We start from the raw sequence: 144,179 nt of genomic DNA on the forward strand, positions 1-144,179 counted from the left end.
AGCAGGGCAGGACTGGCTGGGTCAGTGGTAGACAGGCCCGTAGCTATAATCTCCATGACCGCTCCATGACTGTTCATAACTTACTTTTCACCACTCAGATCAACTGCAGAAAAATGCTGTGGAAGCTTTCGCTCTAAAGCTAGCCAACATGCACAAACCCCCAGCATACTGATTGACACAAATCACAGGTGCAGTGGGGAACGTCAGCACTTTTGCTCCATGAGTTTGTAAGGTTATCATACCAAACACAGGTGTCCACTAAAATGTTTATATGTTGTGCCTGTTAATAATATTTTAAAGCACTAGATAAATAAATTTCTTTTTGAATTCTCATAAAAGCCATCCATTTTGATATTCATAGAGCACTGTTGGGAGAGTTTGTATTCAGCGCTCCAATGTGTGATTTAATGGAAGGCCCACACAATGCCACTTTCACAGGCTCTGCAGATGGAGAGGCTCCTGGAATAATAGACCCATCAAAGCTCCCAAATTTATTTGTCCTCGCAAGGCCAATGATACCCCCACCGCATGAATCACGTCATGCACACCTCAAAAATGCCCAATGCACGCTCTCACTAACAGCTCTACGACCCAGTGTTTACCACATGGAGACCAGGGCGCCCAGCCTAAATGTCAAATTCAGTTACACTTTCCCCCCCTCCAGTTCGGCCACTGAGAGGTCAGTCGCTTCGCACTCTCTCCTCTCCCATCAGTATTCGCTGCTCACTCTCCAGTATCTATTCGCCCGGTGAATTGCCCTGAACTCTCCTCAGATGGGACGCGATGGTCCTTTGGTAAAGGTTTGGCTGCAGCGCATGAATGAGAATGCTCTGAAGGCAGCACTGCAGCACCCCCAAACTTGCTGCTGTCTCAGCCCTTGAAGTGCCTGTCGGACAGGACCCTTTGTGTCATGCATTCTGAGCAGTGGATCCAACCTTACTGCCTGTCCTCTCTCTCTCTCTCTCTCCTCTCTCTCTCTCTCTCTCTTTCACTCACTTTCTCCCTGACACTCCCTGACTCCATTCCTAATTCGCTGCGACTCTTGTTGATTGTTGGGGATATTGTCATGCGTTGCCGCGGCGCCATACGTGCCACAGATAAGATGGAGAAATAATGAAGTGGCAAATAAGCTGGAGCTGCCGTGCGGCCGACACTCTGCATACCAAGGAGAGCCAAGCCCACAAGAGATAGGGAGATAGTGAGATGGCTCGGCGTGCTTGTTTTGTCTGATTTGTACATCTGCTGACCAAAGAATCCCTGTCATCTTTGAACGAGTCTACTTCAAGCTCATGAAACCTCCTTTTAGCCTTGGGAATCAAGTGCTGTTTGAAAAAAAAAGGAGTGTAAATTTTTTATGGAGCTCGGCCAACCCCTCCCGCTGACCTCAGTGTGTGTTTCATAGAATAAGAGCTTTTACAATTCATCTGTGGGAAAGTGACCTTCAGTTCTCCAGGAGTTGGCAGTGGGAGGTGATTTGAATCGACAATATTCCTCCAGTCTGCGTTTTTTTGTACTCATCAAGTGGCAGATGGGGCCACCTAGAGGGATATGACAGAGATGCAAGGCAGCAAGGAGATGTTTCATAACATGTACATACACAAACACACACACGCACGTGCAGACACACACACACACACACACACACACACACACACACACACACACACACACACACACACACACACACACACCTTGCATTCATATCATGGCATTCTCTTTTATTCCATGTATTTTTATTTAGTTTAGTACCGGTATTTAGTTAGTGTTAATGTTACTATTATGCTGTAGTGGTAAACTGAGCTCTCCTAGCAAATGTCCTAATCTCTTGTAGTCTGTGTTTAGACCTCATGATATATTACAGGGCCACACAGCGGTTACAGTGAGCATGTTTGTCAGCATATTTTCACCTTGCGCACTGAACTGCTAACCCTGTCGTGCCCTTAGCAGTAAGCCCACTCCCTGTGTGTCCATGTCATGTTTATACTCTGTGACCGTTGCTGTGTGTGGAGTCCAGAGGTCTGACCGCTGTGCATGCTCCGCCCTCAGGACCCCAGTGCCATGCCCAGACCAACCTCTCAGGACCTGGCCGGATTCTGGGATCTCCTCCAGCTCTCCATCGACGACGTCACCTCCAAGTTCGACGAGCTCCAGCGGATCAAGAGCAACGACTGGAGGCCTGTTGAGAGCCCCGAGAAGAAGGTGTGTGCAGAAGACTGGGTAAACCAACGCTCATGACCTATCTCTGTGTCTCTGTCTGTGCTCCGAGGTTGGTGGAGGAGGTGTTGACATCACATCCTGCACTGCTCCATTAAAAGATTGTAATGAAATTTAAAAAAAGCAGCTTTGCAGTTTTATACGGAACCTGTGATGCATTCATTTGAGACTCTGTTTTCTGCTCTGTCTCCATTGTGTCCGTCTTCTGTGTTCCCTTGTCTCTCTTCATCCCACTTCTCCTTCTTTCTCTCTCATTCTCTTCTCTTCCTCCTCCTCTTTTCCCTGTGTAATTCATTTGTCCCTGTGTCTTTCTGTGCTTCCATGCCCTGTGCTCTTGCGTGTGGAGCAGTTGCCACCTCCTGTACCAAAGAAGATTCTGCGAGCGAGGAGCGGCGTGACGCGGGAGAAGTCCCTGGACCTGCCTGACCGCCAGCGGCAGGAGGCGCGTCGTCGGCTCATGGCCGCCAAGCGGGCGGCGTCCTTCCGGCAGAACTCCGTGTCGGAGCGGGCGGACAGCATCGAGATCTACATCCCCGAGGCCCAGACACGACTCTGAGGGCGTAGGGGACGAACGGGTGGGGTTGGGGGAAGGGGTCAGGGAGGGGTGGACCGGCAGGAAGGGGGAGGCAGAGGATGGGCATCTCTCCACACACACTCACACACACACACTCCCCCCATCTGCGGCACCCTGGTCAGCTCTCCCCCTCCGTGTCTCGGCCAGCCTCTGTGTCCTTATTTCAGGCTGCTCTCACTGTTCCAACACCTCCTCCTCCCGCCCATCCCGTGCAATCTGTTAATATGGTTCATCTTCAGATGTTAGGGGGAAAAAAGTACTAAATGTGCCATAGCCGGTAGTTCTACTTTTTTAATTTTATTGCGTTTTATTTTTTGTGAGAGGTAAAATGTTACATTTCCCGTGGGGATTATTTAAGAGAAAATCAATGACTCACAGAATGGAATGGGCGGTTGTTTGGTTGCTGAAAGCTTCTTTTGGAAGCTCTCCTCTAGAAACTGCACAGGTGTATCCATTTGGGTCAGCATTTGCAAAGTGCAATTTACAAAGTGCAGCTTTGAAATCCACCAGCAACCGTGGTCTCAGAAAAACCAATTAGCTTGGTGCCCAGTTTTGTTGGTGGGGAGGGGGAAGTCTAAGGTTCTCAGAAGTTATGACTCCAAGGTTTTTTTTGCCAAGGTTTTGCGATTAGAGAGGCAGTTACATTACAGTCAACCCCTCCCACACATTAAGTCCATTTTTAGATGGTTTTGTTTTGTTCGTTGTGAACACAAAACATGTTGTGGATATTCAATGAAGTGGGGAGAAAAAAAAAACATTTGAAAGTGCCAACGCTTAAAAATACCTCAATTGTGCATGTCATGCCATAGCTTTAGGCCAGTCGGAGGAAGTCATTTCTTCTGAAAACTCCTTGGCTACCCTCTGTTAGCCCTGGTGTTTCAAATGTTGGGAAAGGCAGCCATATTTCCCATTTCCTGTTACTTGAGCAGCCAAATCCTTTTGGTAGATAGAATTGGGAAATATCTGCGCCACACCTGACAACTTGTGCCATAACGTATAACTCTAATCTGAAAAAAGATGTACATTTAATGATGTATGCTTGAAGCTAAAACATGCAGGTACTGTGCCAATATCTCATTTGTTTTGTACTATTTCATATGTCATTCCATCCCAAAGGATTCATATCATTCTAAGGACAGCAGCAACAACAACAACAACAACAACAACAACAACAACAACAACAACAGCAAAAGGTTTTTGGGTGGTGTTTGCTTAGATATTGAATTCAAAAATGTGTAAAAAATGCATTTTTGCACTTTTCCTCTTCTCTTATTATACTCATGTTCGTATTTCCAAGGGAAATGTATGTACTGAAGTTCACAATGATATTGTTGCAATTGAATTGCAAAGGTGTATATGACTTTATTTGATTAGTGTCCTGTCTCTGAATGTCACCAGAAACACTTGCCTCAAATCAAGAAGAAGGATTCAAACATACAGTGCAACAATAGTGGTCAGTAACTATGAACAAATTGAACAATACAAGTGCACTAGTCTTCAGTGCTATATCATACCCCGAAACAGGCAGGGCTGTTAGCGTTCCCTTGGGTATCAACTATTACGAGATATCTCGGTGACAATGCACAATATTATCAAGTAGACAAATAGCAGAGCTGTCTCGTCTAGATTTTGCTGTTCGGTTTAGGTGGCATCAATAAATAATCCCTTTGTAGGCACTAAAGACTTTTATTCAGCATCTGACATCTAGGATGATTCCCACACAAAATAATGCTGGAGTGTTGCTGAAATGGAGGACTGTGCCATCTAATGTAGTTTTGCTCAGCAGATGATGAATGAGAAATCATTGTGTTTCTTTGAACGCAAAACTCAAAGAACATTATGCATTTTCCACTGCTTTAGACCTGCTAAAAGAAGTCAGGTTTGGTACCATAATCTGGACGTCAGATGAAATGTTTGTTTCCCTTTAGAAAAAAAAGCCATTACGGATTTGAAAGTAAATCAGTGTGTGTTGGACTGCCCTGGCACCTTCAGTGATCCTTATTGTACGGAATTTATGCAACAGTGCATCTTGGCTGCCATGTCAGACTTGGCACTTGAAGCACATACAACAAACATACCGGATATGCAGTACCCGGTAAAATACCATTCTGTGTTAATGTTATAGAGGCCTAAAGGTTTACAACAGGGTGGATAGCTGGAGGTAGTTATACACTTAGGAGTTGCATAGCTGGAGCAGATATGGCTAATTGTGCTAATTATTTTGTGGCTGAAAGAAGACTTGCTCTGTGATAAACATCTTCAAGTGTTTTTAGTATTCATTTCTAAGATAATCTGACTGTCAATTGATACTGGGGGTTCCATGTGAGACCAGTTGAACTAGAAGCAAAGGAGTCTGTCATTTCTGTTTGGTACCCAATGTGTAGCCTACCCATTTGCATGAACCAAAATCATGTTGCTTTTGTTTGGAAATTTTCCTGGACTTTGCCCGTAGGATCTGGTATGTGTTGTTTTGTCCGGCCACTGAGGGGCATTAAGAGCAGGCTGATCTACTCAGTTTCAGCGGGTGCCGTAGTGTGATTCGGGTCTGTTGGTGACCAGCTGCTGATAGCATTAGTAAGGGCTGTTTCTCAAGACTAGAGGGCAAGGTGACCGTGGGTTCACTGTGCCCCCAAGTCATTTCCTCTCCTCTGCCAATTTGTCCCCTCCTACAGCAAGCACACCCCCCACCCCATCTCACCCTCGCTCTCCCATCCACACACACACACACACACACACACACACACACACACACACACAATCACCACCACACTACTTTAACACCCCAGTCCTCTCAGCACTGCCCTATTGAGGCTTATTCTCCCATCTTGACAAGCGGAGTGGAAAAGCACCAGCTCCTGGGTGTGGTATGCTTGGTTGTCTTTTACTGCAGTAGTGTGTAGTCCTTGCAAACTCAAAGTTCTGTGCCAATTTGTTCATGTTTGAGGGCTTATTTGGAGTCAGATATGGTGATAGTGTGGGTTCCAGAGCAGGGGCTTGAGCCATATGATGCCATACTGGCATTTGGTTTAGTATGCACTGATGTTGACTTTAGATGTCGATAGACACTTCAGGCATTTATGAGAACTAGAGCAGTTGTTTGATGAAAAATGACAGATTAGTATCACCCTTTTGTCTGATTGGAAAGAGTCTTGTTTACATTCTTAATTGATTGACATAGTTTCATATCCAAATGAATATACCTCATAGTGAAGGTCTTTCTAGGAAGTCCTAGAAACCCTCTAGTTTCATATTTGAAGTCTCATCTCAGACTGAGTGGTGTGAGGGTATTTTGGACAGGTCCTTTGAAGCTGCTGAGAGAACTTTTCCTCCCTTTAGATCTGTCTGAATGACACGACTTGCCATTTTAGTGAGTGGATGGAAATGCGGGCAGTGCCCGGGTGTGATTCTCTGCAGTCGTTTCCATGAGAACCTAAAGTGACACATCGCTGCCCAGGGATGACTTAGGCCTTTCCATTCAGTGGACAGGCATTTTTGTATTCCATAGCTAAGAAGCTGTGACTCCAGTATGTGGATGAAAAGTCTCCTTCAGTCCTGCCCTTGAAGTCAGTCTGCTTTTAGCCAGAAAAAGGCTGCAGCTTTTCTTATTCATTTTTTTTTCTTTTTCAACTCGCAAGAACAGTCTCTTTAGTTTGAGAGTTCAACTTTATCAGCGCGAATCAAAGTCACGGACACATCCTGCCCTCTGGTGGGACACACGCAGTGAGAAAAGAAACCGTCTGATTTGTTTAAGACCCGCAGAATCCATTACCTGCCCTTTGATTTTAAACGAGCTTGAAAAACCAATTGCCGCCCACTCAGAAGCGCAATTTATCACAGTCTCTCCGAGTCTAATGCAGAGCTGCAGGTTTGGAACCTTTGGGCCTCCTTGGTCAGCCGTCAAATGAATGAGCGCCTCCCTGTGAAGCCACATCAGGCACGGAGGCCTCCGCCGCAGTCACGATAGTTTGATTGATTAGCCGAGATCAAAGTACTGATGATCTATAAATCAGACAATCCAGGTGTCCCTTGTCCTCTCATCTCATTCTCCATCCGTATGCTTTTTCATATGAATAGCAATGACGGAACACCACTCCATGTGCCTTATTCTCAACATCAAGAAACTGAAGTAATCCTTTGCTGCTTCACTGCAGATATTTATGTCATAGATTATTTTATATTTATGCTAATATAAGTTATGTAATGTGAAGAAATGCAGAGACTCCAGTCATGAGAGTTGGACTGAGTTAGCTGTTTGTAGTGTAGTCCTGATTGGATGATGGTGATAAATAAATGCAATGAGACGTACATGAGGACGTTCATGGGTGGAGGCTAGAACAAGACATTAGTGATCAGAAGGATCAATGATAATCTCACCATTCATATTATATTAGGCTTCTGCCAAGCTTAGGTTCCAATGCAGTTTCTTCAAGTGTCCTGGCATTACATGAGATATATATCAGCCACAAAATGCAGTCATTGTTGTGCAGTCTGTTCCCCAGGCAAACAAACCAACATCAAGGCCTCTGCTGGCCCCTGTTCAAGGTCTCTTATATTTCTCATGAAAAATGAGGCCTGATTCTGAAGAACCATCATCGCTAAAAACTTTTTACCCATTGGAGGCAATAACACATCTGAATGACGTTTGAAAAAGCTTCTATACAAAACGTGTTGTACTTTCTTCCTGTGCCAATGTAGTGGTAATGCAGTGTGCCCTATCTGAATATGCAGTATCAGAGCCCAGTTTACAGGATGTGCCAGCAGTATATTAGCTATATATGCTGATAAAAATGGGCCATAAGACTCCTTGGGAGAAAGAATAATTATCCACCTTATCTAGCGCCATAACTAAGTCCCTGAAAAACACTCCCCCCCCCCCTCTTTGTAACGTATGAAACATATACAGAGAGTAGAAGGTTTGTGTTACAGATTTGTAAGTGGGCATTCAATTTGACTGTTGTTGTAGACAAGCGTGTTGGTTTAGAAGGAGTTAGCTGCGGTGTTTTTGAGAGTGTGGAGTTTAGAGTTTGTAAAGCTGTTTAAGGTTGCAAGTTGACGTCTACATATACGTCTCACATGCTATATATGTATGTATGACTAACGTGTGTGTCCTTATATGCAAATTGAGGTGTAGGTGCCAAATCAAGTAACCTCCTGTGTGTCTCCTCATCCTTGTCTAAAAAGATAATCAGCTTCCTTCATCCTTCATCATGTGTTTTGTAAATGGTTAAAAGAAGGGTAGATGGGAAAATATATTGTGTGGGGTTGACCTTTAATAAGTCTGGCACAGATTTTTATTGAACTAAGCACTTTCATGAAATTGTTGATTGCATTGCATCTGTGCTTGAGAGAGAAAAAAAACTCTACTGATAGTTTACACATACACAGTGCCACAACTTCAGATGTTTGTAATGTTACTAAGACAGGGGATGCAACTGGAAGGATAGATAAAAAAAAAAAACTGGCCCACTGGAGATTATTTTGTTGTGTTCATTCAACACAACTGAAGGTTTTCCATGTAAGATATTAAAATGTGCATTAGATATATGAGTGCTATACTGAGCAAGTTGTACAACATCCACCCTTGATTTTGGGAAGTGTATAATGGTAGGGTAGTTAAACGGCGGTCGTGTAGGGTAGTTAGACGGCTGTCAGCAGTCCAGCATAGAGCGATCGTTCTTCCCATTCAGTGCTCTTCCTTTACATGGTGTAATGTTCATCCATTTAATCATTACATAAAATAGCGCCATTTATTCCTTGTGTAAGTCTGCATTTCCAGAACGTTCCATTAGCTCCCCCTGTGTTTGTTTAGCCTACATGTTTTCAATTGTGGTAACTGGTTTCATCCTGAAAATGAACTCTGGCAATCTGTGGTATGACTGGCTGTGGCAAGTGACCCTGGCTGGAGATGACCAGCCTCTCCAGTGAGCTCATTCATAGTGCGCCACCCATACAATAAAGGCATAGCTCAAAGCAGTTTCATGTCTGGCACCCCATAACAAACAAACATGGGGAATTGGGTGGGGGTGTGGAGGAATACTGCAACAGTGTTAGTCCAGGTGGCCAATTCTTACTGTCATATGTTGCAAAAAAAAGTAAATTGACAGGACTTCATACAGTAGGTATTTATTTTTAAAACTTGGTTGACACATTATGGCACACTCCTCCTCTTGAGAAGACCATGTAATGTTCATAGTCATTTTTACACCTGGGTAGACATGCAGTGTGAATTGCATATGGTGCTTAAAGTGACACATCTAGATTAGAACCGCTTCTGTTTCCTGGTTATTTCTGTTGATCCTTCAAACCCTTAAAACCCCAAAATGAGGAGAGAGGGAGAGAGAGAGAGAGAGAGAGAGAGAGAGAGAGAGCACTTACATGTTTGACATAATGTGGAGAAATCATCAGCTCTCATTTGGATAGAATTATAACACCACTCAGATCTTGGAATGTGAAATTAGAGGAAAAAAGATACCTAAATAAAATGTAGTTGTTTAGCTAAACCTATTTTCAATTATTATATAAAAATATAAATATATATCATATCAATATTAAAGGATGAATATAATACCAAATATTCATTATTTGTACAGAAATATATATAAATAAATATATAGATATCTGCTTCATTTGAACAGAACAATTTTCTGCTCTTCCTCATGGTTTTGTTGATTTTACTTCTCGTTCGGGTTGTTTTGATAAGCTGTTATGATGGCATGCAAGATAATGATATTGAATGTATGATTTGTTGCTTTGTTGCTTTTTTGTACTACATTACTGAATGTCATTTGTTGATTCAGATTTCTTTTATCTATTTATTGCACAAACATATTTATCTATTTATTTCTGTTTACAACCTGGCTTTTCTTTCATTTGGACTATGCCATGCTGCTCACTAGACAATAACTTGTAAGTATTTTGGTTGTCCCTCTTTTCATAATTTAGCCTCTTGATATATTTGTTGGACTTATTTCCATGAGTTGGCCTCTTAGTTATGTTTGGTTATTGCTGGGGTCATATGTTGTAAATACTTCTGCAATTAAATTTTTGGAAGAAATAAAAAAGATTCAGATTTGAGTTCTTATTTAATCCATATATATACACCGCATCATTTGGACACAACCTTTTCTACTGCTTTCCTCCACATTCTTTCTTTCTTTCTTTCTTTCATTCATTCATTCATTCATTCATTCTCTCCCCCCCTCTCTCTCTAGGCTATTTTCGTTGTGTGTGTGTGTCTGTGTGTGTGTGTGGGGGGGGAGTGTAGGTGTGTGAGCTAAACACTATTCTTTCATCATGTCACTGACACAACGTCGCGCCCAATTGCAAACCAGACTCTGCTGATACTCTGCAAACCAATAGCATGCAGAGTATCCAGAAAGGGGGCGGGATTGCCCCATATGCTATACCACGTGATCAAAATTGAAGTCATATGATAACAAACCAGATTGTATCCTACTAGCCATCCAGCCAGTCAGCCAGCCTACTCTTCAAGGAATGCGATCGAAGGCTGACCTTTATCTTCAGAGGTATCCTCATAAAGTGGGTAACGCATGCTTTCCATCTCGATAGAATGTCTGAGAACTGTGTTGTAGCCTGTCTCTCTGCATAACACACTGAGAGAAAATGTCGAACGAACAGACAGATAGTTCGCGTTGTTGTTTAGCTATAGCCTATAACGCGTCGCATTATGAAACATTGTTTTGCATTGTTTTCAAACGTTCACATTACATGCTGTGATATGAGTCATGGGCTTTCTATCATGTTGGGAATATAGCCAAGATGTTTTATGATATTTTCTTACCTAATTTTGATCAATTTGAGCATACTTTGCAATAGGCTACATTTTTGCAAAGTAGATAATTTCAACGCCTCGTGAGATCTATTTAATCATGTCTTGGTGGTGTCACTTCACCGTAGTATTTATCAGTCACATGATGTATTTAAATGTAATTAAACGCTGTTAGAAACTTTGGCTAATTGTATTATTTTGAATGATCGGCATAAGACCACATGACAGGTCAAGATAGGTCCTCTTTTGGCTGTCTTCTCCGTTTTCGCTGTTATCTCTGTAAAATTCATTACTGATGACAACGCTAAAGGTAATTTTAGGCCTACTCATGTTGCCATATCATGTTCCTCTTGTTTGCCATCACTCTTGTTAAACTTTGTAAATTCATTTGGATAATGTGTCTTTCAGGATGGACTGCAATAGGTTACAAGCATTTTAGACAGTCACTTAAGCTTCTGAGAGTAAAAGTAGGCCTACACCATGACCTCCCAGCCAGACCTCCCCAGCCTCTCTGTGAGCATGGACTACTTCAACTGGAACCTCCGTCTGCAGGTCATTGGCCTTGGGTTTTGTTTCTACTCCGCTGTCTTCCTTGTGTGTCACCTCCTGTCGGCGGCCCTCTGCACAACCTATTGCTCACTGCCTGCCAAAGAGAAGGTTTTCTGGAACTTGGCTGCCACAAGGGCAGCATTCGGGCTCCAGAGCACAGTTGCGGGACTGCGCACCCTGACCGAGGACTCAGCTTTGTTTGAAGACAAGGTGCGTGGGCAGGAGGATTGGTCCTGGTTCAACGTGCTGACGGCCACTGGCTTCTTCCTGTTTGAGAATGTGGCTCTGCACGCCTCTAGCGTGGCCTTTGGCAACTTTGATGCACCACTGGCATTGCACCACTTCTTCGCCCTGTCAGGGTTTGCTGGGGCCGTGGTGTGGGATTCACTGGGCCACTTCCTACCCATGGTCACCCTGCTGCTGGAGATGAGCACACCCTTCACCTGTATCTCCTGGATGCTCCTCAAGGTAGAACGCCTCCTCTCATTGCACTACTAAACAACTGCACTTACCACAACAGTCTTCTCCATCCTGACTTTCCCTTCTTCTTCTTCCCTTGACTTAACATAACGCTAGAATTGGCACTTTATTCTATGCGAGTAGTACTTATTGCTGCTCTTAACATGTCTTAATCACACTGTACATTGATTGTTACCTTTCTGTAAGTCGCTTTGGACAAAAGTGTCAGCTAAATGACTAAGTAGCATGTAATGCAAAGATGTACTGCATGCTCTTGCTTTCCTAAAATGCATGCATGCAAATCTTGATTTGATCCTGATTCACCCCATCACCTGTGTTACTTTCTTTTAAATCAAAACACGTTTGTGTACAGTATGTTTCTAAGTATTTGTAAAATTAGATTCCTTTTTTCGAAAAGAGGAAACTCTGGTTATATCTAACCTCCGATCTTGAGAGGAAGTGACTCAAATGTCTGAAGTTTCATTGCTAACTTTGAACTCTCAATTTTCTGTTTGAATAGTGTCACATGCATTCAGCACATATCCTGCAATTACTCTCTGCTGCAGCTGACTTCAACAGTAGTCTATCTCAAACATAGAGATGTGTTTAAGCCATTCAAGTGTGTGCAACAGTCAGTCAGTGTGGTAGGCCTAAATTCTCTCTCTCTCTCTCTCTCTCTCTCTCTCTCTCTCTCTCTCTCTCTCTCTCTCTCCATGCCTCTCTCTCTCTCTCTCTCTCTTTCTTTCTTTCTTTCTTTCTCTCTCTCTCTCTCTCTCTCTCTCTCTCTCTCTCTCTCTCTCTCTCTCTCTCTCTCTCTCTCTCTCTCTCTCTCTCTCTCAGGCTGGTTGGGCACGGACCTTATTCTGGAAGGCCAACCAGTGGGTGATGATCCACATGTTCCACTGCCGCATGGTGCTCACCTACTACATGTGCTGGGTGAGCTGGAGCCACTGGAGGGAGCTCAACGCATACGTGGCCCTGCCCCAGCGGCTGCTCTTCTTCACGGGCCTGGCGCTGCTCACTGTGGTCATCAACCCCATCTGGACCCACAAAAAGACCATGCAGCTGCTCAACCCTGTGGATTGGAACTTCGGCAACAAGCCGGCCCCAGAGAATGGGCCCTCCAAGGAGAGGCCCAAGCATCACACAAGCTGAAGGGGTATCAGGGCACTGAGTTGGGGATGTAGAGGAAGAACAAAAGTTTAAGATAAGGCCACACAATGGCCGCAAGCATTTATTTTCCTACTGACTCTTTGGATTGGATTTGGCTTGAGAATTATTGAATGGAGTTAGTGGACTGATACTCTTAATATTCTCAAGAATTTGGTCCATGCATGGAATTATTTTCTGAGCTTTCAAATTTTCTGAGCTTTCAAATTGGCATTGAAATTATATGACTGAAGTATTTGGCCAATGCTATATTTACAGTATAATTCTTTTAAATAGATTTTGGGTAAGTTGGGTAGGTTGGAGGGGATCATATTATTTACTATCTTCACTAATGTGCTACTAGTCTTACAAATTGTTAGTGTGTGATCTTTAAGTTATTTTAAGGTATTTTTGCGTTTGCCAGTCTGTTGGCTATTAATGATTCATATTAATGATTCAACAATATTCCATTTGTTACATTTGAGAGTGTTACGTTTGAGAGTGTTACATTTTCATGTCATATTTGCAAAGTTTTGTGACGGAAGCTGAAGGAAGAGGATGGCTGTTAATGTCAGTTGGACTTCAAACACAGATCTGAGTCAGCAGTTGGGGAAATGAGGTGTTGGCTAGTTAGAACACATTCATGCCTCATGGCTTGCCTTGTGAAAGAGGCCCCATTCCTCTCTTGAAAAAAAGCAGACATGTTTTGGCCAAAATATTTGAAATATTTTGAATTTAAAACCTTTCATACTTTCATACACACATACATCCTTCATACATAATCAGACCACAGGTTAATATATGAATGGTCATTTTTTTACTCTGTCAAAAGCACTGTTTTTCTGAATCTGCTGTCACAGATTGCACATGTGATACAGCATAAATACACAGCTGCCCTCCATAATTATCTATGAATGAGAATAGTGTTTATTCTAATGCAAAATGAGCTCTTGTCAAATCTTTGGGTGTTATTGTTGTTGGATGTTAGACATCTCATGCATATGTTTAACAGAGTAACGTGGCAGTGGGGATCTCGTGAGTACTGTGAAGGATTGGTGTCTACCCTCACTGACCATCTCTCACTGTTCATCATAACAATAATTCAGAGAGGAAAGATAAAATGCCTTGGATTACAAAAGCTTAAAGTGTATGCTCAGAAAATGACTTTTTTAAACATGGCCATAAAGTGTTATCATGTAGCTGGCCCTAATAGTAATATGTTATAGTCTGTTTTACACTACCTCAATTAATCGAAAGGTGAGGGGAAATCTTTTTAGTTTTTACATATTCCTGGCTTTGCTTTGGTAATTGCTTTGATACATTTTTAGATCATGTTTTCCCCAAGGGAAGAAACCTTTCTCCACATAACGGTTCAGATGTCTGACATCGTTGAGTTGCATATTAACAGCTGACACAGCCAGACTGGTCCCTTTGTTGCATACTTAACTAATGAATACCTTTGTGAATGCTGCTATCAAACCTTTAACCTTCTCCACTCAACCATTATTTTCAGATCCTACATGTATGTCACCAGTCGCTAAATACTAATTAAATCTGGGTGTGTAAACTGACCCAGGTGCCCACACTGTGGATTGTCTCTAAGAATGGCCTCTGCCAAAACTGTACTTTGTGGCTTTCTTGTGTTTGTCATCTGTGTTTGGGTTTTATAAGTGTGCCTTATCTCTATTCAGATCGCCTCATGCCCTCTGGGAGTTAAATCCTTTTGTTGTAGTGTAGTAAAAGGAAGTAATATATTGTGGCAAGTGAGTCATTGGAACTGCAAATGTTGTAACTGTTGAACATTAGCAACACACACACACACACAAACTCACACTAACATTGACGTTGTGTTTATCCCCCAAAAATGGATACAAGTGTGCATACCGGATAATTTTCTGGACATTGACAAAACTATTAAAACTTACCTTTTTTAACATCTACTTTGTAGCAAACTCGTATGTGAATGTTGAATCATCCCAACCAACAAATCTGACTGGCTAACTTTATTAGCCATGATTTCTCTTTGCCTCCATATTTGCACTACACTAAACAAACTGTTGCTGGAGGTGTATAATTAAACACAAGATATATTATAACTGAAAGTGATCAGGGCCCTCAGAAAAACTCAGCCACTTTATGTGGAATTCGCATTGACCAATGGGGAGACAATGTGCTTTATATCCACTAGTGGGCAGCAGAACATTGTGTTAAATGTTGAAAGGCTCTGCCCTGGGAATGGAGGTGGGAGTCAGTCAAATAAAGGTTTTTACAATATTCAAACCCGTGTTTGTTGTATAATCCAGGATGTAATTTGTGTGAGTTGTTCAGGTTTCAGAGAATTTGAAACGAGGATCTTTAAAATTAAGATTATGTTAATGCATAAGATGTAGTCTTTATTATAATGAATTAACCATCAGTTTGCACTGAGACTAAATGAGAGCAGGACCGATCAGCTCTAGGGTGAGAACACCACAGGGCACCTAAAGCATGCCATTTATCACATAAGACTGTCAAAATCAACAAAACAGTTGTCTGCCAGGTGGTTCATTAGCTGTGGTAGGACTTTAAAAGGAAATTAGATCAGTAGATTTCCATGAAATTTTAAATGTAAGATAGTTTGAAAAGTTAAGTCAATAAAAACTCTCTGAAGTCTGCATATATAGGGGAAACCGGGGCTAGTTGGTTCAAGGGCAGGTTGGATCATGGTTAATACGGTATCTAGGCAACTAAAAGATACACCCACTAAATGTTAACGCTAAAATAAGTGTCTTCTTAATTGGAGCACACACACATAAGAAAAATATTTGAAAATCATTAACCCTTTAGGTGAGGGCAACTTTTTGATTTTGCAGGGTCGAAACTTAGAAATCGCTCTTCCCACTAAATACATTCTAGCATTGTGATGGGTAAGGATATAGAAAAAGTATTCATTTCACTTGAAAGAGGCAAGGACTCAGATAGGTTTTGATATGAAATTTGTAAGCCTGTGGTGACTGCTGCCGGTCTAACACAATTTCAGTGCTGAGGAGTGTCCGAATGTGGATGGGGCAGATTTGGCACACTGATTTTGGAGTTGGTTGGCGCATACATTCCCTATGGCTATTTTTTGACAAATCTATAAACTATTTTACACATACAAATATTATCAATCTTTATTTGTTTTAACCTTGTTATTGTAATTGGGAAGCATTTGAATAAACATAATAAATAAAAAATCAATTGGTAGGGACCAAATTGGTCTTGAATTGGTCTACTAAAGAAAAACACACGGGAAAGACATCAGCACAGTGAGATAGATGAACCCTTCAAACAAAAGCAAAAGGAGTAGGCCTACGGCAAAGGACTACAAGGCGTTCCATCCAACCCCGAGTGCAAACCAAACCCGTGCCTGGGGCAGGTTGGCACAAGTACACAACACCACTTAATCACATATAACTTAAAACAAGGGATAGTTTGTTGACACTGAACGTATTTTTTTAGCTGAGATCCCAAGCTTGAAAGTTTTAACGCATGGTAAGACGGAGAAATAACCGAGAGTGAAAAGTGAGCAACCAGCCCCGCGGCCTCCCCTGCACATTTGTTTATTTTCTTTATTTGTATTAGGCCTAGTTGTGTTTTGCTGTTGTCATTGCTGTTGTTGACATCTCTACCTTGTTTCAGATGTTCATATTACTTTTCCGGCGAAAGTATAAATGCTTGTGGTAATTACATTTGAAAGAAATTCCCACCAAATAACCCCTTCCTTGGTTGCACAGCTGTTCAAAAGCCACCTCACAACGTCACGTGGTACAGAATGGAACGCATGTATTTCATCCGCAGCAAGAAACTTAAGGAATGTGATTGAGGCCCGTTTTGTCCAATTGCATGTCTCCATGAGCTGTCTCCACCAATGACTATACAGCAGGAGGTGAGGCGGTTGATGGATCAGCTTGCAGTAGGGGAAAGCTGGAAACACTGACCCAAGGAAAAAAATGGAAAAGAAGCAATAACGCCAGATGCGCCTTCTTTCCTATTCAGTCATTGCCTGTAACAGTTCGTATTTTAGAGGATAGAAGGCGTTAGCAAGTTCACGGCATATTCAAAGTATCTCGGAGATGGTAAGTTGACCATGTTTTTGAAAGTTTGCAGTTGTTTTCAAACTTCCGATTTCATTGGTTAACAAAAGTTTATATTGGATATCAGGAGCAAAATCCTGATTACCGGTAGGTTATATTGGGCGAACCTAATATTTCTCCAATAGTTTTTTTTCTTTCCTGCTTGCCCTGTGCAAACAAACGAGTGTCCACATTGTTTTCTGAGCCATTTTCACTAGGTTTAGCTTGCTCGCAAGATTCCATTGATGTAACGTGGCGAGCGATAGCCTACTGCCAAGTTTGTTGCCAAATGGAATAACCAATCTATGGGGTTTTGTCAGGTTTTTCCCAGACATAAACGGATACAGTATACCTTGTCCATTGCTGTGTTGACTTTTAAGCAGTGGGCTCTTGACTGTAAATAATTGTAGCATAGCGTAATCTAGCCTAAACTCGTGAATTTTTTTCCTTTAAGATGCGCGTATACCTGACGTATTATGTACTGTAGCATTCTTGTGAATGACCGTGACATTTACTTTATTTGAATTGTCATAGCATCATGTAAGCGTATGAGTCGACTAGATAGTTTGTATTAATTGCGAGAATTAAACGTATTGTATCCGAAGGCTACTATTATTTTCCAACATCTGAAATGACAGCCTTCAAAACGCCTGTCAAACAAACTCTACCTGAGTGATGGAGTTTTCCAGCCACCAAGTAGCCTACATCCGGTCACTGGACTTGACTTTTCTAAACAAAAAATGAAAAGTGCGCTACTTTCAAAGCCACAGCTGCACATCTTTGTGCCCTCTGCCCCCTATGAAGTTAATGCATAGCCTACCTCATAGGCTACATGCGTTCACTTTCATTCATACACCAGATCGTTTTGGTAAAGATACTGTTAGCTGACAAAGCAAATCATTATTGCAATGAAATGTAGAGAGGTAGGCTCCTAGAGTAGGCTAAAGGTGACTAGTCCATTAAGTTTAGTGTTTTTGCTCTGATATTGCTCTGTTTATCTGGAGAAATGTCATGACAGTTTTATAGAACAATCAATGAATTGATATGTTGTGTGTATATTTGTGTCCTCACATCTAAGTTTATGCATTTAGCTATCATGAATGATCTTAGTCGTGCCCCAGATTCATGGTCCTGCTTGTTACAGAACCTGAGCATCTTTGGAATGCACTCTTTAATGAGAATAACCTTGCTTTCATGCGGTCACTCAGGTTGCAGTCTGGCTCATTGAGTCTTGCTCTCAGGAATTTGTGTGCTCAGGCTTAGACTGCCTCAAAGATATGTGAGATACGGTGAGCACTTTGATCTGCTTTTGTATTGTCTAGCGCCATGCTTGTCCAGTTCACTTTACATCACGCCTGCAGAGAGCTTGGACCAGACCAGAGTTGTGCACACTGCCGGTGATTTGCTTAGCAAATAGCTGGGCAACTTGGCTGTGAAGAGGAGGCCTCCTCCCAGCGTAATGACTTCTAAAAATAAAGGAAGTGGGTATTTGTAGTTTCTTTTGTTTTGTTGATGGAAAGTCCTACCACAACTCGCCCCTGGCTGCGTTGGAGTTGGTGCCCCATCATGTGTGCTCACCCACAGCCTGCATTGACATGGATGTTGTGTTCCACCCACACCACTGGCTTCCAAAAATAAAGCAAGGGGGCCTTTTTTTGGCTTCAACACAATTCCTCTTGGAATAACTACTTGTTGTTGTGGTCTTCTGCCATTGTGATGCATCATGATGGACACTGTTGTTTTGATCCCACTGAACTTGGGCTGTCCTTTGCATGTCTGATTGACATGACACATCAATGAGGTTTTGAGGCAACTGGTTTCCAAAAATGTTATGTCACGTTCTTGGACAGCAGTTCACTCTCGGTCACAGCTGGGTCTGTAATATGCTAATTGCTAAAGCTACTGTGCCATGGCTAAAAACGTCTCCCGGGATGTGGAGATTAGGCAAGGCACAGGGGTAGCTGGAACACTGGCCAAAAGCTGTTATGCATCGCTGGGAAGGCTGGCATACTTGCCATTGCTCCAAGGACTGGAAGTTCATGTTTCAAATCAGTACCACCATCGCCCCCACACTGCAACTGAATCGGAGAAGATATGCGTGAATATCAGCACATAACTCTTCCCCAGCTGAATTAGCTGATGAGCTAACAGCATGGTCACATTCCCCACATAGCTGGATTGTTGTCAGAGTGCAGTGCATCATTGTGTTCATAGTAAGGGATCCTAATTATGCCCGGTGCATGTTAGCAATAATAAAAAGGAAGTTTGAGTTGAGTTCAATGAACTTTGCTCATCCCCTGGGGGGAAATTTAAGGCAGGCATGGAAGAGTATAAGCACATGTAAAAAAGAAAACACCGGAATGTAACTGAAATTTCCCGGAGTTCACTTGGCATAAATCATAGACTTGGGCATTCAGAGGGCTGTTTGTTCTGTTCATATGGTAATGACTGAGGTGGCCATAAAGAACCCCCAAGAGTGTCACATAGAGTGGAGCTCCGTCAACTCATAATGTGTTTTGTCATAAGATCCATGTTAGAGAACATACCTCACTGCCCATCATCTGTATTTGACTTAAACTCTTTAACTGGAATGTTAGATGTATGCTTTGTGGAGATATAGCTTCATACAGCCTTGAGACAACCCAGATACTCATATATCCATCATATAGCAACATTCTGAATGCTTAAATCTATTATTGCTTTGTGATGTATGGGTGCTGTACCATAACATGCTAATATGAGGGTGGGGAGCCTTACTTGAGTTCAGCTGTGGTAAATGTAGTGCAACATAAGTCTCTCATTTAACCAAATGGATCAAAGCCTGAAGCCGGGAGGGTCCGTTGGAACTGCAAACATTCCTTCCCCATCTTTCCAAACGAGACATAGCTGTTTCTCATGGGAGAAGTCAGAAATATTCAGGTCACACACAGTTGAATGGGGAGATTCCTAGGAGAATAGAAGTGATGTTGACTTGTAACACTACCTTTTTTTTCCACCTTTCCTCGATGCAAGATCCTACAAGCCTTTGAGAGCCAGTGTAGTATAGGTGAATGATAGCCTGGGGCAGTGGACTTCAGAGCACGTCAGGGTTTCAGTGTCCCTTGCAGCGCTGTCTATGCTGTAAACCACACTTCACACACACACACACACACACACACACACACCACACACCACACGTACACACAGACAACCCAACTAGTGAAATGCCCTTTGCCTGAGGGTGGACATTTCTACGGGATTCATTTTCCACACCCCATATAATTACAGCTGGTGGAGTCAAATGCCCAGCTCCAGCTGAAATTGATTGCTGTGTCCCCGCGTACAGCACACAATAACTCCCAACAAGCTTAAGCACAGAGACTCTGGAGCAATGGACTGTGGAGCTTAGTCAAGCTTATAAAAAAAAACCTGAAAGTAATCTGACAATGATTATGGACCTGGTGACACAATGACCATCTATCACAGCTACTGAATTGTTGTCAGTGTAAAATACACTATTGTGTAGATGAATATGTATTGTTCCCACATGAATTTGTATGTTTGTTTGTGTGTGTGTGTGCTCACTCAGTCATGCCTGATTGTCTGCGTGTGTGTGTGTGTGTGTGTGTGTGTGTGTGTGTGTGTGTGTGTGTGTGTGTGTGTGTGTGTGTGTGTGTGTGTGCTTGTGTGTGTGCTTGTGTGTGTGCTTGTGTGTGTGTGTGTGTGTGTGTGTGTGTGTGTGTCCAAATGTTTCTTTAAATGGGTGGTGTAAGCGATATCTGGCAGAAAACAGCTCTGGATTCCCTGAGCCCCATGGCAGCCCATTTGTGGAGGCCAAGATCTGGCCGCTCATTCTGCAGTGTCTGGGCGATCCTCCTCCTCGTCCTCCTCCACATGTCCTACGCCTGGCACAGCCAGGGCCCCTGTCAGCAGAGGAGAGAGAGAGAGAGAGAGAGAGAGAGAAAGTGGGAAGGGGAGAGAATGCAGCGGCGTAGTGGAGAGAAGGAAAGGAAGAATATCCCGCATGAATACGTGAGCCAGAGAAAAGAGTGAGGACTCAGAGCAAGTGAAAAGAAAGACAGAAAAACTCTGTCAGTCTGAAAATAGACAAAGACTGGTGGCTATCTAGCTCGATAGACAGAAAGAAAGGAGAGAGAGAAGTGGAGACCAGTCGGGAGGTAAATCATGTCATCGGGGGAAGCAAGGCGTAAAGAATGAGAAGGTGAATCGACATTCCATGAACTGGACAGCGAGAGCCGGGGCTTTGTAGGGGAGGGTGTGGGGCTGGATTTTAGTATGCTGCAGTGCTCCGACTGTCCCCCCTCGCCACTAAAGGCCTTTGTCATCCCCTCCATTCAGATGGGCCCATAGTTGTGCTGGGGGGGAAATGCAGTGTCTGAGTACAGTAGGGCTGGCCGAGGTGCATAACGCCGTGCCAACAACTCAACAATGAACAACACGGACAAGGAGAGAAAAAGAGAGAGAGAGAAGAGATGGAGAGGTTGACAGGAAAACAGAAATAACAGAGAGGGAGACTATGTGTGTGTGTGTGAGAGAAAGAGAGAGAGAGAAAGAGAGAGAGAGGGGAAGAGAGAGAGAGATGAACTGCCTCATCTTTAAAGCACTTTGGGTCAACTCCTGTTTATTTTAGATATGAGCTATACAAATACAGTGACTTGACTATGAAAGACACGTTGGCAGGCTAGTTGACATGACAGACAGACACAGATGAGTGTTGTTCACCAAGAGAGAGTGTGGAGAGGCCCAGACTTGTTCCAGAGGTTGGCCTGGTTTTTGTTTGGGCTGTCACATCACACACAGACCTACATTTGTGATTGAGGGCATTTAATATTGCTCTCTCTTCTCACCAGTTCCCCTACCTGTCAAACATGTTACGCGGCACACAAACAAATCCTCCACATGTTCCATGGACTCCCTCCTGAGAGGATGCCCTCCCTTTGGGTCAGTGTGATCACATGACTGTGTAGTAACACACATACACACTGAACTGTGTCAGCTGGCATTCATGACCAACTGTTTTGAATACAGCGAGCAACAAGTGTAATATATTAGCAGAGAGCCCTAAATGAATGTTTCCTGCATTGCATGACAAAGAAGGAGAGAAAGAAAGACGGAGAGAGAGAGAGAGAGAAGGGGGGGGGCAGCGCTGCATTGCAGACTTGTAATGACACGCTTGGCCGAGTCTGTCATCAGGCTGGGCCGCTTCCTTTCATCCCTGTGGTGTCAGAGCAGCAGCCACCCCACAGCACAGAGCTGGAACTGAGGAATGTCAGGAGAGAGAGAGAGAGAGAGAGAGACGGAAAGAGGAAAGTGGAGAATTTAAATTCCTACTCAGTTTTACAAAATAGTCTCTATTTCTCTCTCTCTCTGTGTGTGTGTGTGTGTGTGTATTGCACAAAAGTCTATGTAAACCAGAAATAAATATTTGTTTTGAGTTTGTCACATCACAGAAAAGGGTGCCATTAACCACTCAGAAAAACCTAAATGAATTAAAATTGACAAGTATGTTAAATTAGGCTTCAAAATCTGACTTAAGGCCTATTCACACCAAGAACGATAACAATAACTATAACCATAACGAAAAAAGCGTTCACACTGAACAACCATAAACAAAGTCTCTCCTTGTGTTAATAAATGTGACGGTTAAAATTAGATGGGTTCTGATTGGCTATTAGCTTTTTATCGTTCTGAAAATCGCTCTGAAAGTGATCCCCAACGATATCGTTCTTCATGTCGTTATCATTATAGTTTATGTGTGAACGTTGTCATTCATATTAACGAAAACGATATTTATTTATAGTTATTGTTATCGTTCTTGGTGTGAATTGGTCTTTACTGTGTGGGCAAAAATCTGATTTTGGTTAACAGGGACTTTGTCCAAACTATTGTAATGTGTACTGTGTAACATGTATGTGTCCTCCATAGTAACTTAACTTATTCATTTTCTCAACCATTTACGTCACAGAGTCTCCTAAGGGAAAGTGTCCTCATCTTCTTGTGCCTTTGGTGTGACATGCAGGAAATGATTGTGTTAGTTCAGAGCATTGGTGTACATAATTAGCTGTACAGTACAGTACAAGAGCAGTTGGTTGTAAGTTTTGAGAATCTAAACTCTTTAGCAGTAATGTGAGACTCCAGTGAGATACAGTGCACACTGATTTTGATGTATGTTTTGCAAAGCCCTCATCTTTCAGTACCCAAGATAACAGGGATCCTATACACACTGTAAATACACTGACAGATTCTCTCTCTCTCTCACACACACACACACACACACACACACACACACACACACACACACACACACTTCCTCTCACCCCCCTCTCTCTGCCACACACACAGACACACACACACACACACACACCCTCTCTCTCTCCTTGTCACACACAAACACACAGGAACACCTGATTCCTGGGTTTCCTCTCCCCTCCCATCCTCCATCCTTCCGCTCCCACAGCAGAAGTGGACAGAGCAGCACAGGAGTGGGCTGATGGGTCATTTGTCAGTCACACTGGACGTCCTTCATGTCCTCCTTTATGGGCTGACTGGCAGGTGTTCCCTTGATCATTACAACACCCCCTCCCCTCCTCCCCACTCTGCAGCTGGAATAGCCTCAGGAATACATACAACGATATAAACCAACAAGGGTATTGAAATGAGAAATTCATAACAGTAAAGATAAATTCTTTGGTTGCTCAGTGTAATAGATCCCAGAAGAAATATCCCAAAATGATTCATGGAAAAAGAAGCGTGACAGAGAAGGAGCCTGGCTTCACTTTGAAGACATGTTGTGTTTGGTCTCTGCCTGACTGCTCCCATACACTACACTACACTACACTACACCCAGGGTGTGCACCACAAAGACAATTATGTCCACCCAGATTTGGCATTGCGGCAGACAAAACAAGCTTTCAGCCCTCATAAGGCATTATCTTTTGGCTCAGTGTCTCTCTCTCTCTCTCTCGTTCCTTCCGTATTGTCTTTTTGCATTGTTCGAGTATTGTCCCACTGCAGGCTGCTGCCTCTGTCTGTGTAGACCCTTCTGTCTCTCTGATAGCTGGAGTGGACCATAGGGGTCAGCGGTGACAGACGTCGAGTATTGTGCTGCGTGTCTTCACGTGCCAGAGGCTTGTCTTCCCCTGCCTGCTCCTCTGGGCCGGCTGTCCTTGAGCTCTCCAGCAGAGAGCTGCTGTCGCGCACGGGCCGGTGCGCAGCCCCAGGATGGCCGCTCACCCTCATGTACACAACATGTCCCCTCGCCACAAAGGGCCTCTTATTCTATGCAATGACATCATTGGCCCACAAACTCTTCCTTGTCCTATGCTCAGTGTTATATATTTATTTCACTTTTCTCCCTCCATACAGCACAGTAAAGGGCTCCAGAGAATCTAACTTTCCTATGGAGGCGGAGGGAGCCTCCTCGTGTCTCTACATGTATTATATGTTGTTTTTCCGAAAGCGTTTTAGACGGATTACACACAATTTGTGGAAGAGGATAAGATGTGGAGTTTATGTGTGGAATGTGTGTGTGTGTGTGTGTGTGTGTGTGAGAGGGGGGGCGGTGTTTTCCCATGTCTCATTGAGATCTACTGAAGCAGTGCCTCTAATCTGAGCCTTTTTAAAAAAAAAACTCAGCTCATGTTTATGAATGAGTTGCCACCTGACTGATCACAAGGCGTTTTACTGGCCAAACCAGGTTGATCATTGACCGCTGAATCAATAAGCCTCCCTCTCACAGGTTAATGGCGCATAGGTAGCAGATTCTGAGAGAAGTCTTTAGCATGTTCTGAATTACTGACCAGGCGGAGGAGGTGACTTGGACCCGACGCCTCAGAAAATAATTAGCCCTTGCGGTGAAGTCGTCCCCAAGTTGTGCTACTGCCACTCAGTGGAGAGACTGCTTCTAGACTGTGAGTAAACACACGCAGAGGGTGTCCAGGCCACAGACTCCATAATGAGCATGCCATTCCGATGTGGGATGCTGTCATTAAAAAGTAATGAAACAGTAATATGAAGGACTGGGGACTCCATATTGGCCTGTCTCGAGTAGTGAAAAATGCCCTGGCGCTGTGCAGGCCCATCTGCCTTGATGTGAAAATACAATAGCTGATGGCCCCATGGCATGCGTTAGGGAATAATGGGGATGTTTCTTGCTTAATCACTCAATGTCTCTGACCACAACAAAAGCTTCGCTCAGTATTCCATGGGTGGTACTGTTTTCTCTTTGCGCTTTTGTTTTGCAATGTGTTCTAATTAGCCACAGCAGAGATGCTCATCAGTCAAGCAGACGAAAGGCTTTGCACTATGTTTGTCTTGGTCATCTTTGTGTTTAACAAAAAGAGAAATTGCAGGTGTTCTTTTATCACCCATTCACAGCCATTCTTTGACCACATTGTTTAACTACATAACTGAGCATTGTTTGACTTGTCAACAAACATGGGCTACAAATGTGATATTTTCACTGTGTTCACAGCTGTGAGAGTCTGTGGCTTGTGCATACAAACTGCCTAGATGTGTGGGTGTGGTCCTCAACTCATCTCCTCCTCTCCTCCTCTCCTCCTCTCCTCCTCTCCTCCTCTCCTCCTCTCCTCTCCTCTCTCCTCCTCCACTCTAGGACCGTGTGTGGGCCTGAAGCAGACCGCAGACTGAAGCAGTCTCCTCGCTCCCCCGCACCCTGAGCAGCATGGACGTGGAGGAGTTCCCTCCGCCGCCTCCCGAAAGTAGGCCTCCTCACACCTCTGCTCTGACGCCGACTCTCAGCTGCGCGCTCAGAATTCACACTTACTTTCTCTTAGTTTGTTTACATGAACAGACTTTTTTTTTTCCTGAGTCATTTTGTGAAGTGTGATTCTTAAAATAGTTTATTTTCCCCAATCGGAAAATTCCCCATGTTGGTGTTTGTCCTACAAGAGGTGAAGTTGTTGGGCTGCTAGCATGATTTCAGTTAAGCCTGTGCGTTATTCCTGCCTCTGCTTGCAAATACTATGTCTTCAAGCAAAGTGAAGGGGTGCGGTATCATCCAGCTGGCTCACCTTGTTACTTTTGCATGTAGAGACATTATGGAAACCTGAATAAGGCTATGAATGAAGGTGTGTGTGTAAAGATGTGTGTATGTGTGACTCACGTCGGAAGTACAGGGAGAGCCTAAAGAAAACAAAAGTGAAACAGAGGAAGAGACTAAAGAAGAGACGCGAGCGTCAACACATTCCACTCCCCGGCCACTGAGGAGCGTGTGGGATGTGAAGCGAGGGAGCAGAGAGTGCGAGAGAGAGGAGGAGGAGGAGGAGAAGAAATGCAGAGCAAGAGCCAGAACACCGCAGCTTCAGCTCCCTTCAGTGCTGCTGCGTCACCCAGAGAGAGGGGGAGAGAGAGAGAGAAGGAAACGGAGGGAGAGAGGGAGCAAGAAAACAGAAAGAGAGCTAGAAACAGTGGGAGGGAGAGGGAGAGAAGGAGACAGAAGTAGACATGAGAAGAGCAGATTCCTCGACAGTGAATGGTTGCTTGTGGAAGTGGAACATTTTTTGTTTTTTTTGGACCACAGATAGGCTGATAAGGAGATTGGGTGAGCAGTGAAGAAACCTTGAAAGAGAGACACTGAGAAAGATGAGTGATTCAGAGAGAGGGCTAACGCAAGAGAGGAACTCAGAAGGGGGCGGGGGGGCATATGAACCACAGACATGCCTGGACTCCAGCTGGGCTGTCGCCGGGCGCTGTTGCCACAGCAATGCCAGTGCACGAAGTGACCCCGGTGACTAATTTGCCTGCATGCTCGTTCCCAGCATGAGCAGCGAGCCAGTAGAACAGAATCTATATTGTGGTTATGAATCGACAATGGCCACCCGCCGGGGACAATCCAGCCCTGTGTGTGCGTGTGCGTGTGCGTGTGCGTGTGCGTGTGTGTGTGTGTGTATGTGTGTGTGTGTGTGTGTGTGTGTGGGTCCCGCTCTCACAGGGGGCTCACGGCTAACACTACCATCTGCACCTCACCAACCCGTCCGCATGGCACATGTTTAGATCTCCCCCAGCAGGCCAGAAACAATGCCACTGCATGCTGGCACCTTGGCACCGTGCCCGCACGTGACACTCTAACTATGGATCTAATTGTGAGAGGGACTCTGTGCTGCACACCTCTGTATCTGTAGCTCTACTGCATAGGCTTGATTCAGTTTGGATTGGATTAACAGTGATTAACAGAACTTGTCCAGTTGCTCAGTGTTTTGGTATGTGGTGTGTTTCATGTTTTGTGTCTTGTCATCAATACTCTCATCCGTGTTTCAAAACCGTGTGTGTGTGTGTGTATGTGTGTGTGCATATGTGTGTGTGTGTGTGCCTCAGGCTTTCTGGAGAATGTGTGGTGCATATTCGGCTCTCTAATCAGTGCACCTCCTGCTGTGACGTGACGAGATTCAGTGGAAACTCTCTCTCTCTCTCTCACTCTCTCTGGTCTCTTGTGAGCGTGTGCCTTATCTCTCCTCCCAGCTCTTCATTAGAGCAGATAGGAGCTGATAAGCTCCTTCTTGGCTCTCCAGGCTCTCCAGTGTGATTCAGATGGGCCACGTCTCTTTATTTAGTTTCCCGTCTCGCTCCTTTTCACTGCTCTCTGTTTCTGCCAACTTTGCCGCTCTCTGTCTTTTTTATCTCTCTCTATCCCTGCACCTCACTGTTTTTTGGTATTCTCTTTCTTTGCTTTTCTGTTCCTCGCCGGAGCAGTCTGTCAGAGAGCTGTTGTTGCTCATGAGAAGCCCAGGCTGGAATCTCCTGCACAGGGGCTGGCCTGTGGGCATGAGAGCCTGGAGAGAACCACCACCACCACTACCACAAAGTGTCAGTGCAGCTGATTTAAAGCGGTCACATTGCTGAGGTGCATCCTGAATCTGGTACTGGCAATCTGGTGGACAGATAGCGATGAGCTATGAGGGGCAGGGCTAGTGCAGTAGGTTGAGATGGTTGGTTGGAAAGGGGCACCAGGCAGCATAGCCTTTAAAGGGGAGTACATGAAAAGACTTTGCACAAGAGGTGACACGCACAATGTCTGACACTGCCTTTTGCTTGGATCAACGGACTGTCAAGATGTTGGGATGTTTTGAATGGCACTTTTATCTCCCATTAACTAGTCCTACATTTATCTTCAAGCTAAAGATTCCTTGTGCAGGTTTTGATTGCATGAAGGAAAAGAGGATTTGGTAAAAGAAACCCTTTCTTCCTGTATTCTGTTCCCCCTTTGGAATGTGCTATATATTTATATTGTATTGTAGCAGATTGTATTACAGTTCCACATTGCATGATTCCACCATGAATCTTAGGGCCACGTGGAAACAACAGATGACTCACAGCAGCAGGAAATTAGACTGCCCCCCCTCGCCCCAAACATGGAATATTCGCTTGTTTGTGATCTAATGGTCAGGATATTGGGCCCTAGTGGCCTGAAGGCTGCCAGGAACACCGTTGTTTCCCCGGCGCTTGGAATCTGCGGTATTCCAGAGGGCAGAGATGTGCCAGCCCCGGCACTAAGCTTTGTTGACTTAAGGAGATAACACCCGGCGCGGCTGGAAGCACGGTGCTTCCTGAACCACCACCCCACCACTTACACCCCCTCAACCCCCAAAAACAGGCCTTATTGTAGGGGAGCGGTGTAGTGGGAGCAAGGGGAACTGGAGGAGAAGGGTGGGGAGAGTGAATGGAGAGTGGCGCATTCTTTTTGCACTCTTCATAGGAGTGATCTCACAGGCCTGAGTGTGTCCTGGGGTTGCAGGAGGCCCTGCTCCTTTGTGGCCTTCTGCTAGCCTGCTCCCACCCTCCTTTACTCCAGTTTCACAGGCTTTTCAGCTCACCCCTACTGGAGAAACTTGTTTTTTATATCCCCACAACTTAGTAGTGTACATGGACTTGTATAGATCTTTGTCCATTTGCTGATGTTTGTTTGGTGGAGTGGTGCAACATTAACATGGTCAAGGATAAACCTTCCTGACTTTGTTTAATTTTTGAGTAAAATGTATTCTCATGCAAACTTGGTTAAAGTGGTAGCATATTTGACTGTCCTTTGGAAATGTCTCATACATTTCTGTTGAACTAAGTGTTGTTCTTTGTGGCTTGTGGTAAGATGAATAGTAACATCTGTCAGACGAATGTATGACCCAGTTTAGAGGTTATCTGGTAGAACAGTAGGCATGGAGAGCTTTGGGGACAGAGAGCATCATGGGACAATGTGGCGTGTTCCTGGTCACAGGGAGGTGCGAGGAATGGGCTTCCTGTCTCCTTGATTGCATTTCCTCCTTTTCCTGAGCCACTCTCTTTCATCTGTCCCCCAGTTGTGTGGATGTGGTCCTCGTGTTCTTGTTACACTAACTGAATTCAAATGAATGTTTGTCTCTGAAGTTGTCTGAACTCTGGTGTTGGAAATCCCCCATGTTCGCATCCTGTAAAAATACATCCTCAACAACACTGTGTACACTGGTATGCATTGAATTTAATTATGTGTTTTATTATATTTATACACATTTCCTTTTCACTCAAGGTCAGGGTGCAAAACTTCAACCCTTTTGAATAGATAATAACAGACCTTCTGTTGTTAGAAGTCATTCAGTCTATACTGGAGGGGTCCTCAGCACACCCGAAGCCATAAATAAGTGAAGGTCTTTGAAGAGCAACAGGGGTCAGTTAGTGCAGTTCAAGCAGCCATAAATATAGACCATTTGAACAACTTCTGGGTTAAAAGATGTTTTGTCCTGGGTGCTTTTTTTTGTTAGTCATCCCAAGGTAGGGCAAGTTTGTGCCTAAGTTTAAACTTGCTGACATTCCATGCCATCTCTGTGAGGGAGGATGCCAAGTTTGCCAAGTTTACACTCTACATTTCCTGCCACAAAATGTTATACAGTCTGACTTTCTTCTCCTCTTTTCTACACTCTTCCTCACTCTTCCTCTCTCCTGTCTCCTTGTCAGTGTTAGCGGAGGACATGGCGTTAGACGACGAAGACGAGGGTGAACAGTTTGACTTTGACGACAGCGGCGACGACATCCCGGAGGCCGATCGCCCCCCTCCTGCCCCTCCTGCACCTGACTACTCAGATCAGGGCATGCTGGGAGGTGAGTGCCCTCCTCCACCTGGGGCTGCAGCTCCGAACCCCACTCCTGAGGCCAGCCAGGCCCCAACCAACACCACCCCAACCACAACCACAGATGCAGGTTTCCCTCCTCCACCCCCTGAAGAGAGCTGTGAAGCCCTCAGCACCATAACCACTAATCCTTCCACCCCTGCCCCCTCATCTGCTGCTTTGGAGGCTCCGTTACCCCCACCTCGCCAGGAAGAGCCTCCAACCCCTAATGCACCTGCCCCAGAGACTGACTTGCCCCCACCCCCAGAGGATGCTGCTGCTGCTGCTACTCCCACTCTAGATGCTGGGCAGAAAGGTGCGTGGAGCTCTGCTGTTGATGCTCCTGGTCTGTTTTGGCCAGACATGTACTGTATGTGTGCTTGAACAATATTATTCCTAGATATTCCTAGTTATCACAGTTGATATTATTGTTATACTTTGCATGTGTACTTTGAACAGAACAGAAAACCTCAAAACACATCTACCGATTCAGTGGGTTACTATGGAGAATATTATAATTACTTTATAATATAATGAATTGCTATAGTGACTTGATTTGTAATGTTTGTTTTAACAGCTAGTTCGTTGGCTCCTATACATTTTGTCTCTGTGGATTTCTTTGCCACTCCAGTACCAGGAGAGAAACTGAACATATTTTCTGTGATGATTGATAGTCATTCATTATTAATGCAGCATATGTCAGGCAGAATCCATACAGTCTTTTTATATGAGCTCTGGCTAAGCCATCTTCTCATTTCTCATAAGACTACAGATGGCATCAGTCATGCTGTTAATGGGAGCCTCTATCACCCACAACACTTTGAGTGAGATCTCTGAAATCTCACCAAGCACGTTGTTTGGCCTGTAAATCAGGCCGTGCGTTTGCTATTTGTAATCTGGCCTCCCTCTGGAGCTGTTTTAAAACCTGCGGCTCTGTCGGCCATCACTGGCAGCTGTGGGTGACCACAACACCCCACCCCACCCCGCCCCTTTATCTCTCCTCTCCTTTTCTCCTTCATCTGCTTCTCTCACTCTCTCTCTCTCCTCCTCCACTTGAGCTCAAGAGCCACTCTCTCGCCCCACTCCTAGCCCAGGCGCCGCTCCGCTGCCTGGCTGTGTTTGGCCGCCTGTCCCCCGCCTCTCTGAAGTGTGCTTTTGTGAGCTCTTGCACAGGGGCGTGTAGGGGCTGATTTTGATCAGCCAGAGCAGCACTGCAACAGAGGCACTGAGTCGGAGACTCAAAAACAAACATGTTATCTGCCCCTCTCCAAAACTAACTGCTGGGCTTAAGAGAGACGGCCTGATGAAAGCAGCGATGTCTGCTGCTTCAGCAGTGACTCATGACTCAGTGAATCATTCGGTGTAGTTTGTAGCAGGACACACAGGAGACCGGCAATAACAAGCTATCTGATATGTCTACTATGCTAAATGGTCACAGGGGAATGCATCCTCAGATGACCTTTTAAAAACCTGTATCTCATCCAAATCGGTCTCCCTGGAGGGTTGCTGTGCCCTCTAAGGGTCCTCTTATGGGCGATGCATGTGCCCACGAGGGTCTTCTTATGGAATATGCAAGAGCCTACTTTCAGCAATTCATGCAGGACTGAACAGAAGCTGTGTTGTGCTCTGACCCCCTCAGATGAAGGAATGTCCAGCCAGGCTGCCGGCCCTCCCCCCGCAGTGCCCCGGGGCACCTCCCAGGGGAAGGTCAACCCTTACTCCGTGATTGACATCACGCCCTTCCAACCGCAGCTGCAGCAGCCACAGATGCAGCCCTCAGTGCCCGCCTCTTCCTCTCCCGTTGCCGAGAAGGAGCCGGAGACCCAGGAGGTGGCCAGCAGCCCTGGTGTGCCCTCTGGCTACTCTGTGCCCGTGCCCTGCGGCTACGCCGTGCCCTCCAACGTGCCCATGATCACGCCAGCCTACACCACCCCTGTCATCATCAGACACCTCTCCATGGATGAAGATGGTAACAGTGTTGCTCATGTCCCTCTGTTTCTCTTGTACCTTTTCATTTTGTCATCCCAGTGTTCAAGTGTTCCATGGATCTCTCTTCCTTCTTCTCATTCTTCATGTGCTATTGTTTCCCCATCTCTTCTCTCTCTCTCTCTCTTTTGCCTCTGCTGCGTTTCCATGAGGAAGTGACCACTATATTTAGCCCCTCTTTGGCCGTGGTGATTTTCCTGTTTTCTCCAGGCTGTCACAGAAGCTCACTCCAGATGTGTGGCTTGGCTAGTCTGGGGAGAAAATGGCATGTCATTATGCAGATACCACAGTCTGAGGGGAGAACTCATTTTAGTTCCAGATTAAACAACGTTCATTTCATGACTTTTGGGTTTAATGAATGAATGCTTTCATAACATTTCAGACAGTTTGTATGAGCTTATGATCAGTAGATGTCATATATCATCCCATGTTGGACTGAGTTTAACTTCAGGCTTAAGTGCACATCAGCTGTGCTCAGTCATTTGGTCTTCCTTTTGACATTTGAATTGCAATGAAAGTAGATATTATGCAAAAATCTGGTGCTGACCCCTAGTGGTGACTGTTTGAGAATGCAACCATGCCCTTCCATGTACTGTGCTATGATTAACTCCCATTTTAAAGAATTTCATTGTCTTTGCAGTTACTGTGGTGGGCACAGGAAATGCATCTGGTGATAGGTGAGTGTGTAAGGAGTATGTACGGGTGATCTTAACTACCGAATATGTCACTGTAATTGCGCAGTCCTGATATTGCTGTGGTGATTTCTGATGGATTTCTGGCTCATAAATCATGTCATTATTCACATATCTGCCCCTCTTCTCCTTTCAGTGTATTTACTGAAGAGCAGCCAGTCATCAGAGAAGAAGATGCTTTGACTAAATGGGTGTCTGATCCTGCAAACACTGCTTGGATGGAGAGTAAGTGTAATTAATGTCTGTCAAAAGTGGCTATGATAACTTCAGGCACACAATTTCTCTGTGTTTTAAGCCCTGTGTCTGACTAATGAACACAAAGCTATGTAGGGTAAATTTGTGCTGACTCATGCGTCAGCCAAAAGCCATATGATGAGAAACGTGACTTTCAGTAAACCCACCTGCCACTCAAGTCCCATGCTTCTTCCCTACTGAAAAAAGCTCCCTCCATTCCCACTTCCTTCTTCTTTTTTTGAGGAACTGTGCCTCTGTCCGGTCTTTCCATCAGAGCCCACAGCGTTGGTCTTCACAGACACAGTGACCACACACTGGCTCCTGCATGACTGTCGGTCTCCCTCTTTCCCTGCTGAGCTTTTGAAGAGATAAGTCATGGAGTGTTGTTTGTTTGTTTTTGTTTTGTTTACGTAGATCCAGATGAGGTGATTTATGATGACGTGCCCCGAGAGAACTCGGACTCTACAGGTTGGTTGCTCTGATACTTTCCCTCCATTCTTTGAAGTGTCTGCTGTTGTTTGGTCAGAGCCCTACTTTCACTTCCATTTCTTAGCGCTATGTCTTTAGCAGTCTTTAGTGACTCAAGTGGCTACATTTTCATCTCACATCTCAGATTTGAGCATCCACAATTTCTTAATTAAAATTGTTGTGTATGTAAACAGTTAAAGTTTATATATGACTGGAGTTTCCCTCTACTTTAGGGAATGATTATTATCTAATCAGGAAAATCACTCTTAGAAATCTGATAATGTCTTTGCCTGTTGGTCTGTTTGTTAGCACCTGCTGTATTCGCTTTCATTTTGCATGACCTAGCTATCCTCCTTCTCATTCTCTCTCTCTCTCTCTCTCTCTCTCTCTCTCTCTCTCTCTCTCTCTCTCTCTCTCTCTCTCTCTCTCTCTCTCTCTCTCTCTCTCTCTCTCTCTCTCTCTCTCTCTCTCTCTCTCTCTCTCTCTCTCTCACACACTCACACTCTCACACACACACACATTCATGCACACACACCCTCCAGACCCTGATGAGATGATCTACGATGACGTGGAGCTGGGGGACGAGGGCAGCTCGCTGGGGGACGGCTGGAGCTCCAGCGAGTTCGAAAGCTACGAGGAGCTGAGCGATGGCGAAGGCCACGAGAACGGCCTCCCCGACGCCTTCGTCCGCAGACGGACGCCCAGCCGGCGGACCCATGTACGTAACACATGGTCATCCTTCCCTTCACCATGCTCATCTGTGTCAAATACATTGCAATGCTAACAGAATGGCCAACTAAGGTCCAGCACTGACTGCTGACATCGTGACCAGCATGGCTGCCCACATCTGCTGACGTCTGCATTACCAGTGAAATCCCCACTTGCCATAACAACACTGTTAACAGTATGGTAGCAGTGAACACTATGTTAACTGTAGAACAGCTCTCTTTGAAGGTTCATAACCCTGTTGTCAGTGAATCACCTCTGGTGCAATTTGCCAAACACCTAACAATTAATCTGAGGCCGCTGACTCAAAACAGGGCGTGAGGTAGCGATGAGTCATTAAATGTTGGCAAAGGGTAATGACTCATGAGTCAGTGAATGTTCTATCTACTGGCTTGGGACCAGGGCAGCAGTCTGTGTGTGTCCTGTATGTGCGTGTATGTGTGTGTCTGTGTGTCTGTGTCTGTTTGTGTATCTGTGTATGGCCAGGTACCTGTGTCTGTACTGTATCTGTGTGACTGTCGGTGTCTGTGTGAGAGGGAAAGCCATGGGCTCTGTGACACAGTGGGAGTGGCAAATGAAGAAAAGCACATTAATGGAGAGAGTGAGAGGTGTTGGGGAGAGAGTCAGATTGGAGCAGAGATGAGTTGATCAGGATTAAGCCTGGTGTTATGTTAAATGAACATGGCCTGCCTTAATAGAACTTGTCTAATGCCTGCAATAATACACACACATTGTGTGTCTTCCTCTTGGAAGGAACTTGCTTGTTTTTACAGCTTGGGATTCTAAACTGAAGGCCTGCGGTTGCCCCGGTGTTCCAATCTGACAAGCTGTACAGTGTTATGCTTTGCTATGCTTTGTGCCCTTGCAGGTCTGCCTTTCATTATATAGGGCAGCAAACTGAACATGTATTTGTTTGCCCTATATGAGAGCTCTGTATGTTGGGAATGTTTTATTCTGTATGTACGCCTATGTGTTTTTATGAATGGTAGAGAGGTAGTCGCCTAGCATAAGTGAGTGAGAAGTGTGTGTGTGTGTGTGTGTGTGTGTGTGTGGGTGGGTGTGTGGGGGGGGGGGGTGTAGGCGTGGTTACGTGCATGTGGTTGCATAAATGAGCAAAAGTGAGTGTGTGTGTTTGTGAGTGTGTGTGTGTATGTGTGTCTGTATGTAGGCGCGGTGGTGCATGTGGTTACTTAAATGAATGATAGAGTGTGTGTGTGTGTGTGTGTGTGTAGGCGTAGTTTTGTGCATGTGCTTGTGTGTGTGTGTGTGTGTGTGTGTAGGCGTAGTTTTGTGCGTGTGTGTGTGTGTGTGTGTGTGCGCGTGGTGTGTGTGTGTGCTTGCGTGCATCTGCTTGTCTGGGGAGGATGACTTGACCAGCGTCCTCTGGCTGTGCCTGCCTTCCAAAGGGCCGCCTGGTAACCGCTCCCCCTCTGCTTCCACTCAGCTCTCTCAAGATCTGACTCGCTTGAAAGAACACTATGAGAAAAAGATGAAAGATCTCATGGCAAATGCCGTGGGCACGGTAGAGCTCCAGCAGCTCAAGCACAAACACGAGCAGAAGGTAAATTCCCGCGGCCATGATGTCACTTCCTCTTCCATTCCACCCACTCCACTAGACTAAACACAAGACCTCACAGCTTGTGCTCCGTCCCCCCCCCCCCCCCATTCTGACCTCAGATTTCCGACCTCCCTTATAAAACCTGACCGGTGGTGGGCTAACTGTCCACTTAGTCCTGAACTAAACTGTGTCTTACTTGTGTCATTAACCGTACCTACAGAGACCTCCGCTGACCTTAATGCCCTTCCATGTCTTTAACCGCATCTGTGCAGGGGGTGTCATTTACTCTGATCCAAAAGCTCAAATCTGATCCTTGTGGGTGTCCATAGTTGTGTCAGTTTTGCTCTTTCACCTCATTACGTGCTCCTCCTTTCTCCATCCTCACGGTACAGGGCTCAGAGACTGTGGCACCTTGCTCTATGCTTTGCATGCCAATGTTCATTTTCCACACTGTTAGGTGTCATTGTGTCACATGTGATTCTGCCCTCAACTTCTCTTTCAGCTGTTACAGGCAGCTCAAAGTCCACATGGATATGGATGGTGGAAAGTCTAATGCATATTTTATTTCATGGAGACTTTTTTCTTTTTTCTGACCAAATATGACCCAAAATGTCATCTCTAGTGCCTTGCAAAAGGACTCAACCCCTCTGGAAATCATATATTTTCCCACCTGCCCTCTGAAATATATTAGAATATTATATATAGAATAAATAAGGCTGTGTGGAAGAATATGTCATTTTCCTTTATAATCCAGAAAATGGTTATTTCAGAGGGTTGAACACTTGACGCCTGTAGCATTTTATTAAGTTTACTGATGGGACCATATGGGGCCATACCAGTTTATGTCGAAAATGACCGGCAGAGTTTTGACTTGCTTTGTTATCACTGAGTGACTGACTGTTGAGCTGCTCACCCAGCTGCTGAGTTGTCGTGTCTATGGGTTCCGTGGGTCGTCGCTGCATAACCTCCCCGATGCCCCTGCCTCCTCTCCCACATCCCACCCCCCACACCCACCCACGCCAGGGGCTCTAGACCAGCTGCCAGCTGGCCCTGCAGTCTCAGTGGTGGTGGGTGAGCTCCCCCAGCCAGTGTCTGCCCCTCACCAGTCTTCTGCTGCGTAACAGGTGCAGAAGCTGGTGAAAGCCGCCAAAGATGGGACCAAAGACGGCCTGGAGAAGACCAAAGCAGCCGTGAAGAAGGGCAAATCCTTTATCAGAACCAAATCCTTCTGCTCCGGTGAGATCATGGGCATCCGCCCACTGACCGGCTGCACAAGCTGTTATTCCATTAGACTGTGTTTATTAACAACTACTTTAACCAGAACTCATATACAGTGCACACATATTACTGACTACTATACTGCATGTATACTAGTCACCAGTGATTAAAAGACTACATGCCTTTGTGATAGAACATTATTTTCAACAGTAAACTTAGCTTACTGCTTTGGGGCTGGGATGTCATAAGGTCCAGACTCATCTCCTGCTCCGTTCTTGTGTGTCAGAGCGGAAGTCGACCTGCTTCGATGAGGAGGAGGCCGAGATGTTCATCGATGTGGACTGCCTGAGTGTGGAGCCAGTGTTGGGGCCAGCCCCAGAGGGTCTCTCGCAACAGCAGGTTGGACGCTAACACTGTACTCCCACCATGTCCAAACCCACTCACACATACAAGCCTGGGCAGGCAAACTTAAGCCTCAATAGGATTGAATGTTTTGTGGAGAAAAGATTGTATTTTTGTTTTAGAAGATTAGATTGGCTCAGTGATTAGATCCAATAACAAAGCACATTGGGAAGGTATATTGCATCAGCAGGAGCAGCCCTACGTCTCAGGAGAGATCATCTAAAAGAAGCTAGCTTCAGATCTAATGAAACCTATTTCTCTTCTCAGGTGTGATGAGCTTGATATAAAGCATCAGGTGTGTTTGATTAGAGTTGTTCCTAAATTGACAAGAGAGAAGGGCATATGGGGTTACAACATGTAATGCAGTGTGGAAGTAGCTTTTTTTAACCAATGGATTTTGTCCTAAACCCCCCCCCCCTCCTCTCTCTCTCTCTCTCTCTCTCTCTCTCTCTCTCTCTCTCTCTCTCTCTCTCTCTCTCTCTGCTTACAATTTCGGAGGAAATTCCCTTGTTAATAGCGCTGACTGCTGAGGTATCACTTAGTGGTCATCAGTAAGTGATGAGAGTGAATGGCTCGGGGCACAGTCTGGACAGCAGGGCCCACTATCACATTGCCATCGATCTGTTCTCTCCATTTCAAGAGAGCAGCATTGATTTGCACACAGCCAACCAGTTTTGATAGCGTTGGCACAAATAGTTAGCACTGAGCCATCAGTTTCTATAGTGTGGGTGTGTGTGTGTGTGTGTGTGTGTGTGTGACTATTTCAACAGGTGGTGAGGAGGTGTATTCTTGGATCGATATTAGAAAGTGAGAAGAATTATATTGCTGCACTGAAGCGCATATTAGAGGTAAGATGGTGAGATGTGTGAGAACAGGGTTTTAACAGGGTTCTTATGCACTCTTGCCAAAGCTGATAAATTCTTCACTACATTTATTTAATAGCAAATCATGTTGATTATTTATTTCTACATTGAAAGACTTGTAAGCAATTTGTCAAGTTATTAGAGCCCCTTAACACACTGTATTTAACAATGTTGCCATATTTAGAGGTTTGTGTTTCTGCCATTTTAACAGCAATATGAGAAGCCCCTCTCTGAGATTGAGCCCAAGTTGCTAAGTGACCGGAAGCAGAAGATGACCTTCCATCGTGTGCGTGAGATCCTCCAGTGCCACGCCCTGTTCCAGATCGCCCTGGCCAGCAGGGTGTCGGAGTGGGACAGCCTGGAGATGATTGGAGACGTGTTTGTGGCCTCAGTAAGTGCAGGCAGTCCACCCCCTCTGGGTTATGTGATGTGTGTACCAGAGCTGGTCTAGATAGTGTGTGGAGGGCAAACTCCTTCTCAGGTTGAGAAAAGTGATATGCAGAAATTAATTCAGTCTAAATTATTTTAATAATTATATCGCACACCCCTACTCACTCACTCACTCACTCACACACACACACACACACACACACACACACACACACACACACATATATATATATATATATATATATATATATATATATATATATATATATATATATATATACTCGCTCTCTCTCTCTCTCCCTCCCTCCCTCCTTCACACTCAAGCGCTCACCTCCCACACACAGTAGCGCCTCTCCGGGAGGCATGTTTCCAGCCACACCACGAATCTCTGCTGCCTGGCAACCCCATCATTTCAGACCACAGCACATCTCCTCTGCAGTAGCATCTGTCTCTGGTTGCTGTTTGTTATTTCAGGTGTGTGTGTGTGTGTGTGCGAGCATGTGTGTGCGTGTGTGTGTGTGTGTGTGTATGTGTGTGTGTATGTGGATACTTTCTGTCTCATGATTTTCCCTGACCTCTCTTTTTCACTGCCTCTTTCCATGCAGGTTCTTTCTCTCTCCCTCTCTCTGTCAACATCCCTCTCTCCACATTCTCTCCTTCTCAAACCACATACTTCATAACAGTCCAGCTCTGTTTATGTCCAACTCCCAGGTCCCACAACTCCCCACTTCAGCCTCTGATAAACTCCTGCTACTGGTCAGAGGGCATGAGAACATGAAGTGCTAATGTCCTCAGCATCATATGTTTTGGTGTTTTTTTGCAGTTCTCTAAATCGATGGTGTTAGATGCCTACCGGGAGTATGTGAACAACTTCAGCACGGCCATGGCAGTGGTCAGGAAAGCATGCGCCACAAAGCCTAGCTTCCTGGACTTCCTCAAGGTACATACATGTTTTATTTTACTCATAAGAAAATTGAACCTAACAATGTAACATTCTTATTTATAAACATTCTTTTTAATTCAGTGTACAGTAGTTAGTCACCATGAGCATTCAGTAAAGTGATTAAAGGCCCTGAAACTGTCTTCCTATCAGCTGAGTCTTTATGTCCCCCATAAAAGTTCAAATGTGTGTGTGCCTGTCTCCCTTGTCCAGCACCGCCAGGAGACCAGCGCTGACCGCGTCACTCTCTATGGCCTCATGATGAAACCCATCCAGAGGTTCCCTCAGTTCATCCTCCTGCTGCAGGTATGGCTCAGCACAGGCCCCTCACACACTGTTGTTCTCATTATAGGCATAGTGCCTTTGTTCTTCATCTGTGCTGGCCACACAGGGCTTCCACTGTTCAACCAGCAGAGGGAGCTCTAGGCCTAGAGCCGGGTGGGCCATGGCAAACGCAGGATTCCTAGCTGTAGGCTAGAGAGGGTCTTTCCAGACAGATTAAACTTTAATTAGCACTGATGAGGAATGATTGTAATGAATCATAATGTATCCCTTATGCAAGCTGTGTGAGCTAGTGCAGAATAATGTTTCATGGTGGATCGTAGGAAATAAAATATTAATCAGAGATATTAGTGTTCTGTAATGCATTTGATTAAACGTGTGTGTGTGTGTGTGTGTGTGTGTGTGTGTGTGTGTGTGTGTGTGTGTGTGTGTGTGTGTGTGTGTGTGTGTGTGTGTGTGTGTGTGTGTGTGTGTGTGTGTGTGTGTGTGTGTGTGTGTGTGTGTGTGTGTGTGTGTGCGCCAATCAGGACATGCTTAAGAACACCCCAGTGGGCCACCCTGACCGCCTCCCGCTGCAGATGGCCCTGACTGAGCTGGAGACGCTGGCGGAGAAGCTCAATGAGAAGAAGCGAGAGGCAGACCAGCGCTGCGAGATCAAGCACATCGCCAAGGCCATGAACGAGCGATACCTCAACAAGGTGCCACCACAGGCCACTCCTCACACAATCACTTGACAGGTCTGAGCAGGCGTCACCCACCATGCCCCCTTCTACTCTCCATGGCATTGGGTGACCTTCACTAGAACACATCTTGAACAGTTGGTCAATGGGCTCTCCTTGAAGCTAGAGCTGAAGCTAAGACTGTCCTCACTAGAAGCCCTGTGTGGGCAGCAGAAATGCCTGTTCTGTTTGATTTAATAACAGTTGATGAAATGTAACTGTTTGTTACTGAATGTGTAGTGATGTGTAGTGAAGTTATGGGCATGTTTGGATTCAGAGCATAGTTTATCATGCTATGTTGTTTCATCGCAAAGACTGTTGCATGCCTGGCATTTTCAGCAAATCCCCGTTCAGCGTGCAGAGTATTTACAGAGGCCAATCCATTTACTGTGCAGGCCTCCCCCAATGTCAAAAGCAGCCCTCTAATTACTCAGCCTGTTGCCTCCCAGCAGGACTGCCGTTGGCCTGTATCTATATATGAGCATGTGAGTTTGCTCCTATGGAAGCTAATCGCCATGCAGACTTATAAATAGTAAACACTAGTGGATGCATGGAACGTATGGGACCTCAAAGTCAGTAGTATATGTGGATGCAGCAGAAAAGGATGTTAAATATGAGGGGGTCAGTGAGATGGAAGGAAAGAAATTCATCCCTTTATTTTTGTGTTCATTCTGGTCTGTCTGTAGCTCTTAAGCAGCGGCAGCAGGTACCTGATCCGCTCGGACGACATGGTGGAGACGGTGTACAATGACCGTGGCGAGATCATCAAGACCAAGGAGCGTCGCCTCTTCCTGCTCAACGACGTGCTCATGTGTGCCACGCCCAACGCACGGTGAGGCTCTCCGTCCGAGCCCCTCGTCCCCGCATGCCGTTCCCCACACACGAAGGGCCTGGCCCTGGGCCGGAGTCGTCCACACCACACACAGCTCCACAGGAAGCCGACTCCCTCCTCCCAGAGGCCACGGCTGAAACCACTTACTCTGGAGCTGCTCCATCAAAAGCACTGAGCTGCTCGGCCTCGGCTGGGCTTTTGTTTGGTTAAACAGCACATTAGTGGTTAAACACCCGCCAGGCACACCCATGCGGAGTTTACCTGTAATAGATATGCAGACCACACCCATGTCAAGAACTCGAGGTCCTGCCTCCCTACCGGCCTGCACTCTCCGGCTTGCAGTTGTGCACATGCAGCAAGATTTTCCGGCAGATTCACTTGCTCTGCCAGTCTGTCATTTGCCCAGAATGTTTCCTTCATAAATCAAACCAAGAGTGTCTTGTTGGCACAGATCTCTGTGTTTGTGCGTATACGGTGCTGTTGCACACAGGCTCGCACGAGCCACGAGCCAGTGGTGGAAGTTACACAGGAAACTGTGCCTAATTTGGCATATTGTGAAAATATGGGGTTTCATCTGTACACTTTTACAAGGCTAAGTGTGCATGCCGAATGACTCATGTTTGCCATTTTTAGGCTGTCCTTGATGGAACTGACTGTTAGTGGGATGTAGTTACACTGTTTGCTGTTCTGAATGTACGCCTGTAAGTCAGACACAGAATAACAGTAGAATAACATGCTATGAAACATGCTAACATCCTCTAAAATGCTATCTTCTGGGTTCTATACAGGTTATAATTAGATTAATTATTTGCTGTATTGGTCTGCCAGTATGTGCTATGTATAAGCCAGTATACGGTGCTTGTTTATGAAGCGTGCTGGTCTCCACAGGTCTCCTCAGGAGGGTGGAGGTGCTCTGACCTCGGGCCAGAAGTTCCTACTGAAGTGGAGCGTCCCGCTGAGCTTTGTGGAGGTGCTGGAGTTCGGCTCCAGCGAGGACATGGGGGACGCTGGACGCTTCCCCACACCACACTCCGGAGAGAAGGTGGTCATCAACGCCAAGCCAAGTAGGTTTCCTCCATCTTCATTACTGGTTTGTGTGCTCCTTGACCTATTTTTTAAACAATTTAGGATTTTTAGTAGGATGCCTGACTTGTCTGGTTCTTTGTTGAAAGCCATTGCAAGTGGGGATGGGAATCACTGACAATGCAATACTACTGAGATACATTGAATCACCATGCTAACAGATTAGCATACTGACTGCTATGCCATAATCCATAATCTACATTCGCTTTAAGACTCTGTAGGTCTGAAGTCTTCAGAAGCTGTCAAAGGTTAATGGATTGTTTGTTTCTGTTCAGCCAGCTACTAAGTATTGTATAAAGACAAAAGCCCACACCCAGCTGCGCCGCTGGGGTCCATGTGAGCCTTCCTAATCTGAGTAATTGTTTAAGAGGATGCAGGGTTATGTTTTGTGCATAGACTGTATTTAAAAATATATCCCAGATTGATTTGTATGAATCAGCTTTTTCAAACTGTATTAATCAGTTTATCAAAGCTTTATTTCCCTTTCATATCAGTTAATGTTCTGTAATCTCCTGTGCTTCATCTTTAGTATTGACCATTGAACCATATGGCACTGAAGGAGATTAAGAGATTAAGTATGTGAGCATGGGATTAAAGTATATGAGTACATTGCATCCTTGAAACACATACAGTACTTTAAAGGGTTACAGTGTTGACTTGAAGTCTGTGTCCACTGACACACCCACAGACTAAAACAAGCCAAACTGTAGTTATTGTCACACTGTCAATTTTGCACAGAGCTGGTAAATATTAAGGACAGGCCATGAATGTAGCACTGAAACATTTATGAGTTTTCGGTCAGTCCTGTCATAGTTGTCCAACCTGTTCTCCCCTGGGATATCCTGCCGGGATTGTATCTTGCCTCTCAGCTGCCATCCCTCTTTTAAAAGTCCCTGCCAACGACTTGACCAGATGGGGTTTTGGCACCCGTCGGCACGGACCAAGCAGACCAAGGCCTCGGTACAGATGCAGGGAAGCGTTGCTAATGCTAATGTTGATGTTGACTCTAAATGATCCTGTCAGATGAGGGGCTGTGATCTAGGCTTTATACAGTGTAGCTGAGGTTGTGGTTGATTTTCATTGCCACAAGATCACAAGATCTTTTTACAAGTGAAACATTAAAATGAGATTGGCTGGACCCAGAAAACCCCCCTCAAGACAATAGGAGGGGAGGATGCTGAGAGAAAACAGATTTTGGACAGGGATGAGTTTTCTACTTCCCCACATGGGGCCTTCCCAGTGCCTGATGCTCGTTGGCAGGCTTTTGTACTGGCCACTGACACGAAAGCCTTGGACGCCTCGGCCGGTTGTCTCTTAGAGCTCCTTTTTAATTGTTGCTTCTAGTCTGCCCTCGTCTTCCGCACACAGGACGGCAGCATGACTTCACCATTTCCACTTGGACTTGCACTCAACAGCCAGCAGCTGCTGCTTCACTTTAAATGCCTTCCTGGGAATGGACCGTGGTGGCCACACTGTGGTCAGTCCGCATGCACTGGTCATATTTAGCACTGAAAGGGTTAGTCTCGGAAAACAGACCTCCTTTACTTAACCCAGGAATGCCTGTGGTCGCCTTCGAGCTCTCGCATTATGAGATTTGTGAAGCCCAGTGTTCCTCGTCTGCGTTGAAGCTCTGGGGTTCTCCTGAAACGTTGAACCCTACACTTCCTTTTCTAAATAGCGGATATTTTAGGACAGAGGAAGCTCTATACGTTGAAATGGAACTTTGTATTGGGCTCTTTCTGACCAGTCTAAAGCGATGCAGTCATGGGTGCAGTGTATGAAGTAACTGAAGCTGGAGGTCAAAACCACTGTCACCTTATATAACCTCTGAGTGATGTTTACACTTCAAGTCTTCCTTCTTGGGTCACGCTCATGCGTTTAGTGTTAAAACACGGATCAGTATCTCTCCTCTTTTTCACCTCAGGGTCGCCACACTCTCTGACCCACTAACCCACTGAGTCCATATGGCACGTCTCCGCTGCCAGGCCTGCTCTGTTGCCCACTAACACCGTCAACATGAGCATCTGCTCTGACCGCAGGGTCTCTGGGGCAGATGGGGGACGACTTGTTTTTCGGGCCCACCTCCGGGAAGCTTCTCACCGCTACCCCAAACACTTCTCACAGCCAAGGAGTCCACCGCAGCCGTGCCAGAATGTGCATTCAGCAGGGCCTCTGGCTCAACACCTGGACAGGAAAAGAGCTGGCTGTCTTAAGTGGCTGTGTTTAAGGATTGCTAATGTCTGGACTGTCTGTAGGTGCCACCAGCTGTAGCCCTCACCCCACCAGCCATTCGTTCAGCCTCTTTATGAAGGACAGACGTTGTGGAGGAGGCCACACTGATTAAAAATGGATGTAATGTGTGTGTGTGTGTGTGTGTGTGTGTGTGTGTGTGTTTCATGCAGCTGACAGTTAAGCACACTCTTACGCCTCTGTACAATAGAGGCACCAAGCTGCTGTCCCCACAGCAAGAAGACGAGGCTCTGCTGGTCCTTTTAACCCTGTGGGCGTCTTATTAGTGGGATGACAAGAGAGAGAGGGGTGCTTTAAGAGTCGCGGAGCATGTCGTTTTTCGCTCCCTCCAAGCATGCCGTGCGAAGATTTGGAGAGCACACAATGACTCATTGAGGGGAGAGGGCCTCTGGTAATGACTGGAGCAGAGGCACTGTCTCTCTCTCTCTCTCTCTCTCTCATGCTGAGGAGAAGCGTAGGCGCTCTGCAGCTCGACTCATGTCAACCACTATTGTATAGCCCCCTCCTCTCATTCATTCTCCCTCTCTCTCCCTCTTTTTCTCTCTCTCTCTGGTTGCCTGGAACAGCTCCATACCATGTCATATCTAGACTGTAGTACAGAAGTACATATGACGGCACAAGAGGTGTGCTTGATGTTGAGGAGCTGTTATTATCTTTCCCTTTGTGATCCCAGCGAACAACACCTGTTTGTCCTCTTCCTCTTTCCTCTCCTCTCTCCTCTTTTCTGTGTATTTGTTTGTGGAAACCACACCAGTCTCTGGGAGTAGCTCGCCCTGTCCACTGCTTCATTGAGTCACATTAAGCCAGTCAGTGTATGAGGCAATGTCCAGAGCTATGAGCAGCAAGGCCGGAAAAGAGGCACAATAGATCCTGTCAGGCCTTTGGCCTTCAGTGGTCAGCTGCAGAACACTGCGTATGACAGTCATCCTGAATCACACTCCACTCAGGAAGGAAAGCCCATCTCCATGGAATATCCTTTTACTATTGTTTAAGTGTGGATAGTGATAAGTATTATAAGCACTTGGTGTGCAATCTGCAGTCATGTAATTGTTAGTAGGGTGGATTGCCTTAATGTGGGACATTTTTTGCTTTTCTGACTTCTGTAGTACAGTAGGCTATATTAGGCTACAATGTGAGGACAACATATTAAATCCACATCCAATTTTGATGACAGGACCCTACCACTTTGGCTTTCCTTTACTTTCACTGGCATTCATTACTTTGGGGAAGAGCCACACCCACTGGAGCTTAGGTGTCCCATATTAGGACAATTTATATATATCTTGGTAATATTGGTTATTTGTCATTTATATTCACCAGCAAAATAAACCCATCAAATAAACAGTGCATTGTCCCACAAGTGTTACCTGGGTAATTCCATTGATTCTACTAAAGTGTTACTTCAACAGTTTGAAGTAAAAAGCTAAGTTAATTCATAAATTAAAAGGATGTGAGGAGTGCTTGGAATGCATTTCACCCTTGCCCCCTCCTTTTCATAAATGCTACCATTAAGCGCCAATAAAGCATGTTTGACATTTGCGCCCTGAAAAGGTTTTCGCTGCTGTCCCTTCGGATTGCCTCTGTGAGCAGGGCTCTAATGTGCAAATGAGGCAACAGAGTTCTCACAGAGCCATTCGTGGCACGGTTGCACCAGAACAGGGCCGTTGCCATGGCACCAGAACACAAGGGTGGCATGAATGGCCATTGTACAGCTGTGGAGAAAAAAAAACAAAAAACTGTGAGTTCTGAAAGTGGATGTCTGTCACAGCCAGATATTTTGGGTTTTTATCAGTCAACCTGTTCCATTTTGGCATCCACATTTATGAGCAATGTAGGGCTCCAAAAAAATGACATTGAAATTTAGAGCTGACACTTTGCTGATTCTTTTTAAAAAAAAACCTTTTTGTGTTTGTGAAATTGGCTCTCACACTATCATGTGGCAGCCTAGTCACCTGTGCGCTGGTTTGTTGACTCAGGCCACCAGACCACACCAGCCTTCATATCTGGACTGTGTCACAGGAAAAGGAGCAGAAGAATTCTCTCTGCGATGGAGAGATGAGAGGCAGAAAGGGCTATTTCCCCTGGGGACGTGGCATTGAAGAGCTACCAACACCGTGGCTCTTCTTTGAGACGTCCTCATTAGAGATGTTGCCAGCGATGGTTTGAAAAGACTATTACCATGCAAGCCGAGCTCCCACCCCCCCCCATTCCTTCCACACTTGGATGTTGTCCAAAGATGGCGGTCCCAGCGCAGGCCGACCCCTCTGACTCTGCCCTGCTCCCGCCTCTCTGCAGCGTCTCCCACTGCGTTTAATTACCAGGACGCCGCTGTGTCCTTGAGCTGCTGTAGCTCATGCTCAGATGAATCCGATTTGTGTTTGCGTTGTTGCTGCGTGGCTGGGGCTCGTTGTTTCTGACTGGCCTCCCACAGGGGCCCACACATCACCGTGTGCGCGCGGGTCGCACTCGAGGATCCCCAGACCCAGGGTCTGTGTTGAGGCAAAGAGGTCGACAGGCCGCGCATCAACAACTCCACTAGCGACAGACTCCACGTCATCCCCCTGCTCCCTGTGCGACCATTGAAATTCCTCTGCTGCAATGGATGCCGAATCGATTTAGTGGCTGTTGACTTAGTGCCTGGACAACTTGAATAAGTGTGCAGTTTGGCTGGGCTCTCACCAATTATTTCCCCTCTCTGGTGATTATTTGATTCCATTCTGATTTGTGTTTTTGCAGAAAAAGCATAGATGCCTCCTGTGCTATTTCCAGATATTTTTTTCCCCCAGTGAAAAAGTTTAACGCCATTTCAGATGGGGCAGATCATTTTGCATTCGAAGCGTTTTGAGTTTTATTGCATGATGTCAACATGAAGGGAAGTTATTGGAAAGACAAGTTTTTGAGTCAGTGTTCATTTCCAGATGAAGTGACATTTAAGGCTGGTTGGGTTTAATCCCCTTGTCAAGACTTCAGCTGGTGCTGAGAGGCCACTGAATGACCACAGCGTGTACCCCTCTGGTCTCCCTGCTCACTCTTAACATTAGTTGGCAGACGTGGAGAAATCCAAGGAGGAGGAACAGGATTTATAACCGGCCTGCCTGGGTGAGAGTGAGAGGGGATAGAGACTGGGGTGCAGGCCAGTCGTCTAATAGGTCTGGAGAAGTGGGCCTGTTTTTCCATTGTCTGAGCACCGGAGCAGAAATTAGGACAAATAAAACACCCTTTCGTCTGAACCAGAAGTTTACAAAATATGTTCAAATGTTACTTGACTCCAAGAGAAATACAATTTAGCCCTAAACTCAAACATTTGCTGGAGCTAAATGAAAGGGAGTAAATCATAGGGCTATTTCTAAAATAAGATTTGATGTGTTTATATGTTAACATGTCGACTAGGAGATTGGCTACACACATGAGGTCAGTTCTCTGGCAAGGTGCATTTGATTACAGCATTTGTCTGGACTGCACAAAATAGCCTATTGCAGTGTGAAGTGTGACTGAGCAAACCTCTCTAAGAGCATATGATGACATTTGCTAAAAATATGTCTGTCCTTTCTTTCTTCCTTGTTATTCACTCCACTGGCTTAACATATTGTATTTATGCTTGCTCTGTTTCTCTTTTTAACACAGATAAACTCTACATGGGTCCAGGACAGCTGTATCAAGATCTGCAAAATCTGATCCATGACCTCAGCCTGGTCAACCAGATCTCTCATATGATTGGCAGCCTAAAGGGGAACTACCAGGTAAGGACATCAGCTGACTATAGTACATGCATGCTTTGTATAATTGGATCATTATTGCTGTTATTGATTCCAACAATTTAGTAAAACCATGAAGACAAGCACATCCTGTGACGAAAGCAGCTGTCTAAAGCAACTCCTAATATTTGAGTTTGAAGATACTTATTTCCTTTTGAGAGCTCAAATGGTCCGCTCCAAATTTAATTCCAGACCCCATGGCTTGCATAAATGGCTGGGCTGTGTGTGGGTAATTTGCTGGAGCGCTCCGTCGGTGCCACTTGGATGCATGTCTGCCAGAGCCTGCTGGGTTGATGTAATGCTTTCTGGCTGCTGGTCAGCTGCGTATGGTCCGTGTGAAGAGACACTCTCGCTCATCCCTGACAACACAAACACTTCCCACAACCTCTCACTGTGAGAAAATGTTTGCCTTTTTCCCTCCTCTGCATTTGACCCGTGAAAACAGGCCGCAGAGGTTAGCCCAGTGCAATCTACACTTGGCCAAACACAAGGAGTGAAAAAGATTTTTGTGAGCTCTTTTCTGGCTTTTACTAATGAGCCCCACAATAAGGTTGGTGTTGACTCTCCCATTTATCTTTCTAATTCTCTTTCTTTCTTTCTTTCTTTCTTTCTTTCTTTCTTTCTTTCTTTCTTTCTCTCTCCCTCTCTCTCTCTGCTGCAGAATGTAAACCCTACGGTGGCCCAAGACTGGGTGTCTGGCCTCCAGCGGCTCATCCTGAAGAAAGAAGAGGAGATCAGGGCGGCCGACCGCTGCCGAATCCAGCTGCAGTTACCTGGGAAACAGGACAAGTCAGTCTGACCCCGCTGTGACCGCCCTCTTCCTCCACTCGTTATTGTCCCCTCTAAATCTCTTGCTCTTGACAATGAAGGCAGCTTCTCCAAGCCAATAAAAATAACCTGTCTAGACAAGAAACCAGAACAATACTGGCGAGTTTATGTCTGCCATACTGCCATACATACTGTGAGTCTGTGCATGGAGGAGAAGGAGGCCGGGAGAGAGGAAATATTAAGACAGGGCGCCAGTCTCACATGATCAGTCCAAAAGCCTCAGAGAGTCACTGTCTTCTCTCTCTCTCTCTCTCTCTCTCTCTCTCTCTCTCTCTCTCTCTCTCTCTCTCTCTCTCTCTCTCTCTCTGTCAGCTCCTTAATGTGATCTTATCGGCCTGATTTTCTCGACTCGATGCGCCACATTTCTTACATTTGGTTCTCTGGGGAGTCCGACTGCAGCTGCTCTGCATGCAAAAGTTATTTTGGCAAATTCTAACAGCCACTCTCTCCTGTTCCTTTTCCCTAATGTGTACATTCTCTCTCTCTCTCACACACACACACACACACACACACACACACACACACACACACACACACACACACACACACACACACACAGAGTTGTTTACTGTCCTTCACCAATTTGAACTGGCTGGATTAGCCAGGAGCATCTATAGAGCGACAGCTGCAGAGGCTTTTCATCCCAAACGTCTCGTCCAGCCCAAAATAACTGGCTCTCGTGTGCGGAGACAGTGAAAGGGCAGACGCATGCCGACATACCCCTCTCTACTCTGTCGCAACCATACGTTCTCATTAGTCCACTGTCATCACGCCGGATTCCTCTACAGTCTCTTGGTCCTTGCAAGTGCCTTCATAGGGGACGTGAGGCTCTTTGAGAAGCGTACTGGTTCAGTATCAATAGATCTATTATTCAGACAGCCAAACACAACACTCAAAGTGTTCAGCTCGGGGAAAAAAGGGCTTTTGAATATTGAAGAGGCTTCTCATTTTGTGCAGTGCTAGACACAACATGTTTTTCCATGATATACAGTGACAGGCTGAGATGCAGCTCAAGATCCAGTTCAAGTGTGATGATCTAATTCTGGGCACGTGTTTCACCCTGTCCTGTCCAAAGGCATTCTACAGTACGTGACCCTGTGATATCCTCATCTTCATCATCTTCTTTTGCTTATCCCTTCTCCTCCTCCTCCTCTTTTCCACTATATTGCAGGACTGGGAAACCCACACATTTCACTGCCGTCTTCAACACATTCAGCCCCGGCATCAAGCAGTCATGGATCAGTAACCTGCAGATGGCTAAACTGGCCTTGGGTATGTCTGCATCTCTCTCTCTCTCTCTCTCTCTCTCTCTCTCTCTCTCTCTCTCTCTCTCTCTCTCTCTCTCTCTCTCTTTCTCTTTCTCTTTCTCTTTCTTTCTCTCTCTCTATACCCCCTCTCCCTTTTTACTCCTTCTCCCACTGACTCATTCATTCTCTCTCACTCAAATATTACTCTCCCTCTCCTGCTTTCCGTTGATCTCCCTTTTTCTCTCTCACTCTGTCCATCACTTCCTTGCCCGTTCATGTTTTTCTCTCCCTCCCGCACGTTGCTCCCTCTGTATTCCTCTCTGCCTCACTCATATCCATTCTCTCTCACTCCCCCCTTTTTTTTATATTCTCCCTCCATCATATTCCTACTCCGAGTCTTGCCTCTGGTCATTCTCACTGGCCCCAATCTTGAGGAGCGTAAGGCTGGGCCCTAGCAGGGAGGATTCAGGCCCCAGATATCTCCCTTCTCCTCACTGCTCTGCCTCTCCGCACTAAATCCTCTGCTCACCCCTGAGCCGCACACGGCCCCAGAGTAAATGTGTGTGAGCCGGTCCTACGCACGCCTCCTCCTCCGCATCCTCAGGCAGACGTGCTCCAGATACCATGTGGAGGGAGTGTGGGAGTGCTTTTTTTAATTGCTCTGTTTCTGAAGGGAAAGTCGTTAGTGTTCATTTGCGCGGCGGTCTGACAGGGAAAATGCATCAGCGAGGAGGCGGAGGAGGAGGAGGCCGAGGGAGAGGCCAACGGGCACAGAATGAATGACCGCTCCAGATAGTCAGCAACACATTTGGAAATGTCGTTTGTCGGTGGCGTTTACATGAACCTGTCGTAATTTATTGATCCACTCTGTTTTTCTCATGAGGGAGATTTCTTTTCATGAATGATGTCATGGAACTCTCTCTCTCTCTCTCTCTCCCCCACTTTGTGTGTGTGTGTGTGTGTGTGTGTGTGTGTGTGTGTGTGTGTGTGTGTGTGTGTGTGTGTGTGTGTGTGTGTGTGTGTGTGTGTGTGTGTGTGTGTGTGTGTGTGTGTGTGTGTGTGTGTGTGTGTGCAACAGAGGAGGATAATATGCAAGGCTGGTTTTTCGCTGAAGATGATGGGAAGCAGATCAAGAAGCAGAAGCACCCTCTCCTGCTGAAGCAGATGCCTGTAGTCATGTCCAAACTGCAGGAGTTCAAGGTGGGCACAGTGCCATGCACACTGTCCTGTCTGGTTATTTAGAAGTTGTGACTGTGTTGTTTTTGCCTCTTATGGTTGAACATGTCAACAACATATTGCATTATTAATGCACCCACGCTTTTCAACTAATATTGGGAATACTAATTACATGATTTTATGAATGTATGATTTTTATAGACCCCATTGCTCAATAGGAGCGTAAACAGGACTTGCTGTGCCGATACACATTAAGTTTGTGGATTTGCTGTATTTGCAGTTGGACGCGTTGGGCCCAAAGTGGGCCGTGGTATTTTTAGAGTGATCAATATAGGGCTCGCGCTCAGTAAGGAATGCCATCTGCACACAGATAGTGCCAGCCAGAGCCCACACATTTCATCAGACAGAGTACCAAAGGGGTCACGCAGATTAAACCCATTTCTCATCCGGTAAAGGGACGCTCTCAGACAGCACCTATTTATTTATTAAGACAGAGCGCTGTGTGTCTTTATGTGGGGTGGCAGGGCTCGTGTGGTAGTTTGCCATGTTGTGAAGGTCTGAATGGGGATGTGGTGGGCCAACGTTTTCAGCTCCTTTCTCTGTCTGTCTCTCCATGTTTCCTTTTCTCCGTGTCAGGTGGAGTGTGCGGTGCACAATCCAGAACCTCATGTGAACAGTGAGAGCACCGCGGACATGCCTGCCCTGGGCCACGGCTTTGTGTGGGTGAGGATCTCCCACACTCACTCACTCACTCTCTCTCTCTCACTCACACACACACACACACACACACACACACACACACACACACACACCCACTGGTTGATTGGTTAATGAACCTTTGGTGTGAGAGGATTTTTAAAGAAGTGCTTAGACATCTTTGTTTGATTCATAAGCACAGACACAGGCACCATGCAGCTAGCTGAAGATAATAAGATCCATTCACTGCATATTTCATCTGACACAAGCCCAGAAGTGTCAAAGTCGACTTTAGATGAATGCTGACTGTGTTCTGCCCATCAGATGCAAATGAATAATTAAACACCACTCTTCACATTTTATTGCCCACCTCTCTGAGCCAGAGTGCCTCTGTTAAAGTGTGACTCACGAGCTCCATTCAGAGAGTCAGAGAGCCATGTTTACTTTGGGGGCCGTAGAAAACATACACGTTCCAGTGACTCATAATGGCCCAAGTGATTGACTGCCCCTGCTCTGCGGAACACTCTGGCTGATTGTTTGTGGGTGCCAGAAATGGCGTGGTCCAGCTCTTAACAAGCCATTCATCTCGTACGTGGGGGGTGGGTGCCAGTAAACATGCCAAATATCTCATGTAGAAAAGCGACGTACGTGATCAGCATTTAGAATGGAGAATGTCACAAAAGCACTTCTGATTGCCCATAACTGGGACTCTCCCTCTCAGGTGGCCAGCTGCACCAATCAGATGGGGCAGATCTCCATCGTGGCCATGCAGAACTCCAGCCCCAAAGTGACCGAGTGCTTCAACGTGGAGTCGCGCATCCTCTGCATGGCCTACGCGCCCATGGAGGAGGTTTTGGCCAACGGGGAGGGCAGCTCGGACGGTGACCCGCATCCAGGGAAGAGCGGCCACGCACCCACCATCTGCCTGGGGATGGAGGAAGGGAGGTAGGGCCCTGCAGGTCCCCACTCACCCCCCAACACCATCACTAGACAGACAGACAGACAGACACACAGACAGACAATTGATCCCCAAGGGGAAATTAAAGACCAAATTCAACACCATTTCAGCAGCACAGTATAGAGCAGAGAGGCTTCACTTGCTGCTTAGTAGAAACAAAGCACTAGGGCTGCAACAAGTAACTGATCCATTGATTAGTTGTCAACTATTATATTATCTTCAAACTAATATTAATTGGCAAGCTATTTTGGTAATTGGTTTGTGTCCATTTTTAAGGAAGAAAATTCCTCAAAACTCTGATTGCAGCTTCTTATTTTCAGCTTTACTTACCCCTTTAACTAAATATCTTTACTTACCCCTCTATGACGGTAAACTAAATATCTTTACTTACCCCTCTGTGACAGTAAACTAAATATCTTTACTTACCCCTATATGACGGTAAACTAAAGTGTGTAGAGGACAAAGTCTTGGGTTTTGAAAACACTGATTGAGGACTGAAGTAAAAGACTCTTAATAATACCTCTCCATAGACCCAGCAGGAACTGCAGTGGGATTTGGAGGAGAGGAGGTGGAGGACAGGTCTCTGTTAAACATAACAGTGCACAGCTATTCAGGATTACAGATATTAATGAGGTCATTTTAGGCTGTTAATCCCGAGGATTAAAACGCAGGCCATTTTAGCACAGCCCGCTAGTCAGAATCCAGGCAGCACCAGAACTGACCTCATTCATCAAAATCATTAACATCACAGTAATCACTTGGGAAGAGGAGCTGGAGGATTTCCAAATGACAAATTGATTAATCTGCTTAAATGTGTACGTGAAAGTTTGCTTGCTTGAGTAGTTGAGTCAGTGATATGGATTATACCGAACCTAAGAGTGGATTTTGTTTTCAATAACTAAATTCAGGCCAAGAGAAAACTGGTGGTCTGTACTGGTGGTCTGTACTGGTGGATTGTACTCATTTGTTACAAATGTGTTATACATTAATCTTCACCTTTAATATGTGAACCAATTCAAGTTCAAGTTCAAGTAGTTTGTTTATACTCATAATGAAATTCCTTGAAATTCCTCAAGAGCTAGCTCAACTTCTCAACTAAGAATAAATTAATAGTAGTAATTAAAAAGGTATATTGTGTGTGTATGTGTATGTGTGTGTGTTTGTGTGGGGGTGTTATTGGGGTGTGTGGGAGGGGGATAATGAAATGGTGTGTGTGTGCAGCTGTGAACAATGATGCTAAGAAGGGTATGGGAGAAGGCATTGGTGTCCTTAAAAGCTTGTTTCTGTGGGTGAATGGCAGCAGACTTGAGACTGCTAGGGCGGAGGCAGATGTGTGAGTCTCACTCTGGTTATTTCTCCCTCTGTTTCCCCCAGTGTCTGTGTTTACAAAAGCAGCCAGCGGTCCAAGAAGGTCCGTCTGCAGCATTTCTTCACGCCAGACAAATCCACCGTCACATGCCTGGTGTACACGTGCCAGTGTCTGTACGTGGGCCTGGTCAGCGGATCACTGGCCATCTACTCCAGAGCTCCAGGTAAGGCCCCGCTCCACGACAGGAGAGAGCAGTCTGCCAACTCCTGTTTCCCTCTTATTGTGTTTGTGCCCGCATGGATGGATGGCTGTGCTGTGTTGCACATCATTGAACACATTATTGTGCTGCCTCTCCAGCAGATTGAAGGCTCCCAAACAGTTAGTTATGTAATCAGCCCTAGATGTGGGCCCTGTCCTCATAAAAGAGAATTGTCTGTTTTGGCAATACGTTTGATCTGTTAGTGCTTCCACTGCCGGTTGCTGTCTCTTGCCCCTTTGGTCTTTTTCTCTGACTCTCTCCTGTGATGGTGTCGTGTTGTGTTGCTGACTGGTGCTTGTGTGTGTGTGTGTGTGTGTGTGTGCGTGTGCGTGTGCGTGTGCGTGTGCGTGTGCGTGTACGTGTACGCGTGGGTGAAGGGAGGATGAGGCTGGGTCAGGCTGGGTGAGCGGAGAGCTCGTCACCTTGGTGACCCTGATGAATCACGCATCACAGAGGATTGGAGCTCCTCTCTCTCTCCCTCTCACTCTCTCTCTCCCCCTCTCTCTCTCATTCCTTTCCTGTCTTATTCTGGACTGTCGTGCCTCTGAGGATCTCGTCGTGGTTGGCTGGGAAAAAACGGCTGAACTGCTTGTTGTGACCCATTTATTTCCCTGCAGCAGAGAGAGCGAGAGGAAGCTAGCGCTGGCGTATTTGCCCACCTCTCTGGACTGCCAGTGCCTCGGCCCTCCCACACACTCTCATGTTGCCTGTGCTGTGCAGGTAAAAGCAGAAGGAGACAATAAAGATGGAGGCCAAGGCACTGAAACCAAAAGAGAGAGAAGTAGACAGGGAAGAAGACTAAGGAGATTGTTTTTCTTTTTTTTAAAGAAAAAATACCTAGTACCCACGGAACATGTGTGTGTGTGTGTGTGTGTGTGCGTGTGTGTGTGTGTGTGGTGTTCACCAGAGTCAATTCCCTGATGTTCTTGTGGGGTGAGTTTCATGCTTTACAGTGCAGGCATCTGAAGAAAGAGCTGAGGAAAGATGTGCCTTTATTTCCCAAAAACCTACTTTTGAAACTCCCATTGAGTACCAGACTGTAACTCTGGAAAGAGATGAAGGGCTGTGCACACAGCTCAGACACACATTCCCAACGTTTGACTCCAAAAGCCTCTTGGATTCACAATACACTCCCTCTCTCTCCTCGTATGCCTCTGGTAATGCCATATGAAGCAGTACACAGTGGGGTTGACTTAGCCTATTTTTCAACCTCCACATTTTGTCTTAACTTGCTTGTCAGAAAGTAGTAATGAAAGGGGTGTAGTAAGGGTGTAAATGATGATCATTTAAGCTTCAGAGACGCCCCCCTGCTCTGCTCGGAGTGTGAAGGTCTCCTTGTCCTGAAGGCCTCCTCCCAGCAGGTGCATCCTGAGGGGAAAAGAATAGAATAAAAATATGGGAGAAAAAAACTCACAATGCACCATGGTCTATTAATCATTCAACAAGGAACATGGATGAGCACCAAAAATAGCTCCCACATAATACATACCCTATCGTGTGTGTGTGTGTGTGTGTGATGATTTGGTCGTTGCTGTGAGAAGGTACAGTACTCCGGTGTTTGCCCTTTCCTTTATCGGCTCTGTTTAATGAATGCCTGACCGTATCACGGCAGTGTTTACGCTGAAAAGGTCCGAGGCAAGGAAATGAGCTTTGAGTCCTCTAATCCAAAGCCCGGGCAGATGAGGTCTTCGATTGGGGAGATGGCAGAAGCAAGAGGGACTCAGCATCACGTCATGTGGCACAGTGAAGAGGGGAAACAGGGAAAGTGATCCATGCCTGTCCCCAGGCCAGGCCAGTAAATGCAGGAACGGAAATTCAGTACTTGCGCGGAATGCTGCTTTTCTCCTTCCCTGCCTTGTCACACTTTCCATAATGTCTTTTCTTCTAGGAAGTAGGGTGAGGATATTCTGCCATTATGAGAGTCCTAGTTTATTTTGTAGATTTCGGAAAAGTTATGATAAGATAAGCAATGACGGTAATCCTCTGCAAAGGACACGCAAATATTTAATTGTTCTAACATCCATGGGATGATATCGGCACTGTGAACAGTTTAGTCTGTCTGATATCTCTGAGCCACGGTGGTGATTCAAGCAGTGATAGAAATATGAGCCATGGCACAAATAAAAGCAGGAATGTTGTGTTTATTAGCCTCCCCCATCCCGACCCTGGAGTTAGCCTCGGAGGCAGCTTCTCCTGCCAGCGCAGTTCTTCAGTGACTTCTCTTGAGCTGGAGCTGTTGAGCTGACGTTTGAAGTGTCTGAACCAGGTGTGTGCTTTTTTGAAAGTGATTGAAACTGATGGGACTCAAAGAATGTGGAGGAAAGAGGGGAAAAGCGAACTGACACGGGCTATAAGCATCAAACATTAGTAGGTGACTCACTTTCATAACAATTTGAACTTGCCCATGTGTAACTTGAAGTCAGCCTTCCCCCTTCATTTACTTACTCTTTTCCACTCTTTCCACCTCTCTCACACTCATGCACACACACGTACACACACACACACACACACACACACACACACACACACACACACACACACACACACACACACACACACACACACACTCTTTCCTCTCTCCCAAATTCTTTTGTGTATGTTCTGCTCTCCTAGCACACTTTCTCTCCCTCTCTCTCTCTCTCTCTCTCTCTCTGCTTTTGTCAGATTGAATGAGCTAGCATTGAGTGGATTAGCATGTAGATTAGGGAGCACTTTGCATTTGAAAATGTCGTGTGAGGGAAGTTACAGCTCACCTGTTACGTAATTTTTTGGCAAGTAGAAGATAGAACCTCAGTGGTATTTGCTCTGCTGAAATTGTAGAAAACTGTCATTGAAACATCAATTCTAAATACCATGCATTAAAGGTTATGTAAAATCCTGTGTTTCAAGAAGAAACTCTTGTGTACTAATGGATTATGAATTATTCATGTTCAGTTCCAAATATAACATGGTTATAGCCGAGGCATTACGTTTGTTGGCCCAATGCCATACTAAGTATGAAAACTGATTTGACCCCTGATCTGGAGTGTGTGTGTGTGTGTGTGTGTGTGTGTGTCCATGTTAGATTGAATGTAATTTGGTCAAATCTAATTTCTTGTGGTTTGTAATGTGTCACTAAAAAGGTTATGTGGTAATGAAGTCAGTCCACAACATGCATACAAACTATGTATTTGTAAGATGCATATCAGGGTTTTCAAGCCAAATAGCTAACATCACACACGCACACACACACACACACACACACACACACACACACACACACACACACAGAGAGGAACACTTATCCATACAAAGAAGACTTGTTCTTTCCATCTACAGAAGAGCCGAGTGTAGCCTCTTCCCTAGTGATTAGGCTCTACAGAAGGTTCTGTGCCCTCTGTGGCGAGGCTCCCCTCAATAGCTGCCTTTGTGGATTCGGCTAAACAAACACAATCACTGCACATTCTATTATGCACTGTTGTAAATTGAAAGCGGCCATTTGAGTATTCAGGGGGGAAATTCATCATGTAGGTTTTCTCATCTCAGGGCTGCACGCTGTTTCTGATTAAATATTCGGACTCTGTGACAATTCACTCACGTTTTTTTCTCTTCAGTCTCTTGCTGAGGAATGTGCTGAATAGAGATGCCGATGGGGAAAGTGTGGGCTGGTATACTGCAGAGGTGCCTTTGTGGCGTAAATAGAAATGGCGTAGGGTACCCACACGGACACACAGACACTGCATGGGAGGTGTGTAGGGTGGTTAAGGAGATGACGAATGCCCTCCCCACCTGGGCCGAGGTTACGTAGCATACTTCCCAATTAGAGTGAAGTTTGGCATGACTGCTCTCAGTGATGGCAAGCAGTGTGCAGCAGAGGAAGTCAGGACCTCTGTGTGAAGTACAGAGTGCTACAGGGAGGCTTGCTGTCAGAAGGTGCGCTCTAAAATTAGACTTCATTTTCTCCATTTCTCCCCAGATGGGTCCTGGAACTCGACCTCCCCTAAGGTGCTGAAGCTCGGGGTGCTGCCTCTCAAAGCTCTGATCGCCGTGGAGGACCACGTCTGGGCCTCATCGGGTGGACAGGTTTTCATTGTGGGCACCCAGACCCATGCAGTAGAGGTATGCCACACACACACACACACACACAGAGAGAGAGAGAGAAGGGGCCGGAGGCTTAGCCGAGTAGATAGTTGAGGTGGCCCCCCGTTGCTGAGGCCCCAGCTGGCTCGTGTTAAGTCTCCCAGCGGGGCTTTCCGAGAGACAACGGAAAGTTTCCCCGCACACACATGCGGCTCATAACCAGTGCTGTCTCGCACCTCCAGAGGAAAAAGGGCAGCCGCCACATTGTTCCCCTCCCTGAGAGCAAACAGGAAGAGGGGACCTCACTCTGACCCACCACATCAAGAGCAAAGTCAAACATCCTTGCTGCCACACACACCTCCCATCCATATCGGCATATGTCCATGTCTTAGCCAAGGTTTCTCAACTAACCCCCCCTATACTCCTGAGTTTGTTCCTAGTCTCTTATTCCAAGTTTTATGGTAGTGCTACAGAATAACAACATCAAAAACTGCAGCTGCAGGAACAGTCATGGCCTCCGATGGGTTACTTGAGGTCGAGTCGCTTGTGATTCACGAAAGTCTTTGTTGGAGAAGTTTCTCCTCGCTGTGCCACCCGCCTCCATGTACTCTGTGGATTATTTAAAGACGCAGGAGAGACGTGGGCGTCCTAGCATCCATGGCATCCTGGGCCCAAAGTTCACATGTGATGGTATACTCCAGCATCCCACACTGCCAGTTATTCAGGCACATTGAATCCATTTGCTGAATTGGTGCATCTGAATTTGCATGATTAAATATAATAGAAATGTTTGTCTCTTAGAAAATGAATTTGAGTTTGGAGAATGGAGATCATAAATGCTCGTCATGTAATACTCCTAGAACGCATTCCGTGACTATTAACTGCTGTGTTTACTAGTTACTAATTCTGTTTCGCTGTGATGTCATGGCACACCCATGGCTTTGCCTTCTTTGAATTCTGGAGGCCCAGGAGGGTCTCTCCCTTCCTCTGTCCCTCTCTCTCTCCCGCTCTTTTCGTCTGAGCTGTGTTTCCACAGGGGGCCTGGACTGTACTGGACTGCACGGGCACCTGCTGCCATCCTGGAATAGCAAAGCTCCACTTCCCCCTCGTCCTCCCTCCGCCGCTCCTCTCTCCGCTCCGCTCCGCGCGCGGCCCACGCGTAATCTCGTTAGTGGCGTTCGTCAGTAAGCTCATTACGAGACCACCTGCCCACGGAGCAACAGCCAAACGGCCAGCGAGAGAGAATGGGGAGAAATGGGACCAACGCGAGAGGGGTGGAATATGGGGGAAAGGGGAATGTATGTCTGTGTGTGAGAGAGAGGGAGACACACGCGGTGGGTTAAAGAGAGTCAACAAGATGGAAGGAATTACGAGACCAGAAGAAGTGAAGTGTGTGTGTGTGTGTGTGTGAGTGTGTGTGCGCGTGTGTGCGCGTGTGTGCGCATGTGTGCGCGCGCGCGCGTGTGTGTGTGTGTGTGCGTGTGTGTGTGTGCGCATGCATTTCTGTCCATTCGTGTGTGGGGACGTGTGTCTGAATGTAGGAGAGGGACTGAGGAAGGCATTGAAAAGGCACGTTAGCATGGAGCATGTGGTGTCAGATGGCTGTTGTTTCCGAAGTCCCCCCCGTGAGGCTTTTGGGAAGGAGCTGGCTCTCCTCCAGTTCAATCTGCTGGTGGGATCAGAGCAACACGCTGCACTCCTGATTAAAAACACGGTCAAGCTCCACCAAGAGACAGCGGGACCCGTCTGAATCTGTCAGTCTGATTTTGACTCTCTCCAGTGGGTTATCTCTACGTGCCATTCAGTTGTTGTACAAATAAAAGCACTTGTTCTTGGCAACTGTTGTGGGACACACCGTTCATTTTATCTCCCACCGTAGTCATGCTAAAGATTTTTTGAAAGGTTGGCAGTACACCATTTACTGTAGTAACATTTATGTCTACAGAGGATGTGCATATCACTAACAGACATACCCTAATTGATAACTACATACGGTGTGAAAGACTATGTGGTATTTGATGATAACAATAGTAGAAGATTCTGTTTGGAAGGCCAATGCCAAAGCGGTTCCTCAGGATGCACACAGACGTGCTTCCTTAAAACCCTTCCTGCTGATCTGAGGGAATTATGTGTCGCCCCCCACCCATCCATTCCCTCCCAGAAAGCAGAGAGGAGAAAAAAACAGTTGGTTTGTTGCTATGAAATGGTGTCCAAGAGAACATAAACAGCACCCATCTGACCTCTAAAGTCTGAGTGCCACGGTTCATTCAGAAGACTGGCCACAGGCTCTCAGTAGTAAGGGTTTCAGTTACCTAATTCAGATGGTCATTGGATTACCGCGATAGAATTGATCTTTTCCAGGTTGCAAGCCAGCACAGACCACAGTGCAATGTGTTAGCTATTTAAAGGCCTGGAATTGCTCTAGTGCTTCAGGAGCATACCTTCACACAGTATCCTCCACCTGAGCAAACAAACCACATACACCTCCAACCATATCAATGTCTTGAAGATTGTCTGAATCACTTTACTGTGATCTTGTACACTGATTTACAAAATGTAATTTTAACATTAGCCCTTCTCTGTTTGTAGTATAAATACTTTATATCTTGAAATGTATTTGGGATAATGACTCTTTGTCTGGGCCACATTTGTTTGAATACTTCTGTTTTGTGCAAAGGTTCTGTAAGTCCTCCATGACACTGGTTGTTGTGTAAGGCCATACTGACGCACGCACCTTCTCTGCTCTTACCCACGATGCATCAGCGTCAGCTGGAGGCTCACCAGGAGGAGGGCATGGTGGTGTCCCACATGGTGGTGGCCGGCGTGGGCATCTGGATCGCCTTCAGCTCGGGCTCCACGCTGCGTCTCTTCCACACCGAGACCCTGGAGCACCTGCAGGACATCAACATCGCTACGCCCGTCAACAGCATCCTCTCAGGTAAGCCACCTCACCTGGGCCAGCCGTCATACGTCCACATCCCATCCGGCCACAAAGACAGCCTGTATCACTCACCTGCCATCTATTCTGTCTGAATTAGCACAGTAATGGCAAGCACTGGAAGGTCCTTGTAGTGGGAGCATCTTTTACTGTAAAACAGGTACTGCAGAGCCAGATTATTTGCTTAGAAAAACAAATACCAAATGTCTCAGATGTCTGCAGCACGAGTCATACCTCTGGACAAAAGAGGTATTCTTTGAGCCCTCATTGTGTCTCTTTAACTCTGTCAACATGTGAAGTGGATTAGCTCATCCGCTGCAGTGCTTGTTTTGTCCTGTTTGGATGAGCCTCCTGTCACAACCTTCAAAGACTTCCGGCACAGACAGTAGAGTAGCCTATTATTTGTTCCTCAGCTTGGTCAACTGTCCACAGCAGGACATGAAAGGCAGAGAATAATATCAATGCCTGGATCTGGGCTTGCACTTCTCTTGTGTTTTACTTATATGGTGCAGTTAGTGCAGCTCAATGTGGCTCTGAAGTTGAAGTATGGCAGAACAGTGTGAGAAACTTGTGGATATAAAGGCCTATTTTCAAGTTTTCAGATGGGCTTTTATCTAAGTGCGGCTTTGACTAATATGGCTACTTCTTGTTAAAAGGAGTCATTCCCTGCCAAGGACTTAAATCTGGATTTTGTTCACTGTAAGCTGTCTTTGTGATGTAATACCCTGGGTGAAAACCCCTGTATACCCCTGTAATTGACCTTAATCTAATATAGACCAAATCTGTTGAACCCCTCTGAAGATATTTTTTTTTCCTCCATATGTTAACATGTTGCAGATGTACTCTCAAAGCTTTGTCAGGATTTGGGTATTTGGTATTTCTGTTGAAACACTGGTCTCCTAGACTGCTATCCAGCTAAGAAAAAAACAACATTGATTAGCCCGCAGGAAGAAAAGCATATAAAACCTTTTTCAGTTTCTGAGAGAAGATAATATTGTAACTCTTACTTACATTGTATCCACATATGACAGCCTTTGTTTTGTTCTCTCTCTTGGTCAACTTGAAGTAACCATGGTAACAAATAAGCACTGTAGGCATTGTCTTTGCATGGACGTTTGAACTATAAATGTCAGTGATATTTTTGTTATCTTTGTGGCCATGGGGGACATGAATGGAACAAAATGAAACATTCATTGACACCACTGTGATCTTCAACCAGAAATACTGAGGAAGTTAACAGAAAACCAATGAAAGGACATGTGTGACAACATTACAGAACTGCTCTGTCCGGAATCAGTGGGATTTTCGGAGAAATAATCAGTGTGCATGACCTCTAATCTGCTGTCAGAGCCCTGTTCTGCCTCAGCCAGCTCTGTGTAAGCTTCCCTCAAGCTCCTTACAAACGCACTCCATCGTGGACTCATTTTGCCTAGTGGTGCATTGGGATTGTACCGTTTGAGGACTGTTGCTGAATCATGACAGGGCAAGTGTTATTTATACATGTCCAGTGGCAGCTATGCGGCTGTGGTCTCCTCCGCGTGGATATCTATATGGACCAGCCCTCAGAAGCTCAGCTCACTTCAGTCTAATGGTTCTATGCTGGTAATGGGTTTATTAACATTTCAGAGAGGAACATGGAACCCTGTGTAGAAAAAATATCAAGTACTTTTTTGTGTACCCTACTAGCAGGATATTTTGGCATGATTTATTTTTTTCACTAAGTCAAATTCACCCAATTACATTGTCCTTTGAAACGTTCCTGCTTTATTTTTGTCCCCAGGGCATATTGGGTGTCATTTTAAAATAAAACAGAGCAGCCCTTGTCTGACAAGGTGGAATGGGAGACACGTTTGAAAAACAGTCCTAACTCATGTGGTGCCATTAGGGTTGGCAACAACATTAAACCGGCAACCGAGTTTGGGTGCAAAGAGCTATGCGTCAAAATGTATTATGTAAACATACAGAAGAAAAGACAGCCTCTGGGTTACCCATGGAAAAGCAGGGATGTTTTTTATGTCATTTTATTGTGTTTTGTGTCATTTCCTGTTTTACAAGCCAGCGCTTCACAAATCACACCCTTCAGTTGTATCTTCAGTTTAGGCTTCTCAAAACACTCCACTCAGTGTAGGTTGTAATGACAAAACAAATATCATACATGTCACTTGGAGAGTTACTGACAAGACTGTTAGGGAGATGGAGCACATGCAAGGCAGGTTCCCTATTAACTTCAAATGTGCAGTTTTGAACAAGACGACTTTAAGGACCACCAGCTTGAAAGACTTCCTCTTTGGGGGTTCCTTCTGATTTCTATTACCAAAAGCTAGCTTCCGCTGATAACGCCACCCTAACCGTTTGTTTTCCTTTTTGCTGTCTCCAGAGAAACCACAAACCACTCCCAGAGCCTTTTGTGTAACTGAGAACCATCCTTGAGGAGCTAGCCAGTGATCTGTCAGGACAAGTTCAGATTGAAGTTCAAATGTTTTCAGCCTGTGAAAGAGCCTTTACTTGTCTGTGCCTCTCATGCATAAAAGATAAATTCCTCAATGTTACCTCAGCTGCTGCTATTTGAAATGAACATTTCTTCCTAGTCTTCATTCTTCAAGCAATACTATTCATGTTGCCAAAATGAATCGATGTTAGAAATAATAGCATAACAGCCAGTTAAACCTGCAGTCTCGACAAGCTTTAAACCTCAAAAACTGGGCTAGGGGTGGAAAGTGAATTGAGTTGAGGCTTTTAAAATATGGTTGCTATAAAGATGGTGCCCCTTCACAATAAATAACTACATCTTGGCAGAATTAGCTGTCAAAATGGCTTCATTTAAAATCAAACGGCAGCTATCAAATATGACATTGTAAAATTTTCAGTTGTGTGACTTGGTGACAGCCGAAGTGAAAATGTCACCAGGAACAATGTTATGTAATACACAGTATAGTGTATATCTATATTTAAATATCTGTATCTGTAGGGAAAACACATTACTCATATTGCATAGCCAGCGGGAAAACATGTTTGTAAGCTGTTAGTAATTTGAGGTCTTTCCTGGATTAGTGTTGCAGTTCTTTTAGATTAGATTAGATTCAACTTTATTGTCATTGTGCAGAGTACAAGTACAGTCATAGGCATGAGTTACAACAGCTGATTTGCTCTCTCTAGAGAACTCTCTCCTAGTTGATATTGCAATACATGGGTATGATAAGGGTAAACCTAAAACTCCACACAAATGTCTCTAATGGAATCTCAGCACATGGGTTGAGTGGCCAACCTTTGTGTCTCATTCAGGGTGGAGTTGTGTTTCTGTGCAGGAGAACTGAAACTTAATACACTGAAAAGTGTTTTCTTGAGCTGAGATTTCATTAAGCAATCACTAGTGAGGCCAAAGACTCAGGACCCACAGCAGCTTGACCTGCAGTTGAGGCCGAAAGCTCCGCAGGGGATGTTGATGTCAATAGTGATGTCACCATTACAGAATTCTTGACCTGTGGTTATCTGTTTAGCAACGGCAGCCTAATTTCACCCTAGGCTTCAATTAGGACACAATACCACATTCAACTGCTCCAGTGTAAATACATGCTTTCTTTATGCTGGTTCTGTTGCAGACAAACATTCATGTTGGAAAAAAAAATACTTTAAAAGTATAAACTTTTAAAGCAAGTATTCCATATGTTCAGTGCCTTTTGATCTCAGTTAAGTTTGACAATTATTTTGTTAGGACTCAAAACTTAAGCTGGCTTGGAGTTTTCACTTGAATAAAAGAGGTTGTGCAATTATTATGCACAGCTGGTGAAATCAAACACATAAATTAGTAAGCCCCTTATTACTTTCTCAAGATTACTGCCACAACAGACTGTACATACAGTATGTCTCTAAAACCACTATCCCTTTCCATAATGTCCCTGTGTTAATGCACTGATTCAAAAAGAATGTAAGCCAGAGGTAAATCTCCCGTGAAAGCAGGATCTGCAGCGTCATGGCTATCCTGCCACTCTGCGCTCTCCTGATAGATGCTCTCTGGTCAGCCCCGACCTGCGGGCCTGGTGGGGGAGAGGGGAGGGCCTGGGCTGGAGGCTTTGTCTCTGGTGACCTACATATCCAGCCGTGTGCACTAATGGGCATAAACAAGCAGGGGCCAGCAAACAACACCTCCAGCCTCTTCATTAGTGTCTGGGCAGCCACCTCTGCAATTGCTGCACATAGTTGCTAGCTCGGGGTGTGGGGGGGGGGGGGTGAAGTCCACACCTACTGTACTCTGTCCAAACCTGGATCTGACTGTAACATGAGGCCAGCTTTTTTTTCATAGGTTTTCATAGAATGGCTCAAGTTCAAGTGGTCCTAATCTTGTGATCTACCTTGTGTAGGTAAACATCAAAGCCAGCCTGTTGTGTGGGGAATGAAATGTGCCCATAACATGTTGATGTTGGTTGTGCTTCTTTTAAGTACAGGCTGTGCCTGGGGAACTGGAATAATATGGGGGTTGTGCTGAACATGTTGAGAAATGATCAGCCTTTTTCCCACCTTAAAATGAACAAAGTAGAAGGTCAGCCAAGTCCAGACTGTCAGGCAAGTTCCGAGTCTTTCAGTTCATGCTTAGCTGGAAAATTACGTGTTCTGTCCAGCTGTGTAAAGTAGTCATCAGAGATGATGCTTCTCTCAGAGGGGTCAGAGCAGGGGTCAGGCCACACCATCGGGATCTCGCAATCGTGCAGCCTCAAGGGATTATGGGCTTTGCACTCTGACTATTCAGTGTTCCTCAGCAGAACACATGCGACTGGTCAGAGAGATTCGGCTGACCCCAGCACAGACAACTGCACCACTCATATGAGCAGATGCCACTGTAGGGTCCATTCACCTGGAGCCCTTTTTTCAGTTGAATCATTTGTATTCAATTTGCAACAAATCTGAGCAACTGTAATTGCTAGCCTCGTGCTCTCCTAACTGTTGCTATAGTATCAGGGTTCCCATGGTGAAGCTAATGTGCTGTGAGGTTAGCTTAGATTAGGCAAATGGGCCAACTCACCCACAGCGGGTGATTAGAAGTGAACTGACTCCGAGCCAAATCAGCCATTGTTCCCAGAAGGACTATGTTGACCGTTGCTCGGCGAAATCACAAAGCAGCATTTTACTCCTAATTGATTGTGTCGACTTAACCCTTACTAGATCAGTTACAGAGCGCTCTCTCCTCCCTTAGGCATTTACCCAGTACAAGACTCTGCTGGCCTCACCCAAGTGTTGCAATTAGTTCACTATTGCATAACTATTGAAATATTGTGCAACATTTTAACTTGAGCAGCCTGAAGGGGAACACATGCATTGTTAGGAGATATCGAAGTGAAACCTCATTGTGTTCCTGAGCAACATGTTATAGGTTTCCTAGGAAACCATTTGCTATTAGGCACCATTGCCATAGTAACTTTCCCTCAGATTTCTGATATATCACACCTACGCGGCTCCATGAAAGTGTCCATTAATATTCTTCCATGCTAACACTGAATCACAGATTCTAATAAAATATTACACTTCAATGGTAAATGGGTTCAAGAAGGTCTTCATAATTATGTTATAGCTTCATTACAAATTAAACCTGTAGTGCTTAGGCTACCATTTGGCTTGTAAAATGGGTTTAAAAAAAGTAATAATTCAGTTTCTTCTGTCTTGTCACTGTGGTAGGAATTGGATGTAGACATGTGTCTTACTCTCCTAGGGCACCAGAGGGTTTCTGTGAGCAGTCTACTTGTGTGTCACAGCCTGCTTCTTGTGGGGACCAACTTGGGTGTGATCGTGGCTCTGTCTGTCCCTCGACTCCAGGGAATCCCCAAAGTCACAGGTGAGCACTGTCCTATAAAGCATGCTGATCCTGTGGATCCTGGATAATGACACCCTTTCCAATGAACTCCTTCCATCAAAACCCAACGCTGCCGCCTTCCAGCTGCCATGCAGCTTTAGGTGGGTCTGGAGGGGGTAATGTTGGTTTAGTAATTAGACAGGAAGACCGGGCCCAGACTGGTTTATTTTAGTAGCTGACCTTCTCTCACAGAGATATTGTATCCTGATAATTGGAGTGCTGGCTAAGAGCCTCATTCCGTGCTAAATGGCCTTTGTGATCAAAATGGGCGACTCCCTTGCGTTTGCTGTTGAAAGCAAGTCGTTTTACGCCCCTGCAACATCAATCAGCGGCTGAACAGACAAGGGGGTCTATAGCAATGCAAGGTACAGTGTGGCCCTAGGGTTAGGTAGTGCATATTTTGTCTGTCACAAAACTATTTGAGACTTTGGAGCTGCAAGTGGCATGTTAATGTTTCTCTAAGATGACCGAGCATCTGAAGTGAGCTGTAATTAGAATCCTTAAATTCCTCCTTCACCTCCAAAGTAGATCGAGACCACCATGAAATGTCTTACAAGATAATTGGGTTTATAATTTACTCTCACATGTTCAGGAAAGTTAAGCAAAAACATTTTAGGATTTGAGTCTCAACTAATGAACATTTTGTGTGTGTGTGTGTTTGTGTTTGTGTGTGTGTGATGGGGTTTGTAAACACAGGCAGAGGCATGGTGTCTTTCCACGCTCACAACAGTCCAGTCAAATTTCTCACCATGGCAGCGGCGGTGTGCAACCTACCACAGGGCAGCCTCGCCGGCAGCCCACCCAGCCAGCCAGGGCCCCCCGAGGGGGAGAGGCCCCCCTGTTCGCCTGGCGCGGCCCCAAACTGCGTCCAGGACCAGCAAGGCATCTGCACAGGTGACACCAGTAGCCCCTCAGCCACCACTGAGGATGCTTTGTCCTGCGGCTCACTGGCCCTCTCCCAGGGGTCACTGGAGCACGGCCCGGAGGACGGCGCCATCTACGAACAGCTCAACGACCCGGCCTACACACAGAAGGGCAAGCGCAGCCAGAAGGTGGACGTGAGCTCTTTGCTCGTCGTCTCGGGAGGCTTGGGTCACCGCCGGGTGAACAGGAAGACCAAACAGTCGCGGCATGAGGAAACCATGTCGACAATTATGGTGTGGCAGATCCCTCTGGCTAATGTGTGAGGAGGGGGAAAAAGGAGGAGGACTACTTAGGGTAGTACAGGGTGGGCATCCACACCAGACTAAGACCCGCAGTGCCCCACGGTTTATTCTTTATGAGCTCTTGGTTAGGGCCAGATATCAAAGAGGGGGTTGCTGTCCTACTTGAATCCAGTCAGGTTCCTATGGAAACTCACTGATAGTTTGTTTGCTAGTGAACATATAGGCTCATTAGTTGGGTCACATGATGAGGGATTACCGTTTAGAGATGAGTACATCACATTTAAGTGAATGAAGATTCCAATCTATAGGGATTTTCAAAACAGTGTTAATTATAGGATAGGAGGGCCCAGACAAAAACTCTTTGGAACCACTTAGTCATGGCACCTGCAACATGGACTTCTGGTTATGAACACATAACCCACCTTTGTTTACTGAAACGTCTTTTCATAAAGCAAATTTACAAAAGAGGAATAACATGGCTAATATCCTGTTATGGACTGGATGAGCGTCTATTGCAACTATTGACTCCTTTTGTTTGTTTGTTTTTTTCTTCTGAGGGAGGAGTCTACTTTGCAGTCATCGTTGGCTTAATATATGCAATTTGCATAGTATGAATTTTCCATCCTTCTATTGCTGTTTCTACAAGAAATCCAAGTAACACAATGTGTCAACTTCCTGATACAACTCTTGTCTTATCTTTTCTTACACTTCCCTGCAGACATGGATATGATTTGTTCTTTACTTTTTTACCAACATAAATATTTCGAGACCTGCTCCGTGTCTTAGGCCAACACATGCAGTAGTAGGATGGCCCAGTGAATGGCCATGATGTTTTGACTGCAGTTCTGCTGATAGCCTCTGTAATAACTATGGAGTAATAACGATACGAGGGGGAAATACTGGCTGGCCAGGTTTCCATTGTGATTGTAGAATGAGATGGAGGTGTCATTTTGTTTTTGTCTTTTATATCAAAGAAGAGACATTCATCAAACATCTAAATTAAGCTTGAGACTTAAAATGTATTTAAGATAACCCAGAGCTTTATTCTGAACCATTGTACTGTGTATCCCTGATGTGTATATTAACATTTATGAAATGTTTTATCCATCTTTTTGGTGTATTTTCATATTTAGTGTTGTCATCAAATTATGCTTTTGTCTCAAATGATTAATTATTAAACATTGTACTAAAGATTTAACCATTTTTAGTCATGTGTTGAGTCGTTCCAATGTTATTATGCATCCTAAAACATAAATCTTAGCATATCTCAGGATCTGGGGATATGAGACCATTTTAGACACATGGTCCCTGCTTCTCATTACTTTACCATTCATTTCCCCAGAGCCACAGCAGTACAAATTCAGGTCTTATATATTATCTCAGCTATATAAGTGCTCCAAACCATCAATAAACTATATAGTAGTATGCCTTGAACACATGCTGGAACAAGAACTCGCCTGAAGTGCCAAAGGATCTGGGTGATATGAGTGCTTAAGAATGGATTGCAAGCAGTTTTCCAGAAAGGACTGAGGTTTACAGGTTTATCTCCCTATTCAGTCAACGTGCTGCAGCAAGATTAGGCACCAGTGCAAACAGACGCTGTGAATGCCACTGTTTGGCCAAAGGCAAGGTCTCTGTATACTTCAAAACATGTCTTTTCTCAGGGACACCAGCAGACACAGAACTAGTCGTGGTATTTGTGAATCATGAATAGGCATGTTAATTTTAATCTGATCATTAATTCTGGCCTACCCATATCAGTAAAACTGATTTATTATACTTATTATTTAATATAATTTCTTCTGCAAATTCACATTCACTCTCTGCACGTCGGCTTCCGTCCTAGCTATAACGTAACTACTGAAAAGGGTGATAATTGCAGCCACTTTCCCCCATAATTCCATATCTCAAAACTAAAAGAACATAAATGACTGGTATGGCACAACGACATTCACCCCCAAGTACTATGCAGCTGGCAGCCTCACAAAGGAAATCCTGCTAACTGCAGAGTCAGAGCATCATCAGACAGAGAGATAGACATCCCTGAGTCAGGAGTTCTGTCATTCCAGCCTCCCTCGAGATCTGACTGGGGCTAGTAGAATCAGCGAAGTCTCATTCCCATCATCTCCAGTCCATAGATCTATGACCTCAACCTCAGACCCACACCCCTACCCCCTTCCTTTCACTGTGAATTCCCTTCTACCAGGAATGCTGTGTAATCCCTGGCGTTGATAAATCTGTGATGTTCCTGTGATGGCTCAATAAGGCGCCTCTATTTTTACACCATGAAGGCCATGTGAAAATCCATTCAGTAGGCTATGTCAAGAACTGCAGCTGAAAGCCCTGACAGAAAATAACCACCTGCAAGTCACGACTGAACACATCCCCATGACAAACCTTGCCACAAAACTTGGCTTAATTAACAGAAAATGTATCCAATTAGTAATTACTGCAGTTACATAACTATTTATATTTTTTCACTCTATTGTAAGATCCACTTACTGGTACAACTATGAATGTCTGAGTCAATTGCTATTGCAAACATATTTTACACAAATATACTATATTGCACACGGATGTGCAAAAAAAATGGTCATGTCGCATACCTCTCCCATTAGCTGTAGTCCACACAACCCTATGTAATACAATACCCTTTCTACAGTAATCACGAGGTTTTTCGGAGTGACATGGAATCAATCAGAAATTCCACGAGGGCGACATGAAAGACGGGCTGGGCTTTCCCTCCAGAAATCGGGAGGCCCATCGTCTGTCTCAGTATTCACTGCGTCGAGGAGCGACGTGTCTGCAGGAATGTCCATCTGCACCTCAAAGCGCGAATACGCATCGCAAGAACCTGGGTTGGTGTGTAGGGTTAACATAAAAGGGGGTGTGGTTTAGATCAATAACTAACCGAGTCTGCTGTACATTCAAAACACTGTCACGGCACTCACGCAGGTTATACATCGGATAACACCGTCGGAATATATTCTGAACAAATACTGGGAATTTCGACTGGCTTCTGGAGAGGAAATGACATGTGCGTGTTGCCATTATAAACGCGCATTTGTTAGCCCCGAGTGATACCAGACGGACTTCATACTGTTGCTCGTCTCGGCGCATCTATCAAAGGCAACGTGAGTTGGAGACAATAGTCAGTGCTGACCCATACCTGAAACCACACCGGACCGGAGAGTCATGACATACAGCGGACATCGTCAGAGCAGCGATGTGATGTGGTGGTGTGGAATTTAAAATAGCCAGTTTTAACTGTCGACGGCTTAGCAAGGACTGAACTGCTTCTCTTAAAATCACTGAGTCCGTTTAGGGACTGCGACTACCTTACATAACAGGATTTTGCCAGAGACAAGGAATACCTTTGCTTCAGACTGTTTCGGATTATTCAGTGAGTATCTGACCTAGCGATGTTATATTTCAAAATGTGCCATTAGGGATGCCTGTCGCACTGCATGATTGTGGCCCACGCCTTAACCTGTCATAAATTGCAAACAATAACGTAACGCATATATATAGCCTAATAGTTTGCATAGCCTACTGCGCCCATATAATGGTGCAACATGCAATGCATTGAAATGAAAAGAGCATAATATGCATCGTGGGCTAGGGATGCTCCTTTTTCTCATTGACATATAATCCTCCTTTCTCCGTCAGCAGAGACGTGCTGACTGAGCATGCTCCTTATGTCTATCGTGATTAACACACATAAAGGATTGCGCCGTTCGTCGGCACTTGGAATATGACATGCTGATAGGGATGGGCTCTCACTTTGTATTGTGTCATATTCTTTGTCACTTGGATTGTATTATTTTCGATCCCGCGAGAACACTAAAAAAATACCTTTTGTGTTAAGACTTTTAGGCTACGTGAAGGATATGGGATTCTAGGCAACACAAGATTTAGACTTGGTTTTACTTAATAGCATGTATCTTGGAGCCGTCCCTCGGGTTATCTTACTTTTTGTAAAGATGCATTTGGTTGCCCGGAATATAGGCTAATAGCGCCCCTCCGAGTTCCGTTATGTTTACTGATATGTCGTGTCCCTATGACATACAAAGGTGAAATATGGGTTTATGTTCTATGGTCAGTTAGTCAACCTGTAGAAAACTGTCAGTTATTAAGTCATTTTTGTGCATGCTGTGTGTTTAACTTCTGTAACTGTCAATATCAGCAGTTAATTGTTTTTTTCCCCCCACTTAAAACAGGTTGACAGCCCCACAGGACTTCAGTGATCTTATTGGACTTTTGCATATTTGCATGAACTCAAGACTAAAGTGCAAACACAGTCAAACTGCTGCAAGGGAGGAAAAGTAAGATTTTTGTGGTCAGAGAAATGAAAAACTAGTCAATGGAGTCTTGGTTCTCTCAGCCATAAGACCCTATGCAGTGAGTCCACCTATCCTGAATCTGCTGCATATGAGGCATGCTTCCTCCATAAATGCCTGAGGTGGTTTCATATGTGTCAAAATGCAGAACGACTGTGTTTCTTCCAACATGTCGGCTCAAAGTCTGAACTTTGACCAAGGGAGTGTGAATGTCGCTTTGCAAGGCCCAAACACATTCACAGTGGAAGCTGACGTCATCTTTCATGCAGCAAGCCCTGACTCTCCTGGTACATCAGTCAACTCCGTGGAAAAAAATCAAGGAGTTTCTGAAGCAGCATATGCAGCCTCTGACATGGAATTACTGCGAGACGAGCAAAGTCTGCATCAACAGTGGACAGAATGGGACACAAATGTGCCAGAGGATCAGATGGGGAGCTCAGTGATCGGTTTATCGGTGGGAGACTGTATGCTGGACGGCGGGTCCAGAGACAGTGGTTTTCAGGATCACGTCCAGCCACTGGACACATCTAAAGCACAAGAGCTCAACCCCGAGAGAGACCACCACAACTCTCTCCACAAAAACGGCATAAAGGAGGAGAGCAACGGCGCCAGGCCAAAGGTTCCCTGCAGCCTCGGACCCTGCTTCAAAAGTAAGACCAAAGACGAACTGGACAACTCCTCCCTGTTCGGAGCGGGCAATGCTGTGAGAAGTCACTGTCAGATGCAGAATGTCAGCTCTGTTCCAGAGGAGCCACTGTTGACATCACGTGACCTGGGCAATATGATTAACATGTCGCATCTCACGCAGAACAATAGTGTCCATGGACACCCAGAGCTGACCGAGGGAAGCACAGGAAATGTCAAAGGAGACCCTTCATCGAGGGAAAACCCTGACTTAGTCATTGAAGTGGGCGGGCAAAAGATCCAAGCACATAAATCGGTTTTAGCCGAGAAAAGTGACTATTTCAAGGCCCGTCTCTCCCGGGACATTCTTAAAGTGAAAGGGGTCAACTACAAGACTTTGACTACTTTGATAGACTATGTTTACACATCGCAAATGAATGTAACTAAGGACAATGTGGTGGATGTCATTACTGGAGCCAAGATCCTACAGATCCCTTGTGCCGTGCAAGCTGCGATGGATACAATGTCGCAACAGATCACCACAGAGAACTGCTACGAGATTTTAAGCATAGCTAAGAAGCAGAGACTGAGTGAGCTGAAGGAGACAGCCTACCGGTTCATGAGTGATAATTTCCTGCAAGTGCTGAAGGATCCTGCCGTCTACGGCCGTCTGACAGGGTCGGAGAGGGATCTCATCCTGAGGACGAGAATGGACGGTAAGAAGTCTCTCATGGTGGCCGAGATCAACGACGTCTTTGACCGTGTCAGCAGTCGTCCCCAGAGTCGGAATAACAGCCGCCCGCAGAGCCCTCTGTCCGTGGCCTCCTTCGAGGAAAATCACATGATTTATTATTACAGTGAGAGCACAAAAGACTGGCGGGTGCTGACTCTGATGCCCGAGGAAATAAACACAAAGGGCTGTGGAATTTGCACAATGTACAACTACCTTTTCGTGGCTGGGGGTATCAAGGGCTACGGTGACAAAGGAAAAGTCTCTGATAAAGTGTTCTGTTACAACCCTATCACCGACCGCTGGAGTGAGGTGCGTCCCATGAACCAAGCACGCTCACAGCTCAAGCTGGTATCTGTGGATGGCTACCTGTACGCTATTGGTGGCGAGTGCTTATTCACTGTGGAGAAATATGACCCCCGGATGGACAGGTGGACCACTGTGGCGCCTCTTCCCAAAGGAGCCTTTGCCGTAGCCCACGAGGCCACCACCTGCAATGGAGAGCTGTATGTATCCGGAGGCTCCCTGTTCTACCGCCTCCTGAGGTATGACCCCAAGAGGGACGAATGGCAAGAATGCCCTTACAACAACAGTAGGAAGCGCTCCACCGACATGGTGGCACTCAAGAGCTTCATCTACAGGTTTGACATCAACAGGGAGCAAGGGGTGAACGTCTTCAAGTACAACACCATTGTGAAGATGTGGCACGACTGCTCCTCTCTCCAGCAGAGCAGCCCCCAGCCCTTCAGGTGTGCTGTCATTGGTAACTGCATCTACTGTGTCAACAAGTCCCAGACTCTGCAGTTTGTGGTGGAGGAGGAAAATGCACAATTTGTGGAGGAACCGCTGAAGGCACCAATCGAGGCAAAGGGCATATTGTTTCCATTCATCTTGAGTTTGCCCGAGCGGGGGGAAAGAAACATGTAATTAGACCATTTCTCTTCCACATCTCACAACTGACAAAAAACTGGAATGGAGAGAGTGGGATAAAGCATGATTAAATCATTTAAGCTTTACTTTTCGTGGAGTTTGACATGCCCGGTTTAACTGCTCGAAAATAGAATGTCTCTTTGCATGGTGGGAGGAAAACATTTTACAAGGGCGCCTTAAAAGGACAATGTTTTGTAACAAAGACAAGAAGCAACATCACTTACATAATCCTTTTACTATTTTGTTTTCCTGTGTACTGTCTCTTTTGTGCACTTGGGTGATTTTTGTGATTGTTGTTAAAAATAGATGTTTTGAGAACATTTAAGTATTGCTAATGGCAAGAAACCTGAAGTCGTTGCCCATTGTTGAAAATAGCACATCAAAACTACAGAGCCTATCCATTGTGCAAATACAGGTCCTATGCAAATTGCAGTTTGGGGTTGTAATCCCAGATAAATCTGGTCAAACTCAACAAATTGCTTCTTTGGTCCTCCAGCTGTCTGTTTGATGTTACCACTAACAAAAAGTCCTGGCTCTGTAAATGGGCAACAACACAGTGGCTCAGACAGAACTGTAAACAATCCCAACCAATTAACGCAGTGCTTCAGGAGCATGGAAGGGATGGGGGTCATTTGATTGGCTGTTGCACTCAAATGTCAACAACTTTTCGTGCAACTGAGTCACAGACTTCACCTTTAACTGTTTAGGTGTATGAGCAGCTACAGTACGTCAAAGCCCTCTTCAAATAAAAGACAATTAATATTATATTAGAAGTAAGTATGATTTTACTATGATGGACAATAAATACTATTTGGAGAGGAAATCTATAGAAGTATTACCACACATATTGATTTCAACAAAAAGGCATACCTGAACTTATTCTCAGTTGATAAAATATTTCAAAAATGGTATTAAATATGCTAGTTGTGAGCACAATGTGTGCATTGACTGTGGACAGGTATAATTCAGAAGTGACAATGATAAGTAATTTGAATAATATGTAGTCAAAGGGATCATCATTCCTGGCTCCTTTAAGTGTAATCTCAAAACATTGCCAAAGACAGTTTAAATATGGAGGGTTTTGCTAACATCAGGTGGCTTTTCTGAGTCAGTCTGAGGCACATTTGGAAAATTCCTTCAAGGTGAGTGCACTCAGTATTCTGACAGTGACGCAGGCAAACAAGCGAAAAACTATTCCATCTCCACATATGACACTGTCTAAGCAATAACATAGCTCTAATCAGGTTGGTACCACTTGCTGCTATTGTGCGGAGCAGAACAGAGCCCGATGGTGGTGGCAGTGTGTTGCTATAGGAACTGTGAGAGCATGGTCAACCGCTAGACAGAGGGGCTTTTATATGAAGAATGTGAACTGGGCACATGGTCTGCTTTTTTCTGTCAATGTACGGCGACTGTTGAACTCTCCCTGCCTTTGTCAAATTAAGAGACACTTCACCAGTCTGGAATAGGATCTCTGGGCACTAAGATTTATCTTTTTTTTGTTTCCGTTATTTAGCAGTCAATAATAACAGAATGTTTACTTTTGACCTACAACCTCCACACAAACTGGAATCGTTATGATAGACTTTAGTTCTAAATGCATCTGATAGATTTTATCAATAGAGTACCGACGGCACTTTCCACTACCCTTCTGACAGATTTTGTATTGTGTTTGTATGCCAAATCCCTTTGAACTTGTTGCACTTACAGAATGGAATACCATTAGCAGTCAACTGTCTCCCCTTCCTATGAGTTGTTTGTTTTGTAATATTAATAAGACTTCGATGATGTCTTCAGAGCAACTGAAGCACAGAGGGACAAGATAGAAGTCTCGAAAAAAGCCGTTTTGCATTGACGATATGGATGTGGTTTGCTAAATGTATTTGTTTGGTATGTTGCTGGCTGGCTGGCTTCATTATATTACAAGACTATTAAGAGGAATGAATTTAGGTGTGCTGTTGAAGTGAATGGCTTGACAAGGTTTTCATTTTGTGGTCCAAGGCTTTCTAACAAACTAATGTTACTCTAATTGCTAAACGAACCATTTCAATGATAAATCAGAACAGAGAATAAAATATTCAAAATGAAGGTTTCCACTTTGAATTATTGAAAATAAGACCACTTATTTCCCCCCATTTTTTAAAAAACATTAATACAGCACAGTATTACCAAGTATGACAACGTGTTAGTTGAAGAACATTTAATTGTCACTTGTATGTATGTATGTATGTATGTATATAACTATCCAAGGCAAATACTTAGTCTTTGGCATGAAATATATTAAATTCTGTGCAGTCCCCTGAACAGAAGGCTAATGTTCCTGACAGCAGATACTGACACCATAACTGATGTGTTTAACATACTGTTACTACTAATTGCCATGTTCAGCTATATTGGAAAGTGCACCCTGTTGTCTGTCCTCCTTGGTAACCCTAAAGAAGGCTGCTAAGACAACTCAGTGACCAGTTAGATAGATCACAGTTATACCATGGGTGCTACTGTCCTATTGTCCCTGAATAATTCATTTATTAACTATATATTACATATAATATTAAGAGTCAAATTCCTAAATATTATATATAATATTTTGTTTATCTATTTTACATCCACAAGCGTTTTTTTTTTTTTCTGTTTTGTACAGGGTCAAACACATTTAAAGGGACACCAGGTAAGCCTGATGCTTTTTCTCTACGAAACTCCCCCTCGCTCGGTCTGAAGCTCTTTTCCTTTTCTTTGTGTCTTCCGTCAAGGGTTTTCGCCGCTTCTTCGCCGGCTCTGCCATTATACACACGTTTGCAACAATCTCTAGCGTTTCGTTAGCCTGCCTCTGTGCTGTAAACTGATCCTGCTTCGGTCGGCGGGTAGGATACACCGAACGTGCAAGTGAGATATTCTTCCTACAGGCAGTAGGGGCGGGTGAGAGCCTTCATTCGCCCCGTAATGAGTCATTTAACCATATACCAACTTACGAAGATGATTAATTAACACGAAAACGTTGCCTGGTGTCCCTTTAAATGTAACTTAACTGAGGATTTCACAAGGCCAAGTCTGTTGTACAACATTTTTCAATCATTAACAACAGACATAATGTAATTAAGTGTAAATGGTTGTTTTAATTTAGTTAAATTTAAATTTAAATTTAGTTCTACATTATTACTTCAAATCTCTAAATCATACTGCATATATTCGGATAATTTATTTCAGATCAAATTTAGGATGTAATCTCCATTACACCTCAGTACTTTACACTCCCAGAAAGTAAATACTGTCACCTAGTGGACATTGCTGGTACTGTCTTTTTAAATAAGGATATAATAACAGCTACATTACTGCTATTTTTTTCTGACACAAAAATAACTTTTTTCATTCAAATAATTTAATCTCACACATGCTATTACCAGGCCTTTTTTCTAGCAGGTGTCCTATATTTGAGTCTCCTCAGGGGCATCTGACAAAGATGGTCCCGAATCACTCAGTTCCGGACAGCGAAACTTGGTCCTGGACAAGTAGTTCACATAAGTAGAAGCTGGTGGATCACCCTAAAAGACAAAAACATGTTTCCTAACTAAAACTTTAAAATAGTTCTATAAAGCAATGGATAAAACCAGGCAAATTCCAGGATATGTTCATTTGATCTTACCACTGTTAAAGGGAGAATATCCTCAGTCCACTCCTTGATCTCGTTGTTTTGATCAATGGTGACATTGATGATGCTCTTACGTGTCTGTCTAGATCGCTGGGCACATGGTATAATAGCTAAAACAAAGCATGCTGCAACATTCAGAGCACCCGCCACTATGAAGCCCAGGTTGTAACTCCCAGTCATGTCATTCATCCAGCCTAGCAGACAAGAATTCAGTCAGTTATCAGCTATGAAGCCACTCTAAAGACAACCCAGATAATATTCTAGTCCATTTAATCAAATTAGAATTACAGTATGCTAAATAACACTTATATTTTACCAGCAAAAGGTGGTCCAAAGCAGCTGACAGCATTAACAGTAAGCATGAACCCCCAGGCAACAGGCATGCGCTCAGCTCCCATAAGGTCAAAGGTTAGCACAGGGAGCAGGATGTAATTTCCAGCATCTGCGATACCCAGCAGAAAACCAAAGCCAATGAGAGCAGCGTAAGATTTAAGAAGGGGGATGAGCAGGTATAAGAGGCCTGCAAAAAGACACAAAGACTCATCCATATGTTCTGCAAGACGTATGGCTATGGCTGATGCATTCCCCATGGATCTGGCCTAAAATAAATTCAAGATATATGTATAAGAAGCTACCAAATATCTACTGTATGTATGCAAGAATCAATCTAAACTGATTTTCCCTCTCAAAGAAAAGATAATCTACATACTATTACAACTATTAAATCTGAGCAATTTGAGCATGGGCTATCTATAACATTTGTGCTAGCCTGTGGCTGAACCCACCTACAAAAAAGACAGAGGCCTGATTAAAGTAGAGGCGGTTGATCTTCTCTGAGTCACAGATTCTGCCAAAGATGATGCGACTGATCATGCTACTCAGGCCCAACACCAGCATGATGTTCGTGGCTTGGTCCACCGGTATGTCTAGCTGCACGGCGTGTCTGATCTGTAACAGGAGATGTCCAGAGATACAAGGCTCACAGTGGGGAAGAGACAGACACACACATGCATGATATTTCAGATAGACTTAGCAGACACTCACCAGATGCACGTAAGGAATGAAAAATCCAAATTTACACAGCCCATTAGCCACTACCCAGATGAGGAAGACGGTGTCTTTCCACAAACCAAGATCAACTACAAATTTCTTTAAAGGTGAGGTTTTCAAATTATCAGCAACACTTCTTTTGTAACCTGCAATAGGAATACAAATGCAAATGCATATGCAAGACTGAATATTATCAGGACTGACCCCTAAATAAGCAGTAAGTATATTACGGATGTTTTTTATGGGTTTATCTATTGAATCTGCATGAGAGGCCATGCAGTGTAGGACAGCCCAGAGACTTTCTAATGAGAAGACACAGCACTCAAAAAATCCTCCATAGAAAGGCATGGGGTTAGTTTGTAACGCCAATATGGCAGTTGTCTACACCAGTGGTTCTTAAACTGTCCCACGACCCCCTTCTCTCCAACCGGCAAAAACTAAATGTGTTCTCTAGGCTATGTAGATAGATAGATAGATAGATACATAGATACATAGATAGATACTTTATTGATCCCTAGGGGAAATTCAAGGTCACAGTAGCATACAGACAACATACACACACACATTCACTAACAGCAGAAAAAGTAATTAAAAGTATATCATATAAAAAAACACAACTAAGCAATAAGGACTGTAGAAGATAAAGAATATACTAAATATACTAACATTCAAATTATACTAAATAAAACTTAATCTAAATCAATTCTAAAAAACAGTATCCACATAGTGGGTGATTAATCAATCAGGTGCGCTTGCAATGACTGAAGCAGGGACTGAGCCTGTGGTCCTCTGTGCAACACCAAAGGTACTGTCAATGGCAGCCTTTAACAATCTGATTAATCATTTTCCAATGGATAACTAGCTGTCACTCAATGTAAAACTGGCGATCCTGTGGCAAAAGAAGGCTGCATTGTGTTCTGTCACTGGTAAACTAAAGAGATGTGTGTACAGAGTATCCACTTTCAGAAGAACATTATGGAAACACTGAATTGTATGCCTACATATAGGGCTGAATATCCCAGTTCTTAAACATGTTTGTCTAAAAATGTTTAGAAAAATCATTTTGAGACCACTCCCATATTTTTGGCGACCCCCCTGGGGGTCCAGACCCCTAGTTTAAGAAGCACTGGTCTACACATATCCCGCCCCTTCCACGGCCAAAAGTCGACATTTGTGGCAATCGTGATGTGTTGTGAATACATTGTACAAATCATGTGTTGTGATCACGCCGCTGCAGCAAGGTTGGAGTTGTGAAGCCTTGCGCACAGGCAGTTCTGCCCGAAATAGATGGCCGATAAGTGCCCAAAATACGTTGCAATATGGCCGTCGATTGGAGGGACTTGCCTAAAAGGACTTTGGGCAGCCTCTGTGACAGCTCTAGCATATGAATGTGAGAGGTGGGGTACCTTTTGGATTGAGGGGCAGGTAGGTGAAGCCTGCCATAATGCACAGGATCATGAGAGTGGAGAAGACCCGCAGGCTCCGTCTCCAGCCCAACGTGTTGATGAGGTACTGATGGAGACGGGTCTGGACCAGAGCACCTGCTGCACCCCCAGACATCACTATCCCGGTGGCCAGAGCTCGATTGGTCGTGAAGTACTGGCTTATCATGATCATGCCTGCCATGCATCAAGGAAAGTGGCATAGCACATGTAGATGGACAGCTGCTCCAGATAACACTATAATATCTGTAACTTATCTGTACAATCTCAGTGTTAAAGAAAACATTAACAATGTTGTTGGCATCATAACCACTGCAAAGATTTGTTCAAAACTGTTCCATTCAAGTAGCTCTGCAACCCCCCCCCCCATGTAGAATCTGTTGCGAGATTAGTCCATCTTATTTCATGGCATTGTATTCAAAGAATAAATTGTGATTTAGGCAAAACCTGGAGTGAAAGCGAAGCTTGAACCCACTCCTGTGAGAAAGCCATGCGTGAAGAACAGGACACCCAGGGAAGAGGCATAAGAAGAGCATATGATGGAGATCATGATGATAATGGATCCAATAATGGAGATTTCTCTGGCACCATACTTCACAGTTAGCTTCCCTGATAATGGGCCACAGATCATGATGAAACCATAGCTGATAGATCCGACCCAGGCTGGAAGACAAGTCAATGTGAATACATTTCAGGATTTCCCCCCCTTTTATATTAGCTTTTACATTAATGTTTCACCATACAGTGCATTCGCAACAGTTCTTTTTAATCTGATCCAGATGATCTTTCAGCTTGCTAAGTAATCTTTGTGTAGGCCTACAGTGTGTTTGTGTCTTCTTAGGACAAAGGTTAACAGTAGCCTATGCCTACTACCCCCAAAAGTTGTTGTCTAATGAGATCTTTTTGAGATGAGATAGCGAAGCCTACATTAATATGTCAACAGGTGGCCATTATGCTATTTTCCTCTCATTTGGCCTACAAAGCTGCCAGTCTACACTAGCCTATGGAATCTTATCTAACGTAGGCCCTAGCCTATACTGTCCTCTTACCTGTCTTTTGGCTCGTCTCTCCAAATGTGTCAAGAAGACTGATAAGGTACACTCCAAATGAGTTATGATATCCCAAGACCAACACGTTATATAGAAAAGATGAAAATACAATCACCCAACCCCAGCCACCATCTGGAGGAGGTCTGATGACAGGTGTGCTGCTGGCTGGTGGTGCAGGTTCTCCATCAGAATAAAAACGTCTGAATGGAATAGCACTCCGAAAAAGCGGCATTATGAATAATTTAGCTATGAAGTAAATTAATTAATTACTAACTTGGCCAACACCATGAGGATAGAAAAGTTGTGATCATCTGTGGGCTAATCAACTGGATGGTTAACGTTAGGCGTAGGCCTACAAACACCTGGGCAGCATCTTAGACCAGTACTGAAGTACCTCGCCCAACACCGTAATCAAATGTGTTCATTAACTAGCACGGTTCAGCAAGAAGACACGTTGGCAAGTTTGTTTAAAAGCTATTTCCAATTCATATTATCAACTTGCACCCCTTTTCCGATAACGTTAGACTACCGTGTCAATGTGGCTAAGTTGGCTAGCAATCATCAAGGATTCTCGAATCTCTGGTTGCCACAGTGACAAAATCATGAACTTTGTTGCTTTCGCATGACCACACAACAATCAAAGGTTCTTTTTTCCTCTTTCTTCTTTCTTTTTTGTTGTTGCAATTTGTGTCAAGTTTAAGAAAATACAATTTGTGTTATTGTTGTAAAAATGTATTTGACCGTCAAATGTAAAATAAACCATTAGTTCCAATGAACCATAAACCATTACTAAGTAGCCTAGTCTTTCACATGGCAGGCTACGTTAACCTATAAGGACAGAGGACATACTGGGGTAGGATGGGGGAAAATATCATTGCTGTAAAACAGAATGTGTTGAATGTTTTTCTAGTTTTGAATTATGAAGTATCCCTTACATAAAGTGGGGGCTAGCTGTGCCATGCCAGTGGTGGAGCAAAATACCCCTACCCTGACAGAGCAATTTACACATTAACTGCAAAGTCAAAAGACAATCAGTTTTTAGGCCTAAAATTAAGACAAAATATCAGTAAGTAAATATTAATATTTTCTATAAATATGTAATAAATGTGATGTGTTTAAATGGATTCTGTATTACACATGGTTCCTACACATTTTCCATTTCAAAATTCCATACTTTTTCCATACTCAAATGTTCAAACTTCTCGATAGATTTTTCTGACCATATTCGAGACATTGGCAATGGAGTGTTCTACTAGCATTGTGAACAGCTGTATAATAATGTTTATTATTAACTTGTTAGCCCTCAGAAAACACTTTGTTGAATACTTTTCGTTGGGGAAGTGCTGAGTTGGAAGGTGCACTCACATTTGATACAGCATAGCCTACATATGTTGGAGACTAGTGCACTGCTGGCAGAGGCCTCAGAAATAAACAGTATTATTTGTTTAACAGTTTATCAGATAATAGAGTATCCATGTCTTGGTAACTTTTACAAAATCCAAAAAGTCTACTAGTGTTTTAGCCGAAAATAGCAGAGCTACGCAAACAAACCAGTGCACAATGGTTTTCAGGGGCACAGGGGTTCTCGATTTGGTTTTGGTACCAGGGTCCCCTTGTGGGAGAGATTTTTTTCTGAGGACCCCCATTCAATTGTATCTTGATGTGGACTAACAACTTACAGTTTTTTTCAACTGCTTACACACTAAATCTTTGCTTGTCACACAATTTTCTAAACATGTCCTCACAATTTTCTAAACATGTCCTTCTCAGTGTTTGACTCAGTTTTCAATTGACTAAAACACATTTTGCAAAACACCAAACACAATTTTCTACCTAACACACAAAAATCTAACAGGAAGTAACTTGATTTCCTTCTTCAAACACAACCCATCAAAATGCCACACTAAATCACCAGTGCTTCACTCTTTCTCTTCACATGTGCAAACACTCTTTACTTTACTGAACACCATCCAATCATTGCCTTAGTATAGGTCTACGAATAGATATACTCTCTATATAGGTATAGACCCTTTCAATCTGCTCCTAGAGGATTTCCGGTTGAAATATTCAGAACCAATGCAGATACTTTGAAAATTACAGTAATCGGACTTTAGCTTACAGTAATGTTCTACAAAAAGTTGACTTTATGTAAAATTTGTCTTTTTACTCTATTTTTGTTTGTCCCCATGTTACAGTATACCATTAGCTCAATAAATTTTTCTGTGCCTCCAGAAATGCTTTAGGAAAGCTTACTGTAGAATTGTTTGTTTCTGCAGTTGAAAGGGTCTATAGGCCTATGAATACATACTGTACACGACCCCCCCCCCCCCCACACACACACACACTTGTCTTTAGAAAAAAACAAAATCAGTGTTTTCAAAACTCCATGTACATCTGGTGGTCACTGTATTCTTCTTTGCTTTTTTTCTTGTTTGCTGTAAAATACTGTATTCACAACAGCAAATTATTTGGGAAAAATCACTATTTTTGGTTTCATTGAGTTTCATATTGCTTGCATTTTTACTGTGTATTTCAACTTCTCTTTTTGATACCGTAACTTTCACTCTTGTATGGAAATACATATAGAAAGCCTAAGACAGAAGAGCTTTAGGTTTTGAGCAACAGTGTGTACATAATGTATCCAAAATGTCATATTATGACAAAAATGTTTGTAATGTGAGGCGAATGTTTGCTTTAAACATGTGTTTTTGACATTTTGAATGTTGTGTGTCATTTTACTGGAGATTTGGGGCATTTTGCATTTTGTGTGAGCAGTTGTGGGTTTTGTGTGTGGAGTTTTGAAAAATAGACACAGAGTTTTGAAAACGTGTGTAAACAATTGTAAAAAACTGTAAGCTACACAACAGTAGGAATGGTTCATTATGACCTGAGTGAAGTGATTAGAACTGTACTGTAGATGCAATAGTCTGGAAACACAAATATTTCTCCATACCCTTGTTTCTTTTTTCCATACTTATCCAGACCTGGACATTACTAAAATCAAATTCCATACTTTTCCAGGTTTTCCATACTGCGTAGGAACCCTGATTACAGGGCTTAATGTTATCAGGCATTGTTCTGGAATTCAGGGATGTGCCAGGCTGTGTAAGATTTGAAGTAGATAATTATTTAATACGCCATTGAAATTTATGATGGCTTTTCATACATTAAAGTAACAGACAATGTAAAAATTGCAGGTTAAATCTAATTTCAATATAAAATAATTTTAAAAAATAACACAAGAAACTAACTCAAATGAACAGGAGGAAATGCACTAAAGTACTTATAAAAGCATTTATTGGCATATTTACATCACTGATTTACCTATACAAAACGTTGAAGCAATGTTGAAAACTAACAAAGAACTCCCGTTTAATTCAGATGTTCACATATCCAACAATTACAAGTACAGTCACATAAACACTCATACACAGCTATCACACATACTCCCCACAGTCCGAGATAATGATTTTCTGTTTGGTCTTGCCATCTTTTGATCCTTGCGCCTGTAGATTTTTTAAAAGGACACTTTCAATTATCATAATTCATAACAATGAAATAATTAAAAACACAAAACAATGAAATCTAAAAGGCTTTAAAATGATTTTTTACATAGATCTATGTCACAGAGTACTGTTGGTACGGAAAAAAAACAAGTTGCTGTAGCCAGGCAGCTACAGTGTTACACTCTGGGGGCATGATTTTAAAGATGCCCCCAGAGTGTAGCACTGTAGATGTCTAGCTTTTTTTCCTTCATTTTTCATACCGACAGTACTCGGTGAGCTCGAGAAACAGAGATCTATGTGAAAAATCACTAAAGTTCTTTAACAAAATAAGTCATTTTGAATTAAGAATCATCAATATCATCTTCTTTCGATCACGCTGAAATAGAAACTTTAGGCTTTAATAACAGCTTACAATAACAGCCCTCATTTGTACTCCACATATTTTATGGAATCACTCCCACTCACCTCAATAGCGCGCACCACATCCATACCCTCGATCAACTCGCCAAACACCACATGCTTGCCGTCAAGCCAATCTGTTTTGTCTAAAGTGACGAAGAACTGAGAGCCATTGCTATTAGGCCCAGAGTTGGCCATGGACAACTGCCCTGTATATGTAAAAATATGAAGGAAAGATTAATCAGAAAGTATAACAATCAAATCCACTAATTATCCAGTTATTCTTACAGTTGTTAATGCTTGCTGGATTGGGGCTGGCTGTATCAAGGTACAATAAAAATATGATCACCAGCATGACACTGTTACAAAGCGACTAGTCAAACAGTCAACTAATGAAAAACTTGTCAACTGGTAAAAATCAGTTGTCATGAAACCCCTAGCAGCGAAAGGGTTTTTAATTTTAAAATTATACACACATTTTAACTGTAGGATGCCAAAACATTTGCACATGCCACAATTTTTATATCAGAATTTAGTAACCCTCCCTTGGCAGATATTGCAGCTGTCCAATGTTCTTATACATAGCTAAGAGTCTTGAATTTTCTCCTGCCCACCCACACCCAGCATTGACAGACTTGGTTGGATATACAATAAATGAGTCTTACCTGGGGCAGTATGTTTGAGCACAAAGTTCTCGTCATCAAACTTGCGCCCATAGATGGACTTGCCTCCAGTGCCATTGTGGTTAGTGAAATCTCCCCCCTGGCACATGAACTGTGGTATGACTCGGTGAAAACTGCTACCTTTGAAACCAAAGCCCTTTTCATGGGTGCAAAGGCAGCGGAAGTTTTCTGTCAAGGTAAAATCATGTGGCAATGGGTTACTGACTGGTCAGAAAAACAAAATCTTTCCCTGGCAAATTGCGATGTACCCGAGTTATTATATCCCTTGACGTATGGTGTGTACCTCTAAACAAAACGTAATGGTACTGAAACTGTTTTGTGTGAGAGCCATGTTGATTCAAATTCCATCACAGCATATGAGATGAGGACCACAATAAATGGTGTCCATAAGGATTAATATATGAAAATAATAGATGATTGATTACCTTGATTAAGCTTTGATGCATTAGCAAAATAAGAGTGTCAGAGAACTGTGTTGTGGACAGTTGTGACAAAGATAATCATGAAATTAGGAGCAATACACATTTTAAGTTCCATTGCAGTAGTATCATGCACACTAGCTGTGGTAGGACCAAAAATAGGAAAATGAGTACACATAAATAATGCACAAAACGTATTAATGACCTGCTGTCATGGGAACAATATCTGATCGCAACATGAAGCGCATTCTTCCGGCTGGTTTGTTTCCTATCTTGACGTCCATGTAGACCTGAGGGTTGCTCCTTCCCTTTTTGGCTGGAGGTTCACCCTAAAAAGTACAGAGGATAGATTTTAAAATGTGAGCATTTAACTTAATTTATACTAAAGCAGTATTACGAAGTTTGTCTAAAACTAGTACGCTACCTTACTAGTACCTAGTGATCTAAAAAGCATGCAAAAAAATGCAAACACCAACAGCCAAAGATAAAAGCACCACGAGACGCTAACTGGCTTTTTTTAGGCTATATTGTTGGTGATGCCATTTTATGAACGCTTTTCTTACATGTTTCAACCCCAACAACAAAACTACACAGTGTATAGGCTGGAAGGGTAGTGAGAATGACAGGTGTGTTTATCGTACCTTCACATGACCACACATACCAATTATCAACAATTATTTCAAATTCATAAGTAAAAGTAGTGGCTCATAAAACATACCTAAGAAATTTTCTTTACCAAACTCCATAAATTGCAATAGTTTTATATGGAGAATGCCAAATTAAATGATCAGATATGAACTGTAACACAGCTGCATATTACTGTCTGTGACCATCAAGCACATACAAAAGTGATTAACAACAGCATCTTACTTCCTGTGTTGTTGTATTGGCTGGTTCTCCACTTGCTGATACTGCCTCTTCACCCTCTTCTGTAGTTTTGCCTGAAAATTTCTTCAACCAGTCGTCATCGGACCAAACTGAAAATACAGACACAATATAAAGAAACTCAATTTACCAATACATGACCTGGCAAAATACTGTTCAGTACTTACTACTGGCAAGTGTAATATGGCATTCCAATGCACACAGAAAAGAAAGACTTGTAATGTAGAAAATAAGGAATAAAAACCCAATAAAAACACATTTTACACATACATTTGACCACTAGGAAGGAACAAGTTAGCAACCTCTAGTGCAAACACGCTTTCTCCAGAACTAGTAACTGAAAAAAAATAATAATAAAATGCCTACCTGGACGAGAGGAACCCTCTTTAATCCTCATGGGTTTGGCGATGTTTACTCTGATGGTCCTGCCAAACAGCTCGGATTCATTCTGCAAATAACAAAACCATGAGGTACATATAGATCTGTAGACTGGACCTGTCCAGTCAGTGTCAGAGACAGACTGTTAAAATTGCAAGTTTTGCATTTGTGTATAGTCCTGTACATTCAATAAGAGGGGAGATTAGAAGCGTTATTAAACTCACCATGTTATCAATTGCGGCAGCAGCATCCTGCAATGACAGAGTGCGGAAACTTAATTCACTGATTGTATGACCGTTAGACAACTTTAATCTTTAATTTAGTCTTCATCTAGGGAAATCCAGTGAAAGTGCTTCTTGAAAGTGCTTTGTCAACACCGTACCGACAGTCATGCTAATAAAGAAACATTGAATTGACTGATAAACACTAGATGGCGTTCTGTACCACTACTAAACTTTGGCTCGCTTCAAACATGAACAAAAATCAAAAATGATTTCAACAAGTTGAACAAAACGCAACTCTCATCCAGAAGAGGGAAGTACAGCATCATTCGATTGCAGGAAATCAGGGAGTTTGAAACGATGTAGACCTACAAAAACAACCCACCTCTGCAAGCTCGAATTCAATGAAGGCGAATCCTCTGTGTTTTTCTATAGAAGAAAAAGACATGGAACATTAACCACTGACTGACAGTTCCATGGGGGGAATATTTACAAGTAGGCTGGACCGAGCGGTTAATTTACCTGTTTCATAATCCAATGGAATTTGAATGTCTGTAATATCACCGAATGGAATGAATGCCGCGTGTAAAACTTTCTCATCCACTTCCTCCGCAAGCCCACCTAGTCAATAAAAGACAGCAGTCGAACGTAATGTTGTGAAAGAGTATAGTCTTATAAATAATTATGTGGACCTAACGTTAAGAGACTCTTAACGTTAAACATACGTGAACGAGTTATCGTTAGCTTCTACCTTGCAAATAGGGCTTAGCATATTTCGGCAACAGAACAAACGTTAACGCTATTTTTTAGTCTCCCGACCCTTTTGTTGTATAATGTTTTTTGAGCAATTAATAAACCAATATCAAAGTTATGACTATTCTGTTTTACTCACCAACATAGAGTACACGCTTGGCCGCCGCCATGATTTTATAAACTTTAACCTTTCAACCCCTCTAGTTCGTGATTTTTTTGTTTTTCTGCAATTGATGGAATGGGTTTTTATTGCCACCTGGTGGAGTGGAGTTCAAACGTCCAACAGACATAGGTCAGTCCTCCTGGTGGGGCTTCTGGTGTAGCGAGTGGAACCACAGGACAGTGGGCCAGATTTGTTGGAATGAGACATCATGGGGCCGTCATTTTCATGGTCATTTTCATTTTTCTGCATTGGTATCAGAGTGTTTTTAAATTATATACTTTTTTTGGGGGGGAGTCCAAAAAAGTCCAGCTTATTGTGGTCTCTGAGAGTATACTGAGAAAGATTGCACATAAAGTTGACAATTTTGTTTCAACAATAGGGCCTCTGAAAGGTATAGCCCAGCAAACACCAGACCTACTCTCAATTGAAAATTGGTCTGGATATCCTTGGTTCACCTCTGAGCATTGACCCACAATATTTGTACATACATGGCATTAAATTAACATGTAGACTTTAGATTTTGCTCATCATTAAAATTATAGACCATCATGTCAAATTGATGATTCCAATATCATGTTTCATACTACTTCCGTTTCAATTGTAATTTAATGGTTGTTAATGTTTTTTTCTTTAAATTCAGGGCTTCCCCTCGTATACCCCATGTTCCATGTCACAGCATTATGGACTTCATCAGCTAAAGGAACATTTCTTGAAAATATTTTTTTCTTTGTCTTACAAGCAGTAAATAATCTCTTATTGAGATCTCACCTGTTTCTCCTAAATCACTTATATTATAGAAGAATTTTTAGGAGAAATAATGAGCAAAAATAATAGATTGAGGAGAATTTTTATTTCAATAGTATTTTGAGATGAAGTTGAATTGGGCTGAGAGAAGAGGGTAGCTATTCCTGAGGAGTTCAAACATAAAGAATAGAACAGACAAAAGAGATCTCATTTCGATTTTCCTATGGGCAATCTCACACAATATCTTAGAAAACGTCTTGTGGCCAGGGGCGCTGCTAGATCATTTGGGCCCTATGACATGCAATAATTCTGGGCCCCCCAATAATATATAATATTATTGGGGGGGGCTCTCTGGGGCCCCCTTTCAATGCCTGGCCCTTAGAATCGTCCTGTCAGTGCCTGGCCCTTAGAATCGTCCTACCCTATAGGGGGATGGAGTAGGAGATGGAGACAAATTGATAAGTGTGATTTATTTTTGTGGAACGGATGTACAGGACTGAGTGGCAGTCATATTTAGTACCACTATGCGGTACATCTAGTTTATTTACAGATCTACAAGGATACAAGGATGTTTATTGTCACATGCATATAGTTACTGGATGTAAGAAATGCAGTGAAATTATGTCTGGTGTCAGCCTATTTGTGCATTTATGGGGGGGGGGGATAAAAAGTGCAGTAGAAGAGGGGTTTAGCACCCAAGAGCAACAGGGGCAAGGGAAAACTCCCTTACTAAGGAAGAAACCTTGGGCAGATCCACGGCTCAAGGGACTAACCCAACTGCCAGGGGTCTTGGTGTGTGTGTTGGGGGGATGACAAGGGAGATAGGATAGTGTGCTGTGTATGTGGGGAGAGGGCAGTGTGCAATATGTGTGTTGGAGAAGCTTCCTCATGAGACAATGTGCTGTGTATTGGGGGGGCAGCGTGCTGTAAGTATGTTGGGGATGTGTGTTGGAGAAGCATCCTGATGAAATAATGTGCTGTGTATAGGGAGGGGGGGGGGGCAGTGTGCTGTAAGTATGTTGGGGATGTGTGTTGGAGAAGCATCCTGATGAAATAATGTGCTGTGTATGTAGGGGAGAGGGGGGGGGGGCAGTGTGCTGTAAGTATGTTGGGGATGTGTTGGAGAAGCATCCTGATGAAATAATGTGCTGTGTATGTAGGGATCTACGCTTGATTCAGATTTCTCTCGGCGCAGCTACCAGAACAGTTACAAATTTCAGACAGGTTGCTGACGTCCCATCTACGTCGGCAAGCTCAGTTTGAGGCTGCGCAGCTGCGCAGTAGTCAAGTCAAGTCAAGTTTATTTATATACAGTAGCGCATTTCATACACAATGTGCTTTACATAAACAAAAGAAAACAGTAATAGCAAATAAAAGCATAGAAGGGCAATAGTCAAAAAATTGTTTAAAAGGTAAAGATCATAATAAAAAAGAAAAAACATAAAACGCACAAGGTAAAAATATTTAAAAATAAAGAATAATTAAAAAGACAAAATAAAAAAAGACACAAGGTATATAATTTTCAAAGCATATTATAAAAAATATTTATGTGGTGGTAAAAAGCTGATTTTTTATGAGAGTGGCAACCCTAAGTTTTTCCTCCTTTCAAATATAATTACTTCAGTTTTTTCTTTATTCAGCTGAAGAAAATTTTGAGACATCCAGGTGTTCATTTGTTCCATACACTAACAAAGAGATTAAAAGGGACCATAATCGTTTGGCAACAGAGCTGAGTAAATGTGTGTGTTATCTGCATAGCTGAGCTCCTTTCTTGTAGATATGATTTGAGCCAGTTGATAACTATGCCTGTAAATCCAACCCAGTGTTCTAGTCTGTGTAGTAAAATATTGTGATCAACAGTGTCAAATGCTGCACTAATAATGTTTTACCTGAATCTGTATTGAGGTAGCCTGACGTAGTCATACTCAATTCTAGTCAGAATATGAGTCTGATACTGCTCCATTGGGACGCAATTATGGGGTGTGTTTCAACCGATACAGGGGGGGAATGCCTCTGCACTCAATTGGATAGACCTAACCAATCAGAGCAACAAAATAGCTTAGTAAGGTGTAGGAAGAAAACACACAAACCATCCTTCTTCTCCTATTCCTTCTTCTCCTATATCCCCTCCATTTTTAAAAATAATTCTGTTGAACAGTGATATGCTACAAACATGTTAAACAGCTGGGAAAGGCTGTCGCCAATCCCTTGAACAGGTGGTCAATCAGAGATTTCAAACGAACGAGGGAACATGTCGCAATGCAACAGCGCTGTTTTCCCTTGATGAAAGTGAAACCACGAGTTTTCCCACATCTCAACTTTGGCCAAAGTTTTCAGAAATAATCGTTTTCAGTGATACAACCTCATTAAATAATATGAATTTTCCATATGGGGTCTTAAAAGCCATGTATCCTTCTAGCCACAGCGTTTTTGTTTCAAACATAAGCCTAACCTACTGTAAGCGTGCTCAGATGACGTGATAGACCAGGCGCTGTTGCTCACCTATCCATCATCGTAAAGCCTGATTTGATTGGTCCACCCGATATAGGGCAAGCATACTTCCACCACAATGGAGCGATGCCAGACCGAACTTCCCAACCTCAAATGTTGTGGGTGGGAATAAGTTCGGAATGGCACCCAGGCTAGTATTGAGGTGTATGTCATTGAAAACCTTAATAAGAGCTGTTTCAGTGCTGTAATTTGCCCGAAAACCAGGCTGAAAGTAATCAAAATACCCATTTAATGTTAGGAAGGTGGTTAGTTGATTAAAGAGTACTTTTTCAATAATTTTATGGGCCTGTAATTGTTTAGCATGAAGGCATCCAGGTTATTCTTCTTGAGAAGTGGCTTTTCAACAGCTTTAGTGACTTAGGAATACTAGGGATTTGCTTTAGCAAATGAGGAGAGGGCTCTTCAATTTCCGCCACAACCGTATAGTTTGCTGTGGATTTCTTCGATGCACCACAAGCAGATCTTTGTGCAGACATGGATTCTCCCGTTCCTTCATCATGATGTCAAAGGTCTTGAAACCTATGTGTTTTTCTGCAGCTATACCAAGAGCTTGAAAACACATCCCTGTGTAGACATCATCGATGGGATGAAAGGGGATGTACCAGGTTATATTGTAGAGGGACTCTAGCAGGGCCCCCGAGAAGACAAAGCCACCACCACTAGCATAGGGTGGATAGAGTCCATCATAGAATGTGTGTGGGATATAGTACTTTACATAAGGGTTACGCACAGGGGAGGTTTATATTTGTGTAAGGCCAACATACAGTTTTGACTTCTTGGCTGGCTCCAGTGACTTAAGGTATTCAAAGATAGCTTCTATATTAACAAAAACATCATCATCACCCTTGAAAACAAAGGAGACCTGAGGACAATGTAGGATGGACCATTTGAGAAATACATGTTCCTTTAGAGTGAGGTTGTAAACTGTGTCCTTAAAGTCCCAAAGAAGCAGATCACCAAACTGCTGCGCTTCAAGGGATAAGAGCTTTCCGAGATCAGGATCATCCAAGGATAAGGTACCCAAGAGAAAAAATGTGCGTAGAAAACCATCTTCCTAAACCCCTTCCTGCCCCCAAGTCTGTCTAACAGCTTGTCGTTGTTCAAAATTGTGTGGACTAGACTTAATTCCAAGGAGAAGAGTCACATTGTCAGGTTTGCCATTATAGGTACACTTGTTGGACTGATTAATGAGAATATCAGGACTGCGGAAATGCATGCTAAGCATAAAATCTTTGAGGATGGGTGGGTAGGTATTGAAATCTGATATGCCGCTGATTTCAGGTTGTCTGGAAGTTCCTGCGTTGTCCAACTTTTTGAGACCAGAGTGAAACTCTCTGTTCCAGAATGCTTTGCTCTGTGGAATAGCATTTATAAATGCAGGGGTAATGTGGACTGTGGATATCCTCACATGAGGAAGTTGGACTCTCTTTGGTTTTCCATCTACTGCTCTGTCGCTTGGGTGACCAATTACAGACTTCAAAGAAATATCTGCTAAATTTGAGTAGATAAAAACAAGACAGGACCAAATCCCTAATAAAGCAACAAATATTCTGGTACGGCCTTTCATTTTGTAGACTTTCAAATACAGATGTCGAGGTGATCAAGTGTCCACTGCAGTGTACTACTGTACTGTACTGTACTACTACTGTACATGGTTGAAAGACATAAAGCTGGTCACAAAGGGGCTCCCCAAACTTCAGAGTATTATGCACAGTAAATCTTGATATGCAGTGTTATGGAGGAGTGGCTGGGCAGATGTTTGTCATTGATATTCTTATTGATTCTGCAGGTCATCAGATCGATCTGTTAAGAGGAGAAAAAAAGAAAATAATGACTGATTATAAAGATATTGTCTTAATAGTACCTCTCAAACATTATTAATGGATTTCAGGACAGATAAACTGTCACATCATTTGGAAGTGTGAGGACAGTGTGAGAATAGTTCTCAAAGTTTGTTGCTGTTAACTTCACCATTCTAACATTATTATTATGACCACCATTTTCCCCGTCATCTGAATTTTTGGTAGGTGAATAGTTGAATGGTAAGTACAACTGGCAAGGAACTGGCTACAGGCCAGTTAGTGTACAGTCACTAAATTTACACATAAATTCCACAAAACTTGGCATGCATTCAGAGAGTGTCAGAATGATCATACACCTCAAATTTTGTGCAGTTTTGACCTGGTCAGCCAGAGATACATGCGATTACAACACCTCATTTTTGCTTTTTGTTTAACTAGGTGGCGCTATACATCAAATGAGTGGTTATGGGCAGACCCGGCGGCAGACACAAATTCACGGACAGACATTACACCTTTCCGGGGGGGGGGGGGGGGCACGGGAACTTAAATTGATCACGGTAGTTTAAGCTTACACTTGACAAAACATTCTAATATGGAAATGTAGATGAAATTGTTGTAAAATGGTGCAGCTCCTTTAAGAGAGCCCCGTGCGCCGGAATGTAGAGAGAGAGAAAGCGAGAGGGGATATGTGTGTTAGAACGGAGATGCGTGTGGAAAAAGTAGACGTTCTGGAGCGAGTCATATTCAAAATATTGCAAAAATAAATCCGCAGATAAAACCAATATCCTCGTTCATTTGCTAACCACTTTCAGATAGAGTGTTAGGGAGTTAGCCCCGAAGTTACGGATAACTTCGGCCCTGGAGCGGTAACAAGCTCTATGTTCTCCGACTCAGGTCAGAAGAAAAAAACAGTAAAGGTTAACGCTATCAAACAAACCCAGAAACTAGGCCTACTTCTACTAACTACGATACGAGACATAGCCTATCTGCGAGCTGATAAGCCATATTTGTCATCGGATGACAGGGGTTAGTGCAGATGTGAAGTAGACTGCTCCACTAAAACCTCCTCTCCATTTATGTGATAGCTGGGCGTACCTAATGTTCCTGATTGATTAGCTATGGAATAATGCAGATTTTACAAGTTTTATTTGCTACTTGCTATATTGACAAACTTATAATATAGGCCTACATTTAATTAGTGTTCAAAATCAATCCATGGGATTGGGGAATTGGGGTTGGTTGGTGCAGCCAAGCTTATCCAGGGCGGGCACAGATGACTTCCAGGACGGGCCCGGCCCCCCAAAGTCCCCCCATGACGCCGGGACTGGTTATGGGATGGGTTGACGTGGCCCCTTAAGACCAACATATTAAACAATTTGGTCCTCCTAGGCCCTACGGTTCTCGAGATAACTGTGTCCGCCCTACCCTCCTTTCGAGGGGTCCAGTTCAGTGGGGGGCCGTGTCATCCTTGTGGGGCTTCATGCCCAACAAGTTTTGTGGACCCCGGTCTTTCAGTGTCCCAGGAATCATTGACACAAAATTACTGAAGGAAAAAATAAATAAAAAATCCGGAAGAAAAAAAAAACTCTGACTAAACCTGAACCTATAATAAAATGATAAGCTTATAGGCCTACTATATCAGTTTCCGTCATGTATTTATTCATGGTCCAGTACATGTAGCCTACTACAGACAATTTTGACATTTACATATGTCATGCATATTTGTATTTGCTAGTCTCCAGTTTCCATCATAAAAGTGACATATCTGCAAGCGACCGCATCTGTCAAAGACTCATCGTGAAATGTCATCGATGCAGCCAGTTAACATGGGAGCCAGTTGCCATGTAACACCATTACTACTAAGCCATAATTTACATGCAAGGATTAAAACTGGTTGAAAACAGGTTTTGTTCTTTTCTAGTTCTTTTCCAGGAAATTATTTTATTCCGGACAAATTTCCAGTTGGTCTCGGGTATGCATAGAGTATTTGACAAACAAATCAACACAACATCTGATATACATTTCTGTGCACTGAATACATTCCTCTGTCTTGTGTCTGTGACGTTAACCGAGACACAAGCTGTCCTATCAGTGCAGGGATCTTAAGTATCATGCACTGACCATGAGACAGACCTCACAAGACCTTATTGCTTTTTCCTAATGTTATAAAAAGACTATCAAAAAACCTACAATATGTGTGGAGTTTCAAGATGCCACAATACTCTGCATCAAGAGCGCAAATTTCAAATTGCAGCGCAGTGTGACAAACATCCAGTATGTTAGCATCATAGAGTTATATGATTGATAGCAGTCGCAGATCAACCCACTTTTACCATTTCAAAACATTTTTTCTGTCTTTTTTCATGCATTTACTGACACACAGGGTAGGAATTTCACGGCGGCCACGACGGCCATGGCCGTCGTAGCCCCTTGCATTGGCCGTGAGGCCCCTTTGAAAATCAGAGGTTTACAGGCCACGGTAGCCTTGGTGCCCCCTTCTTTCAATATTCTGCTTTGCGTCCTACTAATAGCGATTTTGCCTGTGGCCTGTCAAAATAATCTTAGCATTCACAGCGCAAATTAATTTAGTCTTTAACGCAGTGGAGAAAGTGACAGCGCAAGAAAGTGCGTCCAAATTCTATGAAGGTATATTGGGTGCAAAAGTGGCGAGCACATTTAACTGCAGATTTTGCATGTGCACACTAAAGTCGTAAATGTGTAACAGTAAAGTTGAAGTTGTACATATTTTTTTATATCTTGTTAACACAAAATAGGGGCTACGGGTTCACAAATCCTTTTTACAGGTACACAAATCCTATCCTGTGAGTCACAACTTTCAAGAGTCATGCACTCGACACTTTTGCTCCAAACGTTGCAGCGCAGTTGGTGCGAAACACATTTACACATTTGCACATCCGTGTTTCATAATCTGAGAACATGCACAACATTCGTGCATTTGTAAACCCAAATGTGAACTAATGCATCCAGGGCCGTTTCAAGGAATTTGGGGGCCCCAAGCAAAATGGACATGGAGGCCCCCCCCCCCCCCCCCCCCGCACGCAAAGCCTACAGGAACCACCGCATAGCCATACAGTTTATATAAATACAAAATTTTGACAGTGCAAATACTGCAGTTGCATATATATTCTGTGCATTAGTTTTGAACATTTTGAACATTTGCAAAAACACCACCGTACCATAAAATCCAATATAAATGTAAAAAAGTGCACAATAACTAAATCCAACATACTTAAACACACACACACTCACATTATTCAGTTCTCACAAAGTGAGAAAATAAAACACTGCCATCTTATGCAGAAAAAGGATGCATTGTTCAAACTATAAAGAGTGCAGGTTGTATAGCAATTTAAAAATCCAACATGTACACACACAGTCACACACACACATAAGATTAACCTTTCAGGCCATCTTCATCAGTGGAGGTATCCTTAGGAAGAGCCTGAGGGCTGAGAAATTTAAGCAAAGCACCTTGAGGGAGAAAGAAAAGATATGTTAGCATTTCCATATTTTGATATTTAGAAGGGATGCAGCTGCTTTCACAACTACCAATGCTTACTGTAAAAACATCCCAAGCTAATGTTATACATTGACCTAGGCCTACTTGTAGCTTAACATAGCATTTAAGCATTCTGCTGTTTGAGAATTAGACAGACGCACCCCGTGCTTTAAAGACAGTAAACAGCTGGCGTGCATGAATACTACTAGACATGAAAGTTCCAGTCTGCTTTGATGCACGGAATTTATCGTGTGGTTTTCCTAACCCCCATTTGGTAAATAGATTATCACGGTCGAATAGTTAGTATAGCAGAGAAGCTATGCCACTTTCATCAAAACCTATTACAAAGCTATAGCAATGTTATGTCATTAAATACGATAAACAGTGATTCTGGAACAGATCTGCGTCTTCCTTATCCCGTTAATAAACATATTACAGTATGTAACCATATTCCGTCCGTTCGGGGAACAAAAGTTGCTAGTTCTAGTTTGTTACAAGCAGCATGGGCCGTCAGGCAGGTAGTTAACATAAACATTTTTTGCTAGGCTAGCCTTCCTGCTGCGACATTACACCAGTTGTACAAGACAAGTAGAGCTATTTTTTCCAGTGTAATTTATCACTTACCACTATCTTGTTTTTTCTTGTCATCCTCTTCCTTTCTCTTCTGGCTTCCGGACGCATAACTCGGCTTCATTATGACTGCCGAGGTTTTATATTTTCGCGGCAGCAGCAGGCTGGCTGGCTTCTGTCAGCGACTACTGAGAGGGGCCCCCTTGAGGGGGATCCCGGTATTGCCGGTAACAGTGTCGTTGCACTTTACTGCATTGACTATCAAATAAAAGGGGCGCTCACAGTTTGTCGTTGCATTTTATTCTTAACCAGTCGTTGTCTTGGGGCCCCTGGCCAGCTCGGGGCCCCAAGCAATTGCTTGGTTTGCTTGCCTTCTAGCGACGGGCCTGAATGCATCCGAAGTTGTGCATCTGTGAAATAATTTCTCATTAATAAAATTCTACAGATCGCTTTGATTTTCTTGCACGACTACAAGTCAATTGATACAAGTGCTCGAATCTGCTTCTACGAATGACGAGTGACTTTTGCTCCTGGCTAGGTGATATAATAGGAGCAAAAAGATTTGTATGTGTGCACGTCGAGCAATCGATCGAGAAAACAAGGCGGCCGGATCTGGATCCTGGATCGCGCTCAGACTACCATTGCCTGCTCATAAAGTAAGTAACCTCAGCATGTTTCCTTATCAATGAAGGACACACGATTTATAGTTTTTCTTTACACAAGCAAGGAAAAAATATTTGTTGCGGTGTGTTAGAAAATTGATTTTGGACGGGCAGTGTTATATTTCTGTACTTCTAAACTAGTTATTTATCTAGCGATAGCTAGCTAGCTTGATCTGGCACTGGAGGATTTAGCAAGCAGGTAAGCTAAGCTAAACATAGCTGTCATGATAATGTAAACCAACAAACAAGATAACTTTCTTCATATTATTATCATGGGGCAGTTCCAGCGTTATGGATGTGACACACTTTTGTGAGAGATTACAGGTTTTCTACAAACTCTGTGAATTTTAAAGGAAACTGCCGAAACTATGATATATGTACCATGAAGGAGACTTGAATGAACACAAAAAGTGTGTTTTTAAAACTATGCGTCATTTTCGTAATGCATTATGTAGGAAAAACTGGCGTTATGGATGTGACTGTTTCACGTTATGGATGTGACGTGTCTGAACCAGTCCTCGACAAACTACATAAAACACATAGTTAAGTAGTGAATTTTGATATGAAACAATTGAAATGGTAATCATGAAAAACTAGCGATGAAATTATTGCTTCCTCAGTGCCCACTAAGATCTACAGGAAGAATCAGGACAACAAGTCATTTAAAATATAAAAAAGAAATTAATTATTTTCTTTTACCATCATCAATTTTTGGTCAGTGATTCCCGGGTTACTGAAACACCAGGGAACATGAAACTTGGTGGCCACTCCCCTAAATAACTAGCCCTACCTGAACCGTTGCACCCAAGATGACAAAATATTTATGGTATGTTAGTCTCAAGAGCCCGCATGAACCTAACCCATACCCACTCATTTGTTATTTGCACACATAAAGTACATGCACGCGCACGTGCACACACGCACATGCACACACACGCACATGCGCATACACACACACACACACACGCACAGTCGCACACATACAGTACAGACAGGCAAGCACACACACACATAAACACATACAGACAGGCAAGCACACACACACACACACATGCACAAACACCCACCCACATGAATGCAGACACATAAACACACACACACAGGCACGCATACGCACATGCACACACACACATAAACACACAAACACAGGCACGCATACGCACATGCACACACACACACAGACACACACACACACAAACACAGGCACGCATACGCACATGCACACACACAGACACACACACACAGACACACACACACACACACACACACACACACACACATATGCGCACACTCATTTACATGCACATGAGTTGCAGGAGTAGGAGATGGAGACAAATTGACAAGCGTGATTTATTTTTGCAAAGAGAATATGCAGGACTGAAAGGCGGTCATATTTTGTACCGCTATGCGGTACATCTAGTTTATTGCTGCCCTTACTCATGTTACTCTGTGGGTATTAGCTATTACATTGAGCTATAATTGCAAGCTATAATTGAGAGACTCCTAGACTTACTTGGTTTCACCTTCATTCTGGCCCATTGCAGATTACTATTTAACTTACCCAGCAACCTGTTGGTGCATGGAACGGTTGTCGTCAAGGTTGTCATGTTGTCCATGAAAGCCCGAATCGGGGGGAGGCGTGGCCCTCCCTGCAACTTCTCCCCCCCACTACCCATTTTGAGGCCCTAATGATGACCTCCATTGCCATTGTAAAAGCAAGTGGGGAGATGGTACATCCGGCCATGATTCCTATCTCAAGTTGTTGCCAACCTGTGGTGTAATCAGCTGTAGTAAAACATAATTGAATATCCAGAAAGTATGCTTTTACTAGGCTTTTAATGCTACCTGGGATTCTGAAATAATCAAAGGCCTCCCACAACAGACTATGCGGCACAGACCCAAAAGCATTAGCCAAATCCAAGAACACAACGTGCAGGTCTCTCTTCTCACGCTTTGCTAATTGAATTTGGTGCCAAATCATGCTGGTATGCTCTAAGCACCCGGAGAAGCCAGGAATTCCAGCTTTTTGCACCGTGGTATCAATTAGTTTATTCCTTTCAAGGTAATTTGTCAGTCTCCGTGCCACCACACTAAAGAAAACCTTCCCTTCAACATTCAGTAGACTAATTGGCCTAAATTGATTAATCTCCACTGCGTCCTTTTCTTTGGTAATAAATATTCCCCCAGCCCTCCGCCAAGCCTTGGGAATACTCTGCTTTTTCCAACTATCTTCATTAATTGCCATAAAAATCTTAAAACATCTGGTGCACTCTTATACAACCGGTAGGGCACTCCATTAGGTCCCGGGGCTGAAGAGGCCCTTGCACGTTTTATTACTTCTTGCACCTCTTTCCACCTTGGTGGACTATCGTCGCATTGGCTACTTAATTCACCAATAGGTGGGATATCAGCAGGAAGTACCATCTCCCTGAACCTCTCCCTATCTTTGTGCACTCCCTCTAAATACTCCTCAAGCTTCTGCTTGGGTTCCAAAAGACCACCACTCTTCTGCATTACGAATAAAGACTTAACAAACTTAAATGGGTCTTTATAGAATGCTAGTCGGGCTCGTGATTTCTTCTTCCTATTTTTCCTAATATTTTCAGCTCTTCTTAGCACTACTAACCGCTCCCTCACATCTGCCTGTAGACAGTCAATACCTTCCTTCTCATCATCTGTAGCTTTTCTCCACTGCTTCTTAAGCTGCCTCCTCTCCTTGATAAGTTTATCTATCTCCTGCTGGCGCCTAGATTTAACTACCTCATGTAGCCGTTTTGTCCTTCTCTCAATAGTCCCAAATCTTTCCTTACCATAGCTATAAATAATGTCTCCCATTTTCTCTAATTTGCTTTCAGCCGTCCCCTTGAGCTGACCCAGGATACTGACCAAATCACTATTAACATCTTCCCACATTCTACATTCTGCTGCGCCTGGCCATCTAACCCCAGGCCTATGACCATTAATCTTCTCCCTCCTTGGCTGACTGGCCTCTCTCTCTGCCTCAGTGCTAGAACTTACCTCAACAACAGGGGTACTGATGTCCTGCGAACTGTGGGTTTCTTCCTGTCGCTGGACTTCAACCGACTGACTTGATGCACTTCTTAAGAAATAGCTATCAATGCGGGGACCCTGTGTTCCCTCTACCAAGCACTTCTTTTTCCCTTGATGAATTTTCAGGCCCTTTAGACTTGTAACCTTCTGCCAACCACACACACACATCTGCAGCTTTTTCTCAGTTTTCTCTGAACTAGTGGCTTCCACAAACATGTTTTCCTTACTCGTAATCAAATTCGTTCCAGGGTCAGTAACCATGTCTATCACCAGTGAGTCATCTTCCGCCCCTGCTCTCGCTGACTCTAGGGGTATTTTTTCATTATGTCGTACTGTAGCTTAGTAGGGTGCAGCCCATAGCTTAGTGAAGCCTGGGCTACTGCCACAATGAGCTGCTAACCCATTGTAGCCCCGGCGGGGTCTATTCCCTCCTGTCAGCCGTCTTTCCGTGCTGTCACAAGGTCTTTCCCTAGTTGCCAGCTGCCCTATTCACAGCAGTCACTAGCCTACGCTAGCTTCAGCATTACATTAATACACAGGATTAGATGTTAAAATCCCTTGTGCCAAAATCCAAGGTAAAAACACATTCAGAAGCCCCTGCTCAAGTTTAACTTTAAAAAGCACACTACCCACAAATCCGCCAACAAATGGTCACAAGCACAATGCAAATGGCCTATCCAACAGCAGTAGCCTATATAGTATGCGGCATGTCATTGGGGTTATCAAGTGGGCACCCTCATTCACCGATGTTTCGTTAAGTTAGGCCCACGACACCTCATGAAGGCTTAACAGTGAAACCAGCGTCCTGGAGACACTCCCCTCCATGCTACCACCATATTACCACATTGAAATATCCAATACTCAAAATACTCTTAACCAGCCCAGGCATGGTCTAAGTTGGCTAGGTCGGTCCGTCCCGTTGATGTGGACTGAACCATAAACCATAAAGAACCTTAGCCAAGTACCATCACCCTAGGCACAGCCCATCACAAACACAAAACAAATTAGCCAGTTAGCTTAGCCCATTATCTTAGGCCCCATCCCAAACACAAAACAAATTAGCCAGCAGTTAGCAGTTAGCTTACGCCCCATGCTGCCCCATATTACCACAACAAGCATCCAAATACCCTTAACCAACCTAGGCATGGTTTAAGTTGGCTAGGTCGGTCCGTCCCGTTGATGTGGACTGAACCATAAACCATAAAGAACCTTAGCCAAGTACCATCAACCTAGGCACAGTCCATCACAAACACAAAACAAATGAGCCAGTTAGCTTACCTTAGCTTGCGCCCCAGGAAGGGTAACTTCTCCTTACCCACCACCAAAACAAATGAGCCAGTTAGCTTACCTTAGCTTGCGCCCCAGGAAGGGTAACTTCTCCTTACCCACGACCAAAACAAATGAGCCAGTTAACTATCTTCTCTGAATCCGACCATAGAATTACGTCAGGACGTAGCTTAGTACTCACTATATGTGGAGGTACCGCCATCTGCTGGCCAAGATCAACCTTCATTTCCCAGCCCGCCCCATTTTTCAACTGGCCGGTTTTGCACCTGGCCTTCGCGGAACAAGGTTTATCCCCCTGACGTACAAAGTTAATTTGCCTTACCCCTTTACTAGCTGCTAATGAATTGACTTCTCTTCTTTTATCCTCTATTGCCGCTGCCACACATTTCAATACCTGGTTATGACGCCACGTATACCGCCCCTGGGTGAGACTTACCTTGCATCCTGATAGGATATGGTGGAGACTGCCCACACATGATGCATTTATCATCCTCACCAAACCATTGACTTAAATTCTTGGGAGATGGGAGCACATCATATGTAGCACCTAACATAAATCTGATCTTACTAGCTTCCATGCCCCATAGATCTTTCCATTTAATCTCTCTTTTTTCCACCCCTTCCCAGTTCACCCACTGCCCTTGTTTTGCCTGCGACACTGCCTTAGTACATCTTACAGCCTCCTCCTGTCTATGCATTTCCTCCACTACCATTTTCCTCTTTTCTCCTGCAGAAGCCTTACTCCACAAGGGTTTACTTGCACCCACCCCTAGACCCCCCCGCCCGTGCTGCACATGGCCCATTATATCTCTATGCTTCAATGCTGATTGAGCTTGCTTAACTGCCTGCTCTGGGTTCCACTTCCTCCCTCCATTAACTGAGGGTGCAACTTTCCTCACCACTGGGTCCTTGGACTGAGTAAGAGTCAATTCCAATCTAGCACACTTAAATTCCTCTGTCAGACTAGATATTGGCAACTCTACAATACCCTTCCCATACAAGGCTACACTGCTTAAGCAGCGTGGGACTCCGAGCCATTTTCTGACAAAGGAGTTGATCATTTTTTCCAACCTCTCTACCTTTGACAGAGGAACTTCATAAACTGTCAATGGCCACATTAGCCGAGGCAACAAACCAAACTGCAAACACCACAGCTTGAGCTTACCTGGCAGCCCCGACTTGTCAATTTTTGCAATACCTTGCCTAGTGACCTGTCTCAAGTCTTCAACCTGTGATTTATCACTAAGGCTTGCATCATACCACCTTCCCAGGCTCTTCACTGGTTTCTCCAGAACTGTGGGAATCACCTCCTTATTTATAGCAAACTTCTTATCTGTTACCTTCCCTTTAATAATTGAGAGACTCCTAGACTTACTTGGTTTCACCTTCATTCTGGCCCATTGCAGATTACTATTTAACTTACCCAGCAACCTGTTGGTGCATGGAACGGTTGTCGTCAAGGTTGTCATGTCGTCCATGAAAGCCCGAATCGGGGGGAGGCGTGGCCCTCCCTGCAACTTCTCCCCGCCCACTACCCATTTTGAGGCCCTAATGATGACCTCCATTGCCATTGTAAAAGCAAGTGGGGAGATGGTACATCCGGCCATGATTCCTATCTCAAGTTGTTGCCAACCTGTGGTGTAATCAGCTGTAGTAAAACATAATTGAATATCCAGAAAGTATGCTTTTACTAGGCTTTTAATGCTACCTGGGATTCTGAAATAATCAAAGGCCTCCCACAACAGACTATGCGGCACAGACCCAAAAGCATTAGCCAAATCCAAGAACACAACGTGCAGGTCTCTCTTCTCACGCTTTGCTAATTGAATTTGGTGCCAAATCATGCTGGTATGCTCTAAGCACCCGGAGAAGCCAGGAATTCCAGCTTTTTGCACCGTGGTATCAATTAGTTTATTCCTTTCAAGGTAATTTGTCAGTCTCCGTGCCACCACACTAAAGAAAACCTTCCCTTCAACATTCAGTAGACTAATTGGCCTAAATTGATTAATCTCCACTGCGTCCTTTTCTTTGGGAATAAATATTCCCCCAGCCCTCCGCCAAGCCTTGGGAATACTCTGCTTTTTCCAAACTATCTTCATTAATTGCCATAAAGCTACAGAGGACCTGACACTTCAAATGCTGTCATATCGCGTCACATTTAAAATTAAACTGTGTTAAGCAGACGTGAACGGCAGGCTGAGCAGATCTGCAACAGAAGGAGGTTGCTATGTTAACTCCAGCTGCAAATTCAGCCATCTTCACCAGCTAACACGATAATCCAGTTACTGTACAACATTAGTATGACAGTTACAGGAAGATAATCGCTCAGATTTTCGTTATTAGGCCACTTGAAAATAGGCTATGGCTAGGCTAATCACTGGAGGTATTTTAATTTTATGTTTGTTTTGATAATGGTTAGGCAAGGCCTCCCTGTGGTTTTGATCAACCTAATAATCTTTGAAATGTCAGTTGTAAACACTAAGTTGAAATGCGTTGAAACTGACATGCCACCAGAACAGACGTTTTATCGGCTTTGAGGTATAATAAAGTCCCCAGTCTTGTAAATTCACATTATGTAACATCCATAACGTCACATCCATAACGCACCATTAAAGGTTTTCAAAGTAAGAAAGGGGCACAATTTGGTCATCACACTTTACATTGATATAAATCAGCTTTGCACAGACACTATGGACATTGTTGCATCAACACTGTATGTGTAGCATAAACTTTTCCTATAAAACGTTATGGATGTGACATGGAACTTGCTGACTTAAAAACAAAAGCCTTACAAATGTAAGGAGTTGTGCTCTTAAAGGCAAGCTGAGCATAGACATTGCTCTACTATTCCCTTGTCAATCTGGAATTTGTCAAATGACACAATTTGTTTGAACATTGGGTCCATTTATCCACTTTTGAAATATGTATAATATTACCATGTAAAAAAAGTTGTTTCTGTATGGTTGCACACCATATTTATGATGTAAAAAGAGTGTCATTCTCCATCAAATTCAATCAGTTACAAACAATAAAATATAGACCTAAATGAAGATTTTAACAACAGTTCTATTTGCGTATGCACAACTTTTTTTTCCATGGTAAGGATGACCTTTGCATGGAATTGCCCCATGTTACAAGCAATGGTAGTCTGAGCGCGATCCTGGATCCAGATCCGGCCGTCTTGTTTTCTCGATCGATTCGCTCGACGTGCACACATACAAATCTTTTTGCTCCTATTATATCACCTAGCCAGGAGCAAAAGTCACTCGTCACTCGTAGAAGCAGATTCGAGCACTTGTATCAATTGACTTGTAGTCGTGCAAGAAAATCAAAGCGATCTGTAGAATTTTATTAATGAGAAATTATTTCACAGATGCACAACTTCGGATGCATTAGTTCACATTTGGGTTTACAAATGCACGAATGTTGTGCATGTTCTCAGATTATGAAACACGGATGTGCAAATGTGTTTCGCTGCGCTGCAACGTTTGGAGCAAAAGTGTCGAGTGCATGACTCTTGAAAGTTGTGACTCACAGGATAAGATTTGTGTACCTGTAAAAAGGATTTGTGAACCCGTAGCCCCTATTTTGTGTTAACAAGATATAAAAAAATATGTACAACTTCAACTTTACTGTTACACATTTACGATTACTTTAATGGTGTAAAAATAGCGATTTAGTTGCATAGGCTACGCTATGCCCCCACAGCTACTCGGCTAAAAACGGCGTAATTTGGAATGCTAGGGGGTGAGCGAAGGTGCCTATTGGACACATGTGAGTACTCGGCAACATCTTTCAGTACAGCTAAGGTCAATTTCACACCGAACTTCTTTAAGGGAAGAGGAGAGATAGACTTCTCTGCATAGTCTGTCTGCCTCTTCACCCCCTCCATGTTTGGTACTGTCTGTCCACTAGCCACTTGTACCACTGTCTTTATGCCTCACTGTTTGCGTGCTATATTAGCACATTAGCACATATGCATAACCCCCCCTCCATGCCACAGCCGAACTGTGGCCACATTTTCTTAAATAGTTAAATATATAGATATATAGACTTTACTTTACTTTATTTCTGCATTGTTGCACTGTTGACTTCATCACTATCACAATGACTTATTTGCACTGTCACCATGACCACTATCACCATTGCACTACCACCATGACACTCATTCACACTCATTCACACAGAGCACCTTAGAGCACCTTACCATACCTTACTATGCACAGAGAATCACAGGCTCAGTCCCTGCCTCAGTCATTGCAAGCGCCTCTGATTTATTAATCACCACTATGTGGATACTGTTTTTAGAATTGATTTAGATTAAGTGTTAGTATAATTTGTATTTTGTAATTTGTATTTTAGTAAATTTTTATATATTGTATTAAGTGTTAGTATAATTTGTATTTTAGTATATTTAGCATATTCTTTATCTTCTACTGTCCTTACTGCTTAGTTGTGTTTTTATATTATATACTTTAATTACTCTTTCTGCTGTTAAAGAATGTGTTTGTGTTGTATGTATGCTGCTGAGACCTTGAATTCCCCCTGGGGATCAATAAAGTATCTATCTATCTATCTATCTATCTATCTATCTAATGTGTTCACTACTGTTTTACTGCTACACTGTTTTTCATGCTATATTAGCACACATGATCAATGGCTGCGGTCAGGCTTCTGCTACAATACTGAATGGCTTTAACCCTATTACCTCAACCTGTTCTTGCACTGATATAGTTTGTTTATATCACCTTGTCTACATTATACTCTACTCTCCTATTTGTCTATATTATTTATGCTGGTCTCTAGACCTTATTCTTGCACTGTTGCACTGTTGGACTAATGTTGGACTACTTTTTGCACCTTCACCATGACACTCACTCTCTTGAGCACCTTACCATGCACACATAACTAAAGGACTATGGTTGGACTACTTTTTGCACCTTCACCATGACACTCACTCCCCTGAGCACCTTACCAGTCCCGGCCCTGTCACTACAAGCGTCTTATGCTTGATCACCCTCAAGCACATTGGACTTTTTAAACTTAATTTATATAGTATATTTAGTATTTAGTTTTCTTATCTTCTACTGTCTTTATTGTACAGTGGATTTTAGTTATATGTTTATACTTATACTTATATTTACCATTTCTGCTGTAAGTGCATGTTGTGTGTGATGTCTGTATGCTACTGAGACCCTTGAATTTCCCCTTGGGGATCAATAAAGTAAGTATCTATCTATCTATCTATCTATCTATCTTCTATGGAGGATTTTTTGAGTGCTGTGTCTCCTCATTAGAAAGTCTCTGGATTAAGGGGCTGTCCACACGGAGACGCTTTTTGGGTTAAACGCAGAGGTTTTGCTTCGTCTTGGCCGAGCGTCCAAACGAATCCTGTAAACGCACTGCCCGAAACCGCACTTTTTTGAAACCTGGTCCCAGAGTGGAAAAATCTGAAACCGTAGCCCTTTTGAATTCGTTTGGACAGCGAAACCGCACATCCTACTTGCATATCGATGATGTCATCGCCACACCTCAGCTGCCCTGGACACTTATAATATTGCCTAACAATACTAGTTTTCATACATGACATTACCTACGATTACACTCCGTAGGATAACTATCACAACTGGTGCTGTGCAGCGCCGATAGCTTATGACTTGGTGGACTGAACACTGCTTTTCCCAGTGTTTTTTTATGCATTCTAGCTAACTGTCAGTGACGCGAGAGAACTTAAAGCGATGGTTCGAAGTAATTTCACCCTAGGGTCCTTTGCACCATGACCCAGAGCCAAACACCCTCCTGGAACCTGTTTTCCCTTGGTCGAACCCTGTAGCGCTGTCAGAAACTAATGAGTTTCTGCAGGCGTAATGGAACCAACTTTTATCTCGTAAATTACCCCACTAATAATGCCCTGAATGGTACGAAACTTCTACAGTATGTTCTTTACTCATAAAACGAGGCATTGAAAAGTTTGTAGGTACACCAGGAGTTTATTTAAATAACACTTGCCTGATGGATGCTACTATCTGCTACTATACCGCTGCGTCGACGTTACTTTCGTGATTTGGGAAAAGCCCTTAAAAGTCCTGGCAGGAAGCGATTACATCAACGTTTTTTGGTATATCCAGTTTTTAATATATTTTTTTCCGAAGTGTTTACAACTTAGTGTTAACTAATAATTGTTGCAAACTGGTACTACAAACAAAATATTAGTGCATTCCTGGATCTACATCCTTATGCATGCTTCCTGCACCACTGGAGAAAACATTTAACATGCAGTAGCCTGCTAATGTTTAACTAAGTTAAGCTAACAGTGTGCTTCTAACTTAGCCACAAAAGGCTGATGCATTGTGCACATAAATCATGACGGGGAAAGATTTTTTTAAAAACAAATGGTTTGGTTTGTTTTGACAAGCAGCGTCAGGTTGAGTGGTGGCTGAGTTAAGAGGTGGGGCTATGTCATGTCCTGCATCATTATGGAACTTCATTCCTCATTATGTTTTTTCTTCCCTGTGGTCTTAACTTTCTTTTACAATGCAGCTATAGTATTGACAAAATACCTCTTAAATTGGCTTCTTTCCACAAGCAAATGTTGTTGGCTTGGTCTTTAATTTACAAGCACAACTTCAGCCCCCATAAATTCTATATATGGAATAATAGATATGTCCTTTACAAAAATAGATCTATTTTCTTTAAAACATGGTTTGATAATAATATTATTTTGATTTATCAGTTGTTTAACCAGCATGGCCAACTATATTCATCCTCATTTTTACACATATATGGAATACCCATTCCTCCAAAGGAATTCTCATTTGAATTCTCATTCCTCCAAAGGAATTGTATTTGATGCAATACCATCAGGTATTATTTCACTCTTTAGAGGAATGGGGGTGAGTCAATTTCTCCCTACATTGGGCAGTGTGTGTGCATGGGCGGATTATGAACTTTCGGGCCCATGGGCCCAGATGTATTAAGGGCCCCCCACTAATTGTCGTATATGTGGGAGGGGGGGTTTGGGGGTCCTCCCCCAGAATTTTTAAAAATTTGTTTGATGTGATTTCCTAGCCTGATGAGCCAGACCCACATTAAAATGTAGGGTCTGGGCACTCACCGTTCGCAGTGCTCAGTCCGAGGGGCGGGATAATCGGTTGTCTTTCAAATTCCCTCTGCACGCAATAGGACAGCGTAAAGCAATTTACAAAAGATTCACTGAACAAAAATGCTGATGTGGTACATGAAAATGTAGCTAAAAATGTGGAGAATGCAATGCAATCAAGCATTTTGGACGATATATTGTCACAAGCTGGCATAATAGGCATAAGGCCGATGTGCGTTTTATTTGGAGACTGTTTTGCGGGACAGAGACGGAGTTTGCTGCTGATATTCTGGGGATAGGCTACAACATAGCCAATGTACGACTTTAGCCTTTTAATATATTTGCTGCATTGGATCAGTCTTTCTAGAACAGGCAAGGGCTTTCTAGCCTCACGTCAGCAGCGCTGCATCATAGCCTAAATTAAAACAACCAGCGGATGGTGGGCGGGTGCGGTTTTGAAAATTGGTCAAAAAACTTTGGTGCTGATGGATGGCTGATGGATGATAAGTTTTGCTATGCAGTTATGGTTGAAATAATAGCCCATCAGCGCATCTCTAGTGTGTGTGCCTCTCTCTCGCTCAGAGGGGAGGGGGAGGCTGAGGGGTCGATCAAGCATGGATTCTAAACTCTGTGGTGGATAGGATCTACAATTAGGTGTTTACAATACTACTACGCTAGGTCGAAGTACTCCCAAGTGCTATTGCGCCACACATTGTAGTTCTCCGGTTTATTCGCTTGGAAAATCGCCACGTTTCATGTTGCGTGGCCGTAGCATTTCTATCAACTACTCGTGCAACTGTATTTAAGTCGGGAAAACGTGGATGTTTTTGATTACTTCTACGCTTAGTTACCGTCAAAGCCCGCTAGCATAGCAACATGCTAACACAGTCCAGCCGCGCACCAGAGCGTTTGAGTGCACGTACCGACACGGGAGAGGTATGACTCAACTCGTGAAAGTTAAGGTAAGAACATATATTACTACTGACATTGGGTGGCGTGTTCCTTTAACTCGTGTCACACTGTTGGCCAACAGCAACATCCATCTTCTTTGTTTTCAAGTAGCAGGGAATTCAAGCCAAACAGTTGCAACTCTGCCATCAATATATTATGTTAAGCCCGCGTAACGCCTCTATACACGATTTGATTGGCCTGATATAACTTTAATTTTTCAAGCTCACAAGCCAACGGAGAGTTGCTAGACTAGCCCTGGAAGCAAATGTAATTTGCTGCCGCTAGGGTGCGTTTAGATTTCTAGGCTAGTGATTTCCTGTATTCTGGTGCATTTTGTGGATGGCCAATACTAAATTCAATCAGATTCATAGCCTACATCCTGATTTGTTGATAGTGAGGCAATGATTCCATGCAAAGGCTTGGGCTTCAGGGCCCCCTGGGCCTGGGCCCGGTAGGCCCGTGCAGTAATCCATCCCTGTGTGTGTGACACAAGTATTGGAAAGAATTGTCTTTCCCCACAAAGGAATATAAACAGAACTATTCGTATACTTTTCCAACAAGACCTTGTTACTACTCCTTGTTCATTATCACACTGGTCCAATTGTGTGGGGGACATCTGTTGGGAAAAAGTTTGGCTTTTGCCACAAAAATTCTTTTTGACCAACAAAGTTAAAGAAATATCTTTCAAAATGCTACATAGATTTTATCCTACCAATTTTTATTTGCAGAAATTTAAAAAAGACATCAATGTCAATTGTTCTTTTTGTGGGGTTGAAAGAGAAACAATTATTCATTTATTTTGGCTTTGTCCTTATTCAAAACTTCTGTGGAGTAAGCTTACTCGTCTTATCATTGATTCCATTCATTCAGACTTTAGTTTGAAATGGGAGAATGTCTTGTTTGGTTTTCTACTTGATTAATTTATTAATAATATTGACAAAATTCTACATTCATAATTCTAAATTTCAGAATAAAAAACCCAATTTTACAGAATTTGGTATAGACGTTAAACAATATAACAACAATTTCTAGCAGTAATAATAAGAAGGCTGTCAAAACACAAACACTTTTTGTGCTTTACAATGTGTTTTTATGATATCATTATTATTTTATTTTATTATTATTTTTGTGTAATGTAGAGTGGGGCTATGTCGTCATAAAATTGCCGGCTGTGCCCTCTAAAAGTGTCCAAGTTAAGCTATTAACTTAATAGTGCCCTGTTAACTTAAAAGTGCCCTAAGCCAGTTGCTTTGCGGTTGTTGCCAGAAGTTGGTTGACTAAAATGCAGATGTGCAGTACTTAAACTTAAAATTAAATCAGTGATTTAAAGTGAGGTTACATTTGTGGGGAAATGCAGTTCAACTGTTTGAGTTTGAAGAGAAAAATGTCAACACTGCTATTTTTTTAACAGACTTAATTCCTTTTCTTTGCTTCCTGTAAAAAATAATGCAGACTTACATCTGAAATATGGAAATAAAAACTTTAAAACGATTTTGCTCTTTATTCACTTCTTTTAGCTGCGATTTATTTGAACACTGAACTGTAGGCTGTCACTGCTCATGACATAAATATTTTATTTCAGGTGACAGAGGAGCCCCAGTCAGATTGTTGCTCTGATAGGGAAGACATGATAAGGAAGACATGGTGTTTTGACATGGTGTTTTGGCTAAATGTTTTACATACAGTATGCATCAGTACTGCATCATACAAAGTCGGGCGCAACATACATCATTTCATTTCATTTTTATTTTATTTTTATTTATTTTTTTGGGCGGGGGGGGGGGGGTGCTGTCCCCACCAAAGCTCACCTACGCCCTTGAACGTAGTGCATTTTGACATTGTAAACAACGTTAACGAGGAAGAGTGAAACGCAGATTGCGATACCATTTGGTGTGTGATGCGCGTGGTGAGAGCCGCGGCTCACACACACTGATCATTGCAAGAGGCGCAGGTAGGCTAGAGACTTGCGTAAACAAAGCATCTACTTCAGGACGAACATTATGGAAACACTGAATTTTATTTTCACAGCTAGGGCTACTGAATAGGCCTACCCCTTAAACATATTGGTCAAAAAGTTCAGTTTAATTCAGACAAATCATGCAAATTATTTCGCGACCTAATTTTTAAAATCCCCACCCCAGTTTAAGAACCACTGGCCCATCGTTAGCCTATAGCGCAGCATTGGTTCTCGGGTGACCCAAGGCATAGCCTACCTCATTATGAAGGAAGGTCTAATGGTCTTCTTACTCCAGGACTGGGATGGTAACGGGGAGAAGACACCTGTAATCACAAGCGATGATTTTTCTTTTTTCTTTTTCTTTTATGCGAACAAAGCAGAGACAAAAAAATAAAGATGAAACATTATACGAACGAGTGGACAAAGCCATGTGAGCCAAACCAATAAAATACGCCTAAAACGTGTTATTTTAGACAGTTTAGATCAGGATAAGAAATAGCCTGCCTTATGACTTCTTATCGCTACGATGCCACATCTGTGTCCTTCTGGATGACCGTCACAGACCGATAGTGCACCATAAGAATGTATGAGCTATAATCAACGCCAAGTGCTAATGCAATAGAATCGCTAAGTTAACACAAGGGCCCGAGTCCTACGGTAGACCAATATCAAACAGCTTCCTACATGACTGAAATCACACCCACACCTTCCGCCCGGCTAAAGCCTATAGCATCACAGTCCAGCCTATTGGCGGAGCGAGAGGGCCGGGGGCTCAAGTCCCGAATCTTTTTTCAAAAGCCCCGAATCTTTTTTCAAAAGCCCCGAATCTTTTTTTAGAGGGGATGCATCCCCTCTATTGAAATCCGAAAACTTCTTATTACAGTGCATGAAAATGCACTGTACTGTTCTTCCGAGGGAACTTATTATTATTATTATTATTCCGCTTACCACTTTTTCCGTACGCAATTTCTCTTGAACAGTTTAACTTAGAAACTTCATTCAAACTTTGTAACGTAGGTCTTCAAACAGATTGGGTTGCTATGTCTTTTCAAATTTGAAACTTTTATACTTTTTAAACTATTAAAGAAAAACGTTTTAAAAATCCCCATAGACATCATAATACGGCCGTTAACTCATTGAGTGCCAAAAACGTAATATTACGTTTTTCCTTCCCATGCGTTGAGTGCCAAAAACGTAATATTACGTTTTTAGCTTTTTTTTAAATTACGAAACTAGACTCTCTAACACACCTTATATGTGATTTTGGAAATGAAGTATATGACGATCGTGAAACTCATGAAAACGCACAATCTGGACATTTTATCATAACTTGGTTGCCGCTTTGGGTCGAATCAGTGATGCATGCACGTCAGGTCAAAACCAGGCCATTTTCGTGGGTCTATCACTAGGTGGCAGTCTCGCCAGGTCTCGCTGATCACTTCCCAGAACGTTTACACAAGTAAGTAACAGGCAACACTTCATATTTCATGAAAGACATTATATCTCCATTTCTAGAAAAAAACAGCGATTTTGATGAAAACTAGCCACTGTTTAGCTTGGGATTTCTCAGGAACAGAGGCGTGTAGAAATACACGGTTTGCACCCACCGAGAGCTTAAAGTCTCACCTTTTAATCGAGCTATCATATGTGTTCATAGCTATAACACAGAATATCCTGTGGCTGTACAAAAATCATCAACAATGGTCTAGATTGCTGGCACTCTAGGACAAAGCTCCCGAAAACAGCTTGGCATTCAATGAGTTAAGCAATTAGAATCCTATGGCAGGTGTTCAGGCCACCTGCAGCCTCAGGCTTTAAGCATACAATCTGGGTCAATTAAGACTACACATCCTATTCAACTGTTTCCTCTGAAAACTGTTTCAAAATAAAAGTCCTCACTACAATAATCCACTGTTAAACAATGTAACCCATTAAACTACTGAACTTTTTACATTCAACTTTTAAACGGTCTACTATCATTAAACTATCTATCTATTAACCCTTAGAACCCTAAGCTGTTTTTAGGGCATTTTCACTACCTTTATTCATAAGGATTTATTCTGGTCATTGTAAGTGCCACACACATATATTATATATTGTTTTTTTCAGGAGAGTCTATGCTATTCAGATCTGCCATCATTTCATGTATTAATACTAGCATTGATTTTATTTTGATTTTTAAAGAATTAAAATATAAAAAGTGTATTATAAAAATTCTTATATTTCGACATGTATCTCACCACAGCAAGCTCACAGCTCTACATGCATTTCATGTGGTTGTAGGGCAGACTGTCCTGAATCGGGCAATATAATTGCCATGTTGGAGGGATACTCTGGGGCTGAGCAATTTACAGAAATATTTGCTGTGTGATTTACGGAAATAAATGCCATTTTTTATAGTGACCTTTCTGAGCTCCATATCTGTGACATGAACTGATCTGACCTGACTTGACCCGAGGTTACGTGTTAGCCTGCGTGCCTGTGTGTATGCTGTCATAATAATTCTCAACTTTTTACTGCATTGCCATGAACAAAGTAAAGGCAAAAAAGGTGTTTATTTGTTGAACAAATTGGGATGCAATGTATGCCTTGAATTGGATGCCATGCAGGAATTTGCTAGGATCTCAAAACCGGAATATGAACATGCTTTGCCATAGAGAAACACATGATAGCATTGGATTATAAACATGCTTTGCCACAAGAACAGACAAAAACGTGGGGTAAGTCCAGCTATATGAAGTTATTATTTTGCTGTCACTTCGTCTGTTTTATAACCCAGAAGGATGTACTTGGTATCAAATGATAGCTCTGAGTCTCCTCTTTCATCTGACATGCGTGGCATATATATGCGATCACGGGTCCGCGAGTAATTCAAACGAGAGTAATGAGTGTGCAGCGTTGGTTTGTGTACATGACGTTATTATTTTGCAGTCACTTCGTCTGGTTTTATAAGCCCGAAGGATCGATAAACATGGTACCAATGGATAGCCCTGTGCCCCCTCTTTCATCTGATATGCTTGCCATATCGATGCGATCACGGGTTCGCGAGTAATTCAAACTAGAGTAATGTGTGTGCAGGTGAATGCAGAGAAGTATAGACTGTAAATATGATGCAATTTGATTTAATTTCATGATTTTTTTTTATTTTCATACTTGATCGTACAGACAAATGTGTAGTCTTGTTGGAAAGCCCCACTTCTGCTCTGTCGTGCAATAAAGGTTTCATCTCGCTGCGATGAACCGTTCCGGAGCAATGTAACAGAGAAGAAGGGGTGTGTTTTTTGACGCACTTTGCGTCAATCGGGTTCTAAGGGTTAAACTAGCTGTCTATCAACAACTTTTAAACTATCTACATTCAACTTTTAAACTTTTAAACTATATACATTCACTAGCTGTCTATCAACAACTTTTAACTTGTCATCAACTATGTCAACACTTTTCATCAACTATGACTCCTACCCACTGTAGCTAGTTAGCATGGTTAGCAAAGTTAGCATGTTAAGATTTTTAACAAAACTGCTAAAAATGATTAGCTAGGTTAGCTAAGTAACATGGTTAGCATGCTAGCATGTTAACATGCTAGTTAGCATAGTTAGCAAAACTGCTAAAAATGATTAGCTAAGTTAGCTAAGTAATATGGTTAATATAGTTAGCATTCTAGCATGTTAGCATGCTAGTTAGCATTTTTAGCAAAACTGCTAAAAATGGTTAGCTAAGTAACATGGTTAGCATAGTTAGCATGCTAGCATGTTAACATGCTAGTTAGCATTTTTAGCAAAACTGCTAAAAATGATTAGCTAGGTTAGCTAAGTAACATGAATATCAACATTCATTACACTGCTAGAAAACGTTAGCTAAGTAGCATGGTTAGCAGGTTAGCATTGCTAGCACTGCTATAAAACATTAGCTAAGTAGCATGGTTAGCATAGTTAAAAATCTTAGCATAACTGCTAGCAAACATTAGAGCCATTCCAACTTTCAGTTATCGTCAAATATCTACCTATACACAGCCATTAAACTATTTGAATATCAACATTCATTCAACTTCCAGTCTGTCAACAACTTTTAAACTACTTACCTTCAACTTTTAAACGGTCTACTTTTAAACTATCATTAAACTATCTATTAAACTAGCTGTCTATCAACAACTTTTAAACTATCTACTGTCTATCAACAACTTTAAAACTATCTACATTCAGCTTTTAAACAGTCTACTTTTAAACTATCAACTTTTATTAAGCTATGCAACCACCATGTCTATCCTAGCATCACCGTAGTAACCATCTCTGTATTATCTGTTTTAACTATACATGATATTTTACATCACAACTTTAGCATTTTCATGCACTGGTAATTCCTTGGAATTGCATTTCTAGTTATTATTATTATTTTTCTTTTTACCTTTTTGTGCACGCTATTCAGCCCAAACCGCTTAACGTACAAATTTGGTTCAAACACTGTTCCGTAGATCTTCCAAGGCTTTACCGTCCTATCCGTTTTTCATTTTTGAGAAGTTTATACTTTTTGAGATATTTGTAATTAAAAGTGTATTTTTCCCCCATAGACTTGAATGGGAGCTGTGATGTCATAATAGAGCCAGCTGCGCTCGTTAAGTAGTTCTCAGAGCAGTTCCCAGGCTAATCAGAACACTAGCACAGGTGTGACCTGTGAGGAATTCAACTGTCTCAGCCTCTAAGCATACAATCTAGCTCTACCTGAACTACACATCCTGTTAAAGTGTTTTCTGTGTGTCAAAATAAAAGTCCCAGCCATATCTCATGCATTCAGCATTATATCTCCAGAACGGCTTGACGTACATGCTTCAAATTTGGTACGAGTGTTTTTATGGACTCAAAGGCGAAGTGAGTTGATGTTGGAGGTTGAAGGTCAAATGTCAAGGTCAAAAACACCTTGAGTGTGATATCTCAAGAATGCCATGTCACACAAGATTCAAATTTGGTTACTCTAAAAGCACCTTTGCAGGTATCACAATTACCCTACCAACCAGCTAGCAGCAAGCTCAACAGCCCCACCAACACCCTAACCAGCAGATTGCATCCCCTCGTGTAATTCCTCGGAATTGCATTTCTAGTTTTGTATATGTTTTCAATTTCCAACGATTCTAATTGGGGGCCAAGCAGCGAAGCTGCGAAGGCACCCATTGAGTTACTAGCTTTTCCTATTATACTTCTGCCATTGGAGTCTATGGCAGCCCATAGAACGCCTGGCTAAAAGTGCTGAAATTTGGCAGAAGGTTTCGGGACACTCCACTGACCACTCACACTCATTTACGGATCTCTAAACCCAGCCATCTAGCGCCACCGACAGGTCAAAATTTGGCCGAAAATTGAACCGCTGGGTCTAAAGTTATGAAATTTGGTACACTGATTCAGCACTGTCCCATGATCACTCTCACCAATTTACAGAACTCTATGCCCAACACTCTAGCGCCACCAATGGGTCGAACCTGGATTGCATTCACTCATGTGACAATTGAACGGTGCGTCCGATTTTCACATATCAGGCACTGTTGGAATCCCTGGACTGACCTAAGTTCAATGACCCCTACTACGTCACTTTTCGCCATATTGGACCTCCGCCATATTGGATTTAGTCCAAACTCTACGAAAAGTTTCAGCGTTTACAAATTTCATCCGATTTTCACAGAACTTGGCGGAGATGATCTTCTGCCCTAGCCGCACAAACGATACTTGTCAGATTTTTCAATTTCATTTTTGTTTGCCCGTGACAGCCAATCAAATATGGCGATGAAGCCACCAAACAGGAAGTGGACTAACATCTCCGTGGCACTTTGAGTTAACATAACAAAACTCGATACCATTAGTCACGACGCTGTCCCAATCACTCACAGCAATTTTTATGCATAAACACTCTAGCGCCACCACCAGTTCAATGCTGGACATGCGTTCATGCGCGTGATCCTTGACTCTTTTGTCTGATTTCACAATTGAGGTAGCGTCTGTGTCCTTGGACCATCCCGAGTTCATCGACTCCTATCCCGTCACTTTCCGCCATATTGGACCTCCGCCATATTGGATTTGGTCCAAACACTACGAAAAGTTTCAGCGGTTACAAATTTCATCCGATTTTCACAGATCTTGGCGGAGATGATCTTCAGACCGAGCCGCACAAACGATACTTGTCAGATCTTTTAATTTCATTTTTGTTTGCCCGTGACAGCCAATCAAATATGGCGGCGCAGCAAGTTTAAACAGCAGCCGGTAAGAAAAACTATTGTCAAGACATTAGGCAATTAGCCTACTGTACCCCGGAATATAAAAATAAACTTCAGAAAGACAGGAAGTTTGTTGTACTATATTCATAGTCTCAATGACCGAATCAGACGGACAGACAGCAAACAGTTAGAAACAGTCACGCAATTGGCTTCTTAAGAGATCGCGCGCCCGCCCGCACGCACGCACGCACGCCCTCGCGATTGCACTGACTAGGCTACCGGACATCGGTAAAATTAACGGGAGGGTCACGTCATGAAGCAGGATTAGAACCTGCGACGCTGGCACAATCAAAGATTCTAGAACAGAGCTCTGTTCAGAATCTTTGGGCACAATGCTTCAAGTGCTTTGCACAGAGACGTCCAGTCCATTGTGCTAGGGGAGCGCTGTTTGATGTAGTGCTCGGTGTTCTATCCATTATGACAGTCTTGTGACGCTGGCCGTAGCGTGCGTTGGTCAAAGGCCCTCCTCGTAAAAAATGATTTTTATTTCTCCGGCTGTTGCAATTGATATCATTGGTTAATATGAGTGCCCTCAGTAAACAGCACAACAGACAGATAGCAAACAGTTAGAAACAGTCACGCAATTGGCTTCTTAAGAGATCGCGAGACTGCGCGCCCGCCCGCACGCACTCACGCAAGGTCCTCCTTCTCGTAAAAAAATATTTTTATTTCTCCGACTGTTGCAATTGATATCAGTGGTTAATATAAGTGCCCTCAGTAAACAGCACAACAGACAGACAGCAAACAGTTAGAAACAGTCACGCAATTGGCTTCTTAAGAGATTGCGAGATCGCGCGCCCGCCCGCACGCCCTCGCGATTGCACTGACTACCGGACATCGGTAAAATTAACGGGAGGGTCACGTCATGAAGCAGGATTTGAACCTGCGACGCTGGCACAATGCTTCAAGTGCTTTACACAGCGATGTCCAGTCCATTGTGCTACGGGAGCACTGTTTGATGTAGTGCTCGGTGTTCTATCCATTATGACAGTCTCGTGACGCTGGCCATAGCGTGCGTCGGTCAATGGTCCTCCTTCTCGTAAAAAATGATTTTTATTTCTCCGGCTGTTGCAATTGATATCAGTGGTTAATATGAGTGCCCTCAGTAAACAGCAACAACAGACAGACAGCAGAAAGTCACGCAATTGGCTTCTTAAGAGATCGCGCGCGCGCACGCACGCACGCACGCACGCAAGGCCCTCCTTCTCGTAAAAAATGATTTTTCTCCGGCTGTTGCAATTGATATCAGTGGTTAATATAAGTGCCCTCAGTAAACAGCACAACAGACAGACAGCAAACAGTTAGAAACAGTCACGCAATTGGCTTCTTAAGAGATCGCGCGCACGCACGCCCTCGCGATTGCACTGACTAGGCTACCGGACATCGGTAAAATTAACGGGCGGGTCACGTCATGAAGCAGGATTAGAAACTGCGACGCTGGCACAATGCTTTAAGTGCTTTGCACAGCGACGTCCAGTCCATTGTGCTATGGGAGCGCTGTTTAATGTCGTGCTCGGTGTTCTATCCATTATGACAGTCTCGTGACGCTGGCCGTATCGTGCGTCGGTCAAAGGCCCTCCTTCTCGTAAAAAATGATTTTTATTTCTCCGGCTGTTGCAATTGATATCAGTGGTTAATATAAGTGCCCTCGGTAAACAGCACAACAGACAAACAGCAAACAGTTAGAAACAGTCACTCAATTGGCTTCTTAAGAGATTGCGAGATCGCGCGCACGCACGCACGCACGCCCTCGCGATTTCACTGACTAGGCTACCGGACATCGATAAAATTAACGGGAGGGTCACGTCATGAAGCAGGATTAGAACCTGCGACGCTGGCACAATGCTTTAAGTGCTTTGCACAGCGACGTCCAGTCCATTGTGCTATGGGAGCGCTGTTTAATGTCGTGCTCGGTGTTCTATCCATTATGACAGTCTCGTGACGCTGGCCGTAGCGTGCGTCGGTCAAAGGTCCTCCTTCTCGTAAAAAATGATTTTTATTTCTCCGGCTGTTGCAATTGATATCAGTGGTTAATATGAGTGCCCTCAGTAAACAGCAACAACAGACAGACAGCAGAAAGTCACGCAATTGGCTTCTTAAGAGATTGCGCGCCCGCACGCACGCACGCACGCAAGGCCCTCCTCGTAAAAAATGATTTTTCTCCAGCTGTTGCAATTGATATCAGTGGTTAATATAAGTGCCCTCAGTAAACAGCACAACAGACAGACAGCAAACAGTTAGAAACAGTCACGCAATTGGCTTCTTAAGAGATTGCGCGCCCGCACGCCCTCGCGATTGCACTGACTAGGCTACCAGACATCGGTAAAATTAACGGGAAGGTCACGTCATGAAGCAGGATTTGAACCTGCGACGCTGGCACAATGCTTTAAGTGCTTTGCACAGCGACGTCCAGTCCATTGTGCTATGGGAGCGCTGTTTAATGTCGTGCTCGGTGTTCTATCCATTATGACAGTCTCGTGACGCTGGCCGTAGCGTGCGTCGGTCAAAGGCCCTCCTCGTAAAAAATGATTTTTATTTCTCCGGCTGTTGCAATTGATATCAGTGGTTAATATAACTGCCCTCAGTAAACAGCACAACAGACAGACAGCAAACAGTTAGAAACAGTCACGCAATTGGCTTCTTAAGAGATCGCGAGATCGCGCGCCCGCCCGCACGCCCTCGCGATTGCACTGACTACCGGACATCGGTAAAATTAACGGGAGGGTCACGTCATGAAGCAGGATTAGAAACTGCGACGCTGGCACAATGCTTCAAGTGCTTTGCACAGCGACGTCCAGTCTATTGTGCTACGGGAGCGCTGTTTGATGTAGTGCTCGGTGTTCTATCCATTATGACAGTCTCGTGACGCTGGCCGTAGCGTGCGTCGGTCAAAGGCCCTCCTTCTCGTAAAAAAAGATTTTTATTTCTCCGGCTGTTGCAATTGATATCAGCAAAGTCCGCAGCTCGCGACATCCCCCTATTTTGTAAAATTGATTTTTATTCCTCTGGATGTTGCAATTGATATCAATGAGTAATATGATTGCCCTCAGTAAAAAAGCACAAGAAACAGGACGCAAACAGTTACAAACAGTCAGGTTCTTGGCTTCATAAGATGTCGCGTGCCATCGGGAACCCGATGACCAGCGGGCGGCGTCGCCTAAAAATACGTGAGTTTGCGGAAAACGGCCGAAACGGCGGCCGGTGCATCAGGCCGGATTCGAAACGGCGATGCAATTCTGCACAGCGCTGCCTTTTCTATGTGTGCCACGGAGACGCTAATTTTAACGTTCAAACAACGTGAGATCGCGGAAACGGCCGTAACGGCAGCCGATGTATCAGGCCGGATTCGAACCGGCGATGCAATTCTTAAAGTGCCATAGCACAGCGCTGCCTTTTCTATGTGTGCCACGGAGACGCTGATTAAGTGTTGGACATTTCCCGTAGTAGCCAATCAAGAAAAGAAAAGAAAAAAACACCAGCGAAGCAACTGTTGTGGGCAAAAAAACATCACCAAAAGAACAGCCTTCGAGAACATCTCACTGGGTTTATCAAGCAGGCACCTTCCTTCATTGGTGTGTGTGTGTATGTTTGTTTAGTTCTGTCTCTGAGCCACACTATTCTAGCTAATTAATGGCCTTCAGGAACATCAAATGAAGGAGTTGATTGGTGGTGAGCTCACATTAGCTGACTACTGTTAAACAGCAGAACCCTATAGTGGCTAACTAAAAAAGCATATATGCTTCCAAATAAGACAATACACAGAGATGAATTAGATGTTGCATCCCTTTATTTAGATTGCCACACCATCCAGGGTATTTTTTGTGGATGGGAAATCGAATGGTACCAATCAAACCAGCAAACACACAACTCTCAAAATGAAGAAAAAAGAACTATGTTTGTTTCTTTCTTTTTAGGAAAACAATGCCTGTCCTCCTGGCCACTATATAGAGGTATTTCAGATTGAAGGGAAAGCCTCTAATTTTTTATCATTTTAAATGAAGTTGTATGCAATCAAAAATAACCACAGAGCTGAAAATCAGATCTGTAATACATTTTAAGTATATTTTTGTATTTCTTTTTTCTTTTTTTTTAAAGTATTTTTCTTTAGTTGTTCAGTTGATGTCCAGGTTCACACCAGAGTGGTGACTTCTGCTCGGTCCACTTGTGTTTGAAACCTATGAGAGAGAAATATTTGCATCAACCAGTATTACATTTTAACATTTTAGTAACCACTCTGCAATGTGAGCCACCTTGCTTTAGTTTCCCAGTTTATGCAATAAGTATATTTTAGGTTTCTACACCCATACATGGACAGACACTATATCATTTCAGAAACTGTAGGGAGTTTATGGAGACTGTGAAGGAGGTACTGTATGTGTAACAGCACAGCATGTGTAGATAACTGATCTGAATTTGTAACATGTTTTGCACCCTCTTACCCATCATGAAGAGGCCGCTGCTGTTGTTGCGTTAACTCCAACTTTCTGAGTGGCATCCTTCTTTGCCTGATGAGCTTGGAGCACAGCAACAGCCTCTTCCACCTGTAGAAAAAAACAGCATTGATAATAGAAGGCCGACAAACATTTTTTGTTTTACATTTTTTTAAAGTGTATACAATAATGAAAGACAACTCCAATAATATCTGACTTGGTTATGGCTTCGGCAGAATAGCTGTCACTGTGTATATTACATTGCTTTTACATTTGAAGACACTTTTATCTAAAGTGATTTATAATTTAGTACAGGACTTTAGGGACAGGACTTTTAAGCAACTTCTTCTTCAGGATAGTTAGCACCTTGGGCTACAGGTGAGCACAGGAACACGACTCAAAGAAACCACTGCCTAGGCATGTCATAAGGACAGTGCAGCATTATGTAATGTTTGTGTTGTTTACATAACTACCTTGCTGCGCAAAGACTCATGGGATTCCAACATGTGCAGTAGCTCAGAGTTGTCAATTTCCAGCAGCATCCCGGTAATTTTCCCTGCCAGGCTGGGATGCATGGCCTGGATCAGTGGGAACAGGCGTTCACCTGAAAAAAAGGAGAAATGTTTACACACAAAAATGTAGATGTAGAATGTATGGATGAATGAAGCAACAGTGCCAACTGAGGAATGTTGAAGCTTGTGTGTTTGTGGTTTGTGTGGAATCTAAGTAGGGAAACAATACTCAGTGGTGAGCGCTTCACATTATGTGTTGAGCAGTCTATCACATCTTTAATCTCAGACCTCCCCATTATTGACCTGCCTCATTGACTGGCTGACTCCAGCACCACCACCAGAATCCATTAAAGTGTTTGTTTGATGGGGGCTGTCAGCGCTACCCCTGCAGTTGTGTCATCTACTCACCCAGCATCTGTTTCTGCTCTTGGGGTGGAGCAGCGGCAAGCATGGAGGCCGTGAGGGGCTCCTGACCCTGAACATGGACTGCAGGCTGAGCCTAAAAGAAGCAGAGTGTAGCAGAGCTCACAGCTCAACAGTTGTTTTTATTTCATTTCCTGGTGAAATCCATTAGCTTTGCTACATGGCAGCATAGCCATACATTTTGTTCTTTGCATATGCAGATGGCAGTTGAAGAATATTAGATTTACAAACCATATCTTTATGAGATTTGAAAGATGATGATTTTACCTGTTGTAAGGCAATGGGTTGCACCACCTGTGGTTGTGTGTTGCGAACCGTAGTGGCATATTTATATGGTGGCATGGCACGTGGGGCGGTCATGCCCATGGAGGGGCGAGGACCCATTGGTTGTCCAGTGTTCCCTACAGATTAGAAGAAAAAGTGTGTTAGGACATTCCCTCACTGTTGTTGATTCATTGTTGTCTTACTGTTAATATGGCATGTGAACTGAATATAGGAATAGTCAATGGTTTTCAGTCATTTTCCTGGCTATAAAGTGTGGTAATTCATTCCCATCTTAATTTCTAGACTTAATTTAAGCCTTGTTTTAGTTTAACTCCTCTCCCTGAGAAGGCAGATTATACATGGATGTATATGAATGTCTGAGTACAACTATGGCTCCTTACCCATTCTCTGGGCTCCAGCAGGGATGCCCCGTGGGCCTTGGGCACTGGCGTTAGGGGCTAAATGTCTCAGGTTGGCACGAGGACCGGGTTGGCGCAGAGAGTTAGGCATACCCTGGAAGCTGCCTAAAGAGTACAGATTCAAATGTCTGCCATTACTGTCCTGTTCTGGAAGGCATTTTTTAGAGTACTGTAAACCAGTGTTTTTCAACCATTTTTGTGCCACGGCACACTTTTGACACTTAAAATGTCCCACGGCACACTAACATCCTGTGTGAAGAAAAAATAAACATACCATAGCCTAAAATTTCAAATAATACACAGATATGACCTTATTATGGCTTCTATGCAAGACCTGCTCAATAAAACAAGCGCCCTCTGTTTCATTTGTAGGTGACTATATCTAATTTAATTGTTGTTATGAACTGGATATGTGATGATTCTGTGAATACTGGATATGGGGCCCCCGTTGTACAATGCTTGCATACCACAAATAGTGCAATCATACAATCAATGAGAGCATGTGGTTATAAATTCTTTGATACAACAGTTGCTTTTCTGGACCAGTGAGTGACATTTGGGTAATTTTCTGCGGCACACCTGATGATCTCTCACGGCACACTAGTGTGCCCCGGCACAGTGGTTGAAAAACACTGCTGTAAACAACTAGTGTCGAATGACACTACACGTATTTAACATTTTATGATGGATTCTAGCTCTTGGTTCTAGTTCTGGTTCTTAGTTCTAGTTCTTCACCTTGTCCACGGCCACCTTGCTGTTGCCAACGTGGGTTTGGCCGCATCTGGGCGAGCTGATTGGGTGCGTAGTATGTGGTCCTGTTCTGAGCCTTGGAAATGAAGATGAACATTATTAATTATTAACAAAATTATTATATACATATGATTTCTCTTGTATCTTTTCATTGTTAACACCATTGCTCATGATAAGATATATATAATGATTATATATCATTATATATCATTATATATACACACTGTAAAACATAATAGCTTCCCTTACTTAAAATGACATTTGACATTGACTAATATGACATTTCCCATAATGCCACAGCCCAGCCTACATTTTTAAAAAGGGATCACATATTAATCCTGAAATTTAATCTTAAATTACAATTTATCTATGAAGCAAGAAGCGTGTGTATCTGTGTATCCAGATGTCTGTGGCAGGCATATCTCGCTGACCATTTGTCAGACTGTTTTCAGTTCAACTTGGCAGGTGTCTTGCTACGGGCATGAGTAAGTGCAGTGCCAAATTTGACGTTGTTTGAATAAGAAATGCAAAAGATATAGAATATATCGGTAAAAGAAGCACACATTGGCTTTCGCCGCTAGCCACTCCCCCTCCCACACAGCACTGTACTGTAGGCTAAGCTTACCAGTGAGGATAGAAGCAGGGCTTTGGCAGAACTGGATCAGTGTAGGTAGGTTACACAGGTAAAAACTTAAGCGAGTGCAAGATGTGTTAACATGTCTGACCTCAACAATAAAGACCCCCAGTATGCAGTTTGCTTGCATAAAATGACTCCGCGGATTTTGCAACAACACGCCAACACAGGTAGTGGCTCTTCAAAATGACTTAAAAAATGATGTGCAATAAACGGACACTTCGAATAGCCCAGGCTACTTTGGACTGTCTTTAGACTTTGAATAAGCAAACGACAATTCCAACTGCAAGGTCCTAAATTGAAACGAGCGATAATGGTCCCGAATTAAAGAATGCCACACATGCAAAGCATAACCAGCGACAAGCAACTAGTGGCAGACAGAGTGTGATGTCACCTATAGGCCACCAGAGACCAGAGTTTTTGGTCACACCGTTGCAAATTTCATATGATGATGCATCATTCCACAAAATGGTTTGTTTTCTCTATCATTAAGGTATTCAATAGGCTAAGCATATAGCCTTGACTCAAAACAGCTGTTAGGATTATGTAATTTTGATTTGTAAAAAATGTCACATGCAGCCATGCTTAAAGGAATTATCCAGAGTAAAATGCACTTTAGATCAATTTACGGATGATTGGGAGTACATACGTTGAGTTGACATCAAAATCATGTCATTCGGATGTGTTTTGAGAAAGTTCAATTTTACCGTTTTTAGTCAAAACTCGTTAGCCTGGAAGTGACCAGGGCATGTCATTTCGCCGCTACAAAACGCTATTTTTATACCTCTTCTACAGTTCCAAGCAACATTACACTTACGTGGCAGTGAGTAGAGGGTCCCTAAAGCCAAACCAAAGTATCCCGAGGTCTTTATGTGGTCGGATAGAGAGTCCAGAATGAATTTCATCAAGTCAGTAACTTTCCGGAAATGTTGCTGCTGCAGCTGACATCTATAGGGGAAAGTCCGTAGGAGTCGATTGCCGAGTGTGGAGTAACACGCTCTGGAAATTCACAATTTCGTCGCCGTTTAAAAAAAAAAAAAAAAAAACATAGTCCAGTATTTCTTTCTAAATTGAAATTAAGTTGTATGCAACAGCAAACCCTAGCTTACTAACAGGTTGGCATTTTGAAATGTCACGTGATGTGATGTCGTGCAACGACGTGATGCAATCGATTTCCGGAAAGGTAACTTGATGAAATTCATTCTGGACTCTCTATCCGACCACATAAAGACATCCGAATGACATAATTTCCATTTTGAGTTCCATTTTTGATGGAACTCAACGTATGTACTCCCAATCATCCGTAAATTGATCTAAAGTGCATTTTACTCCGGATAATTCCTTTAAATTCTGCTCACTTCACATTTATTATATTATTATATTATCTGCATTCATTATTGAATGCTTACCTGGAATTATGTTTTTCCCTATCATCCTATTTTTAAAGCAGGCCTACCTGCAGGCATGTAATTGGGCTACAGGAATAGCATGTTTGAATGGGCACTGCACTAGTATATATAACAAAGTGACAGTGACACTAGAGGCCGTATATACTGTTGTTGTGTAATTTATGTTTAATTTATGTTGATGCATCACACCATCAAGTAGATGACTATCCAAAACACCCGAATCCTGTGAGTACAACAAATACTGACAAAGTTGTAAACAGATACAGACCTGTAGTCAGCAGCCATAACATATACTCTGTCTCTGCTAAATTAGTCCAAGCAGGTGTGAGCTTGATTAGTACTTGGATGGGAGACATCCTTGGAAACTAAGTTGTTGCTGAAAGTGGTGTTAGTGGTTGGCCAGTAAATGGCACACTTTTTTCTGCTCACAAATCAATCCCAATGCCTCTGTGAAGTTATAACGACACTGAACTGCAGGAGATGTGGTCCTTTGAATGTAACGTTAAACCAAAGTCCTGACTCACTGTGGTTGTTAAAGATTAGGGGGTTCCCTGGACTCCTTGCTAAAGTCCCATTCTGGATCACTTAATCTGGTCCCCTACTCATTGACTCCCTCACTGGTCTCCTACTCATTCACTTACTCACTCTCAAGCTGGTGTGTGACGAGCCTTCTGGCACGTAATGGCTGTCGTGCATCACCCAGGTGGGTGCTACATATTGGAATGCTTAGTGAGGTTCCCCCTTCATTGTAAAGCATATACATGCAACTTGTTGTTGTTCTACCAACAGCATTAAGGTGTTTTGGATAGTCATCTACTTGATGGTGTGATGCATCAACATAAATTACACGACAACAGTATAACCTTTAGTGTCACTGCCACTTTGTTATTGTAATTTAAGATTAAATTTCAGTAAGGATTAATAGGTAATATCTTTAAAGATGAGTACATAGAGAAATGTAACATTAGTTAGCACAACTTCAATACACGTGTTGTGTTTACTTGTAATGACCTAGTTAGGTGAAATAGCAATTCAGTTGTGCAAGTGCATTACACTAAGTAAGCATTTGTTTGCACAACTTGCAATTCCTACTCCAGATGAGTTTATAATTTAAAGGCAATCAGTTTGCATACTTTTTAAAACTAAGCTCAACTAATAGGTTAAGTAATGTTAACTAACTAACTTCACAGTGTAGCAAAACTTCAACAATTCAAGTATAGTTTACTTGATTTAAATGATCATGTTTACTTTTCCACCTCAACATTAAATTACACTAATTTTAGGCAAGTAATCTCAAAAGCCAAAATCAACAAAAGACAAAAACTGAGTGACTTACTGAACATTTAAGTAAGGATAGCTGTTAGATTTTACAGTGTATATTCTTCAACTTCAACAACAGAAGTGACGTTACCCAACTGTGCTTAGAGAACTTTTAAATATTTCTTAATGATTAATTTGGACAGTCACAGTGTCCAAATCCCATCTGATTCCCTTCATTTTTACTAGTGTGACCATGGCAGTGGGTGTTACCAAACTTGCAAATATTAATGTACTCTTTTTAACAGTGTGGCACTTAAATTATGCTTTCCTGATTTCCGCAACAGAACTATTTAAAGTTCCACCCTCAACTCATCATATTTCTGCTCAGGCTATTTTTCATCATCATCAATTGTATGTTGAGATTAGCTGTTGTGCTCATTTTGCCTGGTGTTTGAAGCAACTCAATGCATTCTCATTTTTTTACTGTTCTCATAATTGGACACACACTGCATCTCCATCTGTCATTAACACATAGGTGTGACAGAGTGAGATGGGAAGATGACAGACTCATTCAGATGAATACATATCCAGGCAAAGAGTAATGCTTGAGCATCCTCAAACCAAAGACAGACATCCTGTCTCCAAACTTAAGCCCACATTACATTTCTGTATAGACTTTTCAAGTGTCATTTTGTCCTTGCTTTCAAACACAAATGTGTAAAACAATGTCAACTGAAGATCTGTAATCGGATCTGAGGCATTCAAAATCAAAGTGCCCATTTGAAAATCTTGTCAAGTTTCTTCATATTTTAGTCACTTATAAACTCAGTGTTAAGGCACACACCAGAGGTATATTTAAATGTGTTACGCTAATGGTCTTTAGCACTGCTATTGCCACACTGTGCCGGTTGTGTTCCAGAGGCTCACCTGTGGCACGGCTGGCATGAAGTAGCCGCTGGCGGGCTGGAACTGGTTGATGATGGCGTTGGCCGGCATGGCTCTCATGCCAGCGATGCGCTGCATGTACTGGTTGGTGAGGTGAGCCTTGCGCTCCTCCTTGCGCTGGGCCAGGGCCACGTACAGGGGCTTAGAGCCCACGATGCGGCCATTCATCTCTGTCACGGCCTTGGTGGCCTCCTCGGGGGAAGAGAAGCAGACGAAGCCGAAGCCCTTGGAGCGTCCCTCCTCCAGCATCACCTGCAGGGGTCAGTTGGAATGGAGGTTAATGACTGTACACGCACACATATACACACACACACACACACATACACACACTACTTAGAGATGCTTCTTTAGGTGTTTGTCTAAAAAGTTGTGGGTTGAGTTGTCTGAAAGAACAGCAAAGGCATGTTTTCTGTACAGGTTGAATCTAAAAGAAGAAGCAAACTTGCCACATGACAAGACAGACATGTTCCTACTTACCATGTGCCATTGAAAAACTCTCATCATATTAGTGCATTCTCATTTATCTAGTGTGTTCTTACCTTGGCACTGGTGATGGAGCCAAATGGAGAGAATTCTTTCCGTAATTTCTCATCATCAATGGTGTCATCCAAATTCTTTATGTAGAGGTTTACTCCCTGAAACAACACATGGTTATGTTTACATGTATTTTTTAAGCTTTTGTAAACTTGAGGGACACTGAGGTCATTGTGAAGGTGAATTAACAAGTTTCTTTCTTCTTAGATGAAAATGTGCCTTTAACAACATTCATTGGAGTAGTCGCTACAGTATGCTACATAGCAGAGCATAATGGACTTGTCTGAAAGATACAGGGTTTGTAAGGAACAGAGAGTCCAGCAAACACGGGAAAGACTTTCAGCTCTCTCTCCCTGCGTTATCAATGACCTGGCCACTATCACGCCATGATCACTTTCGATACAGGGTAAGATTATAGTATGTTTATGGACCAGTAATTATGTCCTAAAGGTACAGTAAAAACAGCTAGATTTGTTTTCTTTTCTGAACTCACCTGGTATCTGCTTATCCTCTCCTGCTTTAGTTGTTCAAATTTCCTCTTCAGCTCCGCCTGCCTCTCCATCTTCTTTTGGGCGCGTCCCACAAATACAGCCTTTCCATTCAGTTCTGTCCCATTCATGTCCTCCACTGCCTGACGAAGCAGGAGACAATTGCCTTCCATCAGCATCATGCTGTCTTCACAATATCTGACAAAGTCTTAGGGGTTTACACTGATTTCTTTGAAGTTGGTGACTAAAAATGCATACTAATTAATACATAATTGGTTAAGACAGATCGATCCAGTGGTCATGTGGCATAACATTTGGGGGATTGTGGATGATCTTATGGTCAGTCAGTAGTAACAGTGTAGCGTTAAATTTGACAGGATTACCTTATTAGCGTCTTCATGTTTCTCATAGCTGACAAACCCAAAACCTCGGGATTTGCCTGTGGCGTCAGTCATGACCTTCACACTCAGAGTCTTGCCTGTCAGACAGGTGAAAGTAAAAGATTTATAACAGTGTAGGCTACTTCTTTTGTAGTTTTTTTTTCAGCATGACACATTCATACGGTGTCTAGCACCTTCATAACCTACCATATTTATCAAAAAGTTCTTTCAGTCTGTCGTCATCCATATCTTCCCCAAAGTTCTTGATGTAGACATTGGTGAATTCCTTTGCTTTGGCACCGAGCTCTGCTTCTCTCTCTTTCCGAGACTTGAAGCGCCCCACAAACCTGTGACAAGATGGACCCACACAACAGCTCATGTAAAGGCGATCTGAGAATGTACGGTTCATGGAACCATTTTGGGGCAGTCTCTTGTCTTGGATGTATCAGGGATGTATCACATCAAGAGCAGGACCATTTGTGTTGAAGGAGGGGAGGGGTGTGTTTGATAGAACACTGAGGAAGAAAAACACATCAGACAGCAGAGGGTCCTCTTGTGAACCTCCACTGCAATGTTAATGGTATTGTGTTAACAGAAGACACGCATGCTGCACAGGTGGATGGCAAACAGGAAGACACTTAGGGAAGAGAGAGTGGTGATTTCCAGAGGAACTGCAGAAAGAAGGCGAAGGGGGGGGGTGCTTTTGATTGCTCTGCTTTTGCAACAGCTCCCTATGCTGGGACTGTACCTTGCGACGCTGACCTCTCCCATTCCATGCTCCAGCAGTGTATTCCTGCATACTCGCCATCACTAAAACACACAAGCGTGGTTACACACAAGACAGCCAGACAAACAGACAGAAACAAACACATACACACACACACACACACACTCATAAACACACACATGTAAGAACACTCAGCTGGCATCGGGAGACTGAGAGAGGCCGTGCTATGTGTTTTCCTTTTTGTCAGAGCACTGCAAAACATCTTGTCAGACTTGTTAGTTTCTTGGTTCACACTTCACAGGCCACACAGAAAAAAAAACAGTGTGCAACACAGACACCCAAGGCACTGTAGGGAAGATGTTTTGGCCCATGTTGATCTGAGCACAGGATTAAAGTTGACACGCTGCTCCCCTCAAGCCTCAAGCATTCCGTCTCAACAACATCAAATGCCTCCTCCTGATAAGGAATTACTTGTGTGGACAGATAAATGTGTGATGATACCATGTGCCTCTGTTTAAGTCTGACCATAGGCCAGTCCCAAGTGACCCCTTCACTGTCTGGACACTCACACCTTGCGGTCGTTCAGAAGCATGCCGTTCATCTTCTCAATGGCACGGTCGGCCGCGTCCTGTGTCTCAAAGTGCACAAACGCGTATCCTTTGGATCCATTTTCATCGCACACCACCTGAAATGGAGAAATGAAAGGCTCTCCTGTCACTTCTAGAGGTGCTGCCAAAAACAATCACTAAGCCACTTCACTAACATAACGTCCCTGGCCGTGAACAAGACTGTTTACTAAAACAAGATATCTTGGTCGCTTGGTGACCCGAGGGGTCACATGGCCTTAAAAGAAATGAGATCATGTTCACATTCCTTCATTGGTGTAAATGTCTACTGACACACACACTCTGAAATCCCTCCTTAGAAATACTCCACTATGACAGCAATCAGCCTTGGGCTACAACCATGCTGCTCTTCCTCCTGCTCCTCCTCCTCTTCCCCCACCCAACTACCATTGACCCCAGCGGGGTAGAGAAGAGCATCACACCTTGCAGGACAGGATGTTTCCAAAGGCAGAGAAAGTGTCATACAGGGCCTTGTTATCGATGGACTTGTCCAGGTTTTTGATGAAAACATTTCCGACTCCAGATTTCCTGAGCGAGGGGTCTCTCTGTGACCACATGATTCTGATGGGCTTCCCTTTGACCACATCAAAGTTCATGGTGTCCAAGGCTCTTTCGGCTGTTTGAGACAACAGTGCAAAGGAAAAACTGGTAAATTGACAAAACAATTCAGTTTGTGAAGAACAGTCTATGTGGGGACAATTCCAAGAATGATAGTTCTATTCAGTAATTCAGACATGAAAATAAAAAGACAGGCTTGGTCTTAAATATCTATCCACAAGTTTATCCATATGTTCAACATGCACATCCACATGTTCAACATATAAAACAAGAGTAAAGGCATAGGGAGCCAGTGCCTATTACCCAGGAGAACAGTTTGTGAAAATAATAATGTAAAGCAAAAAATATGGTGTTTGTTATACCAATTTACAGTCCAAAGAACAGCTGCTACAATCTCTGGGACATTTAAAGGAGGTCTGAATGTTTTGCATGCTGTTTCCAATTAAAAGCAACCTGCTTGCTTTAGGTTTGGATATCTAGGCCCATGTACCAAATGGATAGAACTGTCTCAGAAACAAGGCAGTCAGACTCATCGGAGCAGGTCTGTGGGTATCCACATTCATCCATTCCAGTGAATAGAGCAATCTGGGGACGTAACGTTTTCTGTAGTATAAAGTTTAAATGCATAATGGTGCAGCTAACTCCCCAGGACATTCCTCTGTCTGTTCTATGGATGTTGGTAAATGGCATTCATAACACACGGTTCAAAAAGTGTCTCTGAGACCTACTGCAGATGACAAAGTACTATTAATTATTCATTCTGTCAGAACAAGCCATGTGAGATATAAAATAACTGTGGGTACAGAGTGTGTCCCAATGTTCTTTCTTTGTACATTGTATTTATCTTGAGGCTTTCTTTCAGGTGGATTTTTGCATTTGTTTACAGTATACTATATTCAGGATAAGGGAAATGTACACAATTTAAGATAAGGCTTGAAGCAGGCCGTTATGTACACATAATGGAATGCAATAATGGGAAACACAGTTTTACCCAAAGATTCTAGAATCGTTGGTTTTACCATTCCTTTAGGACATGAACACAAACATTTTACAGTACCTTTAATATCTTAATTATCACTAAAAAGCTGTTTTCTACATTTCTACAGCCATTCTACTATGAGTTCAACAACACCTAAATGACCATGCTACTTTATAGAGAGCACATGCCTCACTACAGCACCACATCAGGCTGCTGGGAACAGATGGTTGGCTAGGCATAAGCACATGGTCTTCACACAAATAGAAAAACACACACAATGATCCCTAAAAAGCAGCCGGATGGCAAATGTTTCACACATGTTTACAATGTGATCGCTAATGTGCTCTACTCAAATTCAAAAGGTCAGCTGAAATACTTTTTAGGACACTTGTTTTGTTTACTACATTGTTGTTTATGGAGAGAGTAGGACTAAATTAATTCAACTGGGGAATCGGGTGACTTACTTTTTGTTATCTAAACATTGTTTTTATCAATATACATTTTTGAGCTGATCCTCTATACAGTTTTTTGTTAATCCACCTTCTTCTTTTCATGTGTTGTCAATATTTGCTAGTGTTTCTGTCACACAAGTCAACATGTGCTCGCTCCCACTCATGTCCTGTGTCATGTCAAACTGGGCACACATGCCAGCCAGAAAGCTTCCCTTTGTCCCCGTCACTCCACAGCTAAACACACCCTGGGCTTCAGCGCTAAAAATGTCTGATAAACAAAACAGAGCTGCCTTGCGTCTGCTGGCATCAGCAGTTTGCTCTGCAATTGTACTTTACATTGAGCTCAGGGTTGGTGGGATCACCCAGTGACTAATTCTGGAAGGTTCCCAAGGGAGTACTTAGGTGGAAAATATATACACCTAAAAGGCAAATTACTGAAGACCGTAGTGGTGCAATAACTAAAGACAGGTGTTGAAATGAACTTCATACTTCTAGCAAAAAAACTGACTGGTACAGCATCACCACAATAGCCCCACATGGCCTCAGTCTTTTTAACCAGGCACTTGCTACTAAAGAAACTGCTTTTATTGATAGACAGGCAAGGACTGGACAGCCTGCAAACCTATCTATATTTAGCCTAGCAGGGTCCTTGGAGTTATGTGCTGGCATGGAGTGCGAATTGAGAGCTCTCTGCCATTGATGGGGGTAAGACACATTCAACAAGAATGCGTAGATGAGCGGGAGCAGGTCTGGCAAGAGTTTACAAATGCAGCTGTTGCATGCTTGAGGCCTGCTACAGACAACCTGCTAGAGAATCCTCTCCCACATGGTGAAAAAAAAGCTCAGCGGGGTACAAATGACGCGGCTAAAGAGAGTGTACTCTCTCACAATGTGGCTTCTGATTTTGCACCTACCTCAGCTGAGCTCACAAATACCTCATGGCTTTAGCTGTGTTTTTCATGATTATGTTATGACATATTTCAATGTCACTGCACACTATCCAGAGACTGCTTCATAGACGTCTCTTATAGTTTTCTGTCCCACACAAGCTATTAAAGACAGTGATAGTAACACTTGAGGGCCAGCCATGTCTGGTGTAACAGTTACACACATGGGTGAATGGGACTGTAAGTGTGATATGAGCAACCAAGACTTAACAGAGAGGTGACACTGGAGCACAGCCTGTTGTTGTAAGTGGTGAGATTGCTATGACACATGCATAGGTTTGCTTAGGAGACTCTGAGACCTCGGACATATATATTATGCTATATTATATTATATAACATTTATACTATGCTTATATATCAAGCCCAGAAAATGGGTCACTATAATACTGCAGTTGACTGACACTTTATGGAATACTTGATTGAGTTAGAATGGGAGATTTGCAGAAGATGTTTGTGAGTTGTAATACTAAATGCCGCTACGCCTCCAGTCTGGATGTTTAAACCTCACTCTGATTGTGTGATGCTGTAGGGGAACACATTTGGTTTACGTGTTTGGAACTTCATAATCTATGTATGCAGTTATGTTGTCAAGCATTAAGAAATACTGTGTGACACTGTGGACCTTATATAGATAACATAGCCCTTATTCACCCAAGGCTGAGAATTGTATGCATTTTTGGGTTCTGCTATCCTCCTGTCAGGTAGGAAGTCAGTGGAAATTAATTTCACAAAAGCACCCTCCCTTGACAGGCCTTTAAATAGGATAAAAAATGGGTCATTATAGGATACACAATATGGGGCAATAGAATACTCTACAAAATTACACACCAAATGTGAGAAATGTGAAGAGTATTGAAGAATATTTAACCTCAAAGCAAAACAGCATCCAAATATCCAAGATACACTCCTGCAGTGGAAGTAGGACGCAGCTTCTATATAGGTCAAATGACACATGCTAAAATTCCCAAAGATACCTGTATTTTGGTGTGAGTACAGTAGAATACTCAAGGTTACTAGTGAAGTGCAATTACAGCACATGTGGACATAACAGCATGTGTACTGTTGAACTATTTACAAAGCTGCAAAGCTCAAAGAAAATATGAAATCTGTAGGAGGCATGGTTCAATAGCCCAATAAAAGGGCTGCAAGAAGAAAATATTGATCATTAATCCACACTGACAAGTAGTCGACCACTAGGAACTCCGAATACCACTTATTACAGCCTCCACCCTTGTTTTACTTCCATGTGTTAGTTACACAATGTTTGTCCCAAGCCATATACTACTGTTGTGATATAAATGTCGATGGTATTTACCAGTCAGTTCTTTTTGGTTAACTTTTGACGTGACAGTTCACACGTGACCACGTACCCTCTGTCAGTACAATGGCATGTTACTACCTTTGGAGGTCACAATTCCTTATGTATCTGGTAAACCTGCATTCATTTGATACAGTGCGTGGAACATTTTGCATACATGTATCTGAAACAATTACCTGGCAGCCTTCCCTTTCCAGCATTAGTCTACACAAGGGCGAGACTGTTAGTCTGCAACTGTGAGATAATTAGGCTACATTCACTCGGTGTTAGTACAAACACGTTCCACATAAACCAAAGTACAAAAGCATGCTACACTGTCGTAAGCTACACCGTTGCGTATACAGCCTGATCTATCCACATAGTTGAGTGACGGCACCATTGAGTGTGCCGCAAAGCATGTGCTGATGAGATTCAAACACAGACACCATAAAGATTGCACGTTTTATTTTCTTACCGTCAGCCGGTTGCTGGAAGTTCACGTAAGCATAGCCCAGTGAGCGCCGGGTAATCATGTCACGACAAACCCGAATTGACAGGACGGGTCCGGCAGGGCTGAATTTCTCATACAGCATAGCCTCCGTGATATCAGGGTGCAGGTCGCCGACATAGAGAGAAGCCATCGGATAACTCCCCGCGGTCGCTGTGTTCATTTCTCGGAGTTGACTACGTTTGAGCGCAACGTTTTGCAAGGGACAGCTTAGAAAATGACCACTACTTCGGTGTAATAATGTCTCTGAATGAAGCCGTTATTGTAAGACTGAACACGGTGCTCTGATGGTAGAGACAATCGTTAGTCCCTCGCGGTGAAACTTTTACGCACACGCCAAATCTGAATATCGGTAGATATGAAAGAATAGACCGCAAGTAATTCCAGTGTATCCTCAAAGTAGTTTCTTTCTTTGGTATCACTTTTTCTCGTTAACGTCGGAGTAAGCCCGAGGCCTTCTGTTTTGTTTTGCAAACAAAAAAGAAAGAGAAAAATAAATAGCCTGTAGCCTATAATGGATGCGATTTTTGTATTTTTTTCCTTTTTATGTTTAGTCTTGAAATAGTTTTTTATGAAGGTTTTATATATTTTGTAATTTTTATATATTTTTTTTTTCTTTTTTTAAGAGACTGAAGAACAGTGAGTTAGACACTCACGGTTTAGTGGCCGGTGAAAGAGGCTGCGTGGGAAAAGCATGGGGACTTTATAGACTGAGCAGAGGAAATAGCAGCTAGGGTCAAACTTGGAATAGAAAAAAAAAACTGAGCATGCGGTGTAAAAGGGAGAACGAGCTAAGCTGTCACAACTACTGAGCTTAACTCCCCACAGCGACATCTGGGTGTGACTAGCAGGGAAGAATGGGCTGGTGTGCTTACATACAGACTGACCAGTGCAATGACAAAACACAGAGATAGAACATGTTTTTACTCTATTATCTGTTTTTACTATTCTTAATTATAGTAACAATGAATATTTCTAAATGTAGGCCTACATATCATTCGACTATGTAACCAATACTATTTTAGCTTGATTTGTTCTATCATGTATACAATTATTAGCTTATTACTCATGTAGAATAGTGTTTTGTTAGGATTTTTTTAATTAGTTTACATTTTTAATAGCCATTTCATACTTGTCAATATACCATGTCCAGACTTCACACAATGTACTTAACAAAACATTCTGCACTAAAGCACATCAAGTTTTCTTATACTTACTATATAACTATAGTTAAAGCCATACTGAAAGATAGATAGATAGATAGATAGATAGATAGATAGACAGATAGATAGATAGACAGATAGATAGATAGATTGATAGATAAAGTGTGTTCCAATAAGGAGGCAGAAGCTATCAGCACAATTTTTTACTGCAGACCCACGAGGCCCAGTGCCATTTGCAGTGGTGTTACAACTCAAATACCACTCAAAATCCAATACAGTTATTTACAGAATCAAAGATGTTCTATCTATCTATCTATCTATCTCATGAATCAGTCAGGATCCATAGCCAATGAAAAATATATGATAAGAATTTTAGTGTGTCACTAAATATCAAATTGTTTTGATATCGAAGTCAATAATTTTAATACTTTCTTGATTTGATTTCAGATCCCCCCACCACACCAGTGGAGATCATAGACATTACATGACATAGACCCCCCCTCCCCCCACAACTGCACTACCCTATCCCATCCATACTGTCTTTATTTATTTACACATGTACACTGTAATTACACTTATACATATTCTACTGCTCTTCATCCTGCACATACACTTATTCTTACAGTTTTTCTCAGTCGCTTTGGTGCTTTTCTCAGATCAGAATGAAAATTCTCATAACTATTAGTTCAACCTCCACAACATTTAGTCATTTGTGCACATAGAGTAGCAATTTCTCCTTCCTCTGAACAAATTGCAAATGCTTTTGAACATGTATCAGTTGCTTTGTCATGTCAGTCAAAATGAACTATACTTATGGATGCTGAATAGTCGTTCCCAATAAAACTATTAGTCTTCATTTCATTGCTTGAGTCATTACATACAAAATTGGTGAACTATTTATCAAATTATGTTACAATGCTGTAGAATTGCAAAGAGCATATAGTAAAACTGTGAAACGTACATATTCAGTGTCTTGTACTCACTTACTCCCCTAACTACAGCAATTTGTAACTTTACTGTAGTTTTCAAATAGCTGTAGGCTACAAGTAGGGTATAGTGCTGTCTTGCGCATGTTCAGGTAGTGTCACTGAGTTTGGCACTGACATATTTATTCAGTTTTTCTGTAATATATTCTGTTAATACACTGCATATACTGTATCTATATTGTTCTTACTACTACTATAATGGTACTGCCACTACAACAACAACTGCAGTGAGTTGGGAGAGAGAAAGGAAGAACACATAGGCTACTACTGGCAAATCCTCTCCAATTGTTTACAATTGGACTCTGGGCGTTTGGAAACAGCTGAGGGAGGAGGCTACTTGAAACTGCGAGTTTCGGTCGGTGTGAGCGAGCGGACTTTCAGTTGACAGTAATTAACACCCTTTTGAACAATCTAAGCTGTGCGAACGTCAGAGGGCGGTCTACGCTGATTCATCATTAGTGAGACACGAGGACAGCTGCATGCAATTCCTGTCAGCATAACAATAGAGGCTGTTGCTGAAGCGTCAGCGTAAGCGTCAGCCCTCGTTTCAGCCGTACTCGTTTTAGACGGACGCGGTCAAGACGAGTAAGTTTACCTGTGCAAGTTCACCGAGCACAGGCGCCGACAAAGGCAAAAATGTGCCATTCAACCATATCTGTTATCACCGGCCATCGCCGAAAACGGCATCATGCCAAAAGGGGCCGAAATCGCCTTAACTTACAGCAACTTAAACGGTCCTCACCTACAGAAACCTCTTTCTCCATGGCCTTGTGGAACTGTCAATCTGCAGTCAACAAAACCGACTTCATAGCTGGCTATGCCAACCATCTTTCGTTGGAACTCCTTGCTCTCACTGAGACTTGGATCAAACCAGAGAACACAGCCACCCCGGCTGCACTCTCCACTAACCTTACACTATCCCACACCCCTCGTCCATCTGGACGAGGAGGTGGGACGGGTCTGCTGATCTCCAACAAATGGAAATTCACCCCACTACTGCCTTCAAACAAATATGTCTCATTTGAATACCATGCCATCACAGTGATCGCCCCAGCAAAACTCTACGTGCTGGTCATCTACCGCCCTCCAGGCCAACTAGGCGACTTTTTGGATGAACTTGACACTCTGCTGTCCTCCATCCCTGAGCATGACTGTCCGCTTCTTGTTCTCGGCGATATCAACATCCACTTAGATGCCCCAGGCTCAGCGGACTTTTTGGCCCTGATCCACTCCTTTGACCTCAAACTGGTTCAAAGCCCACCGACACACAAAGCTGGCAAAGAGCTTGACTTGATCTTCACTCGGAACTGCAGCACAGACACCCTCACGGTGACGCCTCTCCATCTTTCTGACCACTTCTTCATCCAGTTCAACGTCAGCCTGACAGAACAGCCTCCGGCTCCTCAGCCGATGGTCACCATCCGCCGCAACATCCGGAACCTGTCTCCAACGCACTTCTCCTCTGTGGTTGCCTCCGGTCTACCTCCACTCAACACCTTCTCCTCTCTGGAGGTTAATGAGGCCACAGACTCGCTCTGCTCCACACTGAGCTCGTGTCTAGACGAGCTGTGCCCTCTTACCACAAGGCCAGCTCGATCCAAACACTCTCATCCATGGCTAAATGATACCCTCCGATCGCAGCGCACCAAACTCAGAGCCGCGGAGAGGAAATGGCACAAATCCAAACTAACTGATGACCTCAAAAACTACCAGACACTCCTGACCTCCTTCTCAGCCAGCATCACTGCTGCTAAGACAGCTTTCTACAATGACAAAATCAACAGCGCTACAGACACTCGAAAGCTTTTTTCAACCTTCAAATCGCTACTCAACCCTCAGATGCCTCCTCCTCCATCCAGCCTTACTGCAGATACCCTCGCCTCATTTTTTACAAACAAAGTGGCGGCAATCAGCAGTCAATTCTCTACATGCCCACTCAACGCATCTGACTCAGATACCGCACTCCTACAACCTCTAGGGACTGCTAGATCATCTTTTTCAGCATTCACGCCTCTCTCCGAGAATGAAGTATCTAGACTCCTGACATACAGCCGTCCTACCACATGCTCGCTGGACCCTATACCTACGAGCCTACTTCAGTCCATCAGCCCGACCATCGCACCAGCTATCACACACGTGATCAATGCCTCGCTAACCTCTGGCACATTTCCAACAGCGTTCAAAATGGCCCGGGTAACACCGTTACTTAAGAAAGCTTCTCTCAACCCTGCTCAAGTCGAGAACTACCGCCCTGTCTCACTCCTGCCTTTCCTATCCAAAGGCATTGAACGAGCAGTCTCCAAACAGGTCTCTGACTTCCTTTCACAGAACAACCTTCTGGATCCAAATCAGTCTGGGTTCAAAAGCGGCCACTCTACCGAAACGGCTCTGCTGTCTGTAACAGAAGCCTTAAAAGAAGCCAGGGCGACCGCTCGGTCATCAGCACTCATTCTGCTTGACTTATCGGCTGCCTTTGACACGGTTAATCACCGCATCCTTCTCTCTATACTCGCTAACATGGGAATCTCCGGTTCTGCTCTCTCCTGGTTTGAATCCTACCTCACAGGACGCTCGTTTAACGTATCATGGCTTGGTCAGCTATCTGCACCTCACCATCTCACCACAGGGGTCCCCCAGGGCTCAGTACTGGGCCCCCTTCTCTTTGCTATCTACACCACCTCCTTGGGACAGATTATCCGTTCGCATGGCTTCTCATACCACTGCTATGCAGACGACACACAGCTCTATCTGTCCTTTCCACCTGATGACCCCTTGGTTTCAGCACGGATCTCGGATTGTCTCTCAGACATAGCTACATGGATGAAGGCACACCACCTCCAGCTGAACCTCTCAAAGACTGAACTGCTGGTCCTCCCAGCTAAACCTACCATACACCACGACATCAACATCAAATTTGACTCCCTGTCTGTTTCACCTACCAGGACTGCAAGAAATCTAGGAGTTGTTCTCGACAAGCAACTAAACTTCTCAGATCATGTTGCCTCAGTCGCCCGGTCATGCCGTTTCGCACTCTACAATATACGGAAAATCAGGTCTTACTTAAC

The 144,179-nt window shown here is 43.4% G+C and overlaps 6 protein-coding genes, 1 non-coding gene and 1 pseudogene across 9 annotated transcripts in view; 4 read left to right on the forward strand and 4 right to left on the reverse strand.

Moving 5' to 3' along the window:
* dlgap2a (discs, large (Drosophila) homolog-associated protein 2a) overlaps nt 1-2,770 on the forward strand; it is a 60,242-nt gene extending 57,472 nt beyond the window's left edge. The window contains exons 12-13 of the mRNA XM_076300018.1: nt 2,047-2,217; nt 2,561-2,770. Of these exons, the coding sequence (XP_076156133.1) occupies nt 2,047-2,217; nt 2,561-2,770 (381 nt within the window). The remainder of the gene's footprint in view (nt 1-2,046; nt 2,218-2,560) is intronic.
* Nucleotides 2,771-10,240: 7,470 nt separating this feature from the next.
* cln8 (CLN8 transmembrane ER and ERGIC protein) lies at nt 10,241-14,674 on the forward strand. The gene is made up of 3 exons (XM_076299565.1): nt 10,241-10,327; nt 10,986-11,594; nt 12,426-14,674. The coding sequence occupies exons 2-3, from the start codon at nt 11,058-11,060 to the stop codon at nt 12,738-12,740; spliced, it is 852 nt and encodes a 283-aa protein (XP_076155680.1). The 5' UTR covers nt 10,241-10,327; nt 10,986-11,057; the 3' UTR covers nt 12,741-14,674.
* A 2,017-nt stretch (nt 14,675-16,691) lies between these two features.
* On the forward strand, nt 16,692-69,993 carry arhgef10 (Rho guanine nucleotide exchange factor (GEF) 10). 3 transcript variants are annotated; one of them, XM_076299562.1, is made up of 29 exons: nt 16,692-16,831; nt 25,443-25,548; nt 29,768-30,235; nt 31,559-31,888; nt 32,546-32,582; nt 32,734-32,822; nt 33,246-33,299; nt 33,842-34,017; nt 35,470-35,586; nt 36,708-36,819; nt 37,088-37,200; nt 37,974-38,051; nt 38,278-38,457; nt 39,280-39,396; nt 39,610-39,702; nt 40,206-40,376; nt 41,084-41,229; nt 42,118-42,293; nt 48,187-48,302; nt 48,979-49,106; nt 50,317-50,417; nt 51,471-51,592; nt 52,205-52,291; nt 52,986-53,209; nt 54,597-54,754; nt 58,746-58,888; nt 61,613-61,787; nt 67,489-67,611; nt 68,326-69,993. In XM_076299562.1, the coding sequence occupies exons 2-29, from the start codon at nt 25,512-25,514 to the stop codon at nt 68,814-68,816; spliced, it is 4,362 nt and encodes a 1,453-aa protein (XP_076155677.1). In that variant the 5' UTR covers nt 16,692-16,831; nt 25,443-25,511; the 3' UTR covers nt 68,817-69,993. The 3 variants fall into 3 exon arrangements, with proteins under 3 accessions (XP_076155677.1, XP_076155679.1, XP_076155678.1); XM_076299564.1 differs by having other exon boundaries at nt 29,768-29,911; XM_076299563.1 differs by lacking the exon at nt 35,470-35,586.
* Nucleotides 69,994-71,742: 1,749 nt separating this feature from the next.
* On the forward strand, nt 71,743-77,507 carry kbtbd11 (kelch repeat and BTB (POZ) domain containing 11). The gene is made up of 2 exons (XM_076299566.1): nt 71,743-72,198; nt 73,016-77,507. Exon 2 carries the CDS (start codon nt 73,278-73,280, stop codon nt 75,414-75,416), a length of 2,139 nt encoding a protein of 712 aa, XP_076155681.1. The 5' UTR covers nt 71,743-72,198; nt 73,016-73,277; the 3' UTR covers nt 75,417-77,507.
* An 8,379-nt stretch (nt 77,508-85,886) lies between these two features.
* Nucleotides 85,887-90,075, reverse strand: ppie (peptidylprolyl isomerase E (cyclophilin E)). Its single transcript, XM_076299567.1, has 10 exons — nt 89,990-90,075; nt 89,620-89,718; nt 89,483-89,526; nt 89,101-89,127; nt 88,865-88,946; nt 88,484-88,590; nt 87,819-87,942; nt 87,177-87,362; nt 86,578-86,720; nt 85,887-86,112 (listed from the first exon to the last, which is right to left on the reverse strand). Exons 1-10 carry the CDS (start codon nt 90,018-90,020, stop codon nt 86,044-86,046), a joined length of 912 nt encoding a protein of 303 aa, XP_076155682.1. The 5' UTR covers nt 90,021-90,075; the 3' UTR covers nt 85,887-86,043.
* Nucleotides 90,076-93,647: 3,572 nt separating this feature from the next.
* Nucleotides 93,648-96,536, reverse strand: LOC143139205 (N-acetyllactosaminide beta-1,3-N-acetylglucosaminyltransferase 2-like; annotated as a pseudogene).
* Nucleotides 96,537-124,192: 27,656 nt separating this feature from the next.
* Nucleotides 124,193-139,625, reverse strand: pabpc4 (poly(A) binding protein, cytoplasmic 4 (inducible form)). Its single transcript, XM_076299568.1, has 15 exons — nt 138,933-139,625; nt 134,647-134,840; nt 134,168-134,283; nt 133,079-133,218; nt 132,875-132,969; nt 132,497-132,634; nt 132,009-132,104; nt 131,452-131,721; nt 127,207-127,297; nt 126,454-126,576; nt 126,056-126,189; nt 125,774-125,864; nt 125,327-125,457; nt 124,863-124,964; nt 124,193-124,598 (listed from the first exon to the last, which is right to left on the reverse strand). The coding sequence occupies exons 1-14, from the start codon at nt 139,126-139,128 to the stop codon at nt 124,866-124,868; spliced, it is 1,914 nt and encodes a 637-aa protein (XP_076155683.1). The 5' UTR covers nt 139,129-139,625; the 3' UTR covers nt 124,193-124,598; nt 124,863-124,865.
* On the reverse strand, nt 132,284-132,410 carry LOC143139957 (small nucleolar RNA SNORA71). Its single transcript, XR_012990482.1, has one exon. It is a non-coding gene; the product is annotated as a small nucleolar RNA SNORA71 (small nucleolar RNA).
* Nucleotides 139,626-144,179: the final 4,554 nt, after the last annotated feature.

Source organism: Alosa pseudoharengus, unplaced genomic scaffold (genome assembly GCF_046254945.1).
Source record: "Alosa pseudoharengus isolate Yale_2024_CS ecotype anadromous, Long Island Sound unplaced genomic scaffold, YU_APseudo_1.1 YU_APseudo_1.1_scf_22, whole genome shotgun sequence".
In the NCBI taxonomy this organism is placed as follows: Eukaryota; Metazoa; Chordata; class Actinopteri; order Clupeiformes; family Clupeidae; genus Alosa; species Alosa pseudoharengus.

Coding starts and splice junctions, on each gene's coding strand:
- ppie (XM_076299567.1), bottom strand. CDS start 90,020: ATGGCGGCGGCCAAGCGTGTACTCTATGTTG. Junction 88,591..88,864: donor AGAGGGTTCCTCTCGTCCAG/GTAGGCATTTTA, acceptor CTGTATTTTCAG/TTTGGTCCGATGACGACTGG. Junction 86,721..87,176: donor GCTCAAACATACTGCCCCAG/GTAAGACTCATT, acceptor TTACATATACAG/GGCAGTTGTCCATGGCCAAC.
- cln8 (XM_076299565.1), top strand. CDS start 11,058: ATGACCTCCCAGCCAGACCTCCCCAGCCTCTCTGTGAGCATGGACTAC. Junction 11,595..12,425: donor TCTCCTGGATGCTCCTCAAG/GTAGAACGCCTC, acceptor TCTCTCTCTCAG/GCTGGTTGGGCACGGACCTT.
- arhgef10 (XM_076299562.1), top strand. CDS start 25,512: ATGGACGTGGAGGAGTTCCCTCCGCCGCCTCCCGAAA. Junction 53,210..54,596: donor CTGGGGATGGAGGAAGGGAG/GTAGGGCCCTGC, acceptor TGTTTCCCCCAG/TGTCTGTGTTTACAAAAGCA. Junction 54,755..58,745: donor CATCTACTCCAGAGCTCCAG/GTAAGGCCCCGC, acceptor ATTTCTCCCCAG/ATGGGTCCTGGAACTCGACC.
- pabpc4 (XM_076299568.1), bottom strand. CDS start 139,128: ATGAACACAGCGACCGCGGGGAGTTATCCGATGGCTTCTCTCTATGTC. Junction 133,219..134,167: donor CTTCTGAACGACCGCAAGGT/GTGAGTGTCCAG, acceptor ATCTTGTCACAG/GTTTGTGGGGCGCTTCAAGT. Junction 131,722..132,008: donor GCTCCATCACCAGTGCCAAG/GTAAGAACACAC, acceptor TGACCCCTGCAG/GTGATGCTGGAGGAGGGACG.
- kbtbd11 (XM_076299566.1), top strand. CDS start 73,278: ATGCAGAACGACTGTGTTTCTTCCAACATGTCGGCTCAAAGTCTGAAC.